At 46.2% G+C, this 144,179-nt stretch overlaps 2 protein-coding genes across 5 annotated transcripts in view; one reads left to right on the top strand and one right to left on the bottom strand.

Moving 5' to 3' along the window:
* Positions 1 to 5,839, top strand: part of ERMN (ermin) — a 14,495-nt gene extending 8,656 nt beyond the window's left edge. Inside the window, exons 2-3 of one of the 2 annotated variants that reach the window (XM_068245753.1) lie at positions 18 to 134; positions 5,200 to 5,839. In XM_068245753.1, coding sequence (XP_068101854.1) covers positions 18 to 134; positions 5,200 to 5,573 — 491 coding nt within the window. In that variant the 3' untranslated portion in view covers positions 5,574 to 5,839. The remainder of the gene's footprint in view (positions 1 to 17; positions 135 to 5,199) is intronic. The other variant, XM_068245754.1, reaches the window with a different exon arrangement.
* Positions 5,840 to 28,411: 22,572 nt separating this feature from the next.
* On the bottom strand, positions 28,412 to 110,097 carry GALNT5 (polypeptide N-acetylgalactosaminyltransferase 5). 3 transcript variants are annotated; one of them, XM_068247065.1, is made up of 10 exons: positions 110,024 to 110,097; positions 68,202 to 68,368; positions 64,540 to 64,659; positions 59,582 to 59,717; positions 58,322 to 58,441; positions 54,173 to 54,290; positions 52,568 to 52,891; positions 49,331 to 49,411; positions 45,130 to 45,288; positions 28,412 to 29,407 (listed from the first exon to the last, which is right to left on the bottom strand). In XM_068247065.1, exons 1-10 carry the CDS (start codon positions 110,053 to 110,055, stop codon positions 29,267 to 29,269), a joined length of 1,398 nt encoding a protein of 465 aa, XP_068103166.1. In that variant the 5' UTR covers positions 110,056 to 110,097; the 3' UTR covers positions 28,412 to 29,266. The 3 variants fall into 3 exon arrangements, with proteins under 3 accessions (XP_068103166.1, XP_068103165.1, XP_068103167.1); XM_068247064.1 differs by lacking the exon at positions 110,024 to 110,097 and adding an exon at positions 97,657 to 99,801; XM_068247066.1 differs by lacking the exon at positions 110,024 to 110,097 and adding an exon at positions 75,010 to 75,176.
* Positions 110,098 to 144,179: the final 34,082 nt, after the last annotated feature.

Below are 144,179 nucleotides of genomic sequence, written 5' to 3' on the forward strand. Positions count from 1 at the left end.
ATTTTGAATTTTCCCAGTTGCAGGGCAGCAGGAAGCAAAAGATGCAACTGCAGTGAAAGAATCTGATATGCTGACCATCCACCCCAGAGATTCCGATGACCACAACACTACACAAGACTGCCAAACTAGATTAGGTAAGACCAAAATTATTACTACTCTTCACAAACTGTCCCAGTCTGTATGAAAATCCAAATTTCTATACCATTCCAAATGGTACAAGCTGTTCTAAAGCATCCTAATTACCCTGTAATTTGGGAACAGCTGTTTTAATCAACTCAACAGGTGAAAAACAGCAGCTCTCTGCAGTTGGTTTGTGGACAGTCATGGCTAAGACAAAGGAGCTCAGTGAGGACCTGCACCTGCTGGTGGCAATGTCTCAAGACAGACAATACAATGGACACTGCACACTGCTGGGTTCCATGGATGCAGACCAAGGAGGATGCCACTTCTCCACATAAGGCACACAAAAGCTTGCTTGGCCTTTGCAAATGCTAATCTGGACAAAAAAGAAGACTTCTGGTCTTCTGTGTTTTGGTCAAATGAAACAAAAATTTAACTGTTTGGTCACAATGATTTTTCCTTCGTTTGGCGTAAAAAAGGATAAGCCTTCAAACCAAAGAAAGCCATCCTCACTGTCAAACATGTAATCACAGTAAACGGCACCATGAAAAAAGAGCAATACATGAGATTTCTTAATAACATTCTGCAGTCTGCAGAGAAACTTGGCCTTAGGCACCAGTGGACATGACAGCATCCCAATGACCCAAAACACACAGCAAAAGTGGTGAAGAAATGGTTAGCAGACAACAACATTAACATTTTGGAGTGGCCCAGCCAGAGTCCTGACTTGATTCCAAATGGGAATCTGTGGAGGGAGCTAAAGATCAGGGTGATGGCAAGAAGACCAAGGTCCAACCTGAAAGATTTGGAGCTCATTGCTAAAGATGAATGGGGAAAAATGCCTGTGGAGACATGCAAAAAGCTGGTCTGCAATTATAGAAAATATTTGATTGCTGTAATAAACAGTAAAGGCTTTTCTATTGATTATTGAGAAGGGTATGAATTATTTTGGACCGGACACTCTTTGCTCAAATGTAAATAAAAGCTGAGAAATATATATTTCTTTGTTCACAATAATGCCTTTTGTACATCGTCTTATTATTTTTTTGGGAGACACCTATGTCATTTCCCGCCAAAGAATTTGCTGGTTGAATAAAAGTATAACTTTAAGTCAAAATTAGCCAGGGGTATGAATAATTATGGGCTCCACTGTATATACAGCTTATGAAAACCCAGAAATCAAAATCTCAGAGAGTTAGAATATTGTGAAAAGGTTCAATATTCTAGGCTAAAAGGCTAAAAATGTCAGACTCTAATCTGCTAATTCACCCAAAACACCTGCAAAGAGATCCTGAGCCTTTAAACGTTCTCTTAGTCAGGTTAAGAATTACTGCCATAAATTAACTTGTTCATGTTATTCTAATTTTTCTAGTTTCACGAGTGGCATAGCAATAGGGGGTGCAGATGTTGAAACTGCATCGAGGCCTTTGGGCCAGAGGGGCCCTGAAGGGCCCACCCTCAACCACAGTATTAGCTCTCTATTGGTCCTGTGCTGATAACATTCACTTCTATAGATGCTTTGATAGTAGTAATCATTAACAAACTCTTTCCCCATCCCCTTCTTGCACCTCTGACCCTGTAGTTGTCCTTGTTAGCTTTTGGTGCGCCATCTCAATTGTTATATACGGCGTGCTTGGGGGGCCCCAGTGTAAAACTTGCCCCGGGGCCCACAGCTTCTTAGGTACACCACTGAGTTTCACCTATATGCATAACTAGTTGGGGTGGTCTGCTAAAGAGGGGAACGTATACACATGCACTAATCCCCATACAGTTTAATGTGGTGAACCATGGGAGTCTGCTGTTCACAGCAAATGTATTGATCACGTTTTTATGAGTATTACTGCAATTGGTATAATAGAAGAAGAAAAGCGTCGGCACTACAGTATTTGCGCTGAATTTGAAAGGATATAGCATATAACACACACCTCTTCATCCACACTTCTGGTATTGATAGCGTGCTCTGGTTGATAGACGTTGCAATACGATAAAGGAGAGAAAAGCAGTGCCGATTGTCTCCCCCTCCTCTCTTTTATCGTATTACTGCAATTAGCACAAGCATGGCTAAGTTATCTGCTCCTTAGTTCACCAGGGTCATGTGAACATTGCTGGGATGTCATCACAGTTTTGCTGGAAGGTTCCATGATTAGTAGTTGCGTCCCTCCATCCATATTATTCATATTCCTCTTACTTAACATTCCTTTGTAAAGTGGTCTGAAACTCTTAGTAAAATAAAAAAAAATTAATCATCCAGTAAGAAATGACCATACGTATTTAGCTTACCTATCTTGTTGCTTTTAGTGTTCACTGTCAGATTTAGGAGAAATGTGATATAAATCAAAGAAGAATATTTCTGCTGGTTTCCATCTTTACCGTTTTTCTGTGATGCCAAAAATGACATCACTTCTGACTGTTTATTTTTTTTCAAGCCAGCCCAGTGTTTATTTTCCCTTCCAATTTTCAAAAGTACTGAGGCTTACTGTCTCTCCCACAGCAAACATCACCGTGACAACAGGCTTACATCACTGTGTAAACTTATCAAGGGGCAAAGGCACCCAGACTAGAGGGAAAGGGGAAAAAATGGGGAAAATCTAGAGACCAAGTTTAGAAAAAAGGGGGTTACATATATTTTTTGGGGCACTCTTTTTAGCATTTATTTTTGGATGTTACCACCCCCTTTTGGCTTCTTTCACACTTCCTGTGTTACATTGTGTTGTGGTACTCGCCCCTACCACAGCTTGTCCCGAGGGCAATATAAGCCTATGGAGACTTACACACTGTGGCGACGCGATGCAGTGTGAGGGAAGTTGCAAAATCAATGCAAGCCTGCTGCAAACTCTGCAGTGCGTCGCCACATGATCCGTGCCTACTGCATGAATCATGCAACAATGCAAGTCTATAGTGACGTGGTGTAAATAGTGTAGAGTGACAAAACTTCAGTGATGTACTTCCTCTCCAGCATGGAGTATGTCACTTATTGTAGGGGCCCGCTACACATATTACCCTGTCAGTGCACTCTGCCGTTGGGTAACATGCCCCAGGCCCTCCTGCCACAGGATGATTTCACCACATAATATGTGAAACTATCCTTAAAAAGATATTAGTAAATATTACCATATTTTTGGGACCACAAGACACACCATGAGACACATCTCGGTTTAGAGGACAAGAACCAGGGACAAAAATATATACTAAACCTGGTGCATTCATGGTGCAGGGAGTACGAAGCTTCCTGCTGCCTATAACTCTGCAGTGGAGAGGGGAGCACAGTGTGGGGCCCAAGGAGACGGAGGGAGGAGTCTGGCCCCCTCCTTGCGTCTAAATCCCAGTGTGCCCGCAGTTCCCCCTCCATCACCTATCCTGGGGCACTTATACCTGGCTACCTATACTGGGGGCATTTATACCTGGATAACCTATACTGGGGCACTTATAACTGGCTACCTATACTGCAGGCACCAATACCTGGCTAACCTATACTGCGGGCAGCTAAACCTGGCTAACCTATACTGGGGCACTTATACCTGGCTAACCTATATTGTGATACCTATGCCTGGCTACCTATACTGGGGCACTTATACCTGGCTAAACTATACTGCAGGCACCTATACCTGGCTTACATATACTGGGGCACTTATACCTGGATAACCTATACTGCAGGCACCTACACCTGGCTTATCTATACTCGGGCACTAATACCTGGATAACCTATACTGGGGCACTTATACCTGGCTTACATATACTGTGGGCACCTATATCTGGCTACCTATACTGTGGGCTCCAAATACCTGGCTAACCTATACTGAGGCACTTATACCTGGCTACATATACTGAGGGCACCTATACCTGGCTAACCTATATTGGGGCACTGTTGCCTGCCTGGTTAACCTATACTGGTGCCCTTATACCTTACTAACCTATCCTCTGGAGCCTATACCTGGCTAACCCATACTAGGGCACTTATACCTGGCTAACCTATACTGGGGCACTTATACCTGGCTAACCTATACTGGTACCCTTATACCTGGCTAACCTATACTGGGGCACCTATACCTAGCCACCTAAACTGGGAGCACCTATACCCGGCTACCTATACCTGGATACCTATACTGGGGGGTAAATACCTATCACAAATAACATCCTTGAGTCCTACTCAAGTATTCTAAGTTTGTTTATTCATTGTTTATTTGCACTGTGACTTCAAGTACTTAACCTCTAGCCGTCCGCGTCACGGCGATGGGCGTGGCCGCGGCGGCAGCCCCAGGACCGCCTAACGCCGATCGGCGTGAAGTCCTGGGGCTCTGTTTTGCAGGTGATCGCGCACAGGGTGTGCGCGCATTTTCTGCTTGATGGGCGGAGCAAAGCGATTGCTGCTCAGGAGACTGTGAGACGGCGTAATCGCCGTCTAATTAATCACCGTCTAATTACATGTACAGCGCTGCAATCAGCAGCAGCGCTGTACTGGGGACAGCTGTGTGACACGGTTGTCTCCTCCTGAGACACAGAGGTGATCGGCTGTCATAGGCTGAAACCTATGACAGCTGATCACGGGGATTGGCTGGCGGGGGGAGGGATGGAGGGGGGTTTACAATGAAATAAAAAACAAAACACACTTTTTATGTAAAAAACATAAATAAACAAACACAGACAAACAAACAAACATGGGGGGGGGGGGGGGCGATCTGACCCCACCAACAGAGAGCTCTGTTGGTGGTGAGAAAAGGAGGGGGGGGGGGGGGGGTGGATCACTTGTGTGTTGTGTTGTGCGGCCCTGCAGCTGGGCTTTAAAGCTGCAGTGGCCAATTTAATGAAAAATTGCCTGGTCTTTAGGGGGGTTTAACAAAGTGGTCCTCAAGAGGTTAACATTCAGCAAATCTCAGTTTATGGTGTCACAGATGAAGAAAGTGACAACAGCGTAAAAAAAAAAAAAATAGCTTCACCTCTTCCTCCGATGAAAATGTTATTTCTCTTTCTCTCCATGTAAAAGATTTAGCCGCTGCCAATTGAGAAAGGACATGATAAAAATAATCTTCCACATCCTCAGGTTCAGATGGTATTTCATGGTTATGTTTCACTGTTTTGCAGAAGCTGGAAGTGACAGTGGTCAAGCACATGACTCGCCAGGTCCAGATGAATTTGTAAAACAGGAAAAAGGGGAAGAAGAAAACACTACAGACCCAGAAGATACACTAACTTATGAGAGGTGTAAAGACCTGACAGAATCAAGAGAAGACACAGAGACAGAGGAAGAAAACACGTCCATTGAAACTGACAATTCCTCTAACGACGAGCAGGATAATGGACTTCAACAGGTCCTCTCAGTATCCAACTTAGAGCAGCCATTGTCGGAGAACATTTCCAGGCACAGTTACTCCAGATACAACACTGTCTCCTATCGGAAGATTCGTAAAGGAAACACCAAGCAAAGGATAGATGAATTCGAGTCTATGATGAATTAATCATTGCCAGTGCTGATCATTTCCTGTTAACCTCTACGACTTGTACACTAATCATTTCCTGTATGACTTCCTGTGTACGGGCAAAGCAAAGTAACCCACTTCCTAGCAATTAACTCCTAACTGCTAACAGAGGTTTATTGTGGCTTTTATTGTTATTATGTCCTGTTTAGAGATTATTATGCTGAAATGATATATTCTGTGAGATGAGCTGAAGAAGCATGTATGTGTCAAATATGAATTAAATCATTCTCTGTGCACATTTCCAATGTTATCTCACATGACTTGTTTAAAAGGTAAATAAATATATGAATTATAACACTGCTTAAAGTGACACTGAAGCAAAAAAAAAAAAACTTCATATAACGAATTGTATGTGTGGTATGAATAATTAATAGAATATATATTTTTAGCCTAGAATATTGAACCTTTTCACAATATTCTAACTCTCTGAGATTTTGATTTTGGGGTTGTCATAAGCTGTATATACAGTGCTGCCCATAATTATTTATACCCCTGGCTAATTTTGACTTAAAGTTACTTTTATTCAACTAGCAAGGCATTTTTTTAACAGGAAATGGCATAGGTGTCTCCCAAAGGATAATAAGATGATGTACAAGAGGCATTATTGTGGGAAAAAAACATTTCTCAGCTTTTATTTCCATTTGAGCAAAGAGTGTCCAGTCCAAATTTATTCATACCATACATTCTAAATAATCAATAGAAAATCCTTTATTGGCTATTTCAAAATCCTATAATTGCAGACCAGATTTTTGCATGTCTCCACAGGTATTTTTGCCCATTCATCTTTAGCAAAGAGCTCCAAATCTTTCAGGTTGGATGGTCTTCTTGCCACCACCCCGATTTTTAGCCCCCTCCACAGATTCTTAATTGGATTCAAGTCAGAACTCTGGCTGGGCCACTCCAAAACATTAATGTTGTTTTCTGCTAACCATTTCTTTACCACTTTCGCTCTGTGTCTTGGGTCATTGTCATGCTGAAATGTCCACTGGTGCCCAAGGCCAAGTTTCTCTGCAGACTGCCTGATGTTGTAATTGAGAATCCTCTTTTTTCATGGTGCCGTACATTGTTATTAGGTTCCCTGGTCCATTGGCTGAAAAAAAACCCCAAAGCATTAGGTTCCCACTACCATGTTTGACAGTGGGGATGGTGTTCTTTGGGTTAAAGGCTTCTGCTTTTTTACGCCAAATGAAGGAAACATCATTGTGACCAAACAGTTACATTTTTGTTTCATCTGACCATAGCACAGAAGACCAGAAGACTTCTTCTTTGTCCAGATGAGCATTTGCAATGGCCAAGCGAGCTTTTGTGTGCCTTATCTGGAGAAGTGGCATCCTCCTTGGTCTGCATCCATGGAACCTAGCAGTTTTCAGTGTTCGTAGAATTGTCTGCCTTGAGACACTGCCACCAGCAGAGCCCAGATTCACCAGGATGACCTTGGTGGTGATCCTTTGATTCTTTTTCACTTCTCTTACTATCCTCCTGGCCAGCACAGGTGTCACTTTTGGCTTTCGACCACGTCCTCAGATTTTCCACAGTGCGGAACATCTTGTATTTTTTATTAATACTTTTCACTGTAGCCACTGGAAATTTAAAACATTTAGAAATGGCCTTGTAGCCCTTTCCAGGATTGTGAGCAGCTGCAAAGCGCAGCTGCAGGTCCTCACTGAGCTCATTTGTCTTAGTTATGGCTGTCCACAAACCGACTGCAGAGAGCTGTTGTTTTTCACCTGTTCAGTTGATTAAAACAGCTGTTCCCAATTAATCAGGGTAATTGAGTTGATTAAAACAGCTGTTCCCAATTAATCAGGGTAATTAGGATGCTTTAGAACAGTTTGGACTATTTGGAAGGGTATGGAACTTTGGATTTTCCTACAGATTGTGACCGTTTGTAAAGGGTATGAATAATTTTAGACTGGGTGGACACTTTTTTATCCGATGTAAATAAAAGCTGAGACATTTTTTTTTCCACAATAATGCCTCTTGCACATCGTCTTATTTTGGGAGACACCTATGTCATTTCCCATCGAAAAATTACTTGCTGGTTGAATAAAAGTAACTTTAAGTCAAAATTTGCCAGGGGTATGAATAATTATGGGCAGCACTATATATAGCTTTTTTTATAACATTGCATCATACTGCCTTATTTACAGCTTGCAAACCACACTCCATACTTTAAACTTTAAAAAAGACAAGACCCAATGACCTTTTGAACTTCCCTGCAGTAAAACCTTAGACAAACAAGAAACTGAGAGGCAGGTTGAGATAAGTGCTTCAAAAATTGGGTCAAAGAGCTCAGAGAAGCTCTTTTGCATAGATAACAACTGAAGTTTCTTAACTCTTCCTGTACTGGAAACAATGTGAGACTATTTCATTTTCTACTAATGTTCTATTTCTCAGCTGTACTACACATACAATTCATTATCTCATTAGTTTATTTTCGCTTCAGGTTTGCTTTAAAGGGGCACTACAGCAAAAAACTGTAAAATTGAAAATATGTGCAAACATATACAAATAAGAAGTACATTTTTTTCCAGAGTAAAATAAGCCATAAATTACTTTTCTCCTATGTTGCTGTCACTTACAGTAGGTTGTAGAAATCTGACAGAAGTGACAGGTTTTGGACTAGTCCATCTCTTCATAGGGGATTATCAACAAGGCTTTTATTCTTTATAAAGATATTCCCTGAAAAGGATTTATACAAAGATGCTGGCCAGCTTTCCTGCTCGCTACACAGTTGTTTTTTTTTCACGAAGTGCTTTTGAAAATAAATATATCCCTGAGAATCCCCTATAGAGAGATGGACTAGTCCAAAACCTGTCACTTCTGTCAGATTTCTACAACCTACTGTAAGTGACAGCAAGATAGGAGAAAGGTAATTTATGACTCATTTTACTCTGGAAAAATGTACTTCTTATTTGTGTATGTTGGCACATATTTAAAATTTTACACTTTTTCGCTGTAGTGCCCCTTTAAGGCCTCACTCACACAGACAGGTTGTGAAACGGCTGAACCGAACAGTTACCAATCGGTTAAGAGGTGATGTGGAGACTTGCCAGCCAACCGCCACTCCTTATTCTGTATGCATGTAGGCAAATGAGAACGTTTTATCAAATGTTTGTATTTGGTGGACATAGGATGACATCCACGGTTCAAAAATGTTCCATGCATGGAGTTATTCAAGCCACCAGATTCAATAGATTTTGTAATTGGCAATCTCTGAACTCTTTGTAGAGTAGTTGTTAGTTCATAAGGGATTGCTTTTACAGGAAATGATACTTAATAAAAAGCTGGACACAAAACATATCTATAAACTTTTCTGAATCACCTACTAACTGCTTTTTTTATGTCTGATGGGCATAAAACCAGATTTGTACTTTTGCCGCCACAGGCAATGTTTTTTTGCTCACCCCTCTCATCCTGTATGCAGCCCAGTCTTCCATGATAACATGCATGTACAGAAGCCCTTCTCTTTTATATGCAGCTCCCTTGGTTGGCTCCCATGTGTTTCTCTCCATTCACAGCCTCCCTTTTCTATTCGCAGCCTCCATTTCCATATACAGCACCCAATTTTCCATGTCACTCTACCCTCCGTAGTCATCAGCCGCCCATGGCCCGAGCCTTGGTGGAATTTCCAGACATCCAGCCTTGGATGGGCATTTATCATAATTTGATGAGATACAGATCGCCATAAGATGGTTAAGGACAAATTGCTCAACCATAGGAACGAGGCCTAAAGCCACCACCTGAACATCACAATCCTAAGCAATGAAACCTGCCCCTGATGTAACATATTATTTATGTATGTTTAGCATTCTTCAGGGATTGTGAACATTGCATATTGTAAATATAATTTCCCTTTAATCAAAAAGGAACATGACAAAGAAGCCTCCATTAGCTGGTTAATCACCATTGCCTGTGCAATGTTCAGAATGAGGCCTTCCTGGTCATCGAGGACCAATTAGCTCTCCTTTCATTTTGCAAAAAGCAGAAACATCAGAAAACAGCAAAACAAACAGCAAACAAGGCTTCTCAATTAGATCATATTTTCCAGAAGAGAAATCTTTCTTCTGACAGCACAAAACATCAAAAGCCCCAGTGTTGTTTGTGTTTCTTTTGTTCCCATACACAGAGCGGCATTGACTGTGCAAGCCGGGACAATCTCGTCCTCTGAGGGCAGAACAGTAGCGTCATTGTCCCTCTCCCCCGCTTGTTGTCACTGCCCAGGATCACAACATTGCAGCCGAGCATGGAGGGCTGGTGAGAGTTTATCCGGCTAACAGCTGCAGCGTAAATCCAGGACAAATAAAGAGATGGCCAACAGAGATGAACAAATTATTCAACTTTCATTACGTATTTCACCTACAGAAACCGGAATTAGCAGAAGCAAAACTGGGATATTTGCACAGGGCTAATGAGATTTGGAAGCAAATTACAAATTCACTAACCGCTTGATTAACTCTTTCCAATCCTGTGTCGGGCTAAGTCCGATATTGGGATTTTCCAGCATAGGTCCAATCTTGGACATAATCCGACACAGGAAAACTGTCTGCTGCTACATGGTGCTGTTGCTGGATTAAATCCGGCACAGTGTCAGCCGCTTCGGATCAAAGGGTCAGACTAAGTCCGACACATTAATCACCATCGGCCCCACCTTCCGCCATGTAATATAAATATTATGTGGGCGAATTTGGGCTAATCACTATGGGTGCCGTGGAAAAGGTCTAGTCCAACACAGAGTCACACTACGTGGATTGAATTGTTGGACTTGGTTGTCTCCAGTGTTAAACAGCAAAATTACACTGGCGCATCATGCAAGGGGGCGGAGCCACTTTACATGGGCTGGTCCTGCCCACCCACCAATACCAGGTCACCTCCTTGCTCTAGTGTGAGGAAGTACAGACCCTCCGGATCCCTGCCGCCGCACACAAGGGTTAAAGCCTTCCCAGAAGCGATGTGTGACATGATGAGATAAATATGGGTACATATCATACTAGTTCTACTAAAAACTCATCTGAGCTACCTTTTTTAATGTTTCCATCCCGCCAATGATTTTATTTATGCAAATGAGGCAGTCAACAGGCTCTCCTGAAAAGTAAACAAAAGCCAAAACACTTCTATCTGACTGAAAAAAAACTGTGCTGATAACATATCAGAGCTGTAAAGTTCAAAAGCTGTTATTTCAGAATGAATCAGATTTACATCAAACCGTCATGGCTGCTGTTTATAATTCAGACATAAAAATATGAGACTCCAGGAAAGTACTATTTACCATTACTACTACACATACATTGAATTTTCTTAAAATGTTATCTTCAGTTCAGGCTTGCTTTAAATAATCAAGCAGTTAGTTGATTAATCCTTAGGTACACCCATCCAATCTTTTATTAGTATTAAAAATCAAGGAGGTGGAAAAATTGATCAATTATTGTCCAAACACAATTGGATGTGTGTATACATCTTTAGTATTGTGAAAAGGCATGGTACAGCCTCTGCTAATACTGGTTGTGCATTGAGGCTGTTATTTAGGGTTTAGACAAGCTTGAGAAAGGGGACCTAACAGACAAAACGACACCCTCTTTTCCAGGTGCACCACTCTCCTCCAATCATTTTAATGGAAAGGAGAGTGTTGGGGGAGGATTGAATGGCAGTTCAGCCACATGTCCTCCTCCCAAAAGGCAAAGCAGCTCCGCCCAAGTAGATGAGAATGAATGACAGCAGGTCTGATCCGGGCCGGATTTCTGGAAAGGCCAGAAAGGCCACGGCCTAGGGCGATAAAATTAGATAAGATAAGAAGGGCGGCATGACTTGGAGAGAGAAGAGGTCATATGTCAAAGTAAATCATCTCTTCTGGTCCCGCAGCGCAGCCATCCAGCGCCCTGCTCTGCACTAATAGCTGAATTCCAGAGTTCCCCAATCCCTGCATCTCTCTCTCACTTCCTGCTCAGTTAAAACAATCAGGATCAATCATAACGGTCATCTGATAATCCATTCCTTTCTATGATGGACTTACAGATCGATGTGAGAAATACCAGAGATTTACATTACAAAGCAGATTGAACTAAGTTCCGCTGAGTTTTAATGCAGGCATTCCCAAACATCTGTGAGCTCTGCAGTTTCTTCTCCTCTTTTTACAGCTTTGACACTGACCTCAGCAGTTGTTAATTTATCTAATCCTAATTTATGACTGTTGTTATGACTTTTTTTTCCCTAGCTAGCAGTGGTCTCTTCTGTTCCTTAGTTAACTCTTTCCTGACTCATTTTCTGTCATCCAGCTCCTAAAATCTATGAGACTGCAGGATAAAAAATGCTGTTTTCTTCCCTTTCATTGCTAAATTGTCATTTTAAATGACACCTGAGCAGTGGTGCTCATCCAATATTTGGGTATCCGACCTACCCAGATAATCTGAACTTTTTTCACTATCCGAACTTTGAATAGCAATTCGGATATTTTTTAAAATCTGAATAGCACTGTCCGAGCAAACTCGGATTTCCCATCTGAGAGAGAGAGAGGGATTTTAAGTCCCCACATCATTAAAAAAACATGAGGTTACATGCCTCATTTACCCTAAAAAAACGTTTTAAAGGCAATTTAAATAAGCCTTCTTCAGACTTTGTTCCCATATACTGTCAATATGTTAGAGCACACCACCATATGTACATTCAACATTCAAAAGAGATGCATAGATTTTTCAGCAAATATAAATAAATGTCATTCAGATGCTTTAAAGTGGAGCTGAACTCTTGCACAGGACAGAAGGAAAACAGAGAAATGTACCCTGTATGTATTTCGAGAGCCTGTCTAATTCCCCCTCCTCTGTGTCACAAGTTGTAATTTAATCTCTACACTGTGTCACCTAACTGCCAAAACAGCTAAGCTCATTTGAAAGCACAGGATGTTAAAAATATGTCTGCTTCCATAAAAGCAGGAAGTAGACACACTACAGATTTATTGCAGGATTTGTATCAGCTGTAACAAAGAAATGTTTTTATTTAAAGGTCATGTTGTTGCGTATCTTTTAGAGCAGAGAGGAAGTTCTGAGTTCAGGTCCACTCTAATTACAACAGAACATCCAAAGTGGGTCCTGACAGGATGTTTGCTGCTTACCTGTTCTCTGTTTTGGATGGGCTTCTCTCCATTGCACTGCCCTGCCACCTGTTTGTGGCTCTGACTGCAGCCAGTCACACAGAGGACAAAGAAGCAGCGCATGCTCTGGCCACTCGCACTCCCTGTCACCTGTTTGTGGCTCTGACTGCAGCCAGTCGCACAGAGGACAAAGAAGCAGTGCATGCTCTGGCCACTCGCACTGCCCTGCCACCTGTTTGTGGCTCCGACTGCAGCCAGTCGCACAGAGGACAAAGAAGCAGCGCATGCTCTGGCCACTCGCACTCCCGGTAATTTCTCGCTCCTGCCCAGATGTGCACAGCAACCGAGGCCGGTACAGTGTTATGTATTCTTGACAAGTACCGGTCATACATCAGCGTCATTTCTCAAGTATGCATGCCCAGAACACTATCGGCTGCTGTGCACATTCGGGCAGGAGCGCAAATTACAGGAATTATTTGTTGAATGAGGGGCAGAGCAGCACAACTGAGATGAGCCCATTGAAACCAATGATCGCTGGTCAGAGTGTTGGACAATTTTTTTTTTGGGGGGGGCGGGGGCAGCGCTTGGTGACTGCAGGCCTAGGGCACTCGAAAGTACAAATCCGGCCCTGGGTCTGATTATAAAAACAAAACAAAAAAACAAAAACACAAGCATGCATTGCAAGCCAGTAACATGGCTGCTTTCAGGATCTTTTCTTAAAAAAAAATAAAAAAGCTCTAGCCAACTGAAAAGTATAAAACAAATAATTAAACCATTTAAAGCTAATCTGAAGTGAAAAAAAAACAAGATACTCACCTATGGAGATGTGAATGCTCTGGGTCCTCTCACAGTCCCCTTGTTCCAACACTGTCACCCCCGTTTCAATCTGCCGCTACGAGAGGCTGCGGGAGCCGGAGTTCTCCTGAAGATGGGTGGCTCCATACTGCACAGGCGCAAGTGCGTGCTTGTAGAGCCGCCCGTCTTTGGGAGCACTCAAGCTCCTGAAGCCTACCGTGGCAGCACAGAGCAGTATTTGAACCATTGATTGAATACTGCTAACTGGGGCGATGGCGCTGGAACGAGGGAACCAGTAGAATCATTCCGGATCAGTCATACCGGATGGAAGATCAGCGGTGGGTCAGGAGCGTCATTAGATCGACGTCCAATAGAATTGCACTGCTGCGGTTATATAGATTTTCAATAGCTTTCATGCTGAAATGTATTTATCATCTGTGTGCAGTGTGTGAAGGGAATCAGAATATGATCAGAAAGGGATCTATCTTTTGACCACATTGAACAGTGTATGACCAGCATAAGAGAGTAAAATAAACTGTATACGAAAAAGTCAAGACAACTCTTACTTTCCAAAAATAATTTATTACAAGATCTCCCAATTTACACATACAAGCATATAAAGAAAACAACAAAAGGAAAAAAGACAACTAAAACAAACATTTCCTTCATATCTGCAAAACATTACCCATTCGGTTTAATTCTAGAATCATATGAGATCTGATGATCATCGTACCGCAAGCATTGAGATCACTGGATTACTGTACCGGTTTTGCCATTTTGTGCTACAAATTTGCGCTAAGCTTGGACAATCTCAGAAGCCAGATATACAAAATGCAACAGACATATCTGGAGCTGGTGTTTGATTATATTACTTATTACTATCAGTGAGCTACTGTTTTCTAGTGTCTTTAAAGGATACCCGAAGTGACATGTGACATGATGAGATAGACATGGGTATGTACAGTCCCTAGCACACAAATAACTATGCTGTGTTCCTTTTTTTCTTTCTCTGCCTAAAAGGGTTTAATATCAGGTATGTAAGTGGCTGACTCAGTCCTGACTCAGACAGGAAGTGACTACAGTGTGACCCTCACTGATAAGAAATTCCTATTTTTATCTCTTTCTTCCTCTCAGAAGCCATTTTTATGCTAGGAAAGTGTTTTATAGTTGGAATTTCTTATCAGTAAGGGTCACACTGTAGTCACTTCCTGTCTGAGTCAGGACTGAGTCAGCCACTTACATACCTGATATTTACCTCTTGCAGGCAGAGAAAGAAAAAAAGGAACACAGCATAGTTATTTGTGTGCTTGGCACTGTACATATACATGTCTATCTCATCATGCCACATGCCACCTCGGGTACCCTTTAAGTGTCTTAAAGTCTAATTGCAATCACAGTTATATTTTAAATGTACCATGTAGTGTGAGTTAAGGTGGCCATACACTGGCCCGATTCCCGGCCGTTTCGACAGCAGATTCGATCCTGGGATCGAATCTGCTGCCAATCGTTCGCGGTAAACGCCGACGACGATCCGATTTCCTCCCGAAATCGGATCGGTCCGTCGATCGCGCCGTGCGGGAAATTACCCTCGATCGCCCGCGGGTAAAGTGCGCGTCGCTAGCGGCGGCCGATCCGATGAAAAATACATTACCTGATGCGGGCTCCTGGGCGTCTTCTCTGCATCTTCTCAGCGCTGCACCCGCTCCATCCCGGCGCTTCCTGGGTCACTGCAGTGACCCAGGAAGTTCAAATAGAGGGCGCTCTATTTGAACTTCCTGGTCACGGAGTGACACAGGAAGCGCCGGGATGGAGCGGGTGCAGCGCTGAGAAGATGCCGAGAAGACGCCCGGGAGCCCGCATCAGGTAATGTATACGGGGGGGGGGGGGGGGGGGACAGGCGGCAGGAGCGGCAGGAGCAGCTGAACAGATTGTGATCGGTTTCAGGCTGAAGTCGATTCACAATCTGTTTGCAGTAAAGGCAGCCATACGATCCCTATCTGATCAGATTCGATCAGACAGGGATCTGTCAGCTGGTCGATCTGATGGCACATCGACCAGTGTATGGCTGCCTTAACAGACCCTCAATATATGATGATAAAGGCCTTAGTTTGGTGTTACCATCACATCAGTGGAAACTGCAAGACTAACTATACGGGCCCATATAAAATTAACTTTTTCTTCTGAGTTTTCTCTTAGGTGATATTTTCCCACCTTCTCATAAAATGTATTTTAAACCATCAACAAGCAAGAAAATACTTAAATAATACTTTTTCTTCAACGTTTGGGTACCTTTTCAATTGCCAAGTACTGAAAAGTTATTTTAAAGATAAGATACAAAAATATCTCCTAACAGAAAACTCAGGAGAAAAATTTAATGGCTTATGGGCCTTTGAGTGCTGGACAAGTTTATAATTACCAAAACTCATTATTTCATTTCGATCTGCAGTCAACTGAGAAAACAGACAGTAAGCTCAAATTGCACTTCTCTTCATACCATATCCTGTATACACTTCTTGGAGTACTCTTGGCTCGCCACAAAGCTGTTCATAAACTAGTAGTTGGCTGCTCAAAGCTTTTGCTACCTGGTGCGGGAGTGAGACCACATGGCGGGTATGGTAAGTGGGGAGAACAATACTCTCAGCCATCGCTCGGATGAGTGGGGGCATCCTCCTTAGGAGAAGGTTCGGTTTTTAAACAGGTTAACCTAACAGGTGCTCAGTTCTCTTTAAGGGTGAGGAATCTCTGGCTGTAACTGTCAGTTTCTCTCGAATCGGCTACATTCACTGATAAGTAACTAAAGGTCATAAAACTCTGGGGTGGAGAAGAACACATATGAGTGCAGGAGACAGATAAGGTTCAATAGTTCAAGATATCTTGGTATGGAAGCAGCATGACCCTATAAGAATGCCCTTGTGTTCCTGAGACAGTCAGATCTTTAACTGTAGATTTTAACCTTTAAAGAGAAACTCCGACCAAGAATTGAACTTTATCCCAATCAGTAGCTGATACCCCCTTTTACACGAGAAATCTATTCCTTTTCACAAACAGACCATCATGGGGCGCTGTATGACTGATATTGTGGTGAAACCCCTCCCACAAGAAACTCTGAGGACCGTGGTACTCCTGGCAGTTTCCTGTCTGTGAACCTTGTTGCATTGTGGGGAAATAGCTGTTTACAACTGTTTCCAACTGCCAAAAAAGCATGCAGCAGCTACATCACCTGCCAACAGTAAAAATGTCATCACGTGATAAATGTCAGAATGTAAATCAGGGATTTAAAATTTTTTACAATGGACAAACACTGACTAAAAATCATTTATACATAATTATTGTAAAAATGAAGCACTTTTTTTATTACATTACTTTCACTGGAGTTCCTCTTTAAAGGGAGTCTGAAGGCAACCCCCCCCCCCCCCCAAAAAAAAAACAGATACTTACCTAAGGAGAAGGAAGGCTCTGGGTCCTATAAAGCCTTTCTGTTCCTCTCCTTGTCCTGTTGTTCCTGTGCTGGCTCCCCCATTAGTTGTCTCCAACCAATCAGTCAGAGACTGCTCTCTTCCGCTGCAGCTGGGCTTCTGACATCTTCAGGGGCACTTGGGCTCCCGAAGATGGGCTGCTTCATACTGCTTACGGGGGAGCGCCCCTCTCTTGCGCATGCGCAGTACAGAGCCACCCATCTTTAGGAGCACTCAGGCTCCCGAAGACTTCCCAAGCCTCCCACAGTGGGTGATTTAAACGGAGGAGCCTGCAGGGTAATGAGGGGATGAGGAGGAGAACAGGAAGGCTCTATAGGACCCAGAGCCTTCCCTCTTCTTAGGTAAGTATCTAAATTTTTGTTATATTGGCTTCAGATTCACTTTGAACACAAAATAAGACCATGTGATTCTAGGAAAGTCCTATTTAGGATTAGAACTATATACATTACAATTTACCTAATCGCTTTATATTCATTTCAGGTTTACTTTAAGCATCATGTTTTAGAAACGTTCTCTGATTTAAAATGCAGTATTTTTGCATTATTTAATTATGGACACATTTAGGATAGCAGCCTAGCAGATGGCTGTGTAAACAGTGTGGGACGTCTGCCTGGCCATCCCGCCTGATATATCATTCTTATGCTTGGCTCCTCCAATCCCGCCTGCTGTGCTGGATTCATCTTACGTTATTATTATTATTATCTTTTATTCATAATGTGCCAGCATATTGCGCAGCACTGTATAATAAATAAGAGCTATAAATTACAGACATAAGACAAATAATCACAAAAATATGAGGGAATGAAGACCCTGCCCCACCAGGCTTTCAGTCTATGCTTCTTCTATTAAGTCGCTTTATGCTCAAACCGCCCAGCTTAGAAAAAATATTGTACCTTTATGTTAATTGTCAATTATCCTTTGCCCTCCGCAAGTTCAGCCAACTGGTGCTCTACTGTGCATGCTCACCCTAGTTAGGAGCCTCACTGGTGCTCTACTGCACATAGTTCCCTTACCTGGAAACCTCACTGGTGCTCTTCTGTGCATGCTGCCCCTAGTAAAGAGTCTTTAATGACGTTCTACTGTGCATGCTATCATTAGTTATAAGCCTCACTGGTGCCCTACAGCGCATGCTCCCGCAGTAAGGAGCCTCACTGGTGCCCTACTGCTCATGCTCCCCCAGTAAGGAGCCTCACTGGTGCCCTACTGCTCATTCTCCCCAGTAAGGAGCCTTACTGGTGTCCTACTGAACATGCTCTCCCAGTAAGGAGCCTTACTGGTGCCCTACTGCTCATGCTCCCCAGTAAGGAGCCTTACTGGTGCCCTACTGCACATGCTCTCCCAGTAAGGAGCTTCACTGGTGCCCTACTGCGCATGCTCCCCCAGTAAGGAGCCTCACTGGTGCCCTACTGCACATGCTCTCCCAGTAAGGAGCTTCACTGGTGCCCTACTGCACATGCTCTCCCAGTAAGGAGCCTTACTGGTGCCCTACTGCCCATGCTCCCCAGTAAGGAGCCTCACTGGTGCCCTACTGCTCATGCTCCCCAGTAAGGAGCCTCACTGGTGCCCTACTGCACATGCTCTCCCAGTAAGGAGCCTCACTGGTGCCCTACTGCTCATGCTCCCTCAGTAAGGAGCCTCACTGGTGCCCTACTGCGCATGCTCCCCCAGTAAGGAGCCTCACTGGTGCCCTACTGCTCATGCTCCCTCAGTAAGGAGCCTCACTGGTGCCCTACTGCTTATTTTCCCCAGTAAGGAGCCTCACTGGTGCCCTACTGCACATGCTCTCCCAGTAAGGAGCCTTACTGGTGCCCTACTGCCCATGCTCCCCAGTAAGGAGCCTCACTGGTGCCCTACTGCACATGCTCTCCCAGTAAGGAGCCTTACTGGTGCCCTACTGCCCATGCTCCCCAGTAAGGAGCCTCACTGGTGCCCTACTGCACATGCTCTCCCAGTAAGGAGCCTCACTGGTGCCCTACTGCGCATGCTCCCCCAGTAAGGAGCCTCACTGGTGCCCTACTGCACATGCTCTCCCAGTAAGGAGCCTTACTGGTGCCCTACTGCCCATGCTCCCCAGTAAGGAGCCTCACTGGTGCCCTACTGCTCATGCTCCCCAGTAAGGAGCCTCACTGGTGCCCTACTGCACATGCTCTCCCAGTAAGGAGCCTCACTGGTGCCCTACTGCTCATGCTCCCTCAGTAAGGAGCCTCACTGGTGCCCTACTGCGCATGCTACCCCAGTAAGGAGCCTCACTGGTGCCCTACTGCTCATGCTCCCTCAGTAAGGAGCCTCACTGGTGCCCTACTGCTTATTTTCCCCAGTAAGGAGCCTCACTGGTGCCCTACTGCACATGCTCTCCCAGTAAGGAGCCTTACTGGTGCCCTACTGCCCATGCTCCCCAGTAAGGAGCCTCACTGGTGCCCTACTGCACATGCTCTCCCAGTAAGGAGCCTTACTGGTGCCCTACTGCCCATGCTCCCCAGTAAGGAGCCTCACTGGTGCCCTACTGCACATGCTCTCCCAGTAAGGAGCCTCACTGGTGCCCTACTGCGCATGCTCCCCCAGTAAGGAGCCTCACTGGTGCCCTACTGCACATGCTCTCCCAGTAAGGAGCCTTACTGGTGCCCTACTGCCCATGCTCCCCAGTAAGGAGCCTCACTGGTGCCCTACTGCTCATGCTCCCCAGTAAGGAGCCTCACTGGTGCCCTACTGCACATGCTCTCCCAGTAAGGAGCCTTACTGGTGCCCTACTGCGCATGCTCCCCCAGTAATTAGCCTCACTGGTGCCCAACTGCGCATGCTCCCCCAGTAAGGAGCCTCACTGGTGCCCTACTGCTCATACTGTAAGGAGCCTCACTGGTGCCCTACTGCTCATGCCCCCCCAGTAAGGAGCCTCACTGGTGACCTACTGTGCATGCTACCCCTAGTAAGGAGCCTCAATGGGGCTCTACTGTGCATGCTCTCTCTAGTTAGAAGCCTTGCTGGTGCTTAACTGTGCATGCTCCCCCAGTTAGGAACTACTCACTGGTGAACTACTCTACAAGCGCATTCTCCCTTAGTTAGAAACCTCACTGGTGCTCTACTGCACATGCTCACCCTAGTTAGAAGTCTCACTGGTGCTCTACTACACATGCTCTCCTAATTAAAAACCTCACTAGAGCTTTACTGCCCATACTCCCCATAGTTAGGAGCCTCTCCGGTGCCTACTGCACATGCGTGAGCTGATTTGTAGACCTAGTTTGCCTAATTTTTTATATGTGAAGTGGTTAAAGGAAAACTCATCTTTCCTTTAAAGCTACAGTTAACTTCTAATACCCTTGGTGGAATTGTGGGATATGTGACCGGCAGAAGAACCAGAAAAATTACAAGACTTACCTGAGACCACTGCAATCTACTGTATACTGTACTATTAACCAAGCTCCCTTTTTTAACACAAAATATTCTATGTTTTTCTGTCATTGCATATTGGTAGGTCAAAGAGGGGAGGGGAGGGGAAAGAGGGGAGGGGTCATCTCGCTACCTATACTGAAAGGGGGCGGCTGGTGACAGTGGCCCTGATCAGTGGGGCACATATCTATATTACATTCTGGGTGAGATAAATAAATACAGGCAAGTGAGGCCTGATGAACAAGGCAGAACTATTCTGTTACAAGATGGCAAGTTTATCTCAACCAACCCTTGCCTGGCTCCTACCAGAACACAGAAATGTATTTTAAAAAAATCCAGGATTGCCTAAATGTGTTAAAAAAAATCTCTCTGTAGGTCCACACACATAACTAATAGCTCACTAGCCTTTCAGCAACTGTATTACGATACAGTATGGATAGGACACTGACAAGAAAGGCACTATCACAAAAAAACTTGCTATGGCAGTGTTCTCACTGCCACGATCGCGGGCGTTTAGCAATTAGCAATAATCACAAATGCATTACATGCAGCGTTTTGGCGGCGATTCTTGAGCGTTTGCGATTAGCAAGTATAGAACCCCCAAAACGTTCCAAAACGCTACTGTGTCCAGGGATTTTTTCACGTTAATCATAGAAAAATCACTCCCGTCAAACGTTAGCAGTAATCGCTAGCATTTAGTGATTTTAAGTGTGAATGGGCCCTCAACATGGCTGTGAGCACAAGCATGGATCAGATTTCAGCAGCTTCACACTGAACTACCCTCAGCCAATCAGTGAGGAGCAGGAATTGGGGAGGGTGATGGCAAGCTTCCCTCTTGTCGGCGATGCTGAGGCTATGATAAGATTCATTACAGCAGAAACATTTCTGATTAGATTGGAGTGCTTGCAAAGCAGGGTGAGGTTGCAGGCTGCATAATGAACACAGTGCAGTGGGTAAATGGAATTTAAATTTGTGGCTGACAATCTCGCTTTAAAGTGATCTGCAACACAAACTATGCAGTGAGTTACCGTATATTCCGGCGTATAAGACGACTGGGCCTATGAGACGACACCCCAACTTTTCCAGTTAAATTATAGAGTTTGGGATATACTCACCATATAAGACTACCTCTCTTCCAACGCACACCAAATAATTTTTTTGTTTATTACGGGTGCTATGGATGAACAGATTCTGGTGCTGTACTGTATGTGGTACCCAGTATATAACAGTATACAGGCGATTGACTGGTTAGATTGGTCAACTCTCCCTAAGTGGATTGGTCAGCTCTCCTTGTCTACCTGTTTATCAGAACAGTATGGAATAGATTACGCTGTGCCCATAAACCACGCCTCTTTCACCCATCTGGCCCCGCCCTTGTATCCTATTTACCTACTTCTCTGCCTCTCAGATCTCGCACATGTGCACCTGCGCCGCTTCACTACTGTCCTCAGCAGCGAGTTCTGAGAGGCAGTAACAGGATAGGGCGTATCACCCGGCATCAATGACACCCGGTGTATAAGACGACCCCTGACTTTGCAGATGATTTTCAAGGGTTAAAAAGTAGTCTTATACGCCAGAATATACAGTAAATTAAAAGTATAAATATAAGGAGGAATAATAAGGACTTGGCTGTCCATTTTCTTTTTTGTTGTCTGTACATTTTTTTTTATTTTAAATTGTCTAAAATCTGTAACCCTTGTATAGGCTCAGGGGGGAGTACTTCCATATATCTCAATTGATTTCTTCTTTAGATAATGTGGCAATGACTATTGGGTCCCAATATGGTATTTTTGGGTAAGCTTTTTTTGGCAGCAACAGTTTAAAAGCCTTATGTTTGAGGCAAAGGACAATTTCATGTTCCAGAGATTTCAGGCTTAAAGTGGGATTGTCACCATAAAAATCAAATTTCAACAGCAACTGGTCTGAGTGTATTAAGTGATAAAGATGCTAATCCTGCATTCAAAACTTTTTCTGCTGTTATGATTTGAAGTTATCACATATTTAAGGAGCACTGGCCCTTTAGTAGTCAGTGCCAAACCGTTGCATGCTGGGGGTTCTTTTTATCTATAATATATACCTCCTCTTCCATTTATTTCCCTGCCTAGCTGCTTATCTGAAACATGATCCCCTGCTCACTTGTGTTTACAAGCAAGGCTGAGGTGACTCAGTGATTGAAGGAGAAAAGAAAAAAAAGTAAAGGGCAGAAATGACATCAGGATTAAGCCTAAACTGTGGGCAAAAGACATGGTTCCCACCAGGAACAGAATTCTCGTCATTTACTATATAACATTCACTGAAATCAAAACGTAGACAGTATAATACATGTGTTATGTAAGTAAATCTTAAAAGTATTTATGTGTTTTTTTCCCTGGCATAGAATGGCTAATCCTACTGCTTTAAATACTGCATGCAGAGCATGAAATAACATGATACAATAGCTTTTTAATTAGTGTAACTCTGACAATTGCTTCTAGCTCAGGGCCTAATGTGTTGAAATAATGTATTCTAGTGGCATCTAGCAACCAGTTACACTTCTTGTTTTATTTTCAAGCCAACATTGTAAACACGGCAACTGGGAGCAAGACAAGGATTAAGAGGAACCAATAGTCATTCTTACGTTCACTGAGAGACAAATATAAAGGGTGGTACTTCCTGTTGACACTTCACAAATGTCAAAAATTTCAAACATGGATTAAAAAAAATTGACTCATGAAAGGACAGACAATGAGTAAGTACGGTAAATATTACCACTCATTATAACTGCATAAGTATCTCAGAAAGTGAGTTTTTGTTTTAAATCAACTTTAATTATGCAAGCACAGCCATCTCAAAGTCTTCCCTGTGCTGGGTACACACCATACAATTTTCTGTTCGATTTTCCGTTCGATCAATCGTCTGATCAACTTTCCGTTCGATTACCAATCGTTTTCCGATCGATTTCTGAATTCCATTCCATTCACTTCTATGAGAAATCGACCAGTAAAACGATCGAAAATAGGATCGAACATGACGGAAAATATCTATCGAACCATTTATCTAACAGAAAATTGTATGGTGTGTACCTAGCATAACAGTCATTGCTAGATGGGTATGTCAACCTAATGCAATCTCTTTATCAGCCACACATGAGCAAAAAAAAATAAAAAGAAAGTAACAATGCTTCCTCTGGTATTTAGCTTATTACTCATGTTATGTAGGAAGATGGGAATATGGGGGAAAATTGTACACCAAACAGTGTACTGTGTTCACAGCTACAAGGGGAATTTGCACTTCCTGTAAATTTCAGAATTTCATAATCTGGAATCAGTTTAAATAGAAAAATAATAATAATAATAATAATAATAACATTGCATGACAAAATCACTTGCGTTGCACTGAGATATGCTAAGAGAATTTTCAAAAAATGTAATTAAACTAACAAAACCAAAAGTTTGCTTTCTTAAAACAGAAAGAATTTGCGATAATTCAGGTTGGAGTGAGCTTGAGATGTCTCCCAGTGCATCACTGCTGAATATATGCAAATTAACCATTGTTGTCCTTAGGCCCCGTTCACACTGCACGCGTTGCCGTCTGGATGTCAGCAACATGTGCAGGAGGCCGACACGCACGACATCAGAAAGTGCATAGACTGCACTGTTGTTACAATCTGCATCTGCTGGTAAATTCCTGCATGTACTACATTTGCTTCACCAGCAGATGTCACCAGCCTCTGTGAATTTGCAGCCTGAACTTTCCTCTGCCCCCCAGCAGAGGGTGGACTTTCTGGATATCTCTTCACAGACAGGGAGGAGGTCGGGACTATCACATGGTCTTTCAGCATGGCATTTAAGCCACACCTGAACACTCAGTACTTGCTAGCTCTTTGTTCCTGGTTCTAGCCATCCTGCCTTGAGTTCCCTGTTCCTGGTGTTATAGGTCCTTGATTCCCTGCTGTATTGATCTCCCGGTTTGACCTTGTGCTTTGTTTCACCGACTATTTTTTGCCTAGCGATTACTGTACTGTTTGATCTCCTGTGTATGACCTATGCTTGCTGACTATCCGTGTGTCTCCTCCTCGATTGTGAATCTTGCATTTATATATATATATTGTGTTTACTATTCTGGTTCCAGGGTCCGTGTGCACACAGTTCTATTCACTGGATCTACTCTGCATAACTCGCTTTATGCAGAGAGGTCCTTGTATAAACCCTGATTTTCATATCTTTGTATGCTTATTGAATGTATTTGCCTGTATTATTTGATGCAGTGTATGTATGTGTGTAGAATACATTGCCTGCAAGTCAATGCTGATTGTTTCCGTGCATGAAGTTAATGCACAGCATTACTTTATTTTCATTTAATAATAAATTCGGTACTTATCCGTTAGCCGGGCGCATCCGGCAGGTGGCGCTAATTACTATTCCCCCTCCAGGCCGACATGGATAGTAGGGAAAGATGTAACTCTGGTGGAGTTTTGTCGCCACCTAGAGGATGCGCCCGGCTAACGGATAAGTACCATAAATTCTTATTATTCATTTACTCCTGGTTTTGTCAGTCTTTTCCTAAACAGTGACATCTCTGCCTGGTTGCGGGTTTGTGCGTTTGTTTCTGTTTTGCTCCAGGTGCAGCGTACAAACTCCATGCAAACTTAACAACTGTCTGATGTTCACACTGCATGCGTTCCGGACCAGTGCGATCCGGGAACGCATACTGCACGCATTTTTTCACAAAACGCGCAGCTGACCTATTCACTTTAAGTGAATGGAATCAGCCACGCAACGCAAAGAAACGCGAATGGCGTGCATTTGTACGCATTGCGTTCCGAACGCACGGCCATCCGCGTTTCATGATGTGAACGTGGCCTTAGAAGCTAAACACACCTCCAGATCCGTTGGAATGCAATGATGTGTGTGTGTCAGCTGTTAATTGTACGGGTCACAATAATCCAACATGCATACAGACTGTTTTAGACTGGTTGGTCTTCTTCATCAGTGCATGGCATGGATTAATGTGGCTCTATGAAGTAGGACTTGAAACACCCAGAGGTACAGACTAACCAGCAAGCTTATGGTGAACCAGTACTCGCTGGGGCGTGTAAAGGTCCATACTCACGGGGGACGGCCGTCGCCGCAACCGCGTGGCACGCGCATGTTGCGGCAACAGTTCGCCCGTGTGTATGACGCACGCGCCCCGAACCGTCGCCCGTCGGAGCTGTCGCCAGGCGATTGACATGTTCAATCGCCGGCTACAGCCGTCGCCGCAACCTCGCCGGAACTGTCGCTAGCCCCGCATGTGTATGCGGGCTAGCGACAGCAACCCACACACAGCACACGGAGCTTCCGGCGGGGGGGAGGAACCTCAGCGACAGCTTCCGCCGCATCGCTAATCCCTCTGCTGCCGTGTGGATGCAGAGGGACTTGGCGACGAGCTGTCGCCGAACTGTCGCCGAACTGTCGCGCACACGCTCCCGTGAGTACTTAGCTTAAGGACCTACAATGGTCCTAAACATTCCAGCGGATCTGGAGGTGTGTTTAGCTTCTAAGGACGACAATGGTTAATTTGCATATTTCAGCAGTGATGCCCTGGGAGACATCTCGGAGCTCACTCCAACCTGAATTATTGCAAATACTTTCTGTTTTAAGAAAGTAAACTTTTATTTTCCATGCATTTTAGTAAGGAGGCTTTTAGGAACATTGTAGCCACACACACGCGCCAACAAGTTCTGGTTCACCATGAGCTTGCTGGGTAGTCTGTAGACTAACAAAATGCATCAATGTGCATGTGCTACATAAACCAACCACTTTTCATCAGTGCAGTGCAGATGGTTACTTCTGATTGGCTACCTCAGTTTACTGCACTTTCCCAGCACACATTGCCTCCTCAGACATGGACTAAATGTGCATAAATAACAGGGTGGGGTAAAATTATCCCACAGCTTGTAACAAAATAGTTTTTTGTTTTTTTTAATTATAAAAGTGACACTGTCAAAGATGGAAGAGTCCAAACCTGGCTATCCCTGTGCATTGGAAGCATCTTCAATTTATTGTACATCTTTAATTGCTTTTGTTTTAGCGCACTGAAACAAGTTCCTCCAATGCAGTTGCTAAAACATTCCAAAATGAGTACTAAGGGATAAAATCACAAGTTCAGTGTTGCAATAAGATGATTGCATTTTGGCATCCTTTAAAGTGAACCTGAGGTTACCCTTGGGTCAAAAAACAGATACCTAAGAAGGGGAAATCCTCTGGATCCTCTAGAGCCTCCCCATGTCCTCCTTGCCCCTACTACCACTCGTCGGGACACTCTAGAAGCTTCAGGCCACACTCTTCTTCATACATGAGAGTGGCCTGCAGTCAGAGTAGCATGGCGCCAATTATACACGCACAGGAGCAGTACAGCCACGCCCATGAATGAAGAAGAGCATGGTTGTAATCAGCAACCCAACAAGCTCTTGTGGGATTTTTTTGTGGGGCCCACCAGAGGCAACAGTGGTCCAGAGGATGGTGTGGGAAGCCTCTACAGCAGGGGTCCCCAAACATTTTGGGTCAAGGGCCGGGTCAACATACTTCAGACTGCTGGGGGGCCGGAGTATACATAAAATGATGTAGAAGACTTTGCGGGCCAGACAGTGAAGCATACCCAGGTGACAACCTGCAGTCCAATTGATGTGGAATTTGATTGGAAACCAGCGAATTACTGCTTTCTGGTTGCCATGTGGATGGGTGCTATTTTATGTGCGGACCACCAATGTTTAAAGATGTAGCTGACTGCATCTATAAGTAAAACATTTTGTGTGGGGGCCAGTAAAAAAACCCTTAGGGGGCCACATTCGGCCCGCGGGCCTTAGTTTGAGGACCACTGCTCTACAAGATCCAGAGGCTTACTACTTCTTAAGTAACTTCCTTTTTTTAACTGAGGTTCGACTTGGGTACACTTTAAAGGACAACTGTAATGAGAGGGATATGGAGGCTGCCATTTTTTTTCCTTTGAAACACCTGCTGCTCTATTTGGCTGCAGTAGTGTCTGAATAACACCAGAAACAAGCATGTAGCTAATCTTGCCAGATCTGATAATAATGTCAGAAACACCTGATCTGCTGCATGCTTGTTCAGGGTCTCTGGCTAAAAGTATTAGAGGCAGAGGCTCAGCAAGGCTGCCAGGCAACTGGTATTGCTTTAGGAAATAAATATGGCAGCCTCCATATATCTTTCACTGCAGTTGTCTTTTAAGCCTATATTCAATTAACTTTTCTCCTGAGTTTTCTTTCAGGAAATATTTTTACACCTTGTCCGCAAAAACACATTTAAACCCCCCAACTAGCAAGAAAATATTCAAAATAAGTTTGATTATTACGTATTTACCTACTTTTTAGAACATTCTCATTTCTTAAGTGCTAAAAAGTTAATCTTTTACGGCAGATGAAATATTATTATCTCCCAGGAGAAAACTCTGCAGAAACGTTAATTGAAAAGTGTACGAAATGTGTAACTTGTAAACTAAATAAGAGGTTGGTCTATTAATTCTCTTCACTTTCTCTTATCTTTCTTAACTCACATTTTTTCTTTTTAAAGGACCAGTGTCACGAAAATCCTAAAATTTAAAATACATGTAAACACATACAAATAAGAAGCACATTTCTTCCAGAGTAAAATGAGCCATACATTACTTTTCTCCTATGTTGCTGTCACTTACATTAAGTAGTAGAAATCTGACATTACCGACAGATTTTGGGCTAGTCCAGCTCACAGGGGATTCTCAGCATGGCCTTTATTCTTTCTAAAGACACTCCATGAAAAAGATTTATAAAAAGATGCTGGCCAGCCTCCATGCTCGCTGCACACTTTTCTGGCAGTTGGATGGAACAGCTGCCATTCACTAATTGCTTTTGAAAATAAAGAAAACCCTGAGAATCCCCCATTAGGAGATGGGCTAGTCCAAAACCTGATGGTTCTGTCAGATTTCTACTACTTACTGTAAGTGACAGCAACATAGGAGAAAAGTAATTTATGGCTCATTTGACTCTGGAAGAAACATACTTCTTAACTGTATAAGTTTACATATATTTTACATTTTAAGATTTTGGAGACAGTGGTCCTTTAATCTCTCATTATCTTTTTTATGTCATGAATACGCTTCTATTTGTGGTTGTTTTTTGAAAGATATTCACTTGAATTATATCACCTAACATATTTTTGCTTCAACTGTAAGGAGATTTAATTCATGAAATAAACAGGTACGAACATTGAAAGGGAAACCATTTTCCAGGCAAATTTGGACTGTATTTTTTTGCCTGGGGTTATGTATGTGCAGACCTCTGCTCAAAGCACTCAGCCAATTAAACCTGGGAAAATCCTGTCTAAGATTAAAGTGCTGTTGCCAAGGAAGCAAGGAAGAGAGTAAAGTACTGTTGCTGAGGATGCAAGAAATAGAGTAAAGTACTGTTGCCAAGGATGGAAAGGAAGAGAGTAAAATACTGTTGCCAAGGATGCAAGGGAAAGAGTACAGTATAGTTGCCAAGGATGCAAGGAAGAGAGTGAAGTACTGTTGCAATGGATGCAAAGAAGAGCGATCTTGTTTTTTGTCAGTAGTAGAAAATCCTGACCGACTCAAAAATAGAAAAAAAATACCATATCTTAGTAAATTTAAAATAGGAAAAGGCTTGTGCTGAAATTACACATTATATTGACAAAAGTACCGATTTTTTCCCCTTAAAAATGAAACAAAAAGCATAGAAAAAAATAAACAGTCCAACAACCCTTGTCATAAAAAAAGGACTTTTTTACACTATCATTATTGGTAAACTTACTGGAAGCCTCCCGAAGTCACATTAATGGTCACATGAAATTTTGTCCAATGTATAAGTCCAATCGAGGAATGTCACAGTGTTCGGTCCACATATCACTTACTGCGATGAGAAATACAGAAATCTATATTCCTTTGTAACAGCATCACCTTCAGAGTGCAATGTATTTCTCAAACTGCCACTTCTGAAGCTTATTGTTGACATTGCAGGCGCTTGTTCGCAGTCTGTTCTGTAACGGTTCATATTCGAGGCATGTTGGTCGCGGAATTCCTTCTAAAACAAAGTGTGCTTCCTGCAACGCAAGATTCAACATTTACTTGTGATGAGCCATGGACCTTACGTGAGCCTAGATGATCACTTTAGAATCAACACACAGCACTCAGAAGTCGTAAATCTCTGCTCAACAGAAAGTTAGGCTGCAGTCAGCAAATGAAAGATGTAAGCTGATGATCAATTAATTTAAACAGCTATCCATGGTTTGGATTTCCTGTTAAAAAGGAATCTGCATACTTGCTGGACATAAATGGAGGAATATTAGAGGCTTCTGGAACACCAGGAGTTTTACTCACACATCTGAGATCTGTAGATCAGATCTGAACATTGCTCTGTTATCCTTTCCTGCAGTAATTCTCCTGCTTTTTGGGCACAGACAGGAAGAGGAAAGGATATCAAGAGGGCAATGACCAAAATGCATTCATTTTTGGCATGTGACAGATAACCTACATTTGTCAGGGTAACCAGATCAACCACTGTTATCAAACTACTTCTACCAGAAAGTCGTGCCAGTGTACTGCTCAAGTACTTGTGCTTAATGCTAAGGCAACATCTGTGGGAAATGTTACCATAAAATTTCCCTCACAGGAAGGAGCTTCAGGAGACACCTGAAGAAGATCAATTATGGCACAATCAGCTTCATGAAAGTGAGTGAAAGATTCAGGAAGTGGGTGGGGAAAAGTTGAAGAAGAAAATTACAAGTGTACTCAGTAACCCAACATCCCAAGGCCTTTCACCGCAATCTCTTACTCTCTATTAGCGCAATACCCTTTGTTCTGGTGTTACTCTAACAACTCTCATCTTTACAATCCATCATGAATGCAGCAGCTAAACTTTGCTATCCTTCTCGCTGCTCCTCATCTGCTACTCCACTCTGAAGCAGAGCCGGATTAAGGCTAAATGGGGCCCTAAGCAAAGTAACTGATTTGGGCCCCCCCATCATGTCGTAATAGAATCAGAAGATGCAGCTGTACAGCAACATGCCGCACACACCGGGGCAGCCGAGCTACTGGTTGCTATGGGCAACAGCCCGCTTTCCTCTGTGGGTGCACAATGCAGGGAATAGCAGCGGCAAAATGCAGAGTGAGAGATGAATGGCTGGGACATTTGCACTCGGGCTGGGGCACCCCAATGAAGAGGGCGCCAGATATCACAGCAGCAGCACTTTCCCCCTGCATCTCCAGCCTGGCAATAGCAGAATGCTCTGGAAACCGCCAAACCGGAAGCCGTTCCCCAGACAGAATTACATAACCACCCCCACCACCGAACAACCAATTTCCTCCCAAACTAGACAGCCACCATGCAGCCTCTATCCCAGTGAATACGATAGTCCAGCTGAAAAGGCAGCCGCAGCGGGGGAGAATGACAGCACCATATGACTCACATTCACCTATTGCGATCCAAGCAATAGAGGTCTCGTCATCCGGAGCCCATCTGTCTCCTCTAGAGTGCTGCTGCTCTGTTACTACTACTATTACTACTTCCTACTTCTTGTCTGATCTGAGAATCAGGAAGTTCAGAGCGAGCGGCTGCACTGTAGAAGAGACAGATGGGTTTCAGATGACGAGATCTCTATCGCTTGGATCATGGATAGGTGAGTGAGCGTTTGCCATCTACTGCTATCATTCTTGCTGCAGCTGTGGTTCTCTGTGGGAAGGGAGGGAGGAGTGGGCAGCAGCAGAGCGCACAGTAGCAGGAGGAGGACCTAGGAGGAGAGCCTGGCTCTGAAGACAATCAGCAGCGCACGGCATCATTTGACAAGACAAGACAAATAACATTTATATCGCGCTTTTCTCCTGGCAGACCCAAAGCGCCAGAGCCATATAGGCAGTAGCAGGGTTAGAGAGACTTGGCTAAGGTTTCATACTGAATAGGTGCTAGCTTACTGAACAAGCAGTGCCGAGATTCGAACCCTGGTCTCCAGTGTCAGAGGCAGAGCCCTTGAAGGGACTCTGAGCAGTGCCTGTGGGTATGCCTTTAAGCATACCCACAACTAATTAATTACATCCTCACACCTAGTGGTGCTCAGCAGAGCTCGAATATTCGAGTAGCTCGAATATTCGAGCTCTTTTTCAGCTATTCGAGCTCGGTATTCGAGCTCCGAATAGCTGGAGCTATTCGAATGGGCTATCCGAGTACACTCGAATAGCCCATTCACTATTCGAGCTATTCGAGCAACCCGGCGCTATTCGAGCTCGGTACCGAGCTCGAATAGCGTCATAGCCCAGATTGATGTCCTTAGAGCCAATCAGAGGGCTCCCAGGCCCTCTGACGGCAGCCAATCACAGAGGGGGACCCTGGCCAGCCCCTACCCTATAAATAGCGGCCGCCATGTTCCGTTTCTCCATGCTTGCCTGAGACTTGTACAGAGAGAGAGTTGCTCCTTTGTGCTTTGGCTTAGCAAGTGCTCTATTGTGATCATTTACCTAGCGTTTTTGCTCACCTACACCTGCCATATACACCTATATTGTTGTTAGTTAGATAGACATTGTATTTTAGTTAGTAGCTTGTGTGTTACATTAGAGACAGGCAGCTGCTGCAAGCTTACAGGTTTAGGCCTCAGGGGGGCCTTGCCTCTGTGGGCAGCTGTCCTCTGTTTATTTCTCTCATCTATACCAGTATTTCTGCTGTCCTTTACTAATAGTATTGTAGTTATACTGTACTAGGAGTAGGACACTCACTGACTGTCACTGTTTATAGGCTACTAGCTAGCTCCTGCGTGTGTGCACTCACTCACTGTCTGTGTGTACACACACTCTATTTCCTTCTGATTACTGATAGATTATTGTTAGTTAGTTGTACTTACTTACTACTTACTCTTACTGTACCCGTAGGGACACTCACTGTCACTGTTCATATAGGCTACTAGCTCCTGCGTGTGCGCACTGCACTCACTGTCTGAGTGTACACACACAACACACACTCTATTTCCTTCTGATCGCTGATTGATTATCGTAATTAGTTAGTTGTACTTACTGTTACTACTTACTCTTACTGTACTAGGAGTCTAGGACACTCAGTCACTGTCCATAGGCTACTAGCTCCTGCGTGCGTGCACTCACTGTCTGAGTGTACACACACCCACACTCCATTTCCTTCTGATCGCTGATTGATTATCGTAATTAGTTAGTTCTACTTACTTACTGTTACTACTTACTCTTACTGTACTAGGAGTCTAGGACACTCAGTCACTGTGTTCATAGGCTACTAGCTCCTGCGTGCGTGCACTCACTGTCTGAGTGTACACACACCACCCACACTCTATTTCCTTCTGATCGCTGATTGATTATTGTAATTAGTTAGTTCTACTTACTGTTACTACTTACTCTTACTGTACTAGGAGTCTAGGACACTCAGTCACTGTGTTCATAGGCTTCTAGCTCCTGCGTGCGTGCACTCACTGTCTGAGTGTACACACACCCACACTCCATTTCCTTCTGATCGCTGATTGATTATTGTAATTAGTTAGTTCTACTTACTGTTACTACTTACTCTTACTGTACTAGGAGTCTAGGACACTCAGTCACTGTGTTCATAGGCTACTAGCTCCTGCGTGCGTGCACTCACTGTCTGAGTGTACACACACCCACACTCCATTTCCTTCTGATCGCTGATTGATTATTGTAATTAGTTAGTTCTACTTACTGTTACTACTTACTCTTACTGTACTAGGAGTCTAGGACACTCAGTCACTGTGTTCATAGGCTACTAGCTCCTGCGTGCGTGCACTCACTGTCTGAGTGTACACACACCCACACTCCATTTCCTTCTGATCGCTGATTGATTATCGTAATTAGTTAGTTGTACTTACTGTTACTACTTACTCTTACTGTACTAGGAGTCTAGGACACTCAGTCACTGTCCATAGGCTACTAGCTCCTGCGTGCGGTCACTCACTGTCTGAGTGTACACACACCACCCACACTCTATTTCCTTCTGATCGCTGATTGATTATTGTAATTAGTTAGTTCTACTTACTGTTACTACTTACTCTTACTGTACTAGGAGTCTAGGACACTCAGTCACTGTGTTCATAGGCTTCTAGCTCCTGCGTGCGTGCACTCACTGTCTGAGTGTACACACACCCACACTCCATTTCCTTCTGATCGCTGATTGATTATTGTAATTAGTTAGTTCTACTTACTGTTACTACTTACTCTTACTGTACTAGGAGTCTAGGACACTCAGTCACTGTGTTCATAGGCTACTAGCTCCTGCGTGCGTGCACTCACTGTCTGAGTGTACACACACCCACACTCCATTTCCTTCTGATCGCTGATTGATTATTGTAATTAGTTAGTTCTACTTACTGTTACTACTTACTCTTACTGTACTAGGAGTCTAGGACACTCAGTCACTGTGTTCATAGGCTACTAGCTCCTGCGTGCGTGCACTCACTGTCTGAGTGTACACACACCCACACTCCATTTCCTTCTGATCGCTGATTGATTATTGTAATTAGTTAGTTCTACTTACTGTTACTACTTACTCTTACTGTACTAGGAGTCTAGGACACTCAGTCACTGTGTTCATAGGCTACTAGCTCCTGCGTGCGTGCACTCACTGTCTGAGTGTACACACACCCACACTCCATTTCCTTCTGATCGCTGATTGATTATCGTAATTAGTTAGTTGTACTTACTGTTACTACTTACTCTTACTGTACTAGGAGTCTAGGACACTCAGTCACTGTCCATAGGCTACTAGCTCCTGCGTGCGGTCACTCACTGTCTGAGTGTACACACACCACCCACGCTCTATTTCCTTCTGATCGCTGATTGATTATTGTAATTAGTTAGTTCTACTTACTGTTACTACTTACTCTTACTGTACTAGGAGTCTAGGACACTCAGTCACTGTGTTCATAGGCTACTAGCTCCTGCGTGCGTGCACTCACTGTCTGAGTGTACACACACCCACACTCCATTTCCTTCTGATCGCTGATTGATTATTGTAATTAGTTAGTTCTACTTACTGTTACTACTTACTCTTACTGTACTAGGAGTCTAGGACACTCAGTCACTGTGTTCATAGGCTACTAGCTCCTGCGTGCGTGCACTCACTGTCTGAGTGTACACACACCCACACTCCATTTCCTTCTGATCGCTGATTGATTATTGTAATTAGTTAGTTCTACTTACTGTTACTACTTACTCTTACTGTACTAGGAGTCTAGGACACTCAGTCACTGTGTTCATAGGCTACTAGCTCCTGCGTGCGTGCACTCACTGTCTGAGTGTACACACACCCACACTCCATTTCCTTCTGATCGCTGATTGATTATTGTAATTAGTTAGTTCTACTTACTGTTACTACTTACTCTTACTGTACTAGGAGTCTAGGACACTCAGTCACTGTGTTCATAGGCTACTAGCTCCTGCGTGCGTGCACTCACTGTCTGAGTGTACACACACTAAATTTACTTGTGATTACTACTGATTATTGTAACTGCTAGTTGTACTTCCTGACTGTTACTACTTACTTACTGTACTAGGGGACACTCACTCAGTCACCTCACCAACCAACCCACTCCATTAAAGTACCCCACTTTTCACCCGCCCTTTTAAAAAACTTTTGTCTATACGCCCAAAACATTGAAGATGTCTGGAAGTGGCAGCCAGCGCGGTTTGGGCAAGGGGAAGGGCAGCAAGGGAATCAGGAGGAGAGGGAGCAGCATTGTGGCAAGCCGCGGCCGCGGGCGCGCCACCATGCACAGTTCCGCAGCAGCGTCAGTGGCTAACATTCCTCCCATAGCCACTGGCCGTGGACGCCTTGGGCGCCGCCCAGCAGGAGCATCTGCAACTCACGCTGCAGAGACACAGCAGCAGCAGCGTGTAGCACCTGCTCCCATTTTCCTCCAGCCGGGTCGGAAACGTCCCATTGAGGAAAAGGATGCAGACACTGTGGTGCAACTCATGACGGAGGATGAGCAGCCCGCCATCAGCTCTGCATCCGAGGCCTCCACCCTCACCACCACCACCACCACCACCACCACCCCTGTTCGCAGCAGCCGCCCAGCAGGGCCTGGGGAGGAGGCCAGTTCACCATCAGTCGCCGACCTGTCACTCAGCAGTCTTTTTACCCCAGGCACCATCAGGGTATTGTCTGCTGTTGTTGGCGATTTTGAGGAGGAGATGCTGATGGGCACTTTGGGGGAGGAGGGATTGGACAGCAAGACTGTGGCGACAGTCAAGCGTCCCATCCATGCATCAGGAGAGGAGTTTGGGGGGTCATCATCCCAGCAGGACATGTTTCAGGAGGGGCATGATGATGATGACCCGGTGACAGACAGAGACTGGGTGCCACCACCTCCAGGGGATGTCGTCCTCAGCAGCTCTGAGGAGGAGGAGGAGGATGCGCTTGTGGGCCTTGCAAGGAGGCGCATCATTGCAAGCATTGGCAGCGTCCCACAGCCTGCTGGTGTCTCAGGCTCAGCAGCAGCAGCAGCAGCATCAGCCAGTACCACCACCAGCCGCACCCAAGCCCCCCCCCAACCACCACAGGGAGACAGGCAGCAGCGCTTCCATGCCGTAGGGGGAAGTTTCTGTCACCAATCTGGCGGTTTTTCACCATGCCCACTGTGTACAGCAAGTACGCCACTTGCAACCACTGTCAGCGGAAGTTGAGCAGAGGTGCAGACCCCTTAAAGTTCAGCACCAGCTCGCTCATCAACCACCTTGCGGCTAAACATTTCCACCAGCATGAGGAGTTCCAGAGGCTGAAGGCATCTGCTGCTGGCAGTGGCACCACACCCATCACTGCACAGCCTTCAGCAGCAGCAGCAGCAACAGCAGCCACCCGCCCTCCTGCTCCTCCAGCAGCACCAGCAGGAGTGCGGAAACGCACTGCTCCTCCCCCCTCTGCAACTCCTGCCGCCGACACTGAGGCCTGTTCTGGCAGCCAGTCCTCAGTGGCCTCCTCTGCTGTGTCTGCTGATTCCCGTGTCAGCAAAAGGCCACGCCAGAGCCTTTTGAGCGAGTCCTTCCAGGGGGTGGTTAGGGCTCTGCCTCCCAGCAGCCGTCGCGTGCGGCAGCTGAACGGCTTGCTGGCACGGGCCATGTGCTCCCAACTCCTGCCGTACACGCTCGTGCAGGAGGGGAGCGACATTCGTGCGCTGCTTGCTTGCGCAGCCCCAGACTGGCAGCTCCCCAGCAGACACTTCTTTGCCCGCAAGGCCATTCCTGCACTGCACCGCTTTGTGATGGCCAATGTGGAGCGAGGGCTGGAGCACGCGGTTGGTGAAAGGGTCCACGTCACCATGGACTCCTGGAGCAGCCGCTTCGGGACAGGCCGCTACCTGTCCTTCACTGTCCACTGGGTCAGCTTGGTGGAAGGGGGTGAGGATGGGAGAGCAGCAGCGGGCACAGCAGCAGCAGCAACACAGTGGGTGGTGCCACCCCGCAGGGTCAGGGGAACTGCAGCAGGTTCCTCCGATCCTCTGCCATCCTCCGGCACACCTGGCCAAACCCCCCGCCTCAGCAGCAGCGTGAAGGCCCGCCACTGCCAAGCGCTGCTGCACTTGGTCAGCCTTGGGAAGACCAAGCTGACGGCAACCCATGTGTTGGCCAAACTCCAGGAGCAGGAGAGGATTTGGCTGACCCCCAGAGGCCTCAGAGTCGGAGAGGTGGTGGCCGACAATGGGGCCAATCTGGTTGCCGCAATAGACAGGGGAAACCTGACCCACATCCCCTGTCTTGCCCACGTGCTGAACCTGGTGGTGCAGAAGTTCCTGCGCACCTACCAGGGGATGGGCGAACTGCTGGAAACGGCAAGGAATGTTGTGCGTCACTTCCGGCGCTCGGCTGCAGCCTGTGCGAGCCTGGAAGACGTGCAAAAGGAGCTGGATCTGCCACGCCATCGGCTGATCCTTGACGTTCCGACTCGCTGGAACTCCACCCTGGCGATGTTGGAGCGTCTGGTTGAACAGAGGCACGCTGTCAAACAGTACCTTGCCCTGGCCACTGTTTCCGCAGCTCAGAGAAGGGACAAGACCAGCAACATCCCGTCCATCGTCCCCGATGATGACTGGAGGCACATGCAGCAGGTGTGCTTTGTGCTGGCTCCCTTCCTGCAGGCCACAAACATGGTGAGCAGGGACCATGCTATGGTCTGCGAGTGGGTGCCCCTGGTTTCTCTGCTGAACAGGGCCCTCGATGCTTTGCTGGAACAGGGAGCGGCAGCCTTGGACCAGCAGGAGCGGCAACCAGCTGCGCAGTCCACCTCTGAGGGGGAGGAGGAGGAGGACTTGGTGGAGGTCCCTGACCTGGCTGCTGATGAGGGGGATCAGCACAGCGCAGCTGAGTTGGTGCAGGGGTGGAGAGAGGATGAGGCGGCAGAGGAGGAGGATGAGGACAGCACTGACGTCGATGTGCCAGCAGACGTGGCCCGCCTCTTCCCAATGGCAGCGCACATGCTGACGTGCCTGCGCAGGGACCCCAGGGTGATCCAGATGAAGCAGAGGGAGGACATCTGGATCAGCATGATGTTGGACCCACGCCTCAAGGGGAAGTTGAGCCAGTTCCTGCCGCCTGCAGGAGGAGACCCAGCGCAACAAATAAGGAGCTTGCAGCAGGCCCTTGTTGAGCGCTTGGAGGAAGCCTTCCCCCAGCCTTCCACCCCCACTGTCCAGCAGCCAGCACAGAGGCAGCAGCAGGTGCCTGCATCCAGCAGCAGCAAGCGCCCCACAGACCTGCTGTCTCTCAGCCACGAGCTCTACAGGACTGTAGAGGCTCCGGCAGCAGTGACTAGAGAGGAGATGCATGCAGCAGCATCCTTCTCCGGTCACAGCCAGCGCCTGACCCGCATGGTGGCTGACTACATGGGGTCGTACAGCGGGCTTGACAGCGATGCCCCTGTTGATCCCATGGAGTATTGGGTCAAGCGCATGGAGATCTGGAGCGAGCTGGCGCAGTACGCCCTGGAAGTGCTGTCCTGCCCCCCTTCCAGCGTGCTGTCCGAGCGCTGCTTCAGTGCAGCTGGTGGCGTGGTCACCGAGAAACGCTCACGTCTGTCTCACAAGTCTGTGGACAGACTGACGTTTCTCAAGATGAACCAGGCGTGGGTGGAAGGCGAGTTCCTGGCCCCTGTTGTCGGCGAGAGGGGGACATGAACTGGCTGCCGGAACCATCGTTAATGTGCCTTACCACCCTTTACCACCTCCTGGCTCCTGCTCACTAAGCCAGCCTTGTTCACTTTGACTACTACGTCGCCTGCAGCCACACATTTTAAACCTACAGTGGGCTGCTGTGTACTGCCCTTCTGCTGTCTGTCTGTGTTTCCCACTGCCAGGGTACACAGAATTACCTTCTTCTGCTGCCACTCTGCCACCAGCTATTACGTCAAACAATAGCTATATTGGTTGTAAAACCAAAAACCAAAAAACCATTAAAAAAAAAAAAGGTTTAATTTTTCTGAGGTGCCCGGGTTGAAAACTGTGTTGTCCCAGTTGTGTATTGGACACAATGTGGGCTGCACGACCGCTGTCTGGGACCTCCTGTTGTGTTTATTTACAGCCCTGGTATCACCGCTAGGTACCAGGGCTATTATGTCACGCTGCCTACCTGCTGCCACACTCACACTGCTCCTCCATACCTCCTCCTGCTGCTGCTGCTGTCTGTCTGTGTTTCCCACTGCCAGGGTACACAGATGATTTACCTTCTGCTGCCACTCTGCCACCAGCTATTACGTCAAACAATAGCTGCTCGCCTACTCCTCCATTCCTCCTCCTGCTGCTGCTGTCTGTCTGTGTTTCCCACTGCCAGGGTACACAGAATTACCTTCTTCTGCTGCCACTCTGCCACCAGCTATTACGTCAAACAATAGCTATATTGGTTGCAAAACCAAAACCAAACAAACCATTAAAAAAAAAAAAAGGTTTAATTTTTCTGAGGTGCCCGGGTTGAAAACTGTGTTGTCCCAGTTGTGTATTGGACACAATGTGGGCTGCACGACCGCTGTCTGGGACCTCCTGTTGTGTTTATTTACAGCCCTGGTATCACCGCTAGGTACCAGGGCTATTATGTCATGCTGCCTACCTGCTGCCACACTCACACTACTCCTCCATACCTCCTCCTGCTGCTGCTGCTGCTGTCTGTCTGTGTTTCCCACTGCCAGGGTACACTACACAGATGATTTACCTTCTGCTGCCACTCTGCCACCAGCTATTACGTCAAACAATAGCTGCTCACATTACTCCTCCATTCCTCCTGCTGCTGTTGCTGTCTGTCTGTGTTTCCCACTGCCAGGGTACACAGAATTACCTTCTGCTGCCACTCTGCCACCAGCTATTACGTCAAACAATAGCTATATTGGTTGCAAAACCAAAACCAAACAAACCATTAAAAAAAAAAAAAGGTTTAATTTTTCTGAGGTGCCCGGGTTGAAAACTGTGTTGTCCCAGTTGTGTATTGGACACAATGTGGGCTGCACGACCGCTGTCTGGGACCTCCTGTTGTGTTTATTTACAGCCCTGGTATCACCGCTAGGTACCAGGGCTATTATGTCACGGCGAGCTGCCTGCCTCATTGACTGCCTGCTGCCACACACTCATCCTGGTCCTCCTGCTGCTGAATTTACCTCCTGCTGTCTTTGTGTTTCCACTGCCAGGGAGCACATACAATGGCGCTTCCAACATGCGTGCGCCCACCAGCTATTTGTTACGCTCAAAAATAGCTGCATTTCTTTAAAAAAAAAATTGAAAAGAGAAATACGTGAAGAAGAAGAAGACGATATTGAAAAAGAAGGAGAAGGAGAAGATGAAGATGAAGAAGAAGATGAAGAAGAAGATGAAGAAGATGATGAAGAAGAAGATGAAAAAGAAGAAGAAGATGAAGAAGATGAAGAAGAAGAAGATGAAGAAGAAGAAGATGAAGAAGAAGATGAAGAAGATGAAGAAGAAGAAGAAGATGAAGAAGATGATGAAGAAGATGAAGAAGATGAAGAAGAAGAAGATGAAGAAGATGAAGAAGAAGATGAAGAAGATGAAGAAGAAGAAGAAGATGAAGAAGAAGAAGATGAAGAAGATGAAGATGAAGAAGAAGATGAAGATGAAGATGAAGAAGAAGAAGAAGATGAAGAAGATGAAGATGATGATGAAGAAGAAGAAGAAGAAGAAGATGAAGAAGAAGAAGAAGATGATGAAGAAGAAGAAGAAGAAGAAGATGATGAAGAAGAAGAAGAAGAAGATGATGAAGAAGAAGAAGAAGAAGAAGATGAAGAAGAAGAAGAAGAAGAAGACAATATAGAAGAAGAAGAAGAAGATATAGAAGAAGAAGATCTAGAAGAAGAAGAAGAAAGATAAAGAAGAAGAAGAACAAGTATATACAGTAACACTACTGAACAAAATTAAGGACACAACTTCTCTTTCCACATTTTTTTTTAAAGGAACATCCCCACATAATCACTTGCTGTTGTTACTTGGAAAAAAGATGTTTCTTGCATCATTCACCCTCAAAACAAGTGTTGGAAGCTATTTAAGGCCAATTCGAATAGTCAGCTCGAATAGTGAGCTCGAATACCGACTCGAATAGTGAGCTCGAAGTCCGAGGTCGAATCGAATAGTAAAAATTATTCGACTCGAATATTCGACTGACCTCGAATAATTTACTATTCGAATTCGACCAAACTCGAATTTTAAAAAGGGGTATTTGAGCATCACTACTCACACCTACCAGCATGATGTTTGTAATTATATCCCCCTGGGCTCCTTATATTTCATTGTATTGTGCTGAATCGAGCATCCGACTTTGGAGAAAAGTCGTCCTGTGTAATATAATGTAACTATGGAAAGATGCATATCATTTTGAAGCTCTCTTTTTTGATCGCGAAAATAGCAAAAACTAAAAGGCATAGGGCAGCAGTTTATATATCATTGGAAAGAAGAGAAAGAGAGCTTTAAAATTATATGCATCTTTCCATAGTTACTGCACTGCTCAGAGTCCCTTTAACCATTATACCATCCAGCCACCGCTGACAGGATGGCGATGGCTGATTTATGAGCTGATGGGGCCCCTTTGACTCTGAATGGGGCCCCAAGCGACTGCTTTTGTTGCCTGGTCAGTAATCCGGCCCTTTTCTGAAGCTCAAAATCACATTCAGGCTGTTTTAACACTTTAACAGGTCCCCTTGAACTGTATGAACTCATTAAGGTCGGTTGCACATCTAATTTTAGCGGTGCAAGCACGGCATGGCACCAAAGAAATCAGCCTTCATATGACCACGGTGCAGCGACAGGGTTATATGCATAGCGCCTCCTCGGCTAGTGATGTACTCCTTGCTGGGCAGCAGGGGCACCTCTAGCCATTTTATCACTCCAGGTGAGAAATCCTGTGGAGCCCCCCCTCCCCCCGTGGTTGCCCCCCAGCCCCATACCCCCCACACACTACACACACACACACACACACACACACACACACACACACACACACACACACACACACACACACACACACACACACAGAGGCATACACTATACTGCTACACTCAGTCTCTACATCCATGCAGCTACCAGTAGCAGTGAATCAGTTCTGAGTCAAGAGTCAGGACTCAGGAGCAGTTGCTGTAAATAATCAGATCCCTGAGTGAGCTGGGAGGAGTGCCTTCTCTCACTGACTCACTCATTACTGTGGTTCTTTGAATCATTGAGCTGAAGGAACTGAATGAATCAGTGAATCAGTTATGAGTCGAGTCAGGCACTGCTGTTGCTGCTGCTGCTGTAATCTGATCCCCGAGTGAGCTGAGAGGCATTTCTTCTCTCACTACTCAGTGCAGCTGCGCCCCTCCCTCCTCCTGCGCTCCAGGCAAACATTTGTACCTGCCTGGTGGTTGATACGGCAGTGCTAGGCAGGAAGTACATCATTGGATTCCTGTCGATCGGGGCATGTGCACCGTGCTCCCATTGTGCACACTACATGCATCGCCCACTGACTTGCATTACTGCTTAATCTGTGCGGTAGGCAAGGATCATGTAGTAACACGCTGAAGCCTTTGTGTCGGCATTGAGGCGATTTGAATGCTTCTGGCACACTGCGTTGCATTGTGTGAAGTGTCCAAGTCTCCTTAGACTTGCATGGCCCTTGCAGCAGGGAAGAGTACCCCAGTGTGAGGCAGTGTGCAAGGGGCCTTAGTGATATATCCTTTACTTTTTAAGTTTCTCTACATGCATATCCTCTTCTCATGTACAACTCCAAGGTTTCTGCAGAGCCGCTGCCACTCACTGGTACCCTTTCCTTTATCTATTAGACAAGCATATACCCTTAGCTAGAGTGACCAGACGTCCCGGATTGCCCGGGACACGTCCCGGATTCGGGGTCCGCTGTCCCAGGCTTAATGAGGTCCCGGGAAACGTCCCGCTTTCAGCAGCGGGACGTCCCGGCCTCGGGACTCTGGCCACTCTCTCCTCAATGAACTGGCAGCGGCGTCTATAGACGCCGTGCCAGTTCATTGCCCGCAGCCCCGCTCCAGCCTCCTCTTCCGGTGTCTGTTTCCGACACCAGCAGGCGAGCAGGGCTACGGCAAGATGGCTGCCGGAGCCCTGTACTGGAGACCTATTTGTGTCACTAGTACAGGGCTTCGGGCGCCATCTTGCCGTAGCCCTGTCAGCGCGGGAGACCAGAGCAGGAGGAACAAGACGGTCCCGGGACGGAGCAGCGCGCCAGAGGCCGGACACTTCTGCCAGGTGAGTAAATGCTTTCTTTTCCAGGTGAAATGTTTGCCCACATTGTTTCTTTTCCAGGTGAAATGTTTGCCCGCATTGTTTCTTTTCCAGGTGAAATGTTTGCCCGCATTGTTTCTTTTCCAGGTGAAATGTTTGCCCGCATTGTTTCTTTTCCAGGTGAAATGTTTGCCCGCATTGTTTCTTTTCCAGGTGAAATGTTTGCCCGCATTGTTTCTTTTCCGGTGAAATGTTTGCCCGCATTGTTTCTTTTCTGGTGAAATGTTTGCCCGCATTGTTTCTTTTCTGGTGAAATGTTTGCCCGCATTGTTTCTTTTCTAGTGAAATGTTATTGTTTGCCCGCATTGTTTCTTTTCTGGCGAAATGTTTGCCTGCAGTGCGTTTCTTTTCTGGCGAAATGTTTGCCCGCAGTGCGTTTCTTTTCTGGCGAAATGTTTGCCGCATTGCGTTTCTTTTCTGGTGAAATGTTTGGCAGCAGTGCGTTTCTTTTCTGGTGAAATGTTTGCCCGCAGTGCGTTTCTTTTCTGGCGAAATGTTTGCCCGCATTGCGTTTCTTTTCTGGCGAAATGTTTGCCCGCATTGCGTTTCTTTTCTGGTGAAATGTTTGGCCGCAGTGCGTTTCTTTTCTGGTGAAATGTTTGGCCGCAGTGCGTTTCTTTTCTGGTGAAATGTTTGCCCGCAGTGCGTTTATTTTGTACTGACATGTTGCCCGCATTGCGTTTATTTTGTACTGACATGTTTGCCCGCATTGCGTTTATTGTCTGGTGAAATGTTTGCCCGCATTGCGTTTATTTTGTACTAACATGTTGCCCGCATTGCGTTTATTTTGTACTGACATGTTTGCCCGCATTGCATTTATTTTATACTGACATGTTGCCTATTGCGTTTATTTTCTGGTGTCCGGGGTAACTGTTACTGCATTTATTATTTAATGGTCATAGATGGCTATGTTTGCTGCTTTGTGGTTACGGTATACTATTAGCATCACACAGTTTCTGCACACCCATGATACAAAGTCTCGTTTGTCCACATCATGGCGTAAACACTGCTTTCTTATGCCTCGCTGTTACATCATTACATTAGCTCCGCCCATACAATGTCATGGCCACGCCCATTTTTCGGCGCGGCGCGCGCCGCAGCCCCCCTCCCCCAGTCTTCGCCGCTGCGTGCTCCTCACTCCTTCCCACTTTTCGCCGCGGCGCCCCCCCCCCCCCCCCCCGTCCCAGGTTGGACCCACAAAAATATGGTCACTCTACCTTAGCATATTTAAATTGGCCTAATTCTTTTATTTATTATACAGTGCTAAATAATATGTTGGCTCTTTCAAATAAATTATTTATGCAGTAACAAATTTCTGCTACAGTTTTATAGTTTTTAGCTGCTGTGTCACAAACTGGTCTCTGCTGAACCTGAGCAGGTTCTGGTACTTGGCTGGACTTCCTGGTGCAGACGCCCAGTAATGCCAACCCCCACCAGGCTGCAGTAAGGGGGAGGTAGATAACCGTTGAGTCCATAGTTGAAATATAATTTGATTTTAGTGACCTGCTTAGTTCCCTCATAAATCTGTATACCAAACAACTTTACTGCCAGGTAGGGAAGCAATAGCCAACCAACCATTCATTTTCATTTCTACCATGGAATATAATTTGTTACAAGAAACTCCAGGTAGGTTGTCTAGTAGTCACATAAAAGCACATTAACTGAAGTAAAGACAATTGTCAGGAAATATACTCTTTGCCACTTCCTTCAAAATGTTTCTGCTTGCTGAAGAAAACCATTCTTGTGTGAATGAAGCCTAACCAAATGTAGTTATGACTCAGAGAACAGAGACACCCACTGCAATCTGCCACCACAGCAGGTACTATGGAATCACCTCAACTATAGCCGTTCTCAGTAGCTCATCTAGTGAGCAGTGTTTGCTTTGTTTATCTCAATAAAGCTGTTGTTGACAGATGACTGGTCAAGGTGAGGCAGGCCAGTAGGGACAAGGTCAATTCCACATGACGTGAGAAAACTTCCCTCTGTTCCCCCTGCCTTTATCAAACTTTACACGTGTGTTATTTACTTACCAGCGAGGGCTGAAATGTAGTCAGGGATTTGTGTAACCACCGGATGCCGCTATTCTTATTGTCGCACGCTCGAACAGTGACTTTATCCTTCTCTCCAGGGGCGATGCACAGATCCTTCTGTTTAATTAGCCTTAACCAACTGAAATTAAAATGCTGATTCTGTAATTAGAACAACAACAAACGCTCGTTATATTATAGTTGCCAATATTGGAATGTTGATAAAGGTAAGATCAATCATGGAATTAACAAAATGGCAGGAGGGATTTTGCACTAATAATAATATCCAAGGTTATACAATAACGATAGTGGGGGAGCATTTGTATCAGGGGAGTTGATTAGACTTCCCAGAAAGGAAGTTTTATTCTCCACATGAAGAAAAATTGGTTCTACTGGTTCTTCCTAAATTCCTGAATGGCATTATAGGAAGGTTTCGGTGATCCTTGTAGTAGCCTGGTACACAAGAATACCTGAGTGAAACGATAGACCAGGAGCCCAGTGGTGCAGTAGCATTAATAAGTGGAGGGTTGTAAGTATATGCAGCTATTATACTCACAAGAGAGGGCTGCAGATCCCTGCAACCCCCGTATAAGCCAGTGGGAGATTGACCGCCACCGCTCGGCTTGGTTTCTCAAGTCCTGCTGGAAGCTGGAAGGTCACTCTCCTGGGTCTGTAGTTTTTAGGAAAAAAACTATTACCTCTAAAGGAGGTTTAGCTAAATACTCATGAGGATGGAGGAGCCCAAGCATGATCATATACAAACTTCTAATACAAGAACTAGAATCAGAGGTAGTGTCTTACCTCTCCTGAAGGTAAAAACACCAGTAGAACTGGAAAAGTATCTATACAAAACACAAAAATAGACAATGCATTTCACGGGTACTAGCCTGCTTCCTCAGCTTAATACACAGTGCTTTGCAGCAGAGTGGTAAAAAAATACCCCTCATTATAATTCTAGTATTAGTATTATAATTCTAGTATTAGTTTTTATAGTATTATAGTTCTAGTATTAAGTTTTTATATGTTCATACTTGGGCACCTCCATCCTCATGAGTATTTTGCTATATGGCAGGAGCTCATGAGAGGGATCCATCAGAAAATGGCGCCTGCGAATAATGGCGCACAGTGTTGCCGCTAATGCGTTTGTCGCTTATCGCTATTTAACGTTAAAGCCTTATTGTTATTTAGCGTTAACACACAGAACCCTCTCTGTACCTATCCCTAACCCCTAGACCCCCCCTCCCTGATGGTGCCCAACCCCCAACCACTTCCCTGGTGGTGCCTAACCCTAAGACCCCCCTGGTGGTGGCTGACCCTAACCAGCCCCCTGGGGGAGCCTAACACTAACCACCCCCCCGGTGGTGCCTAAACCTAAGACCCCCCTGGTGGTGCCTAACCATAACCACCCGCTTGGTGGTGCCTAACCCTAAATCTCCACTGGTGGTGCCTAACCCTTAGACCTCCCTGGTGGTGCCTAACCGTAAATCTCCCCTGGTGGTGCCTAACCTTACCAGTGTTACATTAAATCCATTCACCATTTTGCAGTTAAATAACGTCTGCAGTTTGGTTTATGTAGGGCGCTATTGATACATAACGCTACTGTGCTCAATAACGTCTGCTGTTTGGCATATGAACGGCGCTATTGATAAATAACGTTACTGTGTGCCATTTTTCTTCTTTTTTTTCACTGTGCGCCATTATTATGCAGTACTAACAATAAATAGCGATAAGTATCTTTTTAATGCGGCGCCATTTTTATGCATAGGCGCTGTGCGCCATTATTCACTGATCCGCAAGAGAGGTGGAAAATGATGAACAGGTGTCTTTTTTTGCTGTAGTTAGAATTAATTTGCCCTGGAATAGACCAACCTTAAAATAAATGTCTGTCTTTAGTTTCTGCAAAGTTCTGGTTCGGAAACCACATTTGCACATTAGTTGAATTTTATAAACGTCTTTTTAATGAACACCATTGACAAATGTAATTGTGATGATCCGCTCAGCTGGCTGCACAGGCAGACAGCTGTTTGTCCATTCCTCTAGTCTGTGGGCTGCAGGTCTCTGGAACAGAGACCTGTCTTTCCATTGCAAGTTTCTGGTCTGTTCTCTTGCTGGGGAATTTGCATACATTCGTTATGCAAATCCCCTACCTGCCTTCTTTGATGACTGGCACTATAAGAGCTTTATGTTTCCCAGAATGCTTTGCTGGACATTTCCCTTCCATGCTCAGTTCCTGATGGACACTGCTGGAGTGTCAGCCATTGCTATCTAGTATAGTTAATTCCTGGGGGTTGCTTTAGGCTCCCCTTCTAGCCCAGTCAGGTTGTATTATCTGTATTGCCTGTTCTGTCTTGTCTTGCCTTTTTGCCATTGTCCTGTCCCTATGGTGGTTGACAGGAAATGGTTCTGATCTCTGTTCTTAGAGTATAGCTGGTGCAGCAGTTGCTACCAGCTATCTCTTCTGTTCTGTTTCCTGGGATCGCGCTAGCTACTTTTTGCTAGCGCTGGGGATCCTTCTGTTCTGTCTTGTCTGTCGCGATTGCGCTGTCACCAGCGGCGGTTGATAGCGAATCGCTCTGTCTTGTTTAGATCGCACTAGCCGCTAGCGTTAGCGGCTGTGGATCTTTCTGATCTGTGTTCCTGCTTGGATCACACTTGCTCTGGCGGAAGAGCGGTGGATCCTTTCTGCCTAGTTCCTGTTTTTCGTGTGTCTGTCTTGTCCGCTACGCTTGCTGCAGGCTCGGTGAGGTAACCGTTAAGCAAGTGCTCGCGTCCTCTGTTTCATGTTTGTCTGTCGATGGTTAGTTAGGCGTGCTTGTCTCTATTGTGCTTATCACGTGGAGACCGCGCATAACCGCGTGCACTGTTGCGAATGAGTGCGGTGTTCGCGGTTAGCTAGCGTTTATTATTTTCCGTATCTCCTTATTGTATTATTTGCTGTGCCTTTGCTACCCTCGTATTCTATTCTGATCTGCCTTGTGTCACGTCTGGCGATTGCACCTCTCGCGATCGCGTTCCTATTTCATATCTGCTGTTGTGTGTGCGCGGTCGCGGAGTGGCGACTGGATTGGCGCACACACAACCTATCCCTTTGCTCAATCTCATTCGCAATCGCCTCTCTTGCGATTGCGTTCTGCGCTTCGTACAATTCCTGTCTGGCACTTGTGGAGGTACAGAGGATTGGTTCCTCTGCACTCCCCAGCGCCATCTGCCGACAGGAATTTCCCTCTACAGGTGCGTAGCACCTTTTGCTGGGTTCCTGCAAATTATACGCTTGTGGAGGATTTCTGCCGTGTCAGCGCACGCGTTGTGTGCTGATCACGGGGAAAGTTCCACAATCGTTACAGTAATTAATATTTTCTTAGAATATCAGCATAGCAAGCAAAGGCAGCAATAGGGAGTTGCCAAATTATTAAAGGGGACATTAACTGATGGTTAAAAAAAGATTTTAAAGAGGAACATTACCCGTTGTAAAATCTTTCCTCTCCCTGATTTACATTCAGACATTTATCACATGGTGACATGTTTACTGCTGGCAGGTGATGTCACTGGAAAGAGATGCTGCTTGCTTTTTTGGCAGTTGTAAACAGCTGTTATTTCCCACAATGCAGCAAGGCTCCCACAGTGTGATGTCAGGACCTCAGAGCTGTGAGGCGCTGACATCACACTGTGGGAGGTCTTTCACCACAAAATCAGCCATACAGAGCCACCTGATGATCTGTTTGAGAAAAAGAATAGCTTTCTCATGTAAAATGGGGTATCAGCTACTGATTGGGAAGAAGTTCAATTCTTGGTTACGATATCTCTTTAACTTACCTGGAGCTTCTACCGGCCCCCAACAGAGGTCCTGTGCCCGCTCTGGGACACACTGATCCTCCGGTCTCTGCAGCGAGCTAGTTTTATTTCTGGTGACTGGTCAGTCAGTGGCCTCTGTGCCTGTGCGGCCTTGGCAACGTGGGTCCTTGATCATGTTCCTGTCGGGAGCATGATCGAGGCTGCAATTAGCCAAGGCCGCGCAGGCACAGAGGCCACTGACTGACCAGTCACCAGTAACAAAACTAGCTTGCTGCGGGGACTGGAGGATCAGCTTGCCCCAGAGAAATTGACCATTCAATCATGCATACATTTGCGATCGAACGCTGAAATTGAGCAGTGTATGGGCCCCTTAAGTCATGTATTACTTTTTTACTGAAGTAAAATAAATCACCTGTTTACTGGCATCACAATCATCAAGGACAACGGTGGCGTTCTGCAGAGACAGACACTTGCCCAGCGCCGGACTCATTATCTAAGATCAAAGAGATTCACAATGTAGAAGTCTGAACACATTTCACCAATTAAATGAAACAAGCATAAACATGTATTACAAGAAGGGATGATGGCTTGTGAACAAAACTGTCTTGTAGTGCCCTCTTGTGGTAGTACTGAGATATGATAAAAATACAACATTACCAAGTGCCTAAAAAAATAACCTCAGGTGGCGAATCCCATTAGAATAAGAAAATACAACAACTTTCCACACTACAGTGGCAAAAAAATATTAAGAACCCAAGAGGGATTTTACCTATTATTATTTAGTATTTACACTGAGTGGCCAAAAATTTGAGACACCTTCTAATAATGAGTTGGTCCGCCTTTGGCTCTGATCACAGCAGATATTCTTCTTGACTAGCAGGGACTTAACAAGATGCTAATACCGTTACTAAGGAATGTTGGCCTATGCGGACATAATGGCAGCTCTACGTTGGGTCAGATATGATGGTTACGTTTCTAAGCTTTTTTACTAATCTTTCGACTTCATCCCACAAATGTTCAATAGGATTGAGGTCAGGGCACTGAGCTGGCAATGGAAGCAGGTGAAACTCTGTTTGATGTTCCTCCAACCAATTTAAGACCAATCTAGCATGGTGACAAGGGCCAACAACAGGCATCTTTTCAAAAGGTAGGGGGGGTTACTAACTTTTAAGTGTTATGATTTCTTTTGGTGCCCATACACGGTACAATAAAAAACTTTCGATTTACTATTTATTCAACCAAGGCGATCGAATCGAATGAAAGTCAAAAAGAATATTTGTTATCAAGAACGATTATCCTGTTTTTTCAATAAAAATCCGATCGGACATGTTCGAAAAATCTTTATATTAGATCTAACATAATAATCGAATGAAATTATGCAATCTAAAAAAAAAGAAACAATTGTACCATGTATGGGAACCCTTTGATTTATCCACTCCGTCAGCTTTCAGACCTTTAGCTAATTTATGAGCAAGCAGGTGTTGAGCATGCTTAGGTGCTTTTTATAGGACCCCCTTTTTTTAAAAAAAAAATTAGATTGTAAAATGTAAAATACACATGTTCTAGTTGTACATTTGTTCCAGTGTAAAATGCACTATACATTTTATGTTCCTGTTACTTACAGTAGGCAGTATAAATGTGTAAGATCTGACAAATGTTGGACTACTCCATCTCCTCACAAAAAAAAAAACTTTTCAAAAGATGGCAGTGGCAAACTCCAATTGCATAAAAAGTGTGCACAGGAGGATACACTGGCTTTCCAGAACCACTGTAAAGGCCCTTTCCAAGGAGTGCTTTTGAAAAGACTAAAGAAAAATGTGGAAAATCTCCCATGAGGAGATGTGCTAGTACAATATGTGACAGATCTGTTCATAGAAAAACAATAATTTTATAGTGCATTTTACTCTGGGATACATATACAACTAATACTTCTGTATTTTTAAATTTTACACATTTTTACAATAGCTGCCCTTTAAGCACCTTCAGCATAGTAGAAGCAGAAGAGTATTGTACCATGTTAGCCATCAGTAAAAGCAAGCCATTTTGAATCAGGATGATACCATTTATTGGCTAACTTAGAAGTAAATAAAAGTAAAGGGGGCCATACACTAGGCGACCAACCAACCAATCGACCATCCAATTCAATTATTATAATCGAATTGGATGAAAATTGGTGCTGCCAAGTGCATGCCCGACCGACGAAGCGACCAATTCCGGGACATAAATTGGCTACACAGTTGATCGCGCATGTTAGAAAATTTTGGGCAGAGATTGGTTGGTCGGGGGTGCCGCGGTACAGCGGCCGATTTGCGAACGAGCGACGAGACGACGAAACCCCTGCCGCTGCCGCCGCAATGTATACAGTAAATGTATGCAGTGTGTAGTGCATTTATACATTACCTGTCCGGTGTCGGCCTCCACGCGGTTTCCGTCCATCTCCGGGTTCCGCATACACGCCGGCAGCGCTCTGACGTCACGAAGGTGCATAGCGGCTGACGTCAGACGCTATGTGCCGCTAGCGTGTATGCGGCTGTTACCTGGCAAGATGGACGGACACCATGCGGAAGCTGCTACAGGACAGGTAATGTATAAATGCACTACATGTCTACATTACATACATTTACACATTTTGGGGTCAGCGGCGGGGCGGACTGCGGCGGCTCAGCCGTTTCTCTGATGATTTCATGCTGAAATTGGACGGGAATCGGCCTGTAGTGTATGGGCAGATTCGATTAGAGATAAATTTGTCTCTTGGTTGAATCTGCCCATACTCGTTCTAATGTATGGGCACCTTAAGCTTTCTGCTAATAAGCTTTCTTCAGACTTAGTTCAGAAGAAAGCGTATTAGCTGAAAGCTTACTTTTTATTTACCTGTCAGTAAGTCAATAAATGGTATCATCCTGACTCAAAACTTCTTGCTTTTAACCACTTGAAGACCAGAGGTTTATACCCCCCTAGTGACCAGGCGATTATTTGCAATTCAGCAGTTTATTGCTTGGCCATACAACTTAGTTAGCACCCAAATGAATTTGGCCACTTTTTCTTGTCACTGATAGAGCTTACTTTTGGAGGTATTTGATTGCTGCTGCCATAGTTCAGTTTTTAAAAAAGTTAGTTTTTGCATTTTTTTTAATCACCCTCCCTCACTCCTCCCCTAAATTGGCACTACACTAAGATACATACACTACAGTACATAGACATATGTCATTGATAGGGATTAGACTGTGAGCCAATCCTGGGGACAGTTAAGAGACAAGGCTGTCCTTTCTGCAGCACTGCGCTAGATCGCAGCGCTCTATACATATATTTTTCCCTTTTTTTTCTCAATATCAGCCTGCCAGCTCCGATTGCCGGCTAGCAGGCTGTTCGCTGCGACCCCTGTGTCCCCTGCAGGGAACGTGCTTGCGAGATGACGCCTATTGGCGTTAGCGAGACCTCAGAGCGCAACGCTCCTGCTGCCGATCGGCGTTAGACAGTTGGGAGCAGTTTAAGCACCTTCAAAATAGGCCTGCTACATTGCCCCTTGAAAAAGTTGCTGGTCACTGTTTATTACAGAAATGCATAGATCACCATGGTTCAGATAATCATCAGGGGCAAACAGAATATACCATTAAGACAGAAATGTGTGGACATGGCCTCTGTCACTTACCACTCCGGAAGCTCTGGCCAGAGGGGCGTCCAGGTCTGGATAGACGTTATCTATGTACCATCTAAAGCTTTTACACTGCAGTTTCTTCCTGAGCTCCTTTTGCTGGGTCAGGTCCCCGATGTTTGGGAGCTCTTGCAGAAGGTGGTATCCATGACCATAAAAGAGTTCTTTATACTCATCAAGCCAGACCTCTGCAACCCGAGCTAAGTTTCTCTCTACAGTTTTCACCCGGTCTTTGGGGAAGGAGTACGGGTTGTCATTCCTGAAGATGTGGCCCACTCTAGAACATGGGATGATCTCAATTTCGCCTCCACACATCCAGATCTACAAAAAAATGAGGTGAAGCAAACTACGTTTATAAAAACAGTAAAAAAAAGTCTTTAAAGATTAGTTAAGAAAAATAGTTGACTTTTTAAGGTGGAACCTTTTACCACTTCCGGTTGCCTCCTCCTTGATTTTACAGAGCAAATTTACGAACTTCATGTCACATTAATGCTCCCTCTAATGAACTTCTCCTACCTAACTACCCAATGAAAAGAAACTATTCCCACTCCATAACCTAACAATCCTCCCAGCTCCTAATACTAACCTATCTCCAACCCCAAAGTATTTGAAAAACATTCTCCTAAAATACACAGCCAATGAAGAAATTAATTGCCGAAACCTCTGCCAAAGAAACATCACAAGATTGCATGGTGAGTAAAAGCATGCCTCAAGAGCACCTGGCGGAATGCCGTGATTTGTCCAGAGGTACACTGTGACCCGCTATAATCTGGTGATCACTTAATCTGGTGAGTCCATTCCAAAGGGTGTGGAGGTGGCTTACACGATTGCAACTTTTGTAGGATTTTGTGGTGGAGCAACATGGCAGGGGATATATCTATGATGCTACCCACTGAGGAGGAGGACTTTTTGGTTACATTCTATTTGTATAATCTATACTGTACAATGGTAGTATCAGTGGCACTGGCGGTGCCAAGGTAGTTTCCTTGTGGCTGTGTTTGGGACCCCATATATATAATGAAACAGTTGTGCCTTGACTTGCTTGCTTTTAATTTGCTCCCTTTTAAAACTGTTTTAATGCCTCCCTTCAACTCTAGGTTTTGACTGAGAGCTGGTGATCTATCATATTAGTCCCTTGTCTTCCAGTATGACAGTGTTTAAATATGTCCCTCCCCATACTGTGCTGTGAAGCAATTGTTCTTCAGCCTAATCATGTGATACAAGCCGTACAAATTCAGAGCAGGTTCATCCACCAGGTAACCTAGGCAGTGCCTATGGCCTAATGGGTGTAAAGCCCTCCCCAGCCACCTTCTCTGACCTCTCTACACTTCAGTTTAACAAAAAGAACACAAGGGGGCTCCAAATCTGCTACCTTACCTAGGGCCCCATTATATCTTAATCCGTCTCTGATACACAGCCACACAGTGAGGAGGGAAGGTGACCACCGCTGTCTGTGTTACTCAAATTGTAGTTCAGTGGTGCCACTGTCCATAATACTCTCTAACACAAAAGGCTGCTACATGCAGCAACTTAAGAGTGAGAACTAGGAAAGCAAGGCCTGCTGGACGTATGCAATGGATGTTTCAGTGACACATGCAATACCTTGAATGATATTTCCATATTTTCTCCTCCCCATACATCCAGTCCTGGATCATACGTGCCAAGCTCATAGAAATATTTTTTGTCAATAGAAAACAATCCTCCAGCCATGATTGGACACCTGAAACAGAAGATCACAAAAACAAATGACTACTAAAAAAAGTCAAGGAGAACCTTTTCAGAGTCTTGCAGACCATACTTGAACTTGCGGTCTCCCAAAAGTTGGAGAACTGGTAAATGATATCTGGAATAAGTGCAGTAACAACACTGTTAAAAAACTCCTTTGTAATGAAGGAAGTTTCAAACCAAAGTCTTGGCATGGCCAACAGTTTGCTTTTATAGCAACAGAATCATACTTCTCATACAATCTATCTCCAAAAGACCAAAACAGTACATAGCATCTTTTTTTTTTCTTGCTAAATAATCCCTTCCCCAGACTCAGGTGCACCTATAAATCATATGATGTATTATTATATATATATATATAGTGCCAATACTTTCCACAGCACTTTACAGAGCTCCCAACCATGCCAATAATTGTCCCTCAGAGGACCTCACAATGTCCCTACCACAGTTGCTGTCTAATATCCCTACCAATCTTCCACAGTCGGTCAATTTTCTGGGAATCAAAATTATTTGGTTACCTCTAGGTTACTGATCCACAGGGCATGTTCATTTATAGTTTCACACTAGAGGAGAGATTATCATCTGAAGGCTAAAAAGGTTACTGACCCATCCTTCTCCATCCCTTACCAGGAATGAGAAAAACATAAGTACTGTGACTTCCAAAACCTGATCTACTTCCGCCAGGGACATTTTGATTTGTAAAGTTTTTTCATTCACTTTTAAGTGAAATTATAATCATAACATTCAATACAGTTCTAACTGATCTTGTTCCAAGGTAATGCCATCTGCGTAAAACTCACAAGTCACTCCAGCACAGAATACTGCAGTGCTGGAAGATGCTATTGCAATGGATATATTATATCACATTCACACAGAAAACCTTTTCTTCTCTACTTACAGTCACACCGAATCGTGCAAACAACAAACCCTTTATCCCATGTTTGCTTGTCCTTATCAACTGCAATTGGTTAACAAAAGACAGTCAGGGAAGTTACGTGGCAGTGCAGCACGTAACTGATAACCTTCTGAGCAAAGTAGAACATAGTCTATTATTCTTTTAATTAACTATCTAGCAAATAATTGTTTATAGAAGTTCTTATGATGTGGCCAACCTAGTGGAGAAGAGGGGATATTTAAAGTAAACCTGAGATGAGATGTGTGGGACAATGTATACTTACTCGGGGCTTCCTTTAGCCCCATGAGGTGCTTGCAGTCTCTCAACGTCCTCCCTGTTCTTTCAGAAAACCTCCCGGTAATCAGGCCAGCCACGCTCTCCTGCGCATGCATGACCTGGCCACCCGTGCGCCCCCATCACACTCCCACAGTCTGGAGCATTCTCTGCCTGCCCAGTAGTACTGTGCAGGCTCAGAACGCTGCTGGGCACGGGAGTGTGACTGGGGTTCGCAGACAGCCGAGCTGTGCATGCGATGAAGACCATGACTGGCAGTGAATGACCCAATTCAAAATTTCTGAAAGAATGGAGCGGCCGGGGAGGACGTCAAGGGACTTCAAGCACCTCATGGGGCTGGGGGAAGTCCCAGGTAAGTATACATTGGGTAACACACGCAATCTCAGGTACACTTTAAGGTTGCATTCACACTGGCACAAAAAAAAACGTTTGGTTTAGCAGAACGAAACGGAACAGATCTGAATAGATGTGAACGGATCCTATGCAAAACTACGTAATCCGTTCACAACAGATTCACATTCCATCCATTTCGATGAGCGGAACGCAAATTTGGGTACTGTACAACTTTTTTTGATGAGCTGGACGAAGTGGCCGCCGACAGAGACCGAAGGAATCAATGTTAGCCTATGACTAGGTTAGTCGTCGTGTACATTTCACACATAATCACCTGCTGCTGCCCATTCGTGTCCTCTGCTGCTACCACCACCTCTCGGTGTACTGCATAGAAGAATTGCCGGTTTGCAATAGATCCTAGGGAGGATTCCTATTGGTTCACTGAGTGGTGGACCAATGAAAATCTTACCTGGTGGCGCTCAAGGAGGATTCCCATTGGTCTTCTGCAAACCAATGGGAGCCTGATGCTTCTGATGGGGCTCTCAGATCTGTATACTTGCATTTCATACATGCAGAGGAACCAAGCGTTGGCAGCAGTGGGACACGAATGTGATGGTGTATATAACTGATCCGTTTAAACCATAAATGTCAAACTATGGCCCAGGAGTCAAATCTGGCCCACAGAGATATCAAATTTGGCCTGCAAGTGTTTTCATCACTTTGCATTATGTTTGGCCTGCTCTAGATCAACAGGGAAGGCATATTGGAGGTGAAGCCCTAGATCACCATAGAAACCATATGAGGGTGGGAGGAGGAAAGCACTAGACACCAGGAACCTGTATAGGGGAGGAAGTGGAGTCACGAGACACCAAGGAGCTGTATTGGGGATGGAAGACCACTAGACACCAGGAAACTGTATAGGGAAGGGAGGAGGCATTAACCTCCTTGCCGGTTATCCCGAACTCAGTTCGGGGTAACCTGCGCAGGAGGATTTCTCAGGCCCCGCTGGGCCGATTTGCATAATTTTTTTTTGTTACAAGCAGCTAGCACTTTGCTAGCTGCTTGTAACTTCCGATCGTCGCCGCCGATCCGCCGCAATCCGCCGCGCCGAGTCGCTCCCCCCCGCCCCAGACCCCTGCGCTGCCTGGCCAATCAGTGCCAGGCGGCGTTGAGGGGCGGATCGGGATTCCCTATGATGTCCCGACGTCCATGACGTCGGTGATGTCATCCCGCCTGGTCGCCATGGCGACCGGGGAAGCCCTGCAGGAAATCCCGTTCTGAACGGGATTTCCTGCATACTCTGATTGCCGAAGGCGATCGGAGTGGGTGGGGGGATGCCGCCGCTCAGCGGCTATCATGTAGCGAGCCCTAGGCTCGTTACATGATTTAAAAAAAAAAAAAAAACCCTCCTGCGCCTCCTTGCCAGAGGAATTGAACCGGCAAGGAGGTTAAAGACCTGGGAACTGTATAAGGGAGGGAAGGGACCACTAGATATCAGGGAAATTTATAGGGGAGGGAGGAACACTGGACACCAGGGACCGTTATAATGGATGGAGTGGGCTCCTAGACATCGAGGTTGGCCTACAACCTGATCCCAGTGTTCAATTTTGGCCCACTTTGCATTTGCGTTTGACGCCCCTACTTTCAATGAAAAATGGATCTGTGTTTTATCTGGTATGGTGTGAACACGGCCTAAGTGATCTATCTAATATTGATGACAATAAAAGCCTGTTAGACATGGTAGATCACGTATTAGTCTCCTAGCCATCCAATAAGGTTAGCGGTTCTCTAACTAGTTAGACAAAATAATCTATTTCTAACAAGTCAGTCAAGTCAGATAACTGTTAAAATGTAATATACACTTTGTCTGGGTTATTTTTAACTTTCAGAATCAATCATTCCACTGATATTTATAACTAGACCAGGTGTATCAAGCTCAAATACGTAATGGCCCGAAATTGAGCTCTGGGACCAAGTTGCGGGCCAACCTCAATGTCTAGTGGCCACCTCTCTCCCTTATAAAATTCCTGGTATCTAATAGCCCTCCCCCTTTCCCTATACATATACAGCTCCCTGGTGTCTAGTGCCCCCCTCCTTCCCCTACACGGTTCCCTGGTGTCTAGTGGCCCTCCTCCCTCATCTATACAGTTGCCTGATGTTTAGTGGTCCTCCCTCCCTATCCAGTTTCCTGGTGCCTGTTGGCCCCATTCTTTCCCTATACAGTTCCCTAATGTCTGGTGCCCCACCTTCTCCTATACATTTCCATGGTATCTAGTGCTTTCCCCCACCCCATTTGGCTTCCCTAGTGAACTAGGACTTACCTTCCAATATAGCTTCTCTGGTTGTCCTACGTGGGCCAAACATAATGCAAAGTGGGGAAACCACCTGAAGGCCAAATCTGATGTCTCTGAGGGCCGGAGTTTGACATGTATGCTCTAGACTGATCGTGATCAATACATAGTTGGTAATTATTCCCAGCTCTACAATCTAGGATGATGACTTACTTTATTGGGTCCATATCAGTGATTTTGTTCTTCTGAAGAACCTCCTTAGGGATTGGCTTCCATCCAAAGTTCATCGGCCATGAAAAAATCCCTCGCTGGAAGTTGTCTACTGTCATGTAGCTGGAATGTAAGAATAAAGATATAGATGTAAAAACTGCTGAAACTATTGACTTGAACAGAAAGATCTGAAATGCGGGAAGCCCTTTACATCCGTTTACTGTGACCATGGTTGAACCCCCCCCCCCGCCTAATTTTAAAGAGTACTTACAGTATAAAGGGCAGAACTAGTTATGACATGCTCTGTCCTAATGATGTAGGATTGGGGGTCTCTGGGGGGTTTAAGGCCTCCCTCAGAAATGTGGCTGTGGTGTTTTGTATTCAAATTCTTCCGAGGCTTTGTCTGGTTGCTGCAGCCCCAGGGCTGTGGAGTCGGTACAAAAATCATCCGACTCCAACTCTTACTCCTCATTTTATGAAACCACGACTCCGACTTCCACTCCAGGAAACCAAAATGGCTCCGTCTCCTCCTTAGTCTGATACTTACCAGAACTGTGAATTTGGTACAAAAATCATCCAACTCTAACTCCCAACTCCTCAGTTTCTGAAACCACAACTCAAAACTGCCCTGACTCTGACGCCAACTCCACAGCCCTGTGCGACCCGCCCCCAGCACGGCAGCTGAGGCCTATTTGGCGGCTGCTGAGCTGGGGGCAGAACGTGGTGAGGAGGAATTAAAAAACAGTTGAGGGGGGAATTAGACAGGCTAAACTCTCTAAATACATACAGGGTGCATTTCTCTATGTTTTCCTTCTGTCCTGTACAAGAGTTCAGGTCCACTTCAAAAGGAACCCGAGGTGAGAGACATATGGAGTCTGCCATATTTATTTCCTTTTAAACAATACCAGTTATCTGGCAGTCCTGATGATCTTTCTGGTCTGTAGTGTCTGAATCACATGCCTGAAACAAACATGAGCTAATCTTGTCAGATTTTTGTCAGAATTGTCAGGGTTTATGGCTAAGTGTATTAGAAGCAGTGGATCAGCAGGACAGCCAGGTAATGTGCATTGTTTAAAAGGAAATAAATATTTCCGCATCCACATGTCTCTCACCTGTATAAAGGTAAAATAAAACCTGACTACAAGACAGATTCACATTTGCAACCTCTATGGAAAAACACACATCTAATAAAGCACTGATGTTACTGTTCCTGGTTCCTAATTAGCAGGAATGAAAGAACAAAAACAGCCTTCAACACGTTACCTCATGTCCTTATCGCTAATTACTTCGATAACCGGGCAAGCTACTTTCTTTCTGTTTATTCTAACTTGTTCCAGAAGAGGTTCGAGCCATCCAACGTTACATTCCACATGCGAATCAAGGAAAGTCAAAACATCCCCTGCAAGAATGAATGGAGACTTTATTACACAGCAGCAGAGGGTGTAGAGTATACATAGAGGCCATACTGTGCATTTCTGACCTGCCTGTGCTGTTCAAACATTAAGCAAGTAAAAATGTGTTTGTTTTCATGTTAAGATTTTGGGTGGAAAGTTTAAAGGATACCTAAAGCAAGAAGGATATGGAGGCTGCCATATTTATTTCCTTTTAAATAATGCAAATTGCCTGGCTGTCATTCTGGCCTCGTGAAAGTGAACCGAGCAGCATTTTAAGCCCCCAGGGTATCACAATAGCACATTAAAAATGCGTGCTAACAATGTGGCTCATTACAAAAAAATAATAATTCCAGTCTACCTCTTCTTTTTAGATTTAAAGAGGAACTCCAGTGAAAATAATGTAATAAAAAAGTGCTTCATTTTTACAATAATTATGTATAAATGATTTAGTCAGTGTTTGCCTGTTGTAAAATCTTTCCTCTCCCTGATTTACATTCTGACATTTATCCCATGGTGACATTTTTACTGCTGGCAGGTGATGTCACTGGAAGTAGCTGCTGGTTGTTTTTTGGCAATTGGAAACGTCTGTAAACAGCTATTTCCCACAATGCAACGAGGTTCACAAACCGTAAACTGCCAGGACCATGGTCCTCAAAGTTTCCTGTGGGAAGGGTTTCACCACAATATCAGCCATACAGAGCCCCCTGATGATCCTAAGCACAATAGGAGGAAAGAGGCACCCTGATTGGATAAAAGTGTCTAAAAACATCTTAAAAACGATATATAATATGAGGTAGCTTAAAAAAATCTCTGTATATATGCAAAAGGTTTTTATTTAGCACAGGCTATGCGTTTCGCAGGTCCAAGCCTGCTTCATCAGGCCAATATGGACTTTATTTATTTGGCACTGCTATTTATTTATTTATTGTATTTATAAAGCGCCAACATATTACGCAGCGCTGAACATTAATTTAGGTTACAGACAATATTTAGGGGTGACATACAGCAATATGACAATACAGGAATACAAGAAAACCAGATCACACAGCACAGTATTAGTACAAGGTAATGCTTAGTCAGTCACTGGATGGAGCATGGAGATTAGGCAAGTTAGGTTCACTCAGATGCATAGCATGGGTTCACAGTAATGGAGGTGCAAGATCAGGTAGGACACAAAAGGAGGAGGACCCTGCCCAAAGGCTTACAATCTAGAGGGAGAGGTAAGGACACAAATGGTAGGGGACCAGAGTTCAGCTGTAGGTTTAGAGCACTTGTGAGGGGTAGTAGGCCAGAGTGAAAAGGTGAGTTTTGAGGGCTTTCTTGAAGATGTTGAAGGAGGGGGCTGCCCTAATGGGTGGAGGTAGGGAGTTCCATAGTGTTGGAGCAGCTCTTGAGAAGTCCTGGAGGCGTGCATGGGACTGGGTGATGCGGGGGGCGGTTAGGCGAAGTTCATTGGAAGAGCGGAGTGAGCGGCTAGGTGTGTACCTCTGAGTAAGATCGGAAATGTAGGTTGGACAGGTTTTGTGGACAGATTTGTAGGTCAGACACAGTATCTTGAATCTGATTCTGGACTGGATAGGAAGCCAGTGGAGGGATTCTAGGAGGGGATCTGCCGTGGTGGAGCGATGGGAGCAGTGGATAATTCTGGCTGCCGCATTCATGATGGACTGCAGTGGGGCTGTTCGGGTCATAGGGAGACCAGACAGCAGGGCATTGCAGTAGTCAAGGCGGGAAATTATGAGGGCATGGATGAGGAGTTTGGTGGTGGCAGAGGTCAGGAAAGGGCGAATCTTACAGATGTTACGAAGGTGGAAGTTGCAGGACTTTGTGAGGTTTTGGATGTGGGAAGTGAAGGAGAGTGCGGAGTCCAGGGTGACACCCAGACAGCGGGCTTGAGAGGTAGGACGAATGGTAGTGTGGTTAACAGTGACATGCACATCTGGGAGGTTCGTGGATGGCCAGGGTGGGAAGATCATTTTTGGCCTGATGAAGCGGGCTTGGACCCACGAAACGTGTTGCCTGTGCTAAATAAAAATCTTTTGTATATATACAGAGATTTTTGTCATTGAGGTAAGCTAACTCATATTATATATCATTTTTAAGATGTTTTTAGACGCTTTTATCCAACCAGGGAGCCTCTTTCCTCCTATTGTGCTTAGTATATAACCCCATACGTTTATCGTTCGAGGGGTGGCGACAGAACACCAGTGGTTTTCACCACAGTGGGCATCTGTCCCCTTTTTTCCTAAGAGAGCGACCAAATCCATGTCCCGGTCAGGACCACCCCGAGTGGAGTCAGGATTATTGTCTCCACCTGCTTCCTGCGGTTGGTTGCCCCTCTGCAACCCTCCTTTGTGAGTAGTATTTCTATTCATTATCTCATACTGTGAATATTTACATATTGCACTATTGGGCTCCCGTTCTTTTGTCTCCTGTGTCTTTTCTATAGGGTGCTGAGCTACCCATACTACAGTTTCTACCCCTGATGATCCGTTTGTGAAAAGGAATAGATTTGTCATGTAAAAGGGGGTATCAGCTACTGATTGGGATAAAGTTCAATTCTTGGTTATGGTTTCTCTTTAAATGTTTCTTAGAAAGAGCAGGCAGATAACGACTGTAACTAGCAGTAGCAATGAGCAAACAAAACCTTTTATCATCAGGGGGTGGGGAGACAGGACACCGTGCTTCAAACAGTTTAGAGAAGTCACACTTGATTACCTTCATACTTTCCCCTGGATAAATAAGCGCAGAGGGAAGGGGAGGGTGGAAAGGGCAGCTCCTACAGCTATTAGAAATCAGAAAAAAAACTGCTTTGATCCCTTTAAAGCGGATCCGAGATGACAAACTAACTATAACAAGTAACTTGTCTATATATCTTATCTAAAGTTTAGATCGTTTACACAGCAAATCTGGCTGCATACAGCTTCAACAGATTAAGATGATTTATTCCTGTGATATAATGAGAGCAGCCATGTTCTGTTTGTCATCATTACACAGGTAATCTGCAACTGCATCTCCAGCCCTCAGCTCACTCCCCTCTCCTCCTCCCTCCTCCCCTCTGCCTCTGAAATCTCTGACTAGTAACCTCCTCATCCTCCTGCCCAGACTGAGCTCCACTGAGCTCCACTGAGGATCCACTTTAAGCAATGTATCCACGAGAAGACGGCAGAAGATGGTTTGGGGAACTACTGGCGCCTTGCAATCCGACAAACGATTGTTCCCCTATCCATCTTATGTCATGGGTACGCACAACGGCACAGGATGGGTGCTATACGATCACTAGTCTATAGGGATCGGAACAGGAGTCATGACGGTAGTGATTGCCGCACGTCACTAAACATCATTTAACTAATTTAAGTTAAACGATTTTTAACAAGATGTTGCACAATACCATGGAAAATGGTTGTTTGTCATGAAATGTTGCTGGAAAAATTGTTTGATGGGTATGAACCTTTATACTTTTAGCCATATACCTTGAACAAGCATGCAGATAAGATGTTTCACTGAAGTTTTACTGGATTAGTTGTATGCTTGTTCAGGCATATGGTTTAAAACACTATTGATGCCAGAGAGATCAGCAGGACACCAGATAATTGGTATTGTTAAAGGGACACTGTAGGGGGGTCGGGGGAAAATGAGTTGAACTTATCCGGGGCTTCTAATGGTCCCCTGCAGACATCCTGTGCCCGCGCAGCCACTCACCAATGCTCCGGCCCCGCCTCAGATTCACTTCTGGAATTTCAGACTTTAAAGTCTGAAAACCACTGCGCCTGCGTTGCCGTGTCCTCGATCCCGCTGATGTCACCAGGAGCGTACTGCGCAGGCCCAGTATGGTCTGTGTCTGCGCAGTACGCTCCTGGTGACATCAACGGGATTGAGGACATGGCAACGCAGGTGCAGTGGTTTTCAGACTTTAAAGTCTGAAATTCCAGAAGGGAACCGGAGGCGGGGTCGGAGCATCGGTGAGTGGCTGCGCCAACACAGGATGTCTGCGGGGGACCATTAGAAGCCCCAGGTAAGTTCAACTCATTGTCCCCCGACCCCCCTACAGTGTCACTTTAAAGAAAATTAATATGGCAGCCTCCATATCCTTCTCACTTCAGTTGTCCTTTAAGTAGATAAATCTAGTGACCCAAGCGAATAAGAATTCACACAGGCACTGTGAGTCTTGATTTAACAACTGAATTATGCAGTGGGCTTCCTCCATGCACTCTGGTTTCCTCCTACTCCCCAAAAACATAAGTTCATTGGCTTTTCCCTAAATTAGCCCTAAACTACAATACATACACTACACGATACATACATAGACATATGACAATACACTCTGTACAGCGCTGTGGAAGATGTTAGTGTTATATACATACTAAATAATAATAATAATTGTGTACAATGCAGGACAATAAAAAACACGCATGCCGCAAGCTTTTCTTAAATCACTTTTATGTGTATCGTCCTAGTCTAGTAGGCAGGGGAGGCCGGCATCTGGTAATAACATTTTTGGCTGGACGTAGCTTTAAGTAAATTTCCCTCTGGCAGTTCGGAATACGGAATGAAATGCCACAGCGACGGCCAAGCAGCGGAGAAGCAGCATGACAACTCAGATCTTAAGCCTCGGCTTGGCTTCCTTCTATATACCATGCAAGCAATTTTCACCTGATGTGGCGTCTAAAGTGGACTTTAAATTCAGATCACAAGATTAATCTGGGCGGCCTGACATCACTGGAAAATGGGTTTTAACATTAAACACGGCCTTGGTTTGGTCAGGGGTGAAGCAGATCTCACAGCGAAGTAATTTCACACATACATGGATCCCACAGCGAGCTTTACCTGTCGCAATATTTGCGCCGGCAATTCGGGCTCGAATTAATCCGTGTCTTTCCTTCAGATGGAGAATCCGCACCTTGGGAAATTGCTTCATGTACCCATCCAAGGTTTCTTTGAGGAAGGCTAAGGAAAGCATGAAACAGGATAGAATTGAATTAAATAAAAACTGAGATAAGGCTAAGCACTGAAAATCACATTCAACCTCCTGTATCTTTTATGTTACACAGAATGTAAGTGTTGTAAAGGCCTCAATCCAGGCAAAATACAAAAGAAGCACCCTTAGGCCCGGTTCACATCTGCGTTTGGAGCCAAAAGGATCCGGTGAGCAGATCCGGTCTCCGCTTCACCGGATCCAGATGGCTCTGTCCATGGCCCGGTTCACATAGTGAAAATGGATCTGATAAATGATTGATGGGATCCGTTTTCACTCAGCAAATACATACCTAATCTTCAGTAGCAGGCGGCGGTAGAGGTTTCCTCTTTTTCCGCTGTGACGCATCATGTAGTCACATAACGCGGAAGAAGACGGAAGCCTCTACCGCCGGCTGCTGTAACAAGATTAGGTATGTATAAACCCTCCCTCACCCACCCGCCTGGCTGCTGCACCCTCCCTCCCCCCCTCGTCGCTCAGGTTCGTGTCGCCCCATGCTCCCATGCCCCATGGAACAGTCCGTTTCTTCACTAGTGTGAAGAAACATTCCATTTTCCATTGCCTCAATGTTGCAGCATTTTTTGCCCGGATCCGTTCCACTGGGCAGAACTGTCTGGAAAATTAGGGCCTGCAGCAATTTCTAGATCCAGGGACTGGAACGTACGGAACGTATCCGTACCAACGGACGCATGTGAATGGATCCATAGGTTAACATTGGATCCTTTCACATCCGTTCCGTTTGTACAGTATACGTTCAGGTTATGTTCCCGGAAAAAAAGCTAATGTGAACCGGGCCTTAAAGGGGTTATGTGGGGGTTCCTGAGGAGAAAAACTGCCACTTACCTGGGGCTTCTATCAGCCCCCTGCAGTGGTGATGTCCCACGCCGTCCTGCTCCCATCTGCCGATCCCCGCAGCCGGCACTGGGCTATTATTCGTCTGTCACACAGATGAATAATGTGCGTTGCCGTGCCTCCGCTCGCGTCATCTGAGGCTTACTGTGCAGGCGCAGTACAACGGAGCCTTGTACTGCGCTTGCGCAGTAAGCTTCCGATGACGCAGGCGGAAGCGAGCGGGTGCGCGGCCACTCTGGCGCAGCCGCAGTTCGATCCCATGCCGCTTAGACCGGGGCCGGCGGCGGAGAACAGCAGATGGGAGGAGGACGGCGTGGGACATTACCGCTGCACGGGGCTGATAGAAGCCCAAGGTAAGGGTCTGTTTTTCTCCTCAGAAACCCCTAACAGAACCCCTTTAAAGTGTACCTATAGGGGAAAAAAAGTACCTCAATTAGATACTTACCTCAGTTCCACCACCCCCTCCACCAGTCCAGCTTTGGGACTCCCTAAACCGCTTTGAAAAGGGTGCATGTGGCCATGCTCCAATTCACGAATGAGCGAGTCTGCACAGCGAATTTCGTAATGCGGCTGTGCTCGTCCACAGATGGAAGCGTGGCCACAAACTTCCACAGGGTCTCAGAGCTGGATTGGTGGTCATGAGGAGGCTTCCCTCTATTGAGGTAATTACTGTATGTGACTTTCTTTAGTTATATATTCACAAGTCCGCTTTAAACTCTACCCCCTGACCTTTAATTTAAAGTGAAACTTAAAGTGTACCTCTGGACTAAAAATCTACTCAGCAGAACTGAAAAGGCTTGGTGTTTCTTTAACAGTTTCACAGCATCAGAACTTTGTTTTTCTTACCAAAGCATAATTTTTAGCTGCATATTTAGCTAAGCTCCACCCATCAAAGAAAACTGCCAAGGCTTTTTTCCTTGATGCTGTGCAAAGCATGATGGGATTTCCCATGTTGTTATTCACGTTGCCTAGCAACTGGGAGGGGTGACCAGCACACAGGACAGTTGGAACTGTGTCTCATGCTCCCTGTCACCTCCTTTCAACCAAAAAAGATGGCTGCCCTCATGAAATCAAACAGTTGCCTGTTCTTTTAAAACAGGGTGGGTAAGAGATTATGTTACCTATCTATTTTAATTAACATAACTAATGTAACTTAAGGACAGTATGTTTGTTTAGGCTGAAGTTCCTCTTTAAGGAGGAATTTTAGTGAAAAAAGGGAAAAAATAAATCAATATGTTGCAAAGTGAAAAGTTAAAAAAAGAAGGGAGATCAAGAAATTGTTGATATTCATGTAATATGTGTTTGATCCACAATCAGCCTGGATGTCATAATCTTTACTACTGGCAAACAAAAAAGAAAACAGACAATGCCAACTGCCATTATCTATAACCACACCCCTAACACTTCAAAAGGCTACTAGGCTCTTTTATCATAGGTATACATATGTGCAGAGGGAGATACTGCTTGCCAGGCAATTGGAAACACATGATACAGTAAAAAATGGCGCTGGGGAAAAAATGGCGCTAATGTGTTCAAAATGATATTTCACATTTTAATGGTAAAACATTGAATAGCGTTTTAATGTTAAAACGCTATTTAATGTTTTAACATTAAAACGCAAAATAGCATTTTGAACACTGTAGCGACGGCTCCATGCACCATTTATTTATACATACAAATATATATATTTATACACTTAAATTAACAAATGTGCTTAAACAAAGTAAAGTGCTTAAAATGCTATTTTGCGTTTTAATGTTAAAACATTAAATAGTGTTTTAACATTAAAACGCAAAATAGCGGTTTAAGCCCTTTGGGCAGCCGCGCGGCAGAAAGTCATAGTTTACAACGGTAAATGCTGATTTACCGTTGTTCTGTACGGCGCGCCAGAAGGGTGCATTGGCGCTGTGCGCCATTTTTTCCTGTCCCGGTTGGGAACAGCCATTATTTCCCACAATGGAACAAGGCTCAAAGACAGGAAGCTGTCAGGATCTAGGTCCTGACATCACACCGTGGGAGGGGTTTCACCACAATATCAGCTATACAGAGATCTGCATCACAAGGCCAATTCCCAAGTGATTTCATGCAGAAATCTCTCTCGGGAATCAGTCTGCTGGTATACAGGCAGGCAACAGATCTCTTTTTGATCAGATTCTATAAGAGAGAGATCTGTCTTGGTCAATCTGCCCATACATCGTCTAATGGATCACTGGAGACTCCATGCAAGCGAACACAGCCACAACTATCTGTCTCCATGTTCTAGGAATGACACACCATTAGAAGGATTGTTTAGCAGTGAAATCCCACCTCTGTGTCTGATAGCCTACTATTTGCAGATACAGTGAGATAAAAAAAATAATCCTTGTCATCAATGCCAAATTATACTTTCTCAAACAAACCACCTAAAAACGTATTCGCCTCAGGCAGCTTAACATCAAAGGGCCCGATGACTGCATCTATCAACAATTACACAAACCAAATATTGACTAGTCTATTCATGGACAAGTATGGTTTTATGGTTATATATGAATCCATTGTGCTAATGAACACTTGACTGATCAAAGCAAAGACACTACATGGGTGTTCTGTTTAGAAAGCCCGGAGCGTTTGTCCGGATTCGCCATGGGGGCCTCAGCATGTCGCAGCAGAACACAGACCGCACCTTTTGTGCTGAAGTCATCCACCAGAATGACTTCTTTGAGGAGCTCCGGAGGGGATCGGTTCAGAACACTGAAAACGGTGCGGATGAGTGTGGACCAGACCTCGTCCACAAAGCAGATGATGATGCTGGTGTTGGGGAGGTCATCATGGACGAGCTGTTTGGAACACCTGAGAAATAAAACAGAATAAGCAGAAGTTAACAGTGCGAAGTGTGATATTAAGGCACATTAAAGGACTTTTAATGAAAAGGCTAGATAGTATCATGGAAGCAACAAAAATAAGCTTGGACAAGCTTCAAGCGTGCATGCCAGGAGATGTATTCCATTACTGCATTAACCACTTCACCACTGAGGGGTTTTACCCCCTGACCACCAGAGCAATTTTCACCTTTCAGCGCTCCTTCCATTTATTCGTCTATAACTTTATCATTACTTATCGCAATGAAATGAACTATATCTTGTTTTTTCCGCCACCAATTAGGCTTTCTTTAGGTGGGACATTATGCCAAGAATTATTTTTTTCTAAATGTGTTTTAATGGGAAAATAGGAAAAATGTGGGGAAAAAAAAAATTATTTTTCAGTTTTCGGCCATTATAGTTTTTAAATAATGCATGCTACTGTAATTAAAACCCATGAAATTTATGTGCCCTTTTGTCCCGGTTATAAAACCGTTTAAATTATGTCCCTATCACAATGTTTGGCGCCAATATTTCATTTGGAAATAAAGGTGCATTTTTTTCAGTTTTGCGTCCATCCCTAATTACAAGCCCATAGTTTATAAAGTAACAGTGTTATACCCTCTTGACTTAAATATTTAAAAAGTTCAGTCCCTAAGGTAACTAATTATGTATTTTTTTTAATTGTAAATTTTTGAATTTTTTTTTAATTACAAAAAAAAAAAAATGGGGAGTGTGGGAGGTAATGAGTTAATTTTTTGTGTAAAAGTCATTTATTTGTATGTGAAAAATGTGTAGGGTGTAGTTTACTATTTGGCCACAAGATGGCCACAGTAACTTTTTGCTTTATTGCGACCTCCAAGCCTCCTTCCGGAAGCTTGGAGGAAGAATAAGGAGGCTGGACACGTGAGTTTCTTCTCACAATGATCGCGCTGCCCATAGGAGAGCAGCGGGTCATTGTGGGGCTTAGATCAACGAACGGGAATGGATTTTCCCGTTCATTGATCTCCGGGCGAGCGGGCGGCGGCGGTTTTACTAGCGGCGGGCGGCGTGTTTACGAGCGGGAGCGCGGACAGCGTCGGGAACGCGGAAAGTACGTGTTTCTCCGTCCCTGGTTTTTAAAGGATTCAAAAAGGGGCGGAGAAATACGTACGCGCGGGGGTAAAGTGGTTAATGTTGCCCCAAAAGCCAATACCATTTAGGGGTAGGTTCATTTTATAGATTTATTAAAAAGAAATATATATGGCAGCCTCCATATCCATCTTACTTCAGGTTCCAAATAAATAAAAATATTACTTAAATTAGCATAAAAACTGTGTTACACTGACATTCCTCCCTGTAATGAAGTACAGTTATGTCTCTCTGAGATTTGGTGCTCTAAAGAGATTCACTGATATTTGGTACCTTCCAGAGATTTTCTATGATTTGCTGCTCTAAAAGGATTAATATTTGGTCAGCGAGATATAGTTGTCTACACGGGGGCACTGTGAGTTGGGTCTCGCAGAAACTCACTAAGATTTTGTATTCTACAGCGACTCACTGAAGTCCTCTACAGAGCTTCAGTGAAATTTGGAACTTCATAATGGGTCACCGGGATTTGGTTTTCTACAGGAGTTCATTACCCTACATAGATTCATTGAGATTTGGTACTCTACACAGATTCACTAAGATTTGGTCCTCTACACAGATTCACTGAGATTTGGTCCTCTACACATATTCATTGAGATCGGCCCGGGTCAACTACACAGATTCACTGAGATTTGGTCATCTACATAGATTCACTGAGATTTAGTCCTCTACATAGATTTCTTTGAGATTTGGTCCTCTACACAGATTCACTGAGATTTGGTCCTCTACACAGATTCACTGAAATGTGGTCCTCTAGACAGATTCACTGAGATTTGGTCCTCTACACAGATTCACTGAGATTTAGTCCTCTACATAGATTCACTGAGATTTGGTCCTCTAGACAGATTCACTGAGATTCGGTCCTTTACACAGATTCACTGAGATTTGGTCCTCTACACATATTAATTGAGATTTGGCCCTCTACACAGATTTACTAAGATTAAGGCCTCATTCACATCTAGTAACGCAGATGGCTGTGCGATCAGAACGCAGCGCATCCGATCACACGCCATCTGCACCTCTGCCCACTGCGCTGCTGATCCCATCCATTGACAGTGATGGGATCAGCTCTGCGCTTCCGGACAAAATGCAGGCAGCAGTACGCAAGCGCTTCATGGCACATCGTACTGCTGCGCAGCGCAGTAGATGTGAACAGTAGAAAGGCAGTCTATGCCCTTCTGCCGTTCCTGCGTTTCAGCACATCATACGCGCTTCCATATCTGCACGGAAGCGCGTATGATGTGAATGAGGCCTTAGTCTTGTACAATGAGATATAGTGCTCTACAGAGGAGATTTGGTACTGTAAACTACTTAAAAATTACTTTAAAAAAACTGGCACCTCCAATTATTTTCATTGCTCTCTAATTGCTCTCAGTGGGACCAATACCTAAAAAAGTCCTGCCGGATGGGACAGTCTGGCTTCAAATATTATTTTTTCCACTCCTGCAGTAATCTATAAGCAGCGCTGAACTCATCCAGCACTGAGCGAAAACAGAAGGGCTGGAAGAGACCGCCTCACTTAACTCTGACAGCTCAGACAAATTATTACAGATAGGGTTCAATAAACCATTATGTGTTCTATCACTGTAGAAAGTTTATAAGCCTCAGGGCAGGAGTTGGTGAGAGTCGTCTGAGCACTCAGTACTGCTGTACCTGCCCTACTATATCTTTTCTGTGCTCGGAGACTGTTATTCAGCCTCCTTAATGGTCCATAATGCCCGAGAAATAAACTTGTATATGGACTGTGTTTTCTGACTTGGCATAAGTTGACAAACACCAGAAGTTCCTGGCAAGGAGGACAGAAGATATAAAGCCAGGGCATTGATATGTGTAGATAGTTCTAATATTATCCCAGCTATCAGCTTTCCTATTCTGCATAATGTGTTTACTTTGGAAGTCTGACAGCTGTATATTGGCTGATTTCCAAGAGGTGGTGAACAGAGAGCTTACAGCACTTGTACTACAGCTGGAAAAGATCTGCTCAGGGCTATCTGATAGCTCTGCGTCCTGAACAAAGCCAAGTGCTGTAACTAGCTAAGGTAGAGGTAATCCATAGCAAAGGCACTAGAATTTACTTTACTGAAATCTGCCAGTGCATGATGGATTCTGATTAGTTGCCATGGGCCCCTGTGTTACCTGGGGCATCTACTAGCCCCCGCAGACGTCCTATGCCTGCACCAGGACAAGACGATCCTCCAGTCCTCCGCCTCGGCTCACTCCCTGTATTTGAGACGTTAAAGTTGCAAATGCCAGAAGTGAGCCGCAGCAAGGGGCTGTTGTCCTGGCGCGGGCACAGGACGTCTGCGGGGGGCTGCTGGTAGAAGCCCCAGGCAAGTTAAAGGAAACCATAAACGATATCAAATAAAAGTTTTATACATACCTGGGGTTTCCTCCAGCCCCATGCACATGGATCGCTCCCACACCGCCGTCCTCAGCCTTTTGTATCGCTGTTACCGGGCACCGTAACATCAGCCAGTCGCGGCCAGTCTGCGCAAGAGAAGTGCACTCTCTATGTATCTCTCCAGCAGCTGCGGCGATACAGAAGATGGTGGCGTGGGAGCGATCTGTGTGGATGGGGCTGGAGGAAGCCCCAGGTATGTATAAATATTTTATTTGATATCGTCTCTGGTACACTTTAAACTCTGTTCTCTGTTTTTGATTACATTACTCCTTAAGCTAAAACTTAATCTTAGTGATGGAGAAAGGTGGCGGGGTTGGTGTTTGGGTCGAAGGGTTAGACACTTACCTGTTCTGGCGTCCTCCCTCCAGGCAAATGATCACTCCACTTCCCTTACAGAATGGGCCCTGTTTTTTTTTTTTCAAAATCGCTGTGAAGGCTTTGGCTACACCCAGCTGCTGCCTAATTGGTGATGGTTCAATGCAAGTTTGCAAAACTGGTGTGCCAAAATTTCACGGCACCATTGGAAATTCAAGGAAATGTCATGGGCATGCCAGTGATGGTCTTGCTCATCCTTTAAAATAACACTTTAACACTTTATATCAGAGTATTTTACCGATACACTGCTGGCTTCTCCAGTGCTGAATCCAAAGCTACGTACACATGCTGGATTTAACTCAGCCATGGTAGACGATGAAGACCACCTCGGCCTAGAACAGGGGAGTCAAACTCAAGTGCAAAGTGGGCCGAAATTGTACACTAGGACCTAGTCGCGGGCCAAACTCAATGTCTACTGGCCATCTTCCTCCCTTATAAAGTTCCCTGGTTTCCAATGGCCCTTCTCCAACCCCTATTCAGTTCCCTGGTGCCTAGTGATCCTCCCTCCCCTATACAGTTCCCTGGTGTCTAGAGGCCCCGCCCTCCCCTATACAGTTCCCTAGTGTTTAGTGGTTTTCCCCTACCTTCCCATATTGCTTCCCTGGTGCTCTAGAGCTTCACCTCCAATATAGCTTCCCTGGTGGTCTAGAGAGGACCAAACATAATGCAAAAAGTGGGGAAACCACTTGAGGGCCAAATGTAATGGCTCTGAGGGTCAGAGTTGACCCGCGGGTTGGAGTTTGACATTTATGGCCTACTGAATCCAGCCTTGCCTCCGGCCACCCAACATCTGCTAAAGATGCTTTAGCGAGCAAGGAGCGTATTGTTCTCCCCAGTGCACTCACTATTAATTTTTGCTGCTCAATACATACACAACGTATTGGGGCAACAATGTGCACAGCCAGGTCAGGCACTGAAGCTACTGGTACCTGACCATGCACGTTGTCTGTGGTGGCTTCTGCTTCAAATTACTACAGATGTACTTGGCTAGTTGGCTGGCATGCTTTAATCCTTACTTGCTAGCAAGCTGCTCCTGTGCGGACAGATTACAGACAAATCATTCCAGTCCCAGCTTGTGTCTGACCACTCTACAAGCAAGGGGAGGGGAAACAGGCAGGAGGGAGAGAAACACTGTGCGTGTAATTCCTTATCTTAGTAGCTAAGCATTGCTGTAGACTAGAGCTTGTATTTTACAGACAAGATGTTTTGAATCAGGATAATACCATTTACTGGGTAAAAGAAAAGAAAAACAGTAAGCTTTCAGCTAGTAAGCATTCTTCAGACTCTATTCCTGTTGAGTGATGATGCTAGAACATATGATCAGAAATAGATTTTTTTTTAAATATAAGTGTCATACAGATACATTAATGACAAGGGATCTTGCAAGGATTGTAAGTTATTTATTGCAAATTGATAAGACCCTGGTTTGTCTACATAGACTCAGGCTGACTGGAGAGATTTTACAGACCCTATCCTGCTCAGTATATGCTGCTGGAGCGTGGAACCAGTTATGGGGAGACGAGGTTAAATTCAGCACTCAGAGGGTCACAGTGATTAGGGGGGGGGGGGGGGGGCAGTGCCTCATCATGCCCCAGTGTAGCGTCACTACTGCACGTTGTGCATTGGGTTCCTCCACATGCACATCTTCTTGCTTTGCCTACCTTGATAAAGAGGTATTTTGCTGCTCCAAAGCGTTGCATATGTATTAACCCTCCTGGCGGTATATTAAAAACCGCCAGGGGGCAGCGCAGCCGTTTTTTTGATTTTTTTTTTTATATCATGTAGCGAGCCGAAGGCTCGCTACATGATAGCCGCTGCTCAGCGGCATCCCCCCAGCCCCGCCGATCGCCTCCGGCGATAGGCGATCAGGAAATCCCGTTCAAAGAACGGGATTTCCTGGAGGGCTTCCCCAGTCGCCATGGCGTCGGGGCGGGATGACGTCACCGACGTCATGGACGTCGTGACGTCTAAGGGAGTCCCGATCCACCCCTTGCCGCTGCCTGGCGCTGATAGGCCCGGCAGCGCAGGGGGTCTAGGGGGGGGCTGTGTTGCGACGCGGATAGCGGCGATCGAGCGCGGGGCGGCGGCGATCGAAGTGCTGACGCAGCTAGCAAAGTGCTAGCTGCGTTCAGCAAAAAAAAATTATTCAAATCGGCCCAGCAGGGCCTGAGAAAACCTCCTGCGCGGCTTACCCCGAACTACGTTCGGGGTTACCGCCAGGAAGGTTAAGCAGCGAAAATAAATACAAACCCGTTGTTAGCCTGGAGGCTAGTGATGCATCTGTATAATGCCTAGTACACACCATACAGTTTTCTGTAAGTTTTTCTTTTAGATTTACCTGCCAGATAGATCATTTCCAACATGTTGAAAATTATCTATCTAACCATCTATCTTGTACACAATCGTTTAAGCGCACATCCTATTCATATAAAAGTCCACATAAAAATCACTTAGGAGTCCTCATATGCAGTTTCTTGATCTCTTGTGCCACCATCACCATGGACACCCAACAGTAAACAGACTCACCAGATGTATTGGCCACTGCTAGACTGGCCAAACATGCACAAATCCAGGAGCCTCAGTACTTCAGGATCCTGGTGCCACTTTGATGCTGTCCTTTTAGACCACCATCATTCTCCACATTATCCATGCAAAGTACCTCAAAGAAATAGCCTGCATAGCGTAACTCCGTATAACACTGAAAACTTTAATTATAAAATTGCACTCACATGCTCCAAAAGGTATTGCACACATAGAGTTTTACGGGCTCTCCCCCGTTGCCTGGCAGGGCACTGCTTGTGTTGGGTCCTTCAGCTCCCCCTCCACTCAGCTTGCAGACACCACCGCCTCCACCGGCCGTTCACTTCCTGGTATGTCCAGCCTCCCGCCCGATCGATTTCGCCACTCCCTCGTGACTCATCAGGGGCACGGGGGATGGGCTCATTATCAGGGTTCTTATATCCTTTCCTTAGCACTAATTGGCTTGAGCAGCCAATTAGTGCTAAGGAAAGGATATAAGAACATCTGGTGAGTCTGTTTACTGTTGGGTGTCCATGGTGATGGTGGCACAAGAGACTGCATATGAGGACTCCTAAGTGATTTTTATGTGGACTTTTACATGAATAGGATGTGCGCTTAAAAGATTGTGTACTCCTAAGTGATTTACACATGTACACAAGTCTTTTAGGTCCTGCCTGACCTTGTGGTAGCGCACTCCGACTGGACTTTTAATTCTGTGTTAGCTATAGCGCTTTGATAAATTTTACACACTAACCATCTATCTGCCTAGCAATTAGGCATTGTTCTACTCCGCAGGAGATAACCAGAAGACAATGCACCAGAGATAATGACCAGTCTCTACCAGTACTTTACAGAAAATAATCTAATTACAGAAAATCTTACAGAAAATCTAACAGAAAAATCTAACAGAAAATTGTATGGTGTGTACTAGGCATAACATCGGCTATGCTCTGTCCCCCAAAGGATCAATTCCAATCCATCCTTGCTGGGCCACAGCAATTCCTTTGTGTGTATGAGGCTTTATAGGCAGGGCCGGATTTAGGCCATGGCCTAGGGCACCACAGAAGCAAGACCACCAAATCAGCAGGCTAAACTGGTGCAGCATGCAGGTGTTGCAAGCTTGCAAATGCTGTAATGCAGGGAGAACAGGCAAGCGCTTGACCGCGGTACTCTGTTGCCAACCGTCTGTGCAGCAGCCACCTTGCTCTCTGTGCACGTTTGCATTGTGGCCAGCGGCTGTGGACTTGGGCAGCATTGAAGATGGAAAGGAAGAGAAAGCTTCTGCACTGGAGACGAGTGGAGAAATGAGTGGCTGCTGTGGTGTGCAGGTGAGCTAGCTACCTATACTTAAAAGGGGGGTGGCAAAAGAAGGGATTAGGGGAGTCATCTGGCTACCTATACTGGAGAGAAAGGGGGAGGAGTCATCTGGCTACATATACTAGAGGAAAGGGGTCATCTGGCTACCTATACTGGAGGGAAAGGGGTCATCTGATTACCTATACTGGGCTGGTGGGGGGGCTCATCAGGCTACCTATACTAGAGGGTAGGGGGGAAGGGTCATCTCGCTACCTATACAGAAAGGGGGGGGGGGGGACTGGTGACAGTGGCCTTGGGCAGTAAAGAGTACAAATCCAGCCCTGTTTATAGGCAACATATACACACAAACTGCACATGTTGACCTGTGTTTAGGTGCAAAGAGCTGTCTTGTAATGTAGGTGTGATAGTATGTCAGTTTGCTGTGAGATTGCCATGGCTTCAGGCAGCTACAGTGATAAAAATGCATGCTGTTTGCCCCTTGTACCTACAGAGCAACAAGTGCATCTCAATGTGCTATAGGCTGATGATGAGTCACCTGGGAGGTATGAGATATACGCTGCACGAAGGCTGAGCTATAGCGAGAAAGTTACAGCGGAGAAAGTTACGACTTATGTTTCTATTTGTGACAAGCTTAGGCAAGTAATCCGCAGACAGCTGGGAGCATATGACTACGATAACATTGATAAGAACCACATAAATGTTATGATCTGCGCACAGACACATGGTGAGCTGTACTTTGTTCAGGCGGCAGAGCAATGAGATTACAAGGACACCTGGGTTAGATTATTATTACATACTGATTATTATACTTATAGCATGAAAAGAAATGCTGAGTGCTGTCTAGTGTCTATGATACCTCCTTTATTTGCACTGACAGCATTACGGGATGCAGAGGTAGCAACCGCACCTGAGGCCATGAACCACAAGAGCCCACCCTCCGAAGCAGAAGCTTGGGCACCTCCATAAGTGCTATTATAAATTGTGGCTATACTGTGAAATTTGGGTGCCCACGCAAGCCCGATATATATCACAGTATAGCCGCAATTTATAATGGCTCCTATGGCGGTGCCCTAACACTATCGTAATTGTGGCAGATTGGCCGTGAAAAGCGAGTAGCACGTATAGTCTGCAGCAATACAACTTACAGATGAATTCAATAAAGGTGCACAAAGCATATCCCAATGCACAACAAGACGGACTTTGCAAAGGATGGGCTCTAGCAGCAGGAGACCATCAAGAGTGCCTTTGGTATCACAGAACAATAGGAAAAGATGCCTGTTGTGGGCTCTTCCCACTGTGCTTGTTCGTCTTAACTTGGTTTGAGGAACATCGAACAGACAATCGAAAGATCACTTCAAAGCTTGGAAACGCAATCATCCAATCTGACCCAACTTAGAGCTGCCATTATGTCAGTATGGGCCAACATTCCTCAGCAACGGTATCAGCATCTTGTTGAGTCCATGCCAAGAAGACTATCAGCTGTGATGAGAGCTAAAGGGGGACCAAATCGTCATTAGAGGGTGACAATCTAAAAAAGTAGGTTAAATGTAGGTTCAATGTTATTGTCTTAGCTGAATGACACAGTCATTCAGTCTGACAGAGTTTAAAGCCACAAACTATGAAGTACTTTTTATCTATCCCCTGCACTCAGAAGTTGTTTTCTTCCAGGAAATAGTTTTATGGCTGTAATTGTATGTTTGTTAACAGTGAGAATTACAATATAGTCTAACATGGTCCCAAGGGAGTCAGCAGGGACAAAAAACAATGAAGCCTGACGTGGGCTACATTACCTTTTCATAAGTGTCGTTGCACTCAGTGTCGGACTGGGAGCTGGAAAAGCTGAGGAAATCCACTTGCTGGCCAAGCAGCAGTAATCAGGAATGCTGCAGATTTCTATTGGGAGTGATAATGCAGGGTTATGCTGATTGGACAGCAGGTGGATTTCCTCAGCTTTTCCACTTCCAGTCCGACACTGGTGGCACTGCTCGTTGACTTCAGGTCCTCCTGTTCCCAATTCTCTTCATATTAGATGGGAAATACTACAACCAGGAAGCTCCCCTAGCAGTGGCCCGTGACTCAGAACTGTGCAGGCGCAAGTTCCAAACCGCGTGAGCACAGTATAAGCAATTGCTTGTCCAGGAGTGTTTTTTTCACTGCACTAGCGCACAGTGGTGTAGCTAAGGAGCAGTGGGCCCTGATGCAAGTTTTTCAATGGGGCCCCCCAAGCACTCTATACGTAACAATTGATATGGCGCACCAAAACCTGCCAAGGGCAACTACAGAGGTGCAAGAAGAGGATGGGAAACAGTTTGTTAAGGGTTACCACTATTCAAAGTATCTATAGAAGTGAATATTATGAGCACAGGACCAAAAGAGAGCTAATAGTGTAGTTGAGGGAAGGCCCTTCGGGGCCCCTCTGGCCCAACGGCCCCAATGCGGTTGCTACCTCTGCAACCCCTATTGCTAAGCCCCTGCTGGCGCAGTCCAAAACACACGCCTGCACCTCTTAGAATAGCTCTAGCACTGCTCGTAGGAAATTCTGGGAGGAGCGAGGGCCGTTAACGAGGGAGGGGGGGGGGGGGAAACACCTCCAAGGAGCAGTGCCTGGACACTTCTAGAAAGTTAATCAACCCCACTGAAAGCTTCATTTAGGGGTTTTTTCCAGGCAGTGGGCATCCTGAATATTTTAGTGCATTCTACATGTCGCTATGATTCCTCTTTAACTCTTTCAGGCAGAAAAAGAAAAAAAGGAACACAGCCTAGTTATTTGTAAGCTTAGCACTGTACATACATAAGTCTACCTCATCACATCACGTGTCAGCTCAGGTACCCTTTAAATAAAGATATGCTTGGCGTGATTTAGTTCAGTCTCTGGATGAAGAACCTGGCCTTGTACGGAATGAGGGATTTCCCTGCACTGCTTCTTTCAGAGTCGTGTTCCTCTCACACGTGTTACATTTCACCACATTGTGTTTGAAACAACTATTTCCCTATTAGCTCAGCAGATCTCATCTCCACAGAGGAAGGCAAAGTTTACAAACTGTGCAATGTACTGACAGGACTGAAGCCTTTTGATACAATCAAACATAACCGCTTCAGATCCACAGAGGAAGGTTACAAAACACACCACATTCCCCTTCCAGACACATTTCTGTATTGGGATCAATGCAATCTGTACCAGCAGTGTGACATACAAAGGCTTTGGCCTTGCTCACATTTTGATAATGTTTTTGCTTTTTTCACCCCACTATACGGAAATGCATCACGAGTGATGCTGGTTTTGCATATCATTTTTGGGTTACGCCCTGCCGCATCCCACCACAATGCAAAAAATGACTAGTATGTGACCCTGCGGCAGAGTGCACCAACAAGGTCATATGCATAGCTCCGCCCCCCGCTAAGTGACGTACTCCCTACTTGACAGGAAGTACATCACTGAGATTCCCATGGATCCCCATTGTATTCCCATTGTTCCGTTCATGCACGCCGCAATGTGACCTGACGCGGTAAGTGTGCTAGGCCCCATTGCCTTGCATTGCCTTTGTGTTACCCTGCAGTAAAACAGGGTGACGCAACACATACTGAAATCCATTGACAATCTGTGTGTAGTGTGTCGACGGATTTGAGCAGATAGATTCCTCTCTGATCAGGGATCCATCTGAAAATGGCGCCTGCGAATAATGGCGCACGGTGTTGCCGCTAATCCGTTTGTCACTTATCGCTATTTAACGTTAAAGCCTTATTGTTATTTAACGTTAAAACCATATTGTTGTTTACCGTTAACACACAGGACCCTCTCTGTACCTATCCCTAACCCCTAACCCCCCCCCCCCCCCTGGTGGTGCCTAACCCTAAGACCCCCCTGGTGGTGCCTAACCCTAAGACCCCCCCTGGTGGTGCCTAACCCTAAGACCCCCCGGTGGTGCCTAACCCTAACCTTGACAGTGTTACATTAAATCCATTCACCGTTTTGCAGTTAAATAACGTTTGCAGTTTTGCTTATGTAGGGGGCGCTATTGATAAATAACGTTACTGTGGCCAATAACGTCTGCTGTTTGGCAAATGAACGGCACTATTGATAAATAACGTTAGTGTGTGCCACTATTGATAAATAACGTTAGTGTGTGCAGTTTTTCTTTTTTTTTCCCTGTGCGCCATTATTATGCAGTACTAACGATAAATAGCGATAAGCGTATCTTTTTAATGCGGCGCTATTTTTATGCATAGGCACTGTGCGCCATTATTCACTGATCCGCTGATCAGATAATTATCGGAAATGGGTCAATCTGTTGGCCATATTGTTCAGTGTATGGCCACCTTAACTAGATTAAAAGGGCACTGCCAAAAGGATAAGCAGTAAACAGCCAGGATACTGTCCCTCCAAGGACCTGGATCCACCCTCCTCTCCCGACCATATCTGTATGACACAGGCACCTGCACTTCCCTCCACCCACCCTGCAGAATGGCTGTGAGCGGAGTTCTTCTTTAAGCTGACTTTTACTGTCCCTGAAATTCCTCTATAGCTGCGACATCGATTTTATGAAAAAAAAAAATAAAGCTCCCTGGTTAGAATGACTGTCATTCCTGCTCTTCCCTTGAGAATGGCTGCAGAACGCCGTGTACTCTGAAAATGTCCTCTCTCTTCCAGTATTCTCAACACACCACTCACAGGTAGGAAAGACTTCCCTGAAAGCAAACAGACTCCACAATATGACAATAACCACGCAACTAATTACCCAACACAGCAACCTGCAAAACAAGAAAAACAACCGTCCAGCACATATCACAGCACAGCACATGGTAACGCAGAACAGGATAGTGAAAAGAAATCTAGGCTGGGAGGAATTGCTAATCTTCAAAAAAATCCACCTGTCTGGCTAGTATGCCTGATCCTCTTTCTTCAATACATCTGAATTAAAGTGCACCCGCGGCAAACCGCAGATCAAAAACCTGAATACTTTCCTAAGGAGAATGAAGCCTCTGGATCCTTTAGAGCAGGGCTGGGCGGGCGTGGCCGGGGGCCCCAAGCTGCGGACCGCGGGCCACATTCCTAAAATTCCTCCCCTCCTTCCTCCCTGCAGAGTCGCGAGCAGAAGAAAATTGAGGGGTTAAGACTTACCTACTCGCCGATTCCTGCATTGGGTTTCCATTGCCACAAGGCGTCATATGACACGGCATCAAGGACATGCCAGCATATTACATGCTGGCTGTCAGAGTGTAATATGCTGGCACGCCCTGAGGGCATGACATGTGACGCCCTGTTGCCATGGAGACGCGATCCTGGAATGGACGGTCAGGTGAGTTTTAACCCACTCTTATCGCCCGCTCTTGAATCTGTCAAGGAAGAGAGGGGGGGGGGTAGGGGAAGGAGGTGAGGAATATTGGCATGCTGCATTTACAACGCACAGCCCTGCTGTTGGGGCTTCCCACACCATCCTCCGGACCACCATTGCCACTCGCAGACACCACAAAGATATCCAACAAGAGCTTGTTGGATTGAAGACCAGGGCCACGCTCCTCTTGCTGCTATAGTGTTGCCGTGCTGCACTCCCATGGTACCATGCCTGCCCAGTAAGCTGGAGCCCCTAGGGCGGCCCGGATCTTCCAGAGGGTCTCCACAAGCTGCGGCAGGGGCACGGAGGTCATAAGAAGCCTCTATAAGACGCTTCCCTTTTCTTCGGAGCAGTGCTTTTCAGCGCAGGAAGATTTGGGCGCAGCCGGCGCCACCATAGACTGTAATAGGAATTACATCTATAGCGGCGCTCAGTGAGTATTGTCGGCGCCGTCAGAAGACGGAGCTGAAGTTGCTTTTCAAACACAATAATTCGGCCTCCAGCAATAGCTGGAAGCCAAATTATATCATTCCCAACCATCCATGACGGCCTGGAGAAGGAATAGTAATTGACACGGCCGGAACTTGTGCAGCAGCAGGATCAGCCATATACCAGCTGTATCCTGCGCCCAAATCTACCGGCACCAATTTCAAATGTATGCCTTTTTTTGGATATATATTTGTCGGGAATCTTAGTTCACTTTAATATCCTACGGCAAGCCTGCAGCCACCCTCCTTTGACCCCTGTGGAGGGAGGTTTGAGTGGCAGCCCGCCCTTGTCCCCGCCCACATCCTGATTGAAAGTCATGTTGGGCAGCAGCTCACACACTCCCTCTCTTACAAATATAATGGAGAAACTATCTAATATGTTTTTTTCTCACTCTGAAAAAGAAACGGATAGCTTGTTGCTTGTTGCTTTTTTCTAGATGCCACACACACATTTTACCTATTTCATGACATTGAAAGCACTGTGTGTTTTTGCATACAGATGAACATGGCACTGTATTCAATTCACTTTTTCTCCAAGGATATAACTTTTCAGCTGCAGTACTAATTGGCAAAAGGAAACATGTTCCCTTACAGCCAGTTAGTGACTCCCCCCACTGATGAACGATCACTACAGAAACCAACTGAATTTATCGTTCATCTCTCCCCTCCATGCCCAGATCGCTGCTACAAGAAGCCTGTCTCACCTCGCCTGATTTCAGCGACCATCTTGCAGCCAGAACCTCCCTGCACAGCTCTGCATTCAGCCCCATGATGGCGAATATCCGGGTACCAGCTTGATGATGTCATCAAGCTGGGACTCGGGTATTCGGCAGTATGGGGCTGAGTGAAACGAGAGATGAACGATCATTGCAGGTGGCTACTGCAGTGATCGTTCATCAGTGGGGGGATCACTAATTGGCTATAAGGAAACATGTTCCCTTTCACCAATTAGTACTGCAGCTGAAAAGTTATCTCCTTGGAAAAAACTTAACTGGATAAAAAGTGAATACATGGGGGGCCTTCCTGGTTGGGGGGGGGGGCATCTCAAAGGGTAACTGGGGGGGGGGGAATCTAATAATGGGGGCACATCTGGTGACCCTGGGGGGATAACCTAATACTGGGCATGTCTGGCTATAATAGGGGAACGCTGATCCTGGGCACACATCTGACTAAAATGAGGGGGGCTAATTCTGGGGGCGCATCTGTCTATCTATACGGGGGGTGGCAAATACATGGGCCACATCTGGCTATACTAGGGGGCTGATATTGGGGACACATCTGGCTATACTGTGGGGGGCTGATATTGGGGACACATCTGACTATACTGGAGGGGGCTGATACTGGGGACACATCTGGCTATCTATACTGGGGGATGTAATACTGGTGGCAAGGTTTTTATCTACTGTAGCTACTGTATCTACTTTTTATTTTTAAACTGAAAATGGCAAAAACTGAGAAATAATGCATTTTCCCCTCTTTTTCCCATTAAAATGCATAGAAAACAAAGTTTTTCATAAGACAAAATTGCCTTGTGTTTCCTTTAAAGTACACCTGAACTGAGAGGTATGTGGAGGCTGCCATAATTATTTACTTAAACTGCAGTGAGAGGTATATAGAGGCTGCCATATTTATTTCCTTTTAAGCAATACCAGTTGCCTGGCTATCCTGCTGATCCTCTGCCTCAAATATTTTTGGCCATAGACCCTGAACAAGCATGCAGCAGATCAGGGTTTTCTGACATCTTGGTAAAATCTGACTGGATTAAGATACATGCTTGTTTCTGGGGTGATTAAAGTGGATCCAATATAAACTTTTACTCATTGCATAATTGTGTTCCTTTCATATAGTTTATAGGGCATTCCTCAAGCCAAATACTTTTTTTGTTTTGTTTTAATACTCTAATTCCCTATAAACCAAACAAGCCTCGCCCACAGCTCCTTTTGTGCCTTGGCATGTAGCAAGGGTTTATGGGAGCTCAGTCTGGGCAAGAGGAGGAGGAGGTTACTAGCCATTGATTTCAGAGGCAGAGGGGAAGAGGGAGGAGGAGAGGGGACTGAATTTACACACAGGCAAGCTGATAGCATCTCCAGCCCTCAGCCTGTGACAATGTGACAGACAGAACATGGCTGCCCTCATTGTATCACAGGAATAAATAATCATAAATGTTTGAAGCTGTTTGCAGCTAGATATACTGTACTGTGTAAACTATCTAAACTTTAGATAAGATATATAGACAAGTTACTTGTTATAATTAATTTTTCATCTAGGATCCGTTTTAAGACACTACTGTGGACAAAATAGACCAGCAGGGCTGCCAGGAAACCGACAGCCTCCATATACTTCTTGCTTCAAGTTCCCTTTAAGACCTTCCCTCCATTGACTCTACAGAACAGACGTAATTCATGTATCATCAGTTAAAGAGGTGACTTGGCCGTCCTGATGTTCCTCCCATTGAGCACTCCTGTGTGTGACGTCCACATCTACGGGGATTATTAGCAATGCGTTTACATGGGTGTAGCTGATATGCAGATAGTGTGGCTATTTTTGACAGATAAACACTGTCATGACTGCACTATAGCCTAACACAATAGTAACATTATCAGGCAAAGACAATAATCCAATTACATCAGTACTGAAAATGAAAAATACCATACCATAGGTAATTCAAGATTTTGATAATGCATAAAAGCTCCAGTCCAATCTAATATGCATTTAAAGGGACTCCGAGCAGTGCAGAAACTATGGAAAGATGCATATCATTTTAAAGCTCTCTTTCTCCTCTTTCCAATGATATATAAACCGCCGCCCTACGCCTTTTAGTTTTCGCTATTTTAGCAATTTAAATTGCAGCGGCCGCGATTTCAATCGCAAAAATAGAGAAAACTAAATGGCGTAGGGCGACGGTTTAGGTGTCGCCAGAAAGAGGAGAAAGAGAGCTTTAAAATGATATCCATCTTTCCATAGTTACATTGTATTACACAGGACGACACTTTCCCCAGTGTCAGCAGCTTCATTCTGCAGAATGGAGCTGCTGACTTTAGGAAAAAGTCGCCCTGTGTAATACAATGTAACTATGGAAAGATGGATATCATTTTAAAGCTCTCTTTCTCCTCTTTCTGACAACACATCAATCGTCGCCCTACAACTTTTAGTTTTCTCTATTTTCGCGAATGAAATCGCGGCCGCGGCAATTTCAATTGCGAAAATAGCAAAAACTAAAAGGCGTAGGGCGGCGGTTTATATATCATTGGAAAGAGGAGAAAGAGAGCTTTAAAATGATATGCATCTTTCCATAGTTTCTGCACTGCTCGGAGTCCCTTTAAAGGATCCCTGAAGTGACATGTGACATGATGAGATAGACATGTGTATGTGTACAGTGCCAAGCACACTATTCTGTGTTCCTTTTTTTCTTTCTCCGCCTGAAAGAGTTAAATATCAGGTATGTAAGTGGCTGACCCAGTCCTAAGACAGTGACTACAACGTGACCCAGGGGCGTAGCAATGGGTATAGCAACCATATCGTTGCTATGGGGCCCGCGGCAGCCCTACGTCACAGGGGGCCCACAGCTGAGAAGACTGCAGCTGAGAGGACTTTTTTTTTTTAAATTATGCCGGCCCGGGCCCCCCTTCCTCACCTCGGCGGCCCCCCCCCCTTCCTCACCTCGGCGGCCCCCCCCCCCTCCTTTTATCAGCGGCGGGAGAGTGGCATATAAAGCAGGCGGGGTAATCAGGCGCTAGAGGTCCAGAAGCCTCCGGGCTACGCTGTCTCCTCTGTATTGCTGCTCGCACCGCTTCCTGGTTTATTGCGAGCAGCAATACAGAGGAGACAACGAAGCCCGGGAGGCAGCTGGACCTCTAGCCCTTATTACCCCGCCGGAGCCTGCTGTATATGCCGCTCTCCCACCACTGATAAAAGGAAGGGGGACCCCAGGTGAGGCAGGGGGGATAGGAGTCGGACCCCTACCCCACTAAACTACCCGGCTACCTAACTGCCCACCCGTCTACCTAACTGTCCACCCTCCCACCCGGCTACCTAACTGCCCACCCTCCCACCCGGCTACCTAACTGCCCACCCTCCCACCCGGCTACCTAATTGCCCACCCTGCCACCCAGCTACCTATCTGCCTACCCTGCTACCTAACTGCCTACCCTCCTACCCGTCTACCTATCTGCCTACCCTGCCACCCAGCTACCTAGCTTCCCACCTGGCTACCTATCTGCCTACCCTGCTACCTAACTGCCTACCCTCCCACCCATCTACCTATCTGCCTACCCTGCCACCCAGCTATCTAGCTTCCCACCTGGCTACCTATCTGCCTACCCTGCCACCCAGCTACCTATCTTCCTACCCTGCTACCTAACTGCCTACCCTCCCACCCGTCTACCTATCTGCCTACCCTGCCACCCAGCTACCTAGCTTCCCACCTGGCTACCTATCTGCCTACCCTCCCACCCGTCTACCTATCTGCCTACCCTGCCACCCAGCTACCTAACTGCCCACCTGGCTACATATCTGCCTACCCTCCCACCCGGGTACCTATCTGCCTACCCTGCCACCCAGCTAACTAACTGCCCACCTGTCTACCTATCTACCTACCCTCCCACCCGTCTACCTATCTGCCTACCCTCCCACCTGGCTACCTAACTGCCTACCCAGTGCAGTGCCTGCACCGCAAATAGTGTGCCAGCCTGCCCAACCACCCTCCCTCCAGGTAATTAATGTTAGCCCACTATAGACCTGGCTACATATACTGCATTTTGTGGGGAAATCTGGCGACAATCTGATTGCATTTTGTGGGGAAATTTGGCGACAATCTGATTGAAATTTGTGGGGAAATCTGCCAACAATCTGGTTGCATTTTGTGGGGAAATCTGCCAACAATCTGGTTGCAATTTGTAGGGAAATCTGCCGACAATCTGGTTGCAATTTGTGGGGAAATCTGCTGCCAATCTGGTTGTATTTTGTTGGGAAATCTGCAGACAATCTGGTTGCATATTGTTGGGAAATCTGCTGACAATCTGGTTGCATTTTGTGGGGAAATCTGCCAAAAATCTGGTTACATTTTGTGGGGAAATCTGCAGACAATCTGATTGCATATTGTGTGGAAATCTGCCGACAATCTGGTTGCAATTTGCAGGGAAATCTAGTGACAATCTGGTTGCAATTTGTGGGGAAATCTGCCGCCAATCTGGTTGCATTTTTTTTGCGAAATCTGCTGCCAATCTGGTTGTATTTTTTTTTTTAAATCTGCCGCCAATCTGGTTGCAATTTGTGGGGAAATCTGCTGCCAATCTGGTTGTATTTTGTTGGGAAATCTGCAGACAATCTGGTTGCATATTGTAGGGAAATCTGCCGACAATCTGGTTGCATTTTGTGGGGAAATCTGCCAACAATCTGGTTGCATTTTGTGGGGAAATCTGCCGACAATCTGGTTGCATATTGTGTGGAAATCTGCCGACAATCAGGTTTCTATTTGTGGGGAAATCTGCTGCCAATCTGGTTGCATTTTTTTGGGAAATCCGCCAATTTGGTTGCATTTTTTGGGGGAAATCTGCCGCCAAGCTGGTTGCAATTTGTGGGGAAATCTGCCACCAATGTGGTTGCATTCTGTTGGGAAATCTGCCGACAATCTGGTTGCATATTGTAGGGAAATCTGTCGACAATCTGGTTGCATTTTGTGGGGAAATCTGCCAAAAATCTGGTTGCATTTCGTGAGGAAATTTGCTGACAATCTGGTTGCATTTTGTGGGGAAATCAGATTGGGGGAGGCATAATTTTTTTTGTTATGGGGCCCAGTCATTTCTAGCTACGCCCATGGTGTGACCCTTACTGATAAGAAATTCCCCTTTTTACCTCTTTTGCTGAACAAGCATGCAGATCAAACGTTTGACTGAAGTTTGACTGGATGTGCCGCATGTTTGTTTCAGGTGGGTGATTCAGACACTACTGATCCATAGGTGGTGACTTGCCTCCCTCATTTTTGCAGATTGCCCCCATCGTAATTATCCATGGGATTCTCAAACCCTGAGTTATATCAGTCTGAATGGTGAACAAGGGGTTAACCGCTTCAGGACCACAGTCTTTACCCCCCTAAAGAGCAGGCCATTTTTCACAAAAATGGCCACTGCAGCTTTAAGGGCCGCACAACACAGCACACAAGTGATCCCCCCCCCCTTTTCTCCCCACCAACAGCTCTCTGTTGGTGGGGTCTGATCACACCCCAAGTGTTTGGTTTTTTTAAAATAAATATTTATTTTTCTCATATTTTTTTTCTCTCCCCCCCATCCGCCGCCGCCGATCCAACGCGATCAGCTGTGATAGGCTTCAGCCTATCACAGCCGATTGCTTTTGTCCCTCTGAAGGGGACAGCCAAGTGACACGGTTGTTCCCTGTACAGCGCTTCCTTAGATCGCAGCACAGTACATAGTAAATAGACGCAGCGCCTACCAAGCAGAGATGCGCGCGCAGCGTGCGATCTCCTGCAAAAGCCAGCTGCAGGACTTTACGCCGGTTGGCGTTTGGCGGTCACGCCCATCGGCGTGACGGGGTCCTTGAGTAGTTAAAAGGATTCAAATAGAGTCACACTTTATTTTATATGATAAAAGAAATGTACACACAGGGATATGTTTATGGCATGCACTTGTATTTGTGCAGTGTTATAAATAAGGATGGGGCATTTGTGACATGTTGTAGAGATGAAATGACAGGAAGTGGTCAGTGGTGGAATGAATGCAAAAGAAAACCAAAAAAACTTAGTGTATTAACATCAACCCTACCCCTGCCAAGATCTCACTCCCAGCGCCACGGAATGTGTTGGCACTTTATAAATTAATAATAATAATCATTAAGCCTCTGTTGGTAAAAACATTTTTTGTGCAATATTTGCATATGCAAAGAAAACACACATTACAGTATGGACAGAAAGCAGAGAGCTGTAGTAGTAGTGACAATATATAAAGTGACAGGTTCTCTTTAGAGATGAGGGGCAGAAAGCTGCTGATCTGGAACACAGATGGGAATCAGGAAATACTTCAGAGAGCACCTCAGGTTACACAGCTGCAAATCCTGATGATGAGCGAGAGAGGGATTTTTTTTTTCAAGTAGCAAAATGCATTGAGATGGTGAGAAAATAAACAGTTCTGTTTTATTTATGTTAAGTTTTAGGAAGTGACATGTCATGAAAGGATGTTCAGGATATGAGAATAAGGTCAGGAGCTGAGAGATAGTTGTGCACCATCTGCGTATACCGTAAGTGCTAATGAAGTATGTATTAGACTATGAGTGAGCATATGAATGAATAGACATGGACTATGCATATAAATGGGGAAGAGCAAGGGACCCAGGACAGAGCCTTGAGGTACTCAAAAAAAAAAAAAAAAAGAGCTTGGAGATGAGCTGTGGTCTGAATAATAGAGAGTGTGTAAGACTTTCCAGAGAGACAAGAATAGATCCAAGAAACGGTGAGACTTTTTATACCTAGAAATGAGAGTATAGGAGCAGAGAGTGTTCTGCAGATGAATGAGTTGAGCTTTGCGCACTCCGTAGATGGTTCTAGTGTGTGTATGGCAGCCTCTGACCCTTCTTGATGCATCGGTAAGACATCCAGAGAGCTGGATCATCTTGGCCAAACACAGGCCAAGGGCACCGTTCTCCTACCTACCCATCACTCTCCGTTGTTTGCAGCACATCATCCCTTTTCCTGCTCCAAAACAACAGTACACAGCAACAGTACATGGACTGTACAGAAGTCGTCCCAAAACTGTTGTTCAAAGGCACCATAAAGTGCACCCAAACCGAAGCTCGGGTATAAAAGGAGATACTTACCTAAAAAGAGGGAAGCCTCTGGGCATCAGCAGCGTCTGCAGTGTCCAGAAATATTGTGCATGTCAGGAACGTGTGCTTTGCTCACCCTCCCTCTCCACTTGAAGTAGAAGTGTGAATGGATCCGATGCCTAGCATAGGATCCATCTACACATTCACTAGCGTCCCGCTGAATCCGAGCACTTTTTTTTAATTAAGCGTGAACCTAGTCTTAATGTCTTTCTGTGAAGTTTTACTCAACTGCAATGTGTGGTGAGGATGCTCTGGCAGCTGTTGACCCCAACTGGCTGCTGCAAGTCATCTGATGTTGTAAATCTGTCACACCTATGCGATGTTGGGACCTTTAAATATGACGGTCAATAATGGTGATGGTCGGTCCCCTGAGTAGGATGTGGCTCCGGAGAAGTGTCTCATCCCATCTTTATAAAGAAGAGCACCAATTTTTAGCTTTAAAAATGTGAACTTAAAGGGACACTTAAGCCAGGAATAAAAAAAACAGTTTTACTTGCCTGGGGCTTCTACCAGCCCCCTCTAGCCATCCCGTGCCCTCTCAGTCACTCACAGACCCTCCGGTCCCCCACTGCCAGCTAGTTTCGTTTTCGCTGACAGGGAGTCAGTGGGCTCTCTGCTCTTGCGCAGGCCTGGCCACACGTATCCTTCTTCATGTTCCCGTCCTGAATAGCATCGTGCACAGGAACAGGACACTATTGTGGATGAGAACACAAAGAAAAATACGCATGGCCAGGCCTGTTGGGCCTGTCAGCGAAAGCGAAACTAGCTGGCGGCAGGGGAGCAGAGGCTCCGTGAGTGACTGTGAGGGCACAGGACGGCTGCAGGGAGCTGGTAGAAGCCCCAGGCAAAGAAAACTGATTTCCTGGCTTAAGTATCCCTTTAAAGGGAACCAGAGACGAAGCACCCTCATGTATTTTACCATATATATCAGTGGGAACATTAGAGAAAACACCTACCCTGCTCTCTGTTTCATTCTTCACTGTTCAGCTTGCTTCTTATTAGCCCTGATAAAATCCCTGACTGAGCATTCAGTCTCGTTTTGCTCAGGAATCAGTGTAGCCGAGTCATTACAGCAGAGCCACAAGGGGGCAGGCTTGGGCTTGAAAAGACATCAGAGAAGACAAACTCAGCTATAAAGATTCCTGAGCAAAGCCAGACTGAATGCTGAGTCTGGGATTTTATCAGGGCTGATAACAGGCAGGCTGAGCAGTGAAGAATGAAACAGAGAGCAGGGTAGGTGTTTTCTCTAATGTTCCCACTGATATATATGGTAAAATACATGAGGGTGCTTAGTCTCTGGTTCCCTTTAAGTCTGCACAAACTCAGGTGATATGAATATACATGACACGGAAATGACAGAAGTGGCTCAGCAAGGTGTGTTTACCACGCTTGTCACACCTGCACATATATCAATCACACAATATTAGGCTTCAGAATGTCTGCATACATCTCCATTATTTTCCAAAATTAAAGCAGATCTTTACAGAGAAATGATGAAGCCTTTTTGCTGACCTTATTATTTTTTTTTAAAGTTAGCTGCCTGACAGTCATGCTAGTCTTTTCACTTTATTAGTGTCTGAGTCACAATTTTGGAACAAACAGGCAACCAATGGAGTCAGAGAAGCTGACCTGCATACTTGTTCTGGGTTAGTTATTAAATATAACAGGTGGCCCCTGTTATACAATGCAAAATTCCAGAAGGAGAGAGACAGGTAGAGATGAGCCGAAATTTTCGAAATTTCGAACTGCTTTTATTACGAATGCGAAATTTAACATTACGACCCAAATTCGTAATTAATTTTCAAATCGTAATTTACAATTTCGTAATCGAAATTTCACTCCCGTAATGACGAATTTCGTGTCTCCAACCGAAATTTTACTTTTTCAGGTTTGTAAGGGTTTCTATCCCTCTAGATGCCTAAAATGAATAGCACAGCCAGCCAGCCAGCCAGCCAGCCAGCCAGCCAGCCAGCCAGCCAGCCTTCTCTCTCTCTCTCTCTCTCTCTCTCTCTCTCTCTCCAGAGATTTGTAGTATTTCAAAACCATACTCACATTCATGACATGTCCAGGGATCAAACCCAGGCCAACCACATGGAAGACAGCTATGCTCACCACCATACCACCAAACACACACTAAATAGACTGCTAACCTAAATCTTACTTGTAGACAGTCATATGAGACACATGCTGGGTGCAGGGCTTTGTGATTGGACCATGCGATAGAGTGAGGTGCAAAAATGAAATCATGCCTAGCAGAGGATGGTTTCACAGTGCTAAATGCTAGGCTGGCTGTGGTGCAATTGGTTAGTGTGTCTGGCTGGTAACAGCAAGGTTACAGGTTCAATTCCATCCAGGCATGTCTTTTCCTTTTGCGTTCAACAGTTGTCCAAACAGAGCCAACAGAGCCCCAGATAGCCATGTAGAGTTAGGTCACAGCTAGCCTGGCTGTGGTGCAATCGGTTAGTGTGTCTGGCTGGTAACAGCAAGGTTACAGGTTCGATTCCATCCAGGCATGTCTTTTCCTTTTGAGTTCAACAGTTGTCCAAACACCGAGCACAAAGTTTTGCATGCGTAAAGTTTTACGCACGCAAAATACCCCATGGGGTTCAATGGCGCAGCGCGCGCACGCAAAAGGAAAAGACATGCCTGGATGGAATCAAACCTGTAACCTTGCTGTTACCAGCCAGACACACTAACCAATTGCACCACAGCCAGGCTAGCTGTGACCTAACTCTACATGGCTATCTGGGGCTCTGTTGGCTCTGTTTGGACAACTGTTGAACGCAAAAGGAAAAGACATGCCTGGATGGAATCGAACCTGTAACCTTGCTGTTACCAGCCAGACACACTAACCAGTTGCACCACAGCCAGGCTAGCTGTGACCTAACTCTACATGGCTATCTGGGGCTCTGTTGGCTCTGTTTGGACAACTGTTGAACGCAAAAGGAAAAGACATGCCTGGATGGAATTGAACCTGTAACCTTGCTGTTACCAGCCAGACACACTAACCAATTACACCACAGCCAGCCTAGCATTTAGCACTGTGAAACCATCCTCTGCTAGGCATGATTTCATTTTTGCACCTCACTCTATCGCATGGTCCAATCACAAAGCCCTGCACCCAGCATGTGTCTCATATGACTGTCTACAAGTAAGATTTAGGTTAGCAGTCTATTTAGTGTGTGTTTGGTGGTATGGTGGTGAGCATAGCTGTCTTCCATGTGGTTGGCCTGGGTTTGATCCCTGGACATGTCATGAATGTGAGTATGGTTTTGAAATACTACAAATCTCTGGAGAGAGAGAGAGAGAGAGAGAGAGAGAGAGAGGAGGAGGAGGAGGAGGAGGAGGAGGAGGATTGGTTGGTTATTCATTTTAGGCATCTAGAGGGATAGAAACCTTTGCAAACTTTAAAATACTAAATTTCGTAATCGTAATTACGAAAATTTGCGTAATTTGCGAAAATTACGAAATTTCGATTACTGCTAAAATCGTAATTGTAGTAATTTCGCGAAATTTCGGAAATTCGTAATTAGGTCATTACGCTCATCCCTAGAGACAGGGAAACGATCTTGAAGGTGGCAACCTCAAGAGCTTTTAACAGAGGCGCTGTACTTGGCTACACAACTTCTGAGTTACTCCTATCTGTATTATTGCCTGAGGAAGCGGGCTACAGACCAGCGAAATGCGTTGCATTTGTCCTGGAGTACGAATTAAATCTTATTTAAACCATACTTAGTGGTTGTGTTTGGTTTTGGGGAGGTAAGTCCATCCTTGCACCCCCCCCCCCAAAAAAAAAAAAAAACTTTTATCTGTTTTTACCTATGATCAATTTTTACTCTGCTGGTGCCTCTGTTTCCATTGCAATCAAGAGCTTTGCCAAGGACACAGCAGCATCTGAGGAATTGATGGGTCCTACTCCAAGAAAAGGAAACCGCTAAGCAGTGCAAGACAATCAATTAGCAGGAGGAGGTAGCCAGAGTCGGGACAAGGTCCTCCAGCACCATCCCTCCCACCCCAGCCGTCACACACTGATTGCTATTAGACTAAGAGGCAGCCCAGGGCCCACAACACCTTAATCTCTAGTTATCTGGCTTGCAGTCACTGCCATGTACCCCCTTGTCTTATTTCTCTCTGCTTCAAACACAAGAAGAGAATGACAGCTGAGTGATTTGTGCGCCCCCTCCTACACTGTGCCCCTCTCGCCTCTGCCTCGGCCCAGCCCTGGTGGTAGCACGTGGCCATAGGACTGCTATCTCCAGCACCAAATAGACTTATTTCTGCTGCTTACTACTTAGTACAGATAGTGACGGATCCATACCTGTATTTTCTTTTCTGACTGAAATTCTGCTTTAAAAAAAAAAAAAATGTAGTTTAACTTACCTGAAGCTTCTTGCAGCTCCCTGCAGTCATCCTGTGCTCACAACGTCCTTCCGCAAACCTCCGGCCAGCAGTGGCGACCCCCTCAAAGTTGGCCAGTCACAGGCTACTGTGCATGGGTGGCCCTGAGCCAAGCACACCCTAATTGCTCTCCCTGCCAAGGTGTGACGGGAGCATTCTGCGTATGCGCACCAGTGATTCTTCCATACTGCACATGCGCAGAACACTACTGCTGTGTACGGGGACAAGATGAGGAGGTGCATGGCTGGCCAGCTGTGATGGGGTTGCCCCTGCTTGCTGGAGAGTTGCGGACACAGGACAGCTGGAGGAGGCTGCAAGAAGGTAAGTAAACCAGCTTCTACGTAAGATTTCCTTCAAAGGGAACCTGAGGCCTCAAAAAATGTAAAAAAGTAAATACCTAAGGAGAGGGAAGCCTCTGGATCCTCCAGCAGCACCATGCTATCCTCCAGTCCTCCACCCCTGCCCAGGACCCTCCTTAACATTGGGGCCGCACGAGAGTGCCTGCACAGAAGTGCGATGCCTGCACGAGAGGCTTACTGTGCAGGGATGGCCGTACTTGTGCAGGCAGAGTATGGATGCGCTCCTACTTGAAGAGGAGCGCGGCTCCAATCAGATTACCGACAAGCCCTAGTTGATAGGGGGTTGCTGTGTGAAGCCTCGAGCAGAGTTTCCCAACTTCGTCCTCAAGACCTACCAACAGTACATGTTTTGCAGGAAACCACAAACATGCACAGGTGAGGTAATTAATGTTGCAGTAGAGCTGATAACCTACCTCTGTGGATTTATACAAAACATGCACTGTTGGTGGGCCTTGAGGACAGGGTTGGGGAACACTGCTAGGATCCTGAGGTTTCTGAGGTAAATATATGATTTTGTACCCAAGCTTTGGCCTAGGTACACTTTAAACAGGGCTGTGGAGTCGGAGTCAAGGAGTCGAATGTTTCATAAACTGAGGAGTCTGAGTAATTTTGGGTACCTGGAGTTGAAGGTTTCATAACCGGAGGGGTCGGATGATTTTTGTACCGACTCCACAGCCCTGACTTTAAAGAGAACCCAAGGCGGGTATTTTAAATCTTAAGGGTACACAAAGGCATGTTCTGTGCATAATCACATGCCTCTGTGTCTCTGTATTGCCAACTCTAGTCCCCCCGGGGTCTGCTGTGCCCCCCTGAAAAAAGCGCCAGGCTAGCGACAATCGCTAGCCTTCTATTTACCTGCAGCCTGTCATTCAGTCAGCGTTCTCCCGCCTCTGTCCACCTCCATGAGCTTCCTCCAATCCTAAGCTAAGCTGCTACCTGGGAGGTACTTCCCGGGTCTAGGCTTAGCTTCTGATTGGAGGAAGCTCATGGAGGCGTGCAGCAGCGGGAACAGAGGCGGGGGAGTGCTGCCTGAAAGGATTGTGGAAGTTGCTTCCCCAGCACAGAGCAGATCACCTGACTTCTCCCTGTGCTGCGAGGGATTAATTGATTGTAATCAGCACAGTCGCCTCTCTGCTCAGTGTTTAATAAAGCATTTAACCTTCCCATACCCTCTCTAAAAATTACGTGTGCCTTACTTCACCCTGCCTTGCCTGCAATAAGTTTTCACTGCTCCTTTATTTAACTCTTCTATAAACACATTTAGGAGAATGTGGGAAAGAGTTAAAAGCTTTTTTTTAACACACAAGCACAAGAAGATTAAACTCTGTTCAACTGTAATGCTGGCCACAAAGAGATCATTTCTCAGTTTACAGTCACCACTGTAATCAATCCGAAATGACCAGTTGTGCCTATTAAGAGTCGAATTTCCAGCTATCCAATCTAATTAGAATGACAGGAAAAGTGGTTTGATTTCAATAATGTGATCTAACTGGTTAGCAGGAATTCAGCCGTTAATGGGCATGACAGAATCTTTTTCATCAATTACCACGGTGAACGGAAATAATCGATTGGTAGCAGGATTGTATAGTTAATGGGCACCTTTATGCCAGGTACATGCAATGCAATTTCCCTTCAGATCAACAGTTCGAAACAATATTTTCCTACATGTTCAACCTGCTCCTGACCGATAACGGGATTTATTTTAGTGCAATAGTGATCTGAAAATCGACTCACTAACAATCGTATTAGAAAAAAATCAAACACAGCCAATATAGACAAATAGATTAAAGCGGAATATAACCCTGCATTTCAACTTTGCTCTAAAAACTTATTTACAGCATATTATATGCAAAAAGCATTTTTTTCTTACTAGACCAGCATTGGAAGGGTTAAACACAGAGGTTTAAAGTTCTGTGGAGAGATATGCAGAAGTTCAGATTGTTACATTCTATTTAGTTAAATGTATCTATTGAGAAATGTTACACACTCTTTGGCTGTCCTCCAGCTCTTTCTCAGTCAGAGAGAGTGAGTCACATTCAACACTTAGATACATTTATGTAAACAAAATGTATCTATGTCAGCTTCGGATGCGTCTTGTGGGAAAGAGTTAAAAGCTTTTTTTTAACACACAAGCACAAGAAGATTAAACTCTGTTCAACTGTAATGCTGGCCACAAAGAGATAATTTCTCAGTTTACAGTCACCACTGTAATCAATCCGAAATGACCAGTTGTGCCTATTAAGAGTCGAATTTCCAGCTATCCAATCTAATTAGAATGACAGGAAAAATGGTTTGATTTCAATAATGTGATCTAACTGGTTAGCAGGAATTGAGCCGTTAATGGGCATGACAGAATCTTTTACATCAATTACCATGGTGAACGGAAATAATCGATTGGTAGCAGGATTGTATAGTTGATGGGCACCTTTATGCCAGGTACATGCAATGCAATTTCCCTTCAGATCAACAGTTCGAAACAATATTTTCCTACATGTTTAACCTGCTCCTGACCGATAACGGGATTTATTTTAGTGCAATAGTGATCTGAAAATCGACTCACTAACAATCGTATTAGAAAAAATCAAACACAGCCAATATAGACAAATAGATTAAAGCGGAATATAACCCTGCATTTCAACATTACCGGTATTTACAGCATATTATATGCAAAAAGCATTTTTTTTTTTACTAGACCAGCATTGGAAGGGTTAAACACAGAGGTTTAAAGTTCTGTGGAGAGATATGCAGAAGTTCAGATTGTTACATTCTATTTAGTTATAAATGTATCTATTGAGAAATGTTACACACTCTTTGGCTGTCCTCCAGCTCTTTCTCAGTCAGAGAGAGTGAGTCACATTCAACACTTAGATACATTTATGTAAACAAAATGTATCTATGTCAGCTTCGGATGCGTCTGCAGAAATCTCCAGGAACTTTAAAGCTCTGTGTAACCCTTCCAATGCTGGTCTAGTAAAAAAAAATGCTGGTTGCATATAATATCCTGTAAATAATGTTTTAGAGCAAAGTTGAAATGCAGGGTTATATTCCGCTTTAAGCAAGGGAGAACTTGTGGTCCTCTCAGTTATGTAAAGAGGTGTAAACAATGTAAAAGCAGAGATGAGTCTTACCCTTTCGGCCTGGTGTCCTCAATGGCTCGATCCAGAGGGATGATGTCACTCAGGTAGACGTTAAAATTCCCTTCCTTCCATCGTTTGTTGGCCTCCTGCTCCTTGTCTTTAGGAACACCCACAGACCTTCCAAACTGTCCCGGAGCATTGGGGTTCCTGGGACTGGCAGTAGCATCTATTGTTTGAACTTTGTGCTTTCCAGTTCCTGGAGCTCGGCTCACCCTATCCTGGTGGATTAACTGTTTATCCTCCACGTCAGCTTTAGCAACAGAGCTGATATTGACGCTGGCTAACTTGTTTAAGACGTTCTTTGTCACAATTCCTTTACTTTCTTTATTCTCTTTTGCATTGGCGATGATGTGGGTAACTGGCAGAAGATTGCCCTTTGTAATTTGTAACTTTTTAGGCAGTCTGAGGGACTCCTGGTCCTGTTGCTCATTGCTTTTAGACAGATTAGCTGCTACCACTTTGTGCTGGGCATCTGAGGCATTGTTGGCCAGTTGTGCCTTGGACCTTTCATTATTTACATTTAGCTTATCAACTACAATAACAGTTTCTTTCAGGAGCTGATTATTAGCAAACAGGTTGTCCTGAAGCTGCACGTTGTCTTTCAGACTGTCCAGTTTTACAGTGATGGAAGGTTGACCTTTCAAGTCTGATGAATCTTTTGCTGCTCTGGTACCGTTGATCACTGATATATTTTTAGACACCACTGAATCCCCATCCTTTACTACAAACCTTATGTCCTCTGCATCCTCGTGTTTTAATACAATCCTAGAGGTCTCTGCAGGTTTGGGCTCCACAACATTTTTGGAAGCATCCTTGATAATTTTAGAGGCCTCATGATCTTTGGCTTCTATTGCACGTCTAGAGTCCATGGGCTCAAAAACATTTTTAGAGTGTCCTGCATCTTTGGACTTGTCAAGGGCTTCTTCATTCTTATCTTGTAAAGAAAGGTTAGGTCCCAAAGCATCCTTGGATTTCAGAATACCTTTAGAGGAATCTGCATCCTTGGCTCTTGCATCTTTGGCCTCTAATACATCATTGCCGGCTGGACCATCCTTGGCCTTCCCGGCAATCTTTGAGCTTACGGCACGTTTAGCTTCCACATCTTCAGAGTTCCCTGTTATGTTGACACCTACTAAATATTTAGCAGCTGCAGCCCCCTTAGCCTCCAAATTATCTTTAGGCATTCCTGCATCTTTGGCTTCAATTTTACCTTTAGGGATTGCTGTATCCTTATGCTTAACTAAGATTTCAGCATGCTCATCCTCACCAGCCTTCCCAATGTCTTTTGACTCTCCCGCACCGACAGGTTGTTTGAGTTCTTTTACATCCCCCTCCTTTACGATGGAAGCATTTTGTTTGACAACTGAATACTGTTTGGCAGGTTCTTCTGGCAAACGTGCTATGGCCTCAGGCACTATTTTTACTCTTCCGGCATCTTCCATGTCTCTACCCTCCTGGGCGACCAGATGAGGGGTAAGTGCCTTGCCCTTCGGCACACCCATCGGAACAGCAGTTCTGTTAAACACTACAGGCTTAATAGTCCTTCTTCTCTGCTTAAACGCGACTTTAGCGTCCACACCGAAATCATTCCCAAATTCGTCCCCAGGAGGGTGGAATACCCCCTTAAGCTTGGTGGTATCTCTACCCCGGAGTTGGCCATCATCCCCCCACTTGCTGTGGACATTGCCCCTCCTCAAGGGCTTCCAGGACTCAGATTCCCCCTGGTCTCTCTTGAAAAGTTCTTCTCTGTGCTGCCTGCTGTTAATCTCATTAAAAGAGAACCTCAAAGCAGCCATGTCAAATATCAGCCAGATGACAGAGGCTATGAATATAAATGCCAGGGCTCTGCCACTGCCGCGAAAGTACTTTCTTACCCTGTGCATGATGCTCCCGGGCTGGTGGCTGGCAGTGGTGCTGGAAGTGGTCAGGCAGCTGATCCCGTGCGAGTGACCCAGCTCACTGCTGCCTGCGTGGCATTCCGGATCTTGCTGCTGCACTCTCCTGCTGCTAGCATCATCCCCACGCTGTGCCAACCATCCTCACCCCGGGATCTGCTCTTCCTAGATGGCAGAGAGGTGGCAGGACTAACGTGTTCGCTCTGCAGCCGTCCCACTCCTCTCTCTTCCCTGCTGCTGCTTGTGTTGAAACTTGAGAAGCCGCCACATATGAGGAAATTGTGTCAGTGAATGAGCCAGCAGCAGGAGCAACCCTCCTCACCTTGTCAGGGCTGGTTGACTCTTTCCTTGCTGGAGGGAGAGGAGAGGAGGAGGGAAGGGGGGTGAGAGGCTGCAAACTCTTCCAGTTCTCAATGGACCAGGGGACAAGGAGTCTCGCTTCCAATGTGGGAGCTGTATTGCACGTTTTTATTTTCAAGAAGCTGCTAACTTCTTGAATAGTTGGTTCTAATGCAATTCCCGGTGTAGATAATGAAGTGTCCCTCTACTTCTGTGGGCTACTGCAACTGATTTTAAATACAGTAGAATCCCGTTATAGTAAACTCCAAGGGACCAGGAAAAGTAGTTTACTATATCAGAAGTTTATTAAATCAGAAACAGGCATGCTCAAGCACATAAAGTGTACTATGGTACTATATCTTGAAATAAATCTGAAGCAGAATTTAAAACAGATACTCACCTAAGGAAGGGGAAGTCTCTGGGTCCTAATGAGCCCTCCTGTTCCTTTCGTGGTCCCCGCATTGTAGCGCTGTATTCCCCGTTCAAATCTCCAGCCGCGGGAGAATTCGGAAGTCTTTGGGTGTGCCAGGGGCAGAGCCAGGACAAGGTCCTCCAGCACCCAAGGCTGAGACACCAAAGTGCGCCCCTCCATCCCTCCACCCCAGCCGTCACACACTGATTGCTATTAGACTAAGAGCCACAGGGCCCACAACCTCCCCAACATGTTAATCTCTAGTTATCTGGCTTGCAGTCACTGCCATGTAGCCCCTTTTCTTATTTCTTTCTGCTTCAAACACAATTAGGAATGACAGCTGAATGAATTGTGCGCCCCCTCCTACACTGCGCCCTGAGGCTGGAGCCTCTCCAGCCTATGCCTCGGCCCGGCCCTGGCCAGGGGTATCTCTCAAATGCACCCCTTATTCCTAACTCATAGAAGTTTGGAGGCATGCTGAAACAACCTCTCCATCCACATAAACATTATGACAATGACTTTAAGTACTTAAGGACCATGGGCTTAAACCCCCCTGGTGAACAGACCATTTTTTTTTACAAATTAGGACACTGCAGCTTTAAGGGCTCGCTTCAGGGCTGTACAACTCAGCACAGAAGTGATTCTCCCTCCACCCTTTTCTGCCCACCAACAGAGATTTCTGTTGGTAGGGTATGATTGCTCACAGGTTGTTTATTTTTTATATATAAATATTTATTGCCATTTTTTTTTAAATAAATAAACCTATTTTTTAAAATTATTTTTCTAATACCCCCTCCCTTCCACAGCCAGCCAATCAGTGCGATCGACTGTCATAGGCTTCAGCCTATGACAGCGAATCACTTCTTTGCCGCCCAGGGGGACAGCTGTGTCACACGGCTGTCCCCAGTACAGTGCTGCCGTGGATCGCAGCGCTGTACACAGTAAATAGACGGCAGTTTTGCTGTCTAACAGTCTCCTAGCGGCGGAGCTTCCTCATTCAAGTGGAGATGCGCGTGCATCAGCGCACGTGATCTCCTGCAACACACGCCCCCAGGACCTTACGGCAATCGGCGTTAGGCAGTACTCGGGCTGCCGCCGTGGCCACGCCAATTGGCGTGGCGTGATCCCCAAGTGATTAAAGGGAACCTAAAGCAAGGCTTCCATATTTATTTCCTTTTAAGGAATACCAGTTGCCTGGCAGCCCTGCTGATCTCTTTGGCTGCAGTAGTGTCTGAATCGCACACATGAAACAAGCATGCAGCTAATCCAGTCAGACTTCAGTCAGAGCACCTGATCCGCATTTGCTTGTTCAGGGTCTATAGAAAATAGCATTAGAGGCAGAGGATAAGCAGGAGAGCAAGGCAATCTGAATTGTTAAAAGGTAACCATATATCTAGCAATGTATGGGAATATTCAACCAAGAGACAAATCTCTCTCTAATCAAATCTAATAAGAGAGATATCTGTCAGCTGCCCATACACCACAGGCCGATTCCCAATCAATTTCATGCTGAAATCGATCCGGAACTGGCCTTGTGACGCTGCATCTGACCGCCTCGCCGCCCCGACGCTGTCCCCCTAATGTTAAATGTCCCCTCTAGTGCCTGCCCAGTTCAAGGTATACATGACCTGTCCGCAACCTCCACTTGCCCCACTGGCCCCTGGCGCACTCTGTTCTTCAAACACGCACGCCACGTGGTTGCCTAGTAACGTGGCCGCATGTATGACGTCTGACGTCACAACAAGCACGCCCTTACTAGGAAACCACGTGGCGCGTATGTATGGAGAATGGAATGCGCCCGGAGCCAGTGGGGACAAGCGGAAGCTGTGGACAGGTAATGTATACCTTGCACTGGGCACCAAGGGGGACATTTAACATTGTGGGGGGGGGGCAACGCCGGGAGATCTGGCAAGTTTGTCGATCGTTTAAAAATTTCCCGCCGTTCCCGCCATGCATCCGATCAAGCAAGTCGGCCCAACATCTTGCAGCATGTGCGATCGACAACGCGGCCAATTTTTGTCCCGAAATTGGTCGCATTGATGGTCAGGCATGCACTCGGTGGCACCGATTTTCATCCGATTCTATTATAATAATGAAAGGGGATAGTCGATCGGCCGCCAAGTCGCCTGATGTGTGGCTACCTTAAAAGGAGATAAATATGGCAACCTCTATATCCTGCTCACTTTAGGTTGCCTAGGGCGTTTTGCATTTCTTTTTTGAGCGCCGGTGATTTTAAAAAACATCAGGCGGCAATGAATCCTTATGAGACAGTTCATATCAGCACGTTTCGTTTGCTTTCCGCTCAGCAAAGCGCTGCCTGTACCATTTTTAGAGTGTTTTTGCTACAGTGGAAGGTATAGGAAAAACGCTCACAAAATCGCTTTGTGCAAGGGGTTTGTTGCTTTTAAGAATATATACATTGTTATTATTTTTTTCCGGGTCAAAGAGTTCACTTCCTGAGTTGTGTCAGGAAGTGAAAAAATAGAATCGCTCTGCAAAAGCGCTTTGAAAGATGCTGTACACAAAACTATAGCGCGCAGGTAAGCGCCGGGAGGGGGAAAAAAATCACTCACAAAATCGCAAGACGCAGGCATCTGTGATTTAGATTTTAGATGTGAACAAACCCTAAGGCCCGAGACCCACAGAAGCAGCACTTCCTATACCAGAAATCAAATAGATTTTTGGAATTGTGAGGTACCAAGATTTTCAGCGCGATTTCCCCGAGCAACTGATTTACCATGAAAATCGCAAAAGTGTGTAAGGACTTGCAAAAAATTTGCAATCACTCCTGTGGAATCACCCTTGTTGACTTTCACTAGCCTAACTTTTTGGAATTGCCGGCGATTACAAAGCAAATGTAGCTGTGGGTCCCAGCCCTTCGCTTTTCTACCATCTAGCCTTTTTTATACAGGTCAAGCTTGTGTGTTTCCTAGGAGAAGGTGGCTGTAGTTGCTGTAGGGGTAAGACTTGGGGTGACTTATGGTGAAATCTGTAATCCCTCTTAATAAGGGACCTCACAGATATTCATTCCCCTTCCCAGGTGGTACGAGTGAAGGGGTACATTAGTGTACATTGCCCATACCCGAAATTGTTTAAGAGCAGAGAATAATACAGGGTTGTTTACTTTTGCACGTATCACAATGGCAGAGAGTGAGGGTGCCTATAATATGTGTATAAATATTCCTATGTAGTTTTGAAATGTTTACCTGTGTCCCAAGTATAAAACAAAATAGTAAAAATCTTACCTTTCAATGGTATTGACAAGTTTGAAAATATCCCCCAGCAGAAAACTCAGGAGAAAAAGTGAATTACGTATGGGCCCATGTATATGTATTCTGATCCCACTGGACCTCACACACACTATGCATCCTCTACTATCCTCCACCCCTCAGGGTTCCACTCACTCTATGCATCCCCAATATTTCCAGCGCCTTCTCAGTGAAGCTGCCCCAACCACAATTAACACATAAAAAATCCTTAATGTTTGGTTAGTGCTAAGTTTGTTCCAATTTGATTTGATTGATTTGATTTGTGCTGCTTTTGTTTGGAAGGCAATAACATCCCCCCTCCCCCCCCCCCGACTATAACATCACCCAGCACCCATACAACAGCAGGGACGGATCGGGGGGGGGGGGGGGGGGGGGGGCAGGCGGGTCTCTTGCCCCAGGCACAGTTTGTTGAATAAACAGGTGGCAAAATGAATGGCCGTTTAGGCGCCAAAACCTGACCTTGCCCCAGGCGCAACTTGGTCTAGATCCATCCCTGTACAACAGCTTTGGGACATGAAACTGGTATGGTCAGGTAAGGCTGTGTTTGTGCTCTTTTGTGCTCCTAACATCATCATCACTTTACTCTACTCTTTACTTTATGTTCTTGACTCTATTTTTATTATCTTCCTATTAGTATTGTCTACATAAGTATTGTTATATGAGCTGTTTACCTGTGCCAAACCCAATTCCGGCCATGACCCAGTCGTGCTCAGCGAATAAACCGAATTCTGATTCTACCTTTTATAGTTTTTGTTATATTCAAGTTTTTCTACAGGCCAAAAGTTCACCCAGCCTCCCTCAGCCTTTGCAATGTTGTAGGGGGGGGGGGGGGCTGAGTGCTCATTCGACCGTCATAAAAACTTAAAGCGGAACTGAAGTATCCTAAAAAAACAAGAGTTTCACTTACCTGGGGCTTCTGCCAGCCCCCTGCAGCTGTGCCCGCACCGTTTCCAAATGATCCTCCGTTTCCCCACCGTGGCTCAAATAGTGGAAGCCGACTTCTAAGTCGGCCTCCACTGTGCCCTGGCCACACATATCCTCGTACGCGTTCCCAAAGCCAGGAGCGTCCTGCGCAGACGCAGTACGAAACAATCTCTACTGCGCCTGCACAGTACGAACAAGGAAGCGCACAGCAGGCTCAGTGCACTCCAACTGTGTAAAGTGAAAGTGAGCAGCGGCGTGGGAATGGAGGATCGTGTAGTACCTTTGTGGGCACAGATAGGCTGCAGGGGGCTGGGCTAATTTTTGCAGCACATATAGGCAGGCACAAACATGGCACTAACCAAACATGATAACATTTTATACTGCATGTGCTGATTGTAGGCGGCCAGCTTCACGGAACCTCTTTCAGGCACACTGCTTATTGGTTTTGACAAAAATTTCAAATAGCTAACATTAGTCTTTATCTGATACACTTTAGTAAAATGCTGTTAAATCTGGTCAGGAAATCAGAGGGTTAAGTGAGTTCTGAGGTGTTGGTTAAGCAGACAATAGACAGGAGGGGGTAGGAGGAAACAATAGAAAACATTCCTTTGCTAAGCCTACACCACAGAGCATTAAATCGCATTCGTCACATCTGCAGGACTGAAGGAAATATCAAGAACATCTTTGATTGGATACTGCTTACTATGAACTGGAACTTTGATGACGAGAAGGAGGACTGTTAGGAACTTGTTTTTTCTGCCATGGGACACAGAAGCCTGGCCCCCCTGCCCATCCCCACCAACCACATGCAAAGTTCTGTGAAGCAGAAACTTTACCAAATAAGTAGGAGTGGAGCATATATTGGGCTTGTTTCACTAAGACAAATAACTCTGATAAGGGGTGTTAACTCTGACAAGGCATGCTATCATGCCTTATCAGAGTTAACACATCTTATCAGAGTAGCATAGCGAACGCTACTAATTTATGCCTGCTAATTGGCAATGACAAGAGGTCCACTCGTCCTGTCCTAAACCCCTGCGGGTCCAATCACTTTAAAGGACATTATCCCCGCACTTTGATTGGCCCAATAGGCTACCTGTTACTTGACAGGAAACTTGACAGGCAGCCTATTGGGCCAATCAAAGTGTGGGGGTAATGTCCAGTGCATTTTCTAGGCTAAAATGCACCCAGGGCGAGGGTGTAAAAATTGCGCCCCCCCCCCAGCAAGGTATGGGCGCCCGCATTATAGGTTAGCCAGGTCTAGTTGCACTCAGTATAGGTCCCCCCAGTATAGGTAGCCAAGAATAGGTAATCCAGTATAGGTAGCCAGGTATAGGCCCCCAGTATAGGTAGCCAGGCATAGGTGAGCCAGTATAGTTGCCCCCTGTATAGGTTAGCCAGGTCTAGTTGCACTCAGTATAGGTCCCCCAGTATAGGTGGCCAAGAATAGGTAATCCAGGATAGGTAGTCAGCTATAGGTCCCCCAAGTATAGGTAGCCAGGCATAGGTGAGCCAGTATAGTTGCCCCCGGTATAGGTTAGCCAGGTAGGTGCCTCAAGTATAGGTAGCCAGTATAGTTGCCCCCACTATAGGTTAGATAGGCAGGCGCCCCCGGTATAAGTTAGATAGTTAGGTGCCCCACTACAGGTTAGCTAGGTGGGTGCCTCTAATATAGGTAGCCAGAATAGTTGCCCCCAGCATAGGTTAGATAGGTAAATGCCCCCAGTAAAGGATAGTTAGGTAGGTGCCTGCAATATAGGTAGCCAGTATAGTTGCCACCTGTATAGGCTAGCTAGGTAGGTAGGTGCCCCCAATACAGGTTAGATAAGTAAGTGCCCCCAGTATAGGTTTGATAGGTAGGTGCCATACAGTATAGGTTAGATAGGTAGGTGCCCCCAGTATAGGTTAGATAGGTAGGTGCCCCCCAGTATAGGTTAGATTGGTAGGTGCCCCCCAGTATAGGTTAGATAAGGTAGGTTCCTCCCATATAGGTTAGATAGGTAGCTGCCCCCAGTATAGGTTAGATTAGGTAGGTGCCCCCCATTATAGGTTAATTAGGTAGCTGCCCCCCAGTATAGGTTAGATAGGTAGGTGCCCCCCACTATAGGTTAGATAGTTAGCTGCCCCCCAGTATAGGTTAGACAGGTAGGTGCCCCCCAGTATAGGTTAGATTAGGTAGGTGCCCCCCAGTATAGGTTAGATTAGGTAGGTGCCCCCCAGTATAGGTTAGATTAGGTAGCTGCCCCCCAGTATAAGTTAGATAGGTAGGTGCCCCCCAGCATAGGTTAGATAGGTAGGTGCCCCCCAGTATAGGTTAGATTAGGTAGGTGCCCCCCAGTATAAGTTAGATAGGTAGGTGCCCCCCAGTATAGGTTAGATTAGGTAGGTGCCCCCCAGTATAAGTTAGATAGGTAGGTGCCCCCCCCAGTATAGGTTAGATAGGTAGGTGCCCCCCAGTATAGGTTAGATAGGTAGGTGCCCCCCAGTATAGGTTAGATTAGGTAGGTGTCCCCAGTTTAGGTTAGATAGTCAGCTTCCCCCAGTATAGGTTAGGTAGGTCCACCCCCCATAATGGAGGGGGGAGCCGGAGCCGCGAGGAGGACAGCCTGACCTCTCCCTCCCTCTCCTCGGGCCGCCCTCCGTGCTCCCCCCTCCGACTGCAGAGTAATTACGCAGACGGAAGCGCTGTACATAACTACTCACCTTTCTGCGTTCCACTCGCAGCTGATCTCCTCTCGTCATAGACAGTGATACACACGCTGCTTCCGGCTAAACAGGAAGCAGCGTGTGTATCACTGTCTATGACGAGAGAAGATCAGCTGCGAGTGGAACGCAGGAAGGTGAGTAGTTATGCACAGCGCTTCTGTCTGCGTAATTACTCTGCGTCTGAGGGGGGAGCACGGAGGGCGGCCCGTGGAGAGGGAAGGAGAGGTCGGGCTGCCCTCCCCGCGACTCCGGCTCCCCCCTCCTCTACAGTGCCCTCCTCACAACAGCGCCCAGGGCGGCGGCACGGGCTGCACGGCCCTAAAAACGGGCCTGGTAATGTCCTTTAAAACCACTTAACTAACGCCGATAGGTGCCGGCTGGTCGTAAGTGGGTTTCCATGGAAACGGCCGCTGAAGAGCCCACGCAGCACAGATCAGCCAAACATGCTGCGATCCATAAGTGGTTAAAGTGATTGGAGGCATGTTAACTCTGATAAGGCATGCTATTTGTCTTAGTGAATCAAGCCCCTTGTGTGCATACATTTTGTAAGTGTGATTATTTATAAAGCTTGTTGTGTTTGAATGGTCTGTAAAGTGACATTACTGTAATATTGAGGCAGCATTTACCCTGCCTATCCCTATGATTTGCGGCTGTGTTTTGCACACTTTTACGCTTTTCTGATTCTATGTTTTTCAGTTTTTCGGTTCCCATTCTTTTATTTGCGTTTTATATGCGATTTTTCACATTGCAATTTTTGTGCATTTCAATGATGTTAAAGGATACAGCTGAGGTAGATTAAAAATAAAAAATCTACTTACCTGGGGCCTCCTCCAGCCTCTGGCAGCCGTCTTGTCTTGTGCCCTCACCGCAGCTCCGCTCACCGCCGATGGCCCGGAGTCCCCTCCGGTACCAGAGGCCTTCTTGCGTTCCAGCCCTCGCCTCACATAATCGCGCTGACGTCATCCAGACTGAACTGCCCAGGCGCAGTTGCTCTGCGCCTGCACATTACAGTCTAATTGACGTCAGTACAACTCAGTGAGCCACATCCTGGAGCACATTAGAAGCCCATCTGGAAGCCGCCCTGGTGAGGTCGGCTTCTCCACCGGAGGGGACCGGGAGCCACCAGAGCTGCGGCGAGGGCACAGGATGGCTTCCAGGGGCTGGAGGAAGCCCCAGGTAAGTGGATTTTTTATTTTTATCCTCCTCTGACCTTACCTTTAACTCATTTAAAATTTTATATTATTAACTTGAAATTCACATGTGTATTTTCACATGCCGACTGCAAATTTTTGCTTTTCCTTTGACTTTCATTATATGCAATTCGGACACCATACGTGAATAGGTGCAGCACTGCTGGCCGTTTAATGCACAGCACTGCTGTGTTCGCCTTTTAGACACTACCATCTCCAATGACTTGAGTTGGAAGGCCAACACCAGCTCCACCCTGGTAAAAGTCCAGAAAAGATTTTTCTTTCTCCGCCAGCTGAAGAAGTTTGGTATGGCCCAAGAAGTTCTGACAAGATTCTACAATGCCGCCAATGAATCGGTCCTCTGCTCATCCATCCTGGTCTGGTACGCTGGCTCCTCTGCCATTAATAGACGTAAACTTCAGAGGGTTATCAGATCAGCAGAGAGAATCATTGGGAAACCTCTCCCACCACACGACATCCTCTACACCATGAGACTGCGCTCTCGAGCATTGAGGATTGCAAATGATCCCTCCCACCCAGACCACCGCTACTTTAGTAGGCTCCCATCAGGCCTGAGATTTCGGGTTATTTCCACCAAGACTGAAAGGCACAGGAACTCCTTTTTCGTTTCTGCCGCCAACCTCTTAAACTGAACTCCTCTTAAAGTGAACCTCCGGACTAAAAATCTACTCAGCAGAACTGAAAAGGCTTGGTGTTTCTTTAACAGTTTCACAGCATCAGAACTTTGTTTTTCTTACCAAAGCATCATTTTTAGCTGCATTTTTAGCTAAGCTCCACCCATCAAAGAAAAAAAGTCCGGGCTTTTTTCCCCTGATGCTGTGCAGAGCATGATGGGATTTCCTATGTTGTTATTCACGTTGCCTAGCAACTGGGAGAGGTGCTCAGGACACAGGACAGTTGGAACTGTGTCTCATGCTCCCTGTCACCTGCTTTCAACCAAAAAGATGGCTGCCATCATGAAATCAAACATTTGCCTGTTCTTTTAAAACAGTGTGGGTAAGAGATTATATTACCTATCTATTTTAATTACATAACTAATGTAACTTAATGACAGTATGTTTATTTAGGCTGGAGTCCCTCTTTAAACTGCAGCTGTGTACCCCCACTCCACCAGTGTCTCCTCCCTCCCCCAGGGTTCGTCAGTTGCCAATAACGTGTATCTGTCTGCAAGGAACTGTAACTGCACTGCTTCTTACTGTGTTACCACCTCTTTTTGGTGTTTGGTCTATTATTGTCTTATTGTGTTATTGTCTTATTATCCAGCATTGCTTTTTGCAAATATCATGTGCTGAGCTATGTAAGTGCCAAACCCAATTCCGGGAGTAACCCAGTCATGCTTGGCGAAATAAATGATTCTGATTGACCTGTTAACAACCAGCTTATATTCCTGGTCACCTAGTAGGTTAGAAACAATGCTATCACTTTAATTTGTAAACATGTGGCAGAAATATTACAGGGGATGACTGGGTGACATAACTTACCATTATTATTCTACAGCAACGATAATGTCACCCAGTGACCCACTATTGCAAGTCCCTGAACTGAGTAACATTATTTAAAATAAACACATCATGTACCTACAAATGAATATTACATACTTACCTCACCGTAAGTTCCTCATAGAAGCTCACCATTTTTCTTCTAACAATGATTCCCTCCAGTTCTGACAAGATCTGAAAGCATTAGGGCCCTTTTCCACTAAATCTGTTGCTGTCAGTTATAACTGAAAGGGCAACTGATGTGCGAGGTAATGCCCATGTTTCCCTATAGCTCAAGTGGGCGATATTACAGTTCTACATGGGAGGCAAGTATGACGTGTGTATGTTTATTTTGAAACTTATTTTTCTGTTTAGGTTTGCTTTCAATTACTGGAAATGAGGCTTGTAAAGCAAGTAGAGAATCTATGTTGCTCACAGCTGCTAAAGACAGAAAAACAGATGTTGAATTTGGAATGTGGAGAACTTCGAGAGGCACTAATAAACTCTCTTTTCTAACAACAGGTGTTTGTGGTTTTATTCAGTTTAGGGACATTTTGCATAAAAGTTGGATTTTTATGTTTTGTGAGTGTTATTCTGACTTTTAAATATTTGTGTGTGCAGGGGAGGATTCTGCAAAGAGTAGCATGACAGATAAAAATGGTGCACAGCGCAAGGGGAATGAAAATGGCGCCGCATAGACTTACATTATATAACACTATATAGCGTTATAAGTCTTAAAAAATGCAGAGGGCAGAGGGGGTCAAGGGGGAGAGAGGCAGCGGACACTGGAGGGAATAGGCATCAGTGGAGGATGTGTGTAATATGCATACATTACCTTGTCCCGGGCCGCCAATCGCTCCTTCCCTCCGCTCCTTCACTTCTTCCGTTAGTTTGCTGTAGTCCTGCAACTGGCTAATCACCATGTGGTTTCAGTCCCCGCATGGTGATTGGCTGGCTTCAGGACTACAGCAAAAAAACTAAGAAGTGAAGGAGCAGAGGCAGGGGAGGACTGGGACCTTTTGGCCTGGGGGGAAAACACAAACTAGAGGCCCGTTTTCACGGCAGCCCCAGCCCAAATGACATCACACACGTGTCCCACGTGCTATATGCCGGTAGTCACGTGGAAAATACAGCAAGGACACTCGAGGGACAGCGTGACAGGTAAAGTATAAATGCACTGGCACCTGGAGCACATAATACATTTTGAGTTACAACGGTCGGGGTTTCTATCTCTTACACAAGTCCTGCAAGCAGCCCTTCTGGAGTCTAGGGTCTGTCTGCAAGCAGTCCTTCTGAAGTCTAGGGACTGTCAAAAACTTTTCAACTTAGACAATATCTTATGTAGCTGTGCACATGCAGTTAACAATGGTGAGAGACCAGACAGATTTTTTCCCACGGACCCTGCAGGCAAGCCTCTGCTCTGTATCATGCTGTGTATATTTACTATCTTGCCTGCCCTGCAATTGCTCTGTAATTGGGTGTTTATTTCCCTCATTCAGCCTAGTGTTTCACATTGCCTTATACAAAAACCTGAATTCACCAGGCACAGTGCCAGCCCTAAATCATTAAATGAGAGGCAGCCTGGGGGGAAATCTCCCCCCTTCCCCCCTGGCCAGTCCTCCCCTGAGCAGAGGGAAGGAGCTTTCACCGGCCAGGACAAGGTAATGTATGCATATTACACACATCCTCCCCCGATGCCTATTCCCTCCCGTGTCCGCTACCTCTCTCCCCCCAACCCCCGCTGCCTGTACTAGCCCCCCTGCATTTTTTAATGGCCCACCGTTCTGCAATAAATGTATCATAAAACACTATATACCATTTTAATGTATTTAAATTAAAACGGTAAATAGCGTTTTGCAATCCATTTATCGGCAGAATGGTGCGCCATTTTTCTCCCTGCGCCATTTTTAGATGGACACAAGAGTAGACCCTTTCATTTATTTACCTGGGTGGATGGCTATCGGGGTCACCTTTATCGCATATAAACCCCCTTCATATTTGGATACAGTTAGGTGGGGAAGAGCCTAGGGCGCAATATCATTGGGCACTGTTGTTTTGCCTGTAAAGGGGGAGGAGCCCTTTCCCCAGCAATCCCCCTGGGCTGGTATGGACAGTGGCTGACCACTAGATCACAACCTGGAACTAAACACAAGTCATTTGCCCCCTCTAGTGCTGCACTAAAAAAAAAAATCACAAAATTCATCTAAGCAGTTGAATGGTAGAATTTTTATTTTTGCAAAAAAAAACTAAAACTGGAAAAATGTGAAATTTGATGTGAATTTCTCTTTGATGAATTTTGGAATTCATCATCATTATATACCATGTGATTAAGGACAGAATGCCAAAGACATTTAAATACGAAGAATACACATTTCCCGGTTCTCTTTCACTCCAGACTGCTAGACAGCTTACTGCTAAATGAAAGCATTTTTGTGCTTTATCTTATATCTGGAAATGTGCATGAATAAAGAGACTATTAGGGCCCTCATTCCTTTTTGTTTTTCTCCTTGGAGAATATTTTTGATTTTTTGTTTTAGAAAGCATTCCAGCACTCTGGATTTGACCAATAAGTATATGAAGAAGTACTGTCAAAATTATTCTTGCTACCTGGTGGCTTAAAAGGCCTTTTATTGATAAGGGCCCATATGCAAATAACTTTTTCTCCTGCGTTATCTCTTAGGAGATCATTTTAAAATAACTTTTTAGCATTTTGCAATGGAAAAAGTACCCAAAAATAGGTACAAAAGTACTTTCAAAATTATTTTGAATATTTTCATGCTTCCTGGTGGCTTAAAAAGCATTTTATGACAAGCTTGGCCCATGTGCAGTTAAGTTTTTCTCCTGTGTTTTCTACTAAGTGATATTTTAACACATTGGGCCATATGCAATTCACTTTTTCTCCTAAGTTTTCTCCTATGTGATATTTTTAAATGTGTTAATAAAATGCATTTTAAGCCACCAGCAAGAAAGAAAATGCTCAAAATTATTTTGATAGTCATTTTTAATTTACTGTTTGGTACTTTTTTAATGGAAAAGTGCTGGGAAGTTATTTTAATTTGAAGATGAAAAATTATCTCCTAGGAGAAAACTCAGGCGAAAAAGGGAATTGCATATGGCCCCTTGTCCATAAAATGCCTTTTAAACCACCAGCTAGCAAGAACAAATTTAAAATTAATTTTGATAGTAATTTTTCACCTACTTTTTGGTACTTTTTTAATTGCAAAGTGCTGAAAAGTTATTTTAAAGAGAAGCTGAACAATTATCTCATAGGAGAAAACTCAGGAGAATAAGTGAATTGCATATGGCCCAAGGTGTGAAAATACCACCCAGTAGAAAACGTAGGAGAAAATGTATTGAATAAGGGCTTAGGACCCATATGCAATTAACTTTTTCTCCTAAGTTTTCTCTTTGGTGATATTTTCCCACCTTGCCAATAGAAATAGCCCGAACGCTTGGTGGGCGAGCACTATTCGGCGAAATTCAGCCTCGAGCACATGGTGATATTCGACCCGCCCCCATGCATCATCATTGGGCTAAACTTTGTCCCCTTATATCACAGTCAACAGGCACATGGCAGCCTCACGGACCCCTCCTTGCCTCCTATAAAAACACACTCACGCCCACCATGTTCCAGTCTGTCTTTGGCCGAAATAGTGAGAGGAAGGGACAGAGTTTGCTGGAGATAGTGGAAATGTTAGCTAGGCCTGTTTATTTTAATCCTCGTTGACTGACTTGCTGTTAACCACTTAACAACCTGCCAACACCGATAGGCGTCGGCTGGTCGCAGTGGTGTTTCCATGGAAACGGCTGCTTGTTCGAGCGGCCGTTTCCTGTCAGTTCACGGAGGGAGGCTCCGTGAACAGCCTGCGAGCCTCCAATCGCGGCTCGCAGGCGAAATGTAAACACCCGCGGAAGAAATCCCCGGTGTTTATGTCGCACGGCGCTGCTCGTAAAGGAGATCGGTGATCCCCGGCCTCTGATTGGCCGGGCATCGCCGGCACCTGATAGGCCGAAGCCTATCAGGTGGCGGTACAGGACGGATCGCCGTCCTGTGCCGCCCATAGAGAGAAGGGGAGGGAGGGAAGGAGAGGGAGACGGAATATCGCTGCAGAGGGAGGCTTTGAGGAGCCCCCCCCCCGCTAGGCACAGCAAGCCGGCGGCGATCAGACCCCCCCAGCAGGACATCCTCCTAGTGGGGAAAAAAGGGGGGAAGTCTGATCGCCCTGTCTGCCACACGATCTGTGCTGCGGGCTGAAGAGCCCACCCAGCACAGATCACACAAAACTCAGCCGGTCCTTAAGTGGTTCAGCCCAAACAGTTCTACTGAGGACTACTTCATCCTTCTGCTGTTTTTTTTTTCGTGTGTGTGTGTGTGACACTCCACAACCCATAGACACCAACCAAGAGCTGTGCCCAGTGCCCACTACTATAATTATCTGTCACATTAGACACAACAGTACTAGTGTCAATAATACATTAGTAGTAGTGTCACAATAGCACAATAGTACTCCAGGGCCTCTGTTATTATCACTGTATTGTGTTTGAACTGTTGCATATCTCAGTGTCTGTCTGATACCCCACAGGCACTGACCCACACCTGTGCCCACTTCTAGTTATATATAATTGTGTGCCACATAACACAAGCAGAGTACTCTTCCAGTGCCTCTGTTATTATCACTGTAAGCCTTACATTACCACTCTGAACATGTAAAAGCACCAATTTGTCCTTAAATGTAGGAATGTACGGTGATTTCTGCCCCTTAGGGGTTAAAACCTGACTCTGCATCAACTCTGTAATTTTTGGTGGGACTTTTGGCATGGATCCCCCTCCGGCATGCCCCTGTCCAAGTGTTAGACCCTTTGAAACAAGTTTTCCATAATTTTTGTGGCCAGAAAGAGTGCCTGTATGTTTCTAAATTCGCCTGCCCATTGAAGTCTATGGTGGTTCGCCCGGTTTGCACGAACTCGAACTTTCCCGGAAGTTCGAGTTTTCATATACTTTATGGTACTTTTTTTGAAAAACACAATGCTGAAAAGCTATTTTAAAAAGAAATTAAAAAATATCTCCTTGTCGAAAACTCAGGAGAAAAAAGTTAATTGCAAACAGGTCCTAAGATCTCCAAAACTCTACATTACAAAACTTTATTAGTTATTAAAAGTTACCAATCTCTCTGTTTTTATCTCAAGCTCTCTGGTAAAGCTTGAGATAAATTCAGAAAGCTTACTTATTTTTCACCTCAACTATAAAGGGGCCCATACACTGGTCGATTTCAGCCATCGATTGATTCTATGGAATCAATCGATCAGAAATCGATTTTATCAAATCAGCCAATTGATCGATTTGCAGCCGATTTTGATCTATCTGACAGGATGAAAAGCTAGGTCAATCTGCTATATCGATGGCCCATAGAGTTGCATTGGATCTAATGGTCCAATAATGCATTTAGATCGATTTCCAATAGCTTTCATCCTGAAATCTATTGAAAATCTGTTCCTAGTGTGTGGCACACATCAGATAGATTCCTGTCAGATTCTACTTCACAGGCATGTGACAGAAATGTATCTGATGGCCAAATCTGCTGCAAATCTATAAGCAGGCATGTGCGGGAAGGGGAGGGGGGGGGGGGGGCGCTGGGTGCCCAAGCACCCCCTCTCTTTAAATTCCCATAAAAAGGCCCCATTGGCTGTAAAAATGAAGCTCCGCCTCTGGCCATGATAAGCTCTGCCCCTTCCCACCTTAAGGAGAGCTAATGCATGAGATAACGCAATAATGAGATAATTCATGAGATAAACAGGTAAGGAGCTATAAATCATGAGTTAAGTCAAATAAGGAGAGATAAAGAGATAAATCATTAGTTACCGTAAGTCATTTAAGGAGAGATCCAATTCACTTTTTCTCCTAAGTTTCTACTAGGAGGTAATTCATGTTCTGTTTAATTCATAATTCATCTTCTGTTTAAAATAACTTTTCAGCGCTCTGCAATTAAACAAATACCAAAAAGTGGTGAAAAGTCCTGTCAAAATAATCTTGTAGCATGTTTTTTGCTTGATGGTGACTTTAAAGGCAAAAATGCATTTTATTTATAATGTAAAATTATCAAATAGGAGAAAACTTAGGAAAAAAAGTGAATTGGCGCCCAACGTGAGTTAATAAGTAAGGTAAGAAAATTCAGCAGAAAAGCTGTGTGTGAATCAGCCATAAATATAGAAAGGTAGATAGAAAGAGAGAGACGATTTGCTTTCTATGTCTAAATACAGTACAGAAACATGTTTCTTTTTTTATTCTACTTAATCTACCAGTATGTTTTTGGAGTGTGAGGGTTACATTATATCACCCATCTGTGCCCAGTGTGTAGAGGGTTAACTGTGGCCAAGGACCTAAATAGCTCAAGGCCATGCAGACTACATAAACAGGTCACTGTCTTAATGAAGGGATGTAGTGGGGAGAGCCTCTCAAGGCTGCTTCTAAAGTCTCAAGCTATAAAACTTGAATTGGTATGCATTATTTATAGCTAATTGACTCATGATTATTCAAAATGATGCATGCTTATATGTGAAATATCCCAATACCAAATTCTCTGCACAACACCAAAATGTTTTGGGGATGTGCATGAGGGAGTGATAAAATAAAAGGCATGAGCAGGTTTATAGTCAGTGCACCTCGGACCTCTCCGAAAATATAGAAAGGCCTTTCATAACCATCTGGCAGTGGCTGGATAGTGTACTGGTTAAGGGCTCTGCCTTTGACATGGGAGACCAGGGTTCGAATCCTGGCTAGGTCAAGTACCTATTCAGTAAGGAGTTCAAGGCAAGACTCGCTAACACTGCAGGGTGGCCTCTTGAGCGCGTCCCAGTGGCTGCAGCTCTTGAGCGCTTTGAGTCCGACAGGAGAAAAGCACTATACAAATGTTCGGATTATTATTATTATTATCTGTCAGCGGGTTCTTCTGCCCAGTGAAAGCAAAACTGGATTTCAGCTTTGGACAGCTTCTGCCCAGTGTATGGATGGGGTGAAGAATGATGGGGCATATGTGTGAGGCAGGGCAGTTTTTGAGCACAGCCATTCCAGATACAGGTCTGGAGCGCTATTTAGTAGCCAGAAGAACAGAGGAATTAGAAACTTTTTATTTCTGGAGGCTGCAATATTCATTTTAAAACCACACAAGTGTTCCAGTCGTCCTGCTGATCTCTTTGGCTGCAATGGTATCAGGATCACACACTTGAAATAAGCATGCAGCTGCACCTACAGTATGCAGTAAGTTGGAACCGCTCGTGCACGTTTATATAATGGGAGGGGGTGTGGCGCACACACAAGCAGAGTGCTGCACATATAAAGGTGGCCATACACTGGTCGATTTGCCATCAGATTCGACCAAAAGATAGATCCCTCTCTGATCGAATCTGATCAGAAAGGGATCGTATGGCTGCCTTTACTGCAAATAGATTGTGAATCGATTTCAGCCTGAAACCGATCACAATCTGTGGAGCTGCCGTTCCCCCCCTCCTCTTGCATACATTACCTGTTCCGGCCGGCGCGAGTCCCCCGGTCCACCGCTGTCTTCTTCTCCGCCTGGTCCCGGCATCTTCTTCGCATCGGTTCCCGGCTGGCATCTTCTCCCATCAGCATCCGCGTATAACTTTCTGTCACTCCAGTGACAGCGGAAGTTCAAATAGAGCGCCCTCTATTTGTACTTCCGCTGTCACTGCAGTGACACAGGAAGTTTTACACTGATGCCGTGATGCGGAAAGTGATGGGAGAAGATGCCAGCCGGGAGGTGACAGCGGTGACTCGCGCCGGCGGAGCAGGTAATGTATCTCCTCTGTATTCCGTCAGTCGTCGGGCATTCGAACGCCGCTATCGATGCACTCCCGACCCGAGAAAAATCTTCCGCACGGATGGATCGACGGGAGTCGACAGGAACGATGGTTTTCGGATGGAAATCCATCGTTCTGTCAGCGGTGTGCGCGGCGATTTCTTGGCCGTTTCGATCACTGTGATCGAAACGGCCGTATTTTGGCGGGAAAATCGTTAGGTGTATGGGCCCCTTAAGAGGAGCTGGCACACACACAAGCAGAGTGCTGCACTAATAAGAGGAGGTGGCACACACACAAGCAGAGTGCTGCACATATAAGGGGAAGGGGTGTGGCACTCACACAAGCAGAGTGCTGCACATACTGTATAAGGGGAGGGGGTGTGGCACACACACAAGTAGAGTGCTGCACATATAAGGGGTGGGTGTGTGGTGCACACACAAACAGACTGCTGCACATGTAGAAGATGGGATTTGGCTATCTAAAGGATTGCACATTTAGCTATTTAAAGGGGGGCACATATGACTATCAGAATGGGATAAATGGGCACATATGGCTATCTAAATAATATTTGACTCCACCCATGACAACATTCTGATGTGTGACCACACTAATTTTGTCCAGAGAGGGGTGCGAAAACTGTCTTTGTCCCTGGGCCCTTAAAACCCTAGCTACACCTCTGGGTGTGGCGCACACACAAGCAGAGTGCTGCACATGTAAAGAGAGTAGGTGCAGCACATTTTTTTTAAATTCTAACATATAACTCTACAGTAGAGGGTAAAACTTAGGGTATTCTCTTTGTTTTGTGAATAATGCTGACATCATGAAAAAGATCTCCCATGCAAGCAACAAGTAGCCAGCAGAAGTAAGGAAGAAATACACAGTTATAAGCATGTGTGTAAAATGTATTTGAAGTGGGCAGTTGTTTTTTGTTAAAGGGATACTGTAGGGGGGTCGGGGGAAAATGAGTTGAACTTACCCGGGGCTTCTAACGGTTCCCCACAGACATCCTGTGCCCGCGCAGCCACTCACCGATGCTCCGGCCCCGCCTCCAGTTCACTTCTGGAATTTCAGACTTTAAAGTCTGAAGACCATACTGGGCCTGTGCAGTACGCTCCTGGTGACATCAGCGGGATCGAGGACACGGCAACGCAGGCGCAGTGGTTTTCACACTTTAAAGATACCCGAAGTGACATGTGACATGATGAGATGGACATGTGTTTGTACAGTGCCAAGCACACAAATAACTATGCTGTGTTCCTTTTTTTCTTTCTCTGCCTGCAAGAGTTAAATATCAGGTATGTAAGTGGCTGACTTAGTCCTGACTCAGACAGGAAGTGACTACAGTGTGACCCTCACTGATAAGAAATTCCAACTATAAAACACTTTCCTAGCATAAAAATGGCTTCTGAGAGCAAGAAAGAGATAAAAAGGGGGAATTTCTTATCAGTGAGGGTCACACTTTAGTCACTTCCTGTCTGAGTCAGGACTGAGTCAGCCATTTACATACCTGATATTAAAACCTTTCAGGCAGAGAAAGAAAAAAAAGGAACACAGCATAGTTATTTGTGTGGTAGGCACTGTACATACCCATGTCTATCTCATCATGTCACATGTCACTTCGGGTATCCTTTAAAGTCTGAAATTCCAGAAGTGAACCGGAGGCGGGGCCGGAGCATCGGTGAGTGGCTGCACGGGCACAGGATGGCTGTGGGGGACCATTAGAAGCCCCGGGTAAGTTCAACTCATTTCCCCCCCGACTCCCCTACAGTGTCCCTTTAACAAAAAACAACTGCCCACTTCAAATACATTTTACACACATGCTTATAACTGTGTATTTCTTCCTTACTTGTTCTGACCAGGCTATTTTTTTTACAATTCAAGCCACTGCAGCTTTAAGGGCTCGCTACAGGGCCGTACAACACAGCACAAAAGTGATTCCCCCCTCCCCCCCTTTCTGCCCACCAACAGAGCTTTCTGTTGGTGGGCTTTGATTTCTGGCAGCATGTTTATTTATGTATTTATTTGTTATTTATTTATGTTTTTTTAATTTTAATGTTTTAATGTTTTAATTAATTTTAATGTTTATGTTTTATTAATTTTTTTTTTTTAAATACATTTGTGTATTCCCTCCCCCTGCCAGCCAGTCAAAGCGATCGGCTGTCATGGGCATCAGCCTATGAGAGCCGATTGCTCTTGTGCCTCCCCAGGGGACAGCCGAGTGACACGGTTGTCCACTGCACAGCGCTGCTGTAGACCGCATCGCTGTACAATGTATATAGATGGCGGTTTCATGCTCTAACAGTCTCCTAGCGGCGATTGCTGCTGGAAGACTGATAATGGAGCGGAGCTCCGTCATTCAAGTGGGGATGTGTGCGTGGGGATGTGTGCGCATCGGCGCGAGCAATCCCCTGCAATTTCTGCCCCAGAGCTTAATGCCAATTGGCGTTATGCGGTCCCGGGGGAGCCGTTGCGTTCACACCAATTAGCGTGACGTGGTCGTGTAGGGGTTAAACAATGCCAAGTACCTGGCTGTCCTGCTGATCCTCTGCCTCTGAGTCCCAGGGCCAGCTATGGAGCAGCAATTTTGGTGGAGATCGCTTGAAGTACTGCGGTTTTAAACACAATTCTTGCAGCAATCGTGATTTGGTCCTGAAGCCAGTGAATGCGAGCTCTCCGAGATAGCTCTGAAAGTGCTGCATACAGTGCTTTGTGATCGCAATGCTACAAGTGGAACCACTGTCATAGGCTTCCGTTGTTGCAATGCTTTGATGATCGCCATTGACCCCAGCCCTGATATTTTTAGCTATAGACCCTGCAAATCAGGTGCTTCTGACTGAAGCCTGACTAGATTAGCTGCATGATTGTTTCAGGTGTGTGATTCAGACACTACTGATGCCTGAAAGATCAGCAGGACAGCCAGGCCCGTACATCAAAAAAAGGTGCATGGAAATTTGGATACCCAGTAATCCCCAATATTTTACTATTAAAGTGTAAAATATCAGTATTAAATACCAATATTTTACTATGGCTAAACCTAAGCCTACTCTCATACAGAACCCTTCCCCTGATGCCTAACCCTAACCGCCCCCCTCACAAACTTCCTACGAGATGCCTAACCATACACCCTGCACAAAATTCTTACCTGTCGCCCAACCCTAACCATCTCCCCGTGACAAATTTTGTACCTACCGCCTAACCCTAACTGCCCCCTCCACAAATTTCCTCCATGAAGCCTAATCCTAACCACTCCCCCCCCCCACACACATACTTCCTACCTGACAGTGTGACACCTAAACTTTCTACCTAACGCCTAACGCTAACCGCCCCCCCAGCACAAACTTCCTACATGATGCCTAACCCTAAACCACCCCCACCCCCACACAAACTTTCTACCTAACCCTAACCGCCCCCATCACAAACTTCCTCCCTGATGCCTAACCGTAAACCCCACCCCACAGAAACTTCCTACCTACTGCCTAATCCTATCTCCCCCCCCCCCCAACACTTCCTAACTGACGCATAATCCTAACCACCACCCCCCACACAAACTGCCCAGCTGATGCCTAACCCTAAGCATCCCCAGCACAAAAATCCTACCTGATGCCTAACTCTAAACCCCACACACACACACCCACACAAAATTTCTACCTAACGCCGAACCCTAACTGTCCCCCAGCACAAACTTCATAGCTGATCCCTAACCCTAACCGCCCCACCAGCACAAACTTCATAGCTGATCCCTATCCCTAACCCTATCCGCCCCACCAGCACAAATTTCCTAACTGATCCCTAACCCTAACTGTCCCCCAGCAAAAACTTCCTAGCTGATCCCTAACTCTAACCGTCCCCCCAGCACAAACTTCCTAGCTGATGCCTAACCCTAACTGTCCCCCAGCACAAACTTCCTAGCTCATGCCTAGCCCTAACCGTCCACCAGCAAAAACTTCCTAGCTGATGCCTAACCCTAACTGTCCCCCAGCACAAACTCCCTAGCTAATGCCTAACCCTAACTAGCCCCCAGCACAAACTTCCTAGCTGATGCCTAACCTTAACTGTCCCCCAGCACAAACTTCCTAGCTGATGCCTAGCCCTAACCGTCCCCCAGCACAAACTTCCTAGCTGATGCCTAAACCTAACTGTCCCCCAGCACAAACTTCCTAGCTGATGCCTAGCCCTAACCATCCCCCAGCACAAACTTCCTAGCTGATCCCTAACCCTAACTGTCCCCCAACACAAACTTCCTAGCTGATGCCTAACCCTAACCGCCCCCAGCACAAACTTCCTAGCTGATGCCTAACCCTAACCGTCCCCAGCACAAACTTCCTAGCTGATGCCTAGCCCTAACCGCCCCCCAGCACAAACTCCCTAGCTAATGCCTAACCCTAACTGTCTCCCAGCACAAACTTCCTAGCTGATGCCTAGCCCTAACTGTCCCCCAGCACAAACTGGCTAATGCCTAACCCTAACTGTCTCCCAGCACAAACTCCCTAGATGATGCCTAACCCTAACCGTCCCCCCAGCACAAACTTCCTAGCTGATGCCTAGCCCTAACTGTCCCCCAGCACAAACTCCCTAGCTAATGCCTAACCCTAACTAGCCCCCAGCACAAACTTCCTAGCTGATGCCTAACCTTAACTGTCCCCCAGCACAAACTTCCTAGCTGATGCCTAGCCCTAACCGTCCCCCAGCACAAACTTCCTAGCTGATGCCAAACCCTAACTGTCCCCCAGCACAAACTTCCTAGCTGATGTCTAACCCTAACTGTCCCCCAGCACAAACTCCCTAGCTAATGCCTAACCCTAACTGTCCCCCAGCACAAACTTCCTAGCTGATGTCTAACCCTAATTGTCCCCCAGCACAAACTCCCTAGCTAATGCCTAACCCTAACCGTTCCCCAGCACAAACTTCCTAGCTGATCCCTACCCTAACCGTCCTCCCAGCACAAACTTCCTAGTTGATGCCTAACCCTAACCGTCCCCCCAGCACAAACTTCCTAGCTGATGCCTAACCGTCCCCCCAGCACAAACTTCCTAGCTGATGTCTAGCCCTAACCGTCCCCCCAGCACAAACTTCCTAACTGATCCCTAACCCTAACTGTCCCCCAGCACAAACTTCCTAGCTGATGCCTAGCCCTAACCGTCCCCCAGCACAAACTTCCTAGCTGATGCCTAGCCCTAACCGTCCCCAGCACAAACTTCTTAGCTGATGCCTAGCCCTAACTGTCCCCCAGCACAAATTTCCTAGCTGATGCCTAGCCCTAACTGTCCCCAGCACAAACTCCCTAGCTGATGCCTAACCCTAACTGTCCCCCAGCACAAACTTCCTAGCTGATGCCTACCCCTAACTGTCCCCCAGCACAAACTTCCTAGCTGATGCCTAGCCCTAACTGCCCCCCCAGCACAAACTTCCTAGCTGATGCCTAACCCTAACTGTCCCCCAGCAAAAACTTCCTAGCTGATGCCTAGCCCTAACTTTCCCCCAGCACAAACTTTCTAACTGATCCCTAACCCTAACTGTCCCCCAGCACAAACTTCCTAGCTGATGCCTAGCCCTAACCGTCCCCCCAGCACAAACTTCCTAACCGATGCCTCACCCTAACCGTCCCCGAGGAAAAACTTCCTAGCTGATGCCTAGCCCTAACTGTCCCCCAGCAAAAACTTCCTAGCTGATGCCTAACCCTAACTGTCCCCCAGCACAAACTTCCTAGCTGATGCCTACCCCTAACTGTCCCCCAGCACAAACTTCCTAGCTTATGCCTAGCCCTAACCGTCCCCCCAGCACAAACTTCCTAACCGATGCCTAGCCCTAACTGTCCCCCAGCAAAAACTTCCTAGCTGATGCCTAGCCCTAACCGTCCCCCAGCAAAAACTTCCTAGCTGATGCCTAACCCTAACTGTCCCCCAGCACAAACTTCCTAGCTGATGCCTACCCCTAACTGTCCCCCAGCACAAACTTCCTAGCTGATGCCTAGCCCTAACTGTCCCCCCAGCACAAACTTCCTAGCTGATGCCTAACCCTAACTGTCCCCCAGCACAAACTTCCTAGATGATGTCTAACCCTAACTGCCCCCAGCACAAACTCCCTAGCTAATGACTAACCCTAACTGTCCCCCAGCATAAACTTCCTAGCTGATGCCTACCCCTAACTGTCCCCCAGCACAAACTTCCTAGCTGATGCCTAACCCTAACTGTCCCCCAGCACAAACTTCCTAGCTGATGCCTACACCTAACTGTCCCCCAGCACAAACTTCCTAGCTGATGCCTAGCCCTAACTGTCCCCCCAGCACAAACTTCCTAGCTGATGCCTAACCCTAACTGTCCCCCAGCACAAACTTCCTAGATGATGTCTAACCCTAACTGCCCCCAGCACAAACTCCCTAGCTAATGACTAACCCTAACTGTCCCCCAGCACAAACTTCCTAGCTGATGTCTAGCCCCAACCGTCCCCCAGCACAAACTTCCTAGCTGATCCCTACCCTAACCGCCCTCCCAGCCCTCCCAGCACAAACTTCCTAGCTGATGCCTAACCCTAACCGCCCCCCAGCACAAACTTCCTAGCTGATGCCTAACCCTTACTGTCCCCCAGCAAAAACTTCCTATCTGATGCCTAGCCCTAACCGTCCCCCCAGCACAAACTCCCTAGCTGATGCCTAACCATAACCGCCCCCCCCCAGCACAAACTCCCTAGCTGATGCTTAACCCTAACCGTCCCCACAGCACAAACCCCCTAGCTGATGCCTAACCCTAACTGTCCCCCAGCACAAGCTTCCTAACTGATCCCTAACCCTAACTGTCCCCCAGCACATACTTCCTAGCTGATGCCTAACCCTAACCGTTCCCCCAGCACAAACTCCCTAGCTAATGCCTAACCATAACCGCCCCACCAGCACAAACTCCCTAGCTGATGCCTAACCCTAACTGTCCCCCAGCACAAACTCCCTAGCTAATGCCTAACCCTAACTGTCCCCCAGCACAAACTTTCTAGCTGATGCCTAACCCTAACTGTCCCCCAGCACAAACTTCCTAGATGATGTCTAACCCTAACTGCCCCCCAGCACAAACTCCCTAGCTAATGCCTTACCCTAACTGTCCCCCAGCACAAACTTTCTAGCTGATGCCTAACCCTAATTGTCCCACAGCACAAACTCCCTAGCTGATTCCTAACCCTAACTGTCCCCCAGCACAAACTTTCTAGCTGATGCCTAACCTTAACCGTCCCCCCAGCACAAACTCCCTAGCTGATGCCTAACCCTAACTGTCCCCCAGCACAAACTCCCTAGCTGATGCCTAACCCTAACTGTCCCCCAGCACAAACTCCCTAGCTGATGCCTAACCCTAACTGTCCCCCAGCACAAGCTTCCTAACTGATCCCTAACCCTAACTGTCCCCCAGCAAAAACTTCCTAGCTGATGCCTAGCCCTAACCGTCCCCCCAGCACAAACTCCCTAGCTGATGCCTAACCCTAACTGTCCCCCAGCACAAACTTCCTAGCTGATGCCTAACCATAACCGTCCCCCAGCACAAACTTCCTAGCTGATGCCTAACCCTAACTGTCTCCCAGCACAAATTTTCTACCTGATGCCTAACTCTAAACTCCCTCCACCCCCACACAAACCTTCTACCTAACGCCGAACCCTAACTGCCCCCCCCTGCACAAACTTCATAGCTGATGCCTAACCCTAACCGTCCCCCCAGCACAAACTCCCTAGCTGATGCCTAACCCTAACTGTCCCCCAGCACAAGCTACCTAACTGATCCCTAACCCTAACTGTCCCCCAGCACAAACTTCCTAGCTGATGCCTAACCCTAACCGTCCCCCAGCACAAACTCCCTAGCTAATGCCTAACCATAACCGCCCCCCCAGCACAAACTCCCTAGCTGATGCCTAACCCTAACTGTCCCCCAGCACAAACTCCCTAGCTAATGCCTAACCCTAACTGTCCCCCAGCACAAACTTTCTAGCTGATGCCTAACCCTAATTGTCCCACAACACAAACTCCCTAGCTGATGCCTAACCCTAACTGTCCCCCAGCACAAACTTCCTAGCTGATGCCTAACCCTAACTGTCCCACAGCACAAACTCCCTAGCTGATGCCTAGCCCTAACCACCCCCAGAACAAACTCCCTAGCTGATGCCTAGCCCTAACCACCCCCCAGCACAAACTCCCTAGCTGATGCCTAACCCTAACCAGCCCCCAGCACAAACTTCCTAGCTGATCCCTAACCCTAACTGTCCCCCAGCACAAACTTCCTAGCTGATCCCTACCATAACCGCCCCCCCAGCACAAACTTCCTAGCTGATCCCTACCATAACTGTCCTCCCAGCACAAACTTCCTAGCTGATGCCTAACACTAGTGTTGGGCGAACACCTAGATGTTCGGGTTCGCGAACGTTCGCCGAACATCGCCGCGATGTTCGGGTGTTCGTGCCGAACTCCGAACATAATGGAAGTCAATGGGGACCCGAACTTTCATGCTTTGTAAAGCTTCCTTACATGCTACATACCCCAAATTAGCAGGGTATGTGCACCTTGGGAGTGGGTACAAGAGGAAAAAAAATATTTGAAAAAGAGCTTATAGTTTTTGAGAAAATTGATTGTAAAGTTTCAAAGGAAAAACTGTCTTTTAAATGTGGAAAATGTCATGTTTCTTTGCACAGGTAACATGCTTTTTTTCGCCATGCAGTCATAAATGTAATACAGAGAAGAGGTTCCAGGAAAAGGGACCGGTAACGCTAACCCAGCACCAGCAGCAGCAGACGTGATGGAACAGGAGGAGGCGCAGGAGGAGAAGGCCACCGTTTGTGAGACACAACAACCCAGGCCTTGCATGAGGACAAGAAGCGTGCGGATAGCATGCTTTGTACCGCCATGCAGTCATAAATGTAATAAAGATAAGTGGTTCAATAAACAGGGACCACGCGGCAACGCTAACCCAGCAGCAGCAGACGTGATGGAACAGGAGGAGGCGCAGGAGGAGAAGGCCACGCTTTATGAGACACAACAACCCAGGCCTTGCATGAGGACAAGAAGCGTGCGGATAGCATGCTTTGTACCGCCATGCAGTCATAAATGTTATAAAGATAAGTGGTTCAATAAACAGGGACCACGCAGCAACGCTAACCCAGCAGCAGCAGACGTGATGGAACAGGAGGAGGCGCAGGAGGAGAAGGCCACGCTTTGTGAGACACAACAACCTAGGCCTTGCATGAGGACAAGAAGCGTGCGGATAGCATGCTTTGTACCGCCATGCAGTCATAAATGTAATAAAGATAAGTGGTTCAATAAACAGGGACCACGCGGCAACGCTAACCCAGCAGCAGACGTGATGGAACAGGAGGAGGCGCAGGAGGAGAAGGCCACGCTTTGTGAGACACAACAACCCAGGCCTTGCATGAGGACAAAAAGCGTGCGGATATAGCAGCAATGCTTTTTGCCGCCATGTAGTCATAAATGTAATACAGATGAGAGGTTCAATAAACAGGGACCGGAAACGCAACACCATCCCAGATGTTCATTGGTCATGTTACTTGTTTGGGGTCCTGGAGTGTTGCATAGTCATTTCCAATCCAGGATTGATTCATTTTAATTTGAGTCAGACGGTCTGCATTTTCTGTGGAGAGGCGGATACGCCGATCTGTGACGATGCCTCCGGCAGCACTGAAACAGCGTTCCGACATAACGCTGGCTGCCGGGCAAGCCAGCACCTCTATTGCGTACATTGCCAGTTCGTGCCAGGTGTCTAGCTTCGATACCCAATAGTTGAAGGGTGCAGATGGATTGTTCGACACAGCTACGTCATCTGACATGTAGTCCTTGACCATCCTCTCCAGGCGATCGGTGTTGGAGGTGGATCTGCACGCTTGCTGTTCAGTGGGCTGCTGCTGCATGGGTGTCAGAAAATTTTCCCACTCCAAGGACACTGCCGATACCATTCCCTTTTGGGCACTAGTTGCGGCTTGCGTTGTTTGCTGCCCTCCTGGTCGTCCTGGGTTTGCGGAAGTCAGTCTGTCGGCGTACAACTGGCTAGAGGAGGGGGAGGATGTCAATCTCCTCTCTAAAGTCTCCACAAGGGCCTGCTGGTATTCTTCCATTTTGACCTGTCTGACTCTTTCTTCAAGCAGTTTTGGAACATTGTGTTTGTACCGTGGATCCAGAAGGGTATAAACCCAGTAATTGGTGTTGTCCAAAATGCGCACAATGCGTGGGTCACGTTCAATGCAGTCTAGCATGAATTGAGCCATGTGTGCCAGAGTCCTACCAGAATCCTCATCATCCTCTTGTGAGCGTTGTGATAGTTGTTGTGATGCATCATAGTCGTCACCTTCCTCCTGGTCTGCTTCTGCTGACCATTCGCGCTGAATTGTGGAAGTCCAACGTGCACCGCTCTGGCCCTCGTCAGTGGTGGCATCAAATTCCTGCTCCAACTCCAGCTGTTCCTCCTCCTCTTCTTCGTCATAGCTGCTGGGGCCAGCGTTCCCTGAGGCGGATGGCCTGATGTTGGTACCATCACGCTGATCGTTTTCTCCTTCAGATTCCCCCAGTTGCATCATGACAGCTGTTTCCTTGATTTTCAACATTGACCTCTTCAGTAAACACAGCAGTGGTATGGTAATGCTGACTGAAGAGTTGTCACTGCTCACAAGCAACGTGGATTGCTCAAAATTTTGGAGGACTTGGCAGAGGTCCAACATGTTGGCCCAATCGGATCCACAGAAGCTTGGCAGCTGTCCGGATGCGCCTCGGTACTGCACCGTCATGTACTGGACCACTGCACTCTTCTGCTCACAAAAGCGGGCTAGCATGTGCAGCGTAGAATTCCAGCGCGTAGGGACATCACACAGCAAGCAATGGTGGGGGAGATTGAAGCGCTCCTGCATCTTGGCGAGTGCCCCCGAAGCAGTACTGGAATTTCTACAATGTTTGGCCACTCGACGCACCTTCAACAGAAGATCGGCCACGCCTGGGTATGTCCTCAGGAACCGCTGAACTACTAGGTTCATCACGTGCGCCAGGCAAGGGATGTGTGTCAGCTTAGCCAACCTTAAAGCGCGAATGAGATTACTCCCATTATCACACACAACCATGCCCGGTTTCAGGTCCAGCGGTGCCAGCCACAACTCCGTCTGTTCCTTTATTCCCTTCCAAATTTCCTCCCCTGTGTGCTGCTTATCCCCAAGGCAGATCAGCTTCAGCAACGCTTGCTGACGCATGCCAACAGCTGTGCTGCACTGCTTCCACGATCCTACTGCTGCTGGGTTAGCGTTTCCGGATGAGGTACAGCTTTGAGATGCGTTGGAGGCAGTGGCGGCTCCAGGAAATTTTTTTAGGGGGTGCTATGCAGGTGCTGGACCAATTTCCGGGGAGCTGACGACCTGCGGCGCGCGAAGCGCACCGCGGCAAAAAATGGGTGTGGCTACAACCTGCGGCGCGCGAAAGCGGCGAAAAAATGGGCGTGGTCATGACCGGATGAGGGCGGGGCTAACTGTAATTTAAAGTGAACCCAGGGTGAGAGTGATATGGTGGCTGCCATATTTATTTCCTTTTAAACAATACTAGTTGCCTGGCAGCCCTGCTGATCTATTTGGCTGTAGTAGTGAACTGAATTACACCAGAAACAAGCCATGCAGCTAATCTTGTCAGTTCTGACAATATTGTCAGAAACCCCTGACCTGCTGCATGCTTGTTCAGGGTCTATGGTTGAAAGAATAAGAGGCAGAGGACCAGCACGGCAGCCAGGCAACTGGTATTGCTTAAAGGGAGATAAATATGGCAGCCTCAATATTATTCTCACCTCGGGTTCCCTTTAAAAGTGCAACGCAAAGACAGAGGGCCCAAGTTTTGGTGACCCTTTTCCCAGAAAATTCACATAATTGTGCAGGTTTTCTCAAGAAAATACACGTAATGTGAGCAGATTTTAACAAAAAACACGTCCAATGACCCCAATATGCACAATCGTTATCAGATATGGCTCCAATATGCACAATCGGTAGCAGATATGGCTCCAATATGCACAATCGGTAGCAGATATGACCCCAATATGCACAATTGGTAGCAGATATGACCCCAATATGCACAATCGGTAGCAGATATGACCCCAATATGCACAATCGGTAGCAGATATGACCCCAATATGCACAATCGGTAGCAGATATGACCCCAATATGCACAATCGGTAGCAGATATGACCCCAATATGCACAATCGGTAGCAGATATGACCCCAATATGCACAATCGGTAGCAGATATGGCCCCAATATGCACAATCGGTAGCAGATATGGCCCCAATATGCACAATCGGTAGCAGATATGGCCCCAATATGCACAATCGGTAGCAGATATGGCCCCAATATGCACAATCGGTAGCAGATATGGCCCCAATATGCACAATCGGTGGCAGATATGGCCCCAATATGCACAATCGGTGGCAGATATGGCCCCAATATGCACAATCGGTGGCAGATATGGCCCCAATATGCACAATCGGTGGCAGATATGGTCCCAATATGCACAATCGGTGGCAGATATGGTCCCAATATGCACAATCGGTGGCAGATATGGTCCCAATATGCACAATCGGTGGCAGATATGGTCCCAATATGCACAATCGGTGGCAGATATGGTCCCAATATGCACAATCGGTGGCAGATATGGTCCCAATATGCACAATCGGTGGCAGATATGGTCCCAATATGCACAATCGGTGGCAGATATGGTCCCAATATGCACAATCGGTGGCAGATATGGTCCCAATATGCACAATCGGTGGCAGATATGGTCCCAATATGCACAATCGGTGGCAGATATGACCCCAATATGCACAATCGGTAGCAGATATGACCCCAATATGCACAATCCGTAGCAGATATGACCCCAATATGCACAATCCGTAGCAGATATGACCCCAATATGCACAATCCGTAGCAGATATGACCCCAATATGCACAATCCGTAGCAGATATGACCCCAATATGCACAATCCGTAGCAGATATGACCCCAATATGCACAATCAGCATCACCTGAAAAAGAAAAGAAAAACCCATTTACTCACCTACAGCCAGAAGACCTTCTTTCCCGACCTCCTGTCCCGAGTCCCGACCTCACTGTGGCGCGCAGCGCCCGCGCGCCCACGATCCTCTTCCTTCCCGACGTCACGACGAGACTTCCTGCCTGCATGCAGAGAGCAGGGCTACGGGAAAATGGCCGCCCGAAGCCATGCACTGCAGACTCGAAGTCTGCAGAACAGGGCTCCGGGCGGCCATCTTACCGTAGCCCTGCCTGCTGCTCCGTGCTGCCGCTCTGTGAACTGACTTGGCGTCTTTTAGACGCCTGAAGTCAGTTCACTCCAGGCCAGGGGTGCTTTGGGGGTGCTTGGACAATTCTAGGGGGTGCTCGAGCACCCCCTTGCACCCCCCTGGCGCCGCCCCTGGTTGGAGGAGAAGGAGTCAGAGAGGTAGGTGCTGCTGTTGTTATCCAGTGGGAGGGACGGCGGTGCAGCTGTTTGTGGCGTGGGCAACACCCGCGCCGTAGCAGGTGAGGAATCGCTGCCAGGCTCCACAAGGTTCACCCAGTGCGCGGTAAGGGAGATGTATCGACCCTGGCCGAACGCACTCGTCCAGGTGTCAGTGGTGAGGTGAACCTTGCAGGCAACGGCATTCTTCAAGCTTCGGGTTATTTTGCTGACCACGTGCTCATGCAACTCAGGCACTGCAGAGCGTGCAAAGTGGTAGCGGCTGGGAACCACGTAACGTGGGATGGCCACTGACATCATGCCCTTGAAGCTGTTTGTCTCCACCACTCGATATGGCAGCATTTCGCAGGCCAGAAGCTTGGCTATGCTGGCTGTTACTGCCACGGCCCGGGGGTCATTTGCTGGCAATTTCCTCTTGCGCTCAAACATCTCCGACACAGACAACTGAACCGTAGCGCTGCACACGGAAGGGCTGTTGGTTGTTGTGTTTGATGAAGACTGGGAGACCTCAAGAGCACTACTCCGGAAAGTGACAGTGTCAGCGTCGTCTGATGTTTGTGAATGTTGTGAACCATGCAATAGCTGGGCTACCGCTGCTGCTGAGGCGGGTCTGGTGGTGAGTCTGTTGAACCCAAGGGAGGCAGTGTTGCTGGTACCCTGTCCTGCCGAGTTTGCCCACAGAGTGGGATGTTTGGATAGCATGTGGCGGCTCATGCTGGTGGTGGAGAGGTTGTTAATACTTTTCCCCCTGCTCAGGCGGGTCTTGCACACCTTGCAAATCGCCATGGTAACATCCTCAGTGCAGTCTTCAAAGAAAGCCCAGACTTTGGAGCACCTGCCTTGCTGGCGATTTCTGTTTGCTCCTCTTTTGCCTCTCACTTGAACTTCCACGCTTGTGGTGCCTGAAATTGCGCGCCGCCTACCTTGTGGCACAAGGCGAACTCGTGCAGCAGTGGGTTCTTCAACAGACTCATCTGTGCTGCTGCTACGACGGCGATGTTCTCGTTCACAAACAAAATCTGGGTCTCTGTCCACATTGTCCATACCCTCCTCTTCCATCTCCTCAAACTCGTCATATGTCATTGTGGGCCGCCGCCGTGGAGTAGAGCTCCCCAGAACAACCTCTGCGCAGCTCACTCCAACGTCGTCTTCCAGATCTTGTCGGCCGACCTCCTGCAATTGCAACCCCTCCTGCCCAACTTGCTCTGGGATTTGGGTTTCCGAGTCCTCCTCGGACTCGCCTTGTATTTCAGTGCGCAGTGCATTTCCCACAGTTAATGGTTGTGAATCCGGGCACAACATTTCTGGCTGTTCCTCCATTGAAAGGTGGAAGTTTGTTGGGCTGGGAATAGCTCCTGCGAATACCCCATTGTGTCCTGAGGTAATTCATCGGACTGGTTATCTGGCAGTTGTGTGCGTGGTGTCGCTGCCAGTTGTGTCAGATTTGTGCCCACTGGCTCCTTGTAACTGGCTGAGGACTCGGACCTCGTGCGTGATGTGCTGGTGCTGCTTAACCCACTGCTGGACGCTTGAGAGGTCATCCAAGTAATTATCTGGTCCTGTTCTTTTGGATTTGTGAGGGTTGTTGTCCTGGACAACATGGGCGGTATTGAGTGGGGTTTTTTGGGTGCTCCCCTGTGGCCTGTACGTGAACCGTCAGTTGAAACACCTTTTCCCTTGCCCCTCCCTCTTTCACCGGATTTCTTCCTCATTTCACTTATCCTTACAGTACACGCTGACTGGCAGCAGTACAGTGGCAGTACAGAAATGCTATACAGTACCACTATTCCCAGCAGGGACACAGAGCACAATGCTATACAGTGGCGGGTGAGCGGTGTACCACTATTCCCAGCAGGGACACAGAGCACAATGCTATACAGTGGCGGGTGAGCGGTGTACCACTATTCCCAGCAGCGACACAGAGCACAATGCTATACAGTGGCGGGTGAGCAGTGTACTACTATTCCCAGCAGACACAGAGTGGCAGTAAACAGAATGCTATATAGTGTGGCTGAGCGAGGTACACAGAGTGGCAGTAAACAGAATGCTATATAGTGTGGCTGAGCGAGCCGTGTACTACTATTCCCAGCAGACACAGAACAGTAAACAGAATGCTATATAGTGTGGCTGAGCGGTGTACCACTATTCCCAGCAGCGACACACAGCACAATGCTATACAGTGGCAGGTGAGCGGTGTACCACTATTCCCAGCAGCGACACAGAGCACAATGCTATACAGTGGCGGGTGAGCGGTGTACCACTATTCCCAGCAGCGACACAGAGCACAATGCTATACAGTGGCGGGTGAGCGGTGTACCACTATTCCCAGCAGCGACACAGAGCACAATGCTATATAGTGTGGGTGAGCGGTGTACTACTATTCCCAGCAGCGACACAGAGCACAATGCTATACAGTGGTGGGTGAGCGGTGTACTACTGTTCCCAGCAGCGACACAGAGCACAATGCTATACAGTGGCGGGTGAGCGGTGTACTACTATTCCCAGAAGACACAGAGTGGCAGTAAACAGAATGCTATATAGTGTGGCTGAGTGAGGTACACAGAGTGGCAGTAAACAGAATGCTATATAGTGTGGCTGAGCGAGCCGTGTACTACTATTCCCAGCAGACACAGAACAGTAAACAGAATGCTATATAGTGTGGCTGAGCGGTGTACCACTATTCCCAGCAGCGACACAGAGCACAATGCTATACAGTGGCGGGTGAGCGGTGTACCACTATTCCCAGCAGCGACACAGAGCACAATGCTATACAGTGGCGGGTGAGCGGTGTACCACTATTCCCAGCAGCGACACAGAGCACAATGCTATACAGTGGCGGGTGAGCGGTGTACTACTATTCCCAGCAGACACAGAGTGGCAGTAAACAGAATGCTATATAGTGTGGCTGAGCGAGCGGTGTACTACTATTCCCAGCAGACACAGAACAGTAAACAGAATGCTATATAGTGTGGCTGAGCGAGGTACACAGAGTGGCAGTAAACAGAATGCTATATAGTGTGGCTGAGCGAGCGGTGTACTACTATTCCCAGCAGACACAGAACAGTAAACAGAATGCTATATAGTGTGGCTGAGCGAGCGGTGTACTACTATTCCCAGCAGACACAGAACAGTAAACAGAATGCTATATAGTGTGGCTGAGCGAGGTACACAGAGTGGCAGTAAACAGAATGCTATATAGTGTGGCTGAACGAGCGGTGTACTACTATTCCCAGCAGACACAGAACAGTAAACAGAATGCTATATAGTGTGGCTGAGCGAGGTACACAGAGTGGCAGTAAACAGAATGCTGAGCGAGCGGTGTACTACTATTCCCAGCAGCGACACAATGACTGGGGGGACCCTGGCTAGCGTGGCTGGAGCGCGAACTACCCTGCCTGCCTACCCAAAGCTAAACCCACAGACAAATGGCGGAAATATGACGTGGTTCGGGTATTTATTTACCCGAACCACGTGACAGTTCGGCCAATCAGAGCGCGTTCGGGTCCGAACCACGTGACCCGTTCGGCCAATCACAGCGCTAGCCGAACGTTCGGGGAACGTTCGGCCATGCGCTCTTAGTTCGGCCATATGGCCGAACGGTTTGGCCGAACACCATCAGGTGTTCGGCCGAACTCGAACATCACCCGAACAGGGTGATGTTCTGCAGAACCCGAACAGTGGCGAACACTGTTCGCCCAACACTACCTAACACTAACCGCCCCCCCGCACAAACTTCCTAGCTGATGTCTAACTGTCCCACAGCACAAACATCCTATTTAACACCTAAGGGCCCTTCCCCCCCACCGCCACGCACAAACTTCATACCTGACATCTAACCCTAACAGAACCCTCTACTCCTAGCCCTAACAGCCCCCCTCCCCCTGCAATGAAAAAAAAAGGAATTACTTTGTTACCAATATAAGCGCCTATTTGGTCGCCCAAATTTCGCCTCAGTGCCGATATTTAAATAGTTGCCTATGGCGGCGCGCAAACTTCTGCCGCAAGCAGACGCGGCAACTGGTATTATATAAAAAGAAATAGATATGGCAGCCACCGTGTGCTCCTCACTTCACTTGTTCTACAAATTCATTCCTGAAGCTCACTGAGTTTGGTTAATTATTTTTTCATTATCAAGAAGGGACTGGCCCAGTGCAGCAGTACAGAATGAAGTATTAAATAATTAACAATGTCTTTCAACTCCTATATCAATATAATAAGCTGTGCTGCCTTCTATTGCATCAGGCTGTAATGCAGAAAACAGTAATTACTGATATATAACACTTATCACACTGCACATTCTAGGATAGACTTCCTACAGGACATACATGTGTTCATTTACACTTATTTATGAGTCTTCAGTAACTGAGCGTGGAACGTTCAGAAGTGCTGCGTCATCATCAGCGACACGCCTGGCCGAGAGCAGACGCTGATGCAGCCGGAGATGCGGGTCACTACTCCATAGCTTAAAAGCACATTAATTATGAATTATATTTTGTCATCATCTTAGTTCATTTCTAAGGAAATAGCTCCATCTGATAATGAACCATCTCCCAGAGAAAAGCAATGCAACCAATGACTCATCTCCATAAAAGTTTCCAGAGTGGATCAGAGCTGATGGTGGAAGTCAGAGACTGGCAACGGACGGGCAGATGTCGCCCTGAGGACAGATGGTGACACCTCTGCTCATTTTACTCAACATTACAGAACCCACCACAATCCTGAAAGGAGGATAAACTAAACTAAAATTGAAGTGCCTACTATTCAGTAGCGTACCTACCATAAAGGGACCCCGAGTAGTTGTTAAAAATGAAATTGGTACTTACCTGGGGCTTTCTCCAGCCCACCGTAGGCCGCGAGGTCCCCCAGCGTCCTACTGGCTCCTCTCCCAGTCCCGCTGGCGGCTCCGTTAACGGCGACCTTTGGGCTGAAAGTCGTCCGTATACTTCCTAGAAGTCCACGCTTCTTGTCATCACGCCGGCCACTACGTGGCTGTAGGACGTGCACAGCTGGGCCAGTGCCCTAATACCCGACTCCGGTGACCCAGAAGAGGTTGCCGAGGGGCACTTAGGTAGGATTGTATGGGCAGAGAGGAGAATGGGGGAGACAGCCGCCACTACATGCCTGACTATTCCCCCCCCCCCTCCATATTTCCTACTTAGTTTGCATCTAGTATCCTTTAAAAAGTCACATTCTCACCTATGGAGAGGGACGGCTCAGGATCTTAGAGCATTCCCGCTACTTTCTTGATCTCCTTATTCCAGCACTGTCCCCCATTCAAATTTGTTACCTCCAGGAGCAATCGGAAGGCTTTGAAAACACTCATGTCCTCCAGGTGCTTCTGAAAATAAGCGGCTCCATACTGTGTATGCACTCCTGAGCGCTCACGCATGCGCAGTACGGAGCCGCCCATCTTCAGCTTCAGAAGCACTTGGGGAACTATGTGGCAGAATAATTCCCTGCAGTCTTCTGTCACCTGCTGCTTGACTTACATTTTCCACATGCCTGATCACTTTTTCTGTCAATGTAGCAGGAGCCCACGGCCATTGCTCTGCTTGGGGCCCAGTCTTGTCTTAATCCGGCTCTGCCCCCACACCAAAAGCAAATCATCTATAAACCTGCCATACCAAATGACATGAGAGGCATAGGGGTTATCATGTCCACAGATGTGGAGCTCCTCCCACCAGCCCATATATAAGTTTGCGAGGACTTCTAGGAAGTATAAGGACGACTTTTAGCCTGAAAGTCGCCGTTAACGGAACCGCCAACAGGACCAAGAGAGGAGCCAAGAGGACACCGGGGAAACTTGCGGCCTACGGTGGACTGGAGGAAGCCCCAGGTAAGTACCAATTTCATTTTTTAACATTTTTTAGTAGCAAGTAGTGCAGGGGACTGTACTACTTCCTGCACTAAATGTAGCACCCCTCCCCATTCCTGTCGGCAATGTGTCTCCTTTCTCTCTACACACAGCTTGCAGTGAGTGAATGTGCAGAGCAGCAAGGTGAGTAGAGAGAATGATTGCTGTGCTGTAGCTGGGACATTAGCAGGGAGAGGTGGCAGGATGTGTTTAGTGCTTCAGAAGTTGCCTGTCATTAGTAGCCATGTGCACTGGCTGCTGTAATACCAGAGTGCCCCAGACTATTGATTATTTATCCTGATCAGAGTAATGAATCAATAATGCAGGGCAGTCTGCTGTTGCAGAAGCCAGCGATACAAATGCGGACAGCTGACTTCTGTAGTGAGCAGAGAAGCTGTAATGCCTGGCAGATCTCTCGTTTTCCTTCAACCTCTATACCCCAATCTAATACGACACACTTTAACTATACGCCAAGCCCCAGCGTTTTCCGCAATGCTAGCGTTTCTGCCTAGTGTGTTCCTACCCTAAATCCTTTTTTCCTAGGAACATGTAACAGATCAAATCTGTCTTCGTTATGTCACATTTGGCCAGTGCAGATCTATTGAACATATGGTGAACTATGCAACTAGTAGTGTTACCCTTCCACAGATGGTGCTTTTGAGGATTTACTATCTTCTTTACCACTATGTGATATTAAATGGTGTTTACACAAGAGGTGCAGCTCTGGTTGAGGGGAGGATCTTAAGTTTAATAGTTGTAATTTCAATGTGAAAGTACAGACTAGCCAGTTAGGATATGGACAATCCACATTGCTAGAATTCTTCTGTACTAACAAAAGCACTGCAAAGTACAAAGGAAAGGAGGTGACAAACGAGGAAGAGAGAGGGACAGGTGCAATTGGCGCCAAAAGAGGGACAGTTGGGAGCTGTGTGCCTCATTTCAAATAATTGACAAGAAAATGCAACTTTTTTCTTTAGGTTCCTTAAAGGACCCCTGCACTTAAAGGGATATGGAGACTGACATATTTATTTACTTTTAATCAATATCAGCTGCCTGATCTGCATGCTTGTTCATGGTCTAAGGCAGAGCCGGATCATTCATAAGGCAATCCTAGGCAGTTCCTAGGGCCTGGAGAGAGTCTAGGGGCCTGGTGGATGTTAGACCCCATTAAAACTTACCAAAAAAAAGCCAGGCGACCATCAGCAGTGGGCAAAAACTGCTATCCTCTTAACCTCCCTGGCGGTTTATTAAAATCTGCCAGGGGGCAGCAAATACGTTTTTAAAAAAAATATATATTTTTTCATGTAGCGAGACAACGTCTCGCTACATGATAGCCGCTTCGGCGATCGGAGATCAAGAGATCCCGTTCAAAGAACGGGATCTCTTGGAGGGTTTCCCCCGTCGCCATGGCAACGGGGCGGGATGACGTCACCAACGTCATCAACGTTGTGACGTCAAAGGGGAATCCGATCCACCCCACAGTGCTGCCTGGCACTGATTGGCCAGGCAGCGCACGGGGTCTGGGGGCTGCTGCGGCGCGACGGATAGCGGCGGATCAGCGGGTAGCGGCGGCGATCGGAGGTTACACGCAGCTAGCAAAGTGCTAGTTGCGTGTAACAAAAAAAATTATGCAAATCGGCCCAGCGGGGCCTGAGCGGTGCCTCCCGGCGGCATAGCCTGACCTCAGCTCGGGCTTACCGCCAGGGAGGTTAATCCATTTCTGGTCTATGGCTAAAAGTATTAAAGGCAAGGTGATCAGCAAGACAGCCAGGCGATCTGCATTATTTAAAAATAAATAAATAAATGTCAGGCCAGTGATGGCTAACCTTGGCACTCCAGCTGTGACAAAACTACAAATCCCATCATGCCTCCCCGAGTTATGCTTAGAGCTGTCAGCATATTGCAATGCCTCATGGGACTTGTAGTTCCACCATATCTGGAGTGCCAAGGTTAGCCATCACTGGCCTAGGCCAATAATCTAGCATGAGTGCAGCAGCCCCCGGTCCCCCTAAGCACTATGGCGAGTGATCCACATAGGTGGATTTAGAGGGTGTGGTACCAATGGAGTAAGAGAACCTTCCAAAAGAGACAAAATAATGAGACAGGGACATCAGGAGCCCCTGATAGTGTAGCACGATAGTGTAGAACGTCAAGGGTATGGGACACTCAACAATGGTATGGGTAGAATACTCACAAGAATAGGTTATAGGACCGGAAACCACAGTGTAATAGTCATAGAGGTGTTCTCTGTTTGCAAAAGTATTTTGCGGGCATCCGGATCCGAAATACTGTAACATTGTAATACTGTGACACGTGCCAAGTGCCGAGTGACAGTCAGACAGCAGAGGAGAAGACACTAGTGCACACTAACTGTCACACTGGCACTGCTCACAGCACAGCAGTTCTGTAGAAAACTAACACAGTAGTACTACTACTCTAACAACTACTAGCACACTGACTGCAGTGCTACAGTAATAACTACACAATAACACAGTAATCCTATCCCCTAATCCCTAACCTAACCTATACCTAAGGCTAATAGCTGGCCAGCAGGCAGCAGCTGGCCTGGTCTGTGCACAGCACACACACACAGACACATAGCAGCTGCCTGCAGCACACACTCTGACTGTCACACAAATTACATCAAGCTAATTAATGATTTAACAATAGTGTAGTGATAGTGAAGGGGATAATCACTGAACAGCTTTCGGTTTATCACTGCTAGGTCAGGTCGGGCTGGCTAGGGTTTCCCTCTGTGACTGGTTGCTAGGGATTCTGCTGGGAGCCCTCTGATTGGCTCCAGGATGTCATTTCCTTAGTTACAGTATTTCGGATCCGGATACTCGCAATATCCACGGATATCCGGGTTATGCAACCAAATATCCGCAGATAGCTAGTCAGATTTTTTTAAAAATCCAGAATCCGAATCGGATAGCGTAAAAAAGTTCGGATATCTGGAATCCTGAGAAGCAGCACTGGTCTCTAACTTCTACAGAGATGCAGAGGAGGATATGCCTTACTGAGCGTATCCTGAACCTGTTTGTGTATGATCTTTATTGTAAGTGAGCATTGAAAGATACACTCCTTACTGAAGACCTTTATTTATTTCAATGTCTACAGCTAAGACCAGGACCAATTCTAGCCTTTTTTGTCACTCCAGGAAGGAAGTCCTGCCCCCCCCCCCCCCACCACCACCACCATCACCACCAAAAAAATAAAACCACACACATCCACACAGTAGAGAATATAAACCATGTGCTGTATAGGGTGGATGCATAATATAGGTTGTCCCCGAGATACAAACAACCCACCATCCTGTCGCATTTCGTTGCACACTCCCTTCCTGCACTACCCCAGCTTAGTGTGTAAATGAAGAGAATAGCTCAGCAGAAGCTGTGCTCTGACCTCTTCGCTGGATTCCAGTGCTCTCTGCTCGGCCTAGTGCCCGGAATCTCCTACTGCATGTAGTGTGATTACATGCGACATTAGGAGAGTGCGGTGCCAGCACTTGAGGGAGCAGGCAAGTGCGATGGACTCTAGCAAGGAGGTGAGCTTCTGCTGCGCTATACTCTGCCTTTACACGTTGGGCTGGGGGAGTGCAGAAAGGGGACTAGGACAGATAGTGGTACAAGGGGACAGAAGGGGCTTAGGGAGCTTAGTCAGGGCGGGGCTTAATTCAGGGGCAGGGCTTAATACAGGGCATCCCCATGAAGAATGGCACTCCAGGCAATAGCCTGGAATGCCTTTAACTAAAAACAGCCCTGTCTAAGACATTTTATTACTTTCCTGTCACATTTATAGTATTTCCCTATTAGAAAGGAGTTTGTAATCAGGGGTGAGCCTGGGGTGCCTGGCACCTGGGTGCAAGATTTTCTCTGGCGCCTATGGGAGTGGTTAAATTAACCGCGCCCAACCACATAACCACACCCATGTCCTGCCTAATCACACCCACACCTTCCACCTCTTTACGCATGCATGTGATACCCCATTCCTATCCCTCTTCCATGGGCTTGCTCCTGGCTGGCTTTGGCTGCCTGCGAGTCTGCTAGTCTTTGGACTGACTCAGGCTGAGAGGCTCTGCGAGTGCGACGCAGTCACACACTGTGTATTTATGGCTACCCTACTCTCGCTCGCTGTCGTCTGCTCCTCCCCCCGCCAAGCCCAAGCGTGAGGTGGGCTGCCTGTATCTTTCCCGTTGCGCCGCGCAGATTGCCAGTGTTGCCAACCTTTCACGTTATTTTTTACTGACAATTACCTAAAAATTTACTGACAAAAGATTATTTTTACTGACAAAATTTCCCCACTAAATGCAGATAAGAGACAGCGTTTCACCAGTAAATGCATGTAATGACAGACAGCCTTTCATCAGTAAATGCACATAATGAGAGACACCTTTTTTCCAGTAAATGCACATAATAAGAGACAGCTTTTCACCAGTAAATGGACATAATAAGAGGCCGCTTTTCACCAGTAAATGGACATAATAAGAGACAGCTTTTCACCAGTAAATGCACATAATAAGAGACAGCTTTTCACCAGTAAATGCACATAATAAGAGACCGCTTTTCACCAGTAAATGCACATAATAAGAGACCGCTTTTCACCAGTAAATGCACATAATAAGAAACCGCTTTTCACCAGTAAATGCACATAATAAGAGACAGCTTTTCACCAGTAAATGCACATAATAAGAGACAGCTTTTCACCAGTAAATGCACATAATGACAAACAGCCAGTGTCCCCAGTATATGTAGCCAGCCTGGACCCCCTTTAGGTAGTGAGTGACAGGGACCCCTTTAGGTAGTGAGTGACAGGACCCCATTTAGGTAGTGAGTGACAGGGACCCCGTTTAGGTAGTGAGTGACAGGGAGCCCTGTTTAGGTAGTGAGTGACAGGGACCCCTTTAGGTAGTAAGTGACAGGGACCCCTTTAGGTAGTGAGTGACAGGGAGCCATTTAGGTAGTGAGTGACAGGGACCCCTTTAGGTAGTGAGTGACAGGGACCCCCTTTAGGTAGTGAGTGACAGGGACCCCCTTTAGGTAGTGAGTGACAGGGAGCCCTTTAGGTAGTGAGTGACAGGGACCCCTTTAGGCAGTGAGTGACAGAGAGCCCTTTAGGTAGTGAGTGACAGGAATGGTATACTGTATCTAGAAGGGTAGCTCAAACCTAAGTACATTTAGAGCCAATACACACTGCAGGGAAAAAAAACATCATACTGTGTTATTCATAGTATGCTCTGATGGGTTTCTGGAGCAGCAGTGGTTGATGGTACCGCAGACGAAGCGGATGGTTGGTGATGCAAATGGAGCAGATGCAAAATGGAAGGTATGTGAACGGTGCGGATGCCAATGTATCCTGAGCAAATACACTTACTGGCCGCACTGTTTCTGCATCCACTGTGTGTGTGTTATAGTGTGAACTGGCCCTAAGGCTCCCATTTATTTTTCAGCAGAGAAACTTTAATGTACATGACCTGTGTGCAGGACTATGCTCTAGTTAGGCTCCTTCGGGACATCACTGAACACACAGAGCAGTTGTAGTGTCTCTGCACACAAAGCAGACAGTATGACTCACAAGGGTGGATTTATTATTTTTGTGCCCCTAGGCCAAGTATGTCAAGGCTTCCCTACCATGTGAAGCAACCCCTCCCATCCAATGTGCAACCCTCTCTTCCATGTGTTAAATTCGTTTATGCATCCCCTCTTTTATGTACAGCTCATTTGCAGCTTTCTCTTTCATATGCAGCAGCCCCTATCTCATGTTCAGGTGTCCCCTTGGCCTTTAGCCACTCAAGGCCTGGGCCTTTGTGGTCTTTCCAGAACCTGATGACTCATCAAAGGGGGGAGGGAAATAACAGAGAGACTAAACTTAGCTGCAGATCCTACCATAAAATGGTTGAATTTTGACAACATTGGGGTATTAGGAGAAGGGCATCAATAATAGGATAAGCAGCAGCAACAGTACAGTTCACTTTCAGGAAACAGTAGAATAATTCTCTACAGGGTCCCTTTAAAGGGGTTCTGTGGCATGTATAAAAAAAAACACAAACAGACACTTACCTGGGGCTTCTATCGGCGCCCTGAAACGGTCATGTCCTGCGCCGCCCTCCTCCGATCCTCCGTTCCCCGCCGCCGGTCTAATTATTCATCTAACTAGACAAATATTGCTCACTCCTGCGCACATCATCGTTAGCGTACTGCGCAGGCGCCGTACGAAAGTAATCTCCTGATTATGCGCACGGGAGTGAGTATGTGTGCAGCCAAGGACGCGCAGCGGGGAGGGGAACGGAGGATGGCGAGGGACATGACAGCTACAGGGGGCCAATAGAAGCCCCAGGTAATGTCAGTTTTTGTTTGTTTTATACATTTTACAGAACCCCTTTAAAGAGAACCGGAGATAAAGCACCCTCTTGTATTTTACCTTATAAATCAGTGGGGACATGACAGTAAACACCTAATCTACTCTTTGTTTCATTGTTCTCTGTTTAATCTGACTGTTATCACCTCTGATAAGAGTCCCCGACTGAGCACTCAGTCTAGCTTTGCTACGGAAAGATTATAGCTGAGTCTGTCTTCTCTGGTGTCTTTTACAGTGAGGATGAAACAGAGAGCAGGGTAGGTGTTTTGTCTAATGTTCTTACTGATATATATGGTAAAATACACAAGGGTGCTTCGTCTCTGGTTCCCTTTAACAAGTCTTTCAAACAAACAAAAAAATGGTCACATATTTAAATAAATACACCTAGGGCTTGATTCACAAAGCCGTGCTAACCTACTTACCATCTTTGGGCATGATAAGCAGGGTGCTAAGTAGGTTAGCACCGTTTTGTGAATCACATCGTGTGCAAAGTCCCCCACGCAAAACTTTGCATAGAGGTGAATGGACAGTTCGCGCGCACCGTGCTGCGCGCAAAACTTTGTGCGCGGGACTTTGTGCGGGATCAGAACTTATCACGCCTAAATTGAGTTTAGGCGTGATAAGGGGCTTATCACAAGCGTGCTAACAGCACGGCTTTGTGAATCAAGCCCCTAAAGTTAAACGTGCTTTGGTCAGAGAAGACATTTTTTTCAAGAAAATACAGAGACATACTGAGGCTTCTATATTTATTTCCTTTTAAACAATACCATTTGCCTGTCATTGTT

This window comes from Hyperolius riggenbachi, chromosome 7 (genome assembly GCF_040937935.1).
Source record: "Hyperolius riggenbachi isolate aHypRig1 chromosome 7, aHypRig1.pri, whole genome shotgun sequence".
NCBI classification, from domain to species: domain Eukaryota; kingdom Metazoa; phylum Chordata; class Amphibia; order Anura; family Hyperoliidae; genus Hyperolius; species Hyperolius riggenbachi.

What these genes read in the sequence shown, in the direction of transcription:
- GALNT5 (XM_068247064.1), bottom strand. Translation starts at nt 99,548, where the DNA reads ATGCACAGGGTAAGAAAGTACTTTCGCGGCAGTGGCAGAGCCCTGGCA. An exon ending in CGGCGCAAATATTGCGACAG is followed by an intron (nt 59,718 to 64,539) that starts GTAAAGCTCGCT and finishes TCATTCTTGCAG; the next exon opens with GGGATGTTTTGACTTTCCTT. An exon ending in TGGCCAGAGCTTCCGGAGTG is followed by an intron (nt 49,412 to 52,567) that starts GTAAGTGACAGA and finishes CTTTGATCTTAG; the next exon opens with ATAATGAGTCCGGCGCTGGG.